Below are 144,179 nucleotides of genomic sequence, written 5' to 3' on the forward strand. Positions count from 1 at the left end.
GATGAGATGGAGAAAGAGGAAATCTCCTTTATTTTTGGTGTGGATTGGAAGCTGGTACAAACACTCTGGAAATCAATCTGAAGGTTCCTCAGAAAATGGACATAGAACTACCTGAGCACCTAGCTATACCACTCCTGGACATATACCCAAAGATCTTCCAAAATATATCAAGGTCACATGCCCCACTATCTTCACAGAAGACTTCTTCATAAGATTCAGAAGCTCGAAAGAACCCAGATGTTACTCAACAGAGAAATTAATACAGAAAATGTGGTACATTTACACAACAGTGTACTACTCAGCTATTAAAACAATGACTTCATTAAATCCATATGCAACTGGATGAAACTAGAAAATATCTTCCTGAGTGAGGCAACCCAAAAACAAAACAAAACCAAACAGAACAAACAAAAAAAACCCAAAAAAACAAAAAGGAAAACAAAACAAAATGAGCCCACACATTGTAAGCACTCACTGATACGTGGATATTAGTCCAAAAGCTCAAATTACTCAAGATACAATCCACAGACCACATGAATCTCAAGAAGAAGAACCCCCATAGTGTGGATGACTCAGTCATTTTTTTAACGGGGAATAAAAATATTCACAGGAGGAAATATGGAGACACATTTGGAGCATTGACAGAAGAAAAAGGCCATCCAGAGACTGACCATTCTGGAGGTCAAACCGTATACATAAGCTACCAAACCCAGACAATATTGCTGATGCCAAGAAATGCAAACTGTCAGGAGCCTGATATAGCTGTCTCCTGAGAGGTTCTGCCTGAGCAGAACAAATACAGAGGCAGATGCTCACAGCCAACCATTGACATGAGAATGGCATCCACAATGGAAGAATTAGAGAAAGGATTGAAGGAACTGAAGGAACTTTCATCCCCATAAGAACAACAATTCCAATCAACCAGAGCTCTCAGGTACTTAACCACCATCCAAAGAGTACATGTGGACAGACCCATGGCAGAAGATGACCTTGTTGGGCGTCAATGGGAGAAGTCCTTGGTCCTGCCAAGACATAATGCCCCACTGGAGGGGAATGTCAGAGTGGGGAGACATCTTATGGTCTTAACTTCTTGATATGTAGAAATCCAATACATTTTTTAACATAACAAATGAATACAGAAATTTGTTTGCTTCTGTAAGAGCAGACAAGAAGCTAACTTGGTAGGATCTGGCTCTAAAATCACCACTTCTACCATCCCTGGACATAAATTTGTTCTGTCCCAGGCTGACATTAAACTGAGAAACCTGCCTGCCGTTTTATCATTCAAGCAAGATGGATCATTAGTGCAGCCACTTTTGTTTTCAAAGGTACATGAAGGCTATACAATTCATATTGCACCCTTATATTTTTCATAGTTGAGACAGCTTCTTTATATTTTCCTGAATTCATGTTTTCAGAGTTACTTCCTACAACGTTAAGCACTGTCCTAAAGTCAGAGCATTTACATGCATGCTGAGGAACACCAGACACACTTTGACACAGACTTTTGTTACTTCTAATTATCATGGAGTCATTAAACTTGGCACTGAGAACATCCTGCTTGCCCTCCTCCTGGTATATGAACTATTTCACACTGTCTCTTCCATGACCATTCAGGACTCAAAGGTGTGGCTGCAGTAGATGAGGTATCATTGTAGATGACATTTTCGGTTTCAAAAACCTGAAGTCCTGCCCCCTGGCTTTCTTCCTTCTGCCTTTGGACCCAGATGTATTACTGTCAGGTACTTCTCCATTATCAGGTCAGCCTGTGTGCTGCCATAACACCCACTATGATGACAGTGAAATAGTCCTCTTAAATATTAAGCTATGCCACAATGAAATGTGTTCCTTTAGAAAAATTGCTGTGGTCATGATGTCTCTTCACAGAAATAGAACAATGATTATGACAGCAAGTATGGTGTAGGAAACAGTAAACAAGAGATCTTATTGGATGAAAAAGAGTCAGGGGCCGTCCTTGGTAGTTCTTATTTCTTCTTTAGTTCTTGGAAAAGCAGAGGGGGAAGAGCTATGGAGGAAGGGGATTGGTTTTACAAGATATTTAGGGTTGCTCTTTTATAGTAAAACATTTACCTATCATAAGTCTAAATCACTTTGACTAAGTAAACTGACATACCTTCTGTGTTCCTCTTATAAGATAAACTGTTAATCACCTCATCATAAAACAGCAGGGGATTAAGTAGAATTGTCTTTGTTCTATCTCTACAAGACAGGATGGATCTATATTCTAACCTGCTAGTTGAAACTGTAGGAAGAAATGAGGATTTTTTTTTAATCTTTATTAACTTGAGTATTTCTTATTTAAATTTCGATTGTAATTTTCCTTCCCGGTTCCCTGGCCAACATCCCCACCTGACCCTTCCCTTCTATGGGCTTCCCCTCTCCATGCCCCCCATTACCACTCTCCCCCCAACAATCACGATCACTGGGGGTTCAGTCTTGGCAGGACCAAGGGCTTCCCCTTCTACTGGTGCTCTTACTAGGCTATTCATTGCTACCTGTGCAGTTGGAGTCCAGGGTCAGTCCATGTATACTCTTTGGGTAGTGGCTTAGTCCCTGGAAGCTCTGGTTGGTTGGCATTGTTGTTCATATGGGGTCCCAAGCCCTTTCAAGCTCTTCCAGTCCTTTCTCTGATTCCTTCAACGGGGGTCCCTTTCTCAGTTCAGTGGTTTGCTGCTGGCATTCGCCTATGTATTTGGTGTATTCTGGCTATGTCTCTCAGGAGAGATCTACATCCAGTTCCTGTTGGCCTGCATTTCTTTGCTTCATCCATCTTATCTAGTTTGGTGGCTGTATATGTATGGGCCACATGTGGGGCAGGCTCTGAATGGGTTTTCCTTCTGCCAATGAGGATATTTTTAAGATAGATTTTAGCATTTATTTCTAAGTTCTAAAAAATTTTCTTTGAAAGATCTCCGAGACAAAAGGGTGAAAAGGGTATGTAAGGAAAAAGGGAAAAAGTGTTGTCTCTTCTCTTTGCGTGCTCAGCACGTTTTATTCATTTACTATGATCATATAGTAAAAAGTTTTTCACAAGTTTACACATAAATTCAACTCATAAATCGAATCGAACAAAAGAGATTGTTTACATTCCAATATATTAGGAGTAATTATCTGACGGAACATTCATATGTCATCAGCTCTACAGGTTCATGGAGAGTTAAAAATAACAATTTTGACTAAGTTATTATTGAAATTTTGTAAAGATAAGCCAGTTAATATTTTACCTTTGTCTTTGTACCTTTAATAAAATGTCAGTCCCTTTTCTATGACCTTTGGTTCATGGTTTTACAGCCTCTTAGAATGTTTTTTGCTTAGTAGATGCCTGTATGTTAATTGCTCAGAAGCAATTAACTAGTGTCACTTGAAGATTTTTAAAATTCTCATTTCAGTTTTGATATCAGAAAATATTTTATAGAGTTCTATTATAAAAGCTTCATAATTACTAATATAATTATAGGAATTCCTATAGAATCATCATAAAGAATTAGGGATCATCTGTTTGTCTATATATAATCACTACAAAATAGTACACCTAGGTTGTTCTACAGAAATCTCAAAAGAATAAGTGATTGTTATACATATTAAATAGTACTAGAAAAGCATATTAATAGCAAAAATCATTCCTAAAATTAAATTCTTCTGGGTTTTTAATGAAGGAACACATTTATCATGAATTTAAATGCAAGGCAGAATCATCTCAGGAAGATGACCAGCTAGTCTTTAGCTTCTCCTAGATGGATCATGATACAAATGATCATGATGGATCATGATACAAGGGTGCAAATGAGGACTGATATATAAGGTTGTCCTCTGACATCTATAAAAAATTCTGTGGTAAATTCTTTCTTTCTCCCTCTTGCTCTGCACTCATCTCCATCACCCATCTCAATCTCCCTCACAGACAAATGATATGTTTTTCTTTCATTAATTTTTTTAAAATGCATTTTTAGAAATTCTAAATATTCTTCAGTAAATGAAAAGATGTCATCTTTTTCACCTCTAAATTTATGAAAGGTACTTTAAAATGTCTCTTTAGAAACCATTGGGATGGTACTGAGCATAAAGGCACTTATGATCAAAGGTGTTGAGCTAAGCTTGGTCTCTAAGAATCACATGGTAGAAGGAGAAAACAGACATCAGCAAGTTGTGCTGTCATCACACTAGTGCTGCAGCAATTCCTCATTGACCTATACATATAGACATAAGTAAATAAATTAAAGTACAATTAGTTTTTTTAAAAACATAAACAAATTCTGTATTTATGCATCTACACAGGCAATATAATATTTTATATTATATTGCACTATATTTTAGATAGCTGCTGTTCTACTGCAAGTTCAAGTGATAAGAATCTAGTTACTTTATATGTTTATGTATTACATTTATATGCTTTTCATTATATCATAAATATACTAGTTGCATGGCCCTTAAAAATATATCAAGACCTTATACATTATTACAAATTACAAATGTAATATACTATATGCATATATACTATTTCCAGCTTTATTACAGCCTTAACATTTTCAACAATAATTAAAAATTTTCTCAGACAAGCTCTATTTATGAAAGCTGCCAACTACCTTTTAAATAATTTTTGTAGCTATTCTTTTCATATTAAGATGTTTGCTATTTTTGAGAGTTTCCAGGTGAAAAATATATACTTCCCAGCAGCCCTTGCAAACTATGGAAGTAATTTCCACACATAAAGGTTATAGCCACCTTGTTCTGCGAATATTTTTTCCTCATTCACATTCATGGTGTGGGCATTTATTCATTCACCTACTTTATATGGAACATATGGCTCATCCATCCATGTGGCTTAAGTCTGATCTGAACCGCTTACCTAGTTTCTATCAATCAAAAGGTCATGCTTAAAGATCAGAATCGTGTATCTTTCTATCATTTAAATCTTCTTAATCTACCAATAATAATCTAACAGATTTGATATTCAGGATTTAGACTTTAGGATTTTTGAGTTTTGTGCACTTCAATAATTGTTTTTGTGTCTTTAACATTAATACTCTGATCCTGATTTCAGGCTCATTCAAAGAGCTTTTCTTACCTACAAAAATTGGGGAATCTGTCTAACAGACCGTAAAAAAAGTTGACTCTACAAGGGGAGGGCTCATGGTTTTCAAGGTTTGAGGAGTATTTTATTTTGGAGAAGAAAGTGCAGATTTTATGAAATTGTTTTTTCATTTTTCTCCAAGATATAACCTTGCCAGAGAAATTCATCAAGTTTTCCAGACATGGAAAATCCCTGAACTTTCATACAGATGCTTTCCCACTAAATACACTTGGCAGGACGTTCATTAGCAGAAAAGTTGTCCTGGAAAACTTTCTTCCTCCTACTGATGCAAAAGAAACAAACCATCCCATAGTTCTCATAAAAAGTCGAATGAGAACTAGCTGATTTCAGAGCAATTTTGAGTGACAATGACCCTGGAATACAGATGTAGGTTAACCCCAAAATTGATGTTCCAATATGGAAGCAGTTTCATGAAGGTTTATAACTTTACAGAACAAAGAATGCAAAATCAGTGAAGTAAAAAACACAAAGGTAGGCACATAAGAGTGATAATTTCAGCAAGATTGGGGCAGGATTTCTAGAGGCTTCAAATTTTATATACTGATATCCTTAAATTTTGGGTTAGTGAATGCTAGTGGTCTGCCTGGTTAATGTATTGAAAAGGCTTTTATGCATTCTGATAGGTGTAATAAGATATCTCAGTGTTGATTTTATCTGCATTTTCCTGATGACTAACAAAGTTTACCATTTTTTAATGTACTGTGGGGACATAACCAGTGAGGAAAGTTACCTTCTCAAAAGAGGAACAAAGGTGGGAGAGGGACTGTGTGAGGGATCATCAGGGGAAGGGGAGGCAGTGATAAGGATGCAAAGTGAATAAAGAATGAAATGGAGAAAGCAAACAAAAGAAGTTTTATCTATCAGTTGCGAGTTATTTCTGACAAACAGATGGGAGTGGAGTAGCTGTATTGCAGAGCTATAACTAGATCAGGAGAAGGGAAGCAACTTATTTGATGGACTAGTAACATTCCAACCTCTCCACAGTACTCAAACTCTGTAAATTAATTTCTGCAGATATAGCTTCTTTCTGGGAATTCTCATTCACATTTTCAGGGACCCAACCCCTCCCTACCACCATTTTAGCTTCCTTTTTTACCTTCTATTAGCTACTTCTTTTGTTTTTCTGCCCACGTTTTCATTTTGCTGAAACTAGCATTGAACATTCTCTATAACTGAACATGACTTTAAATTCAGAAGCTTCTGCCTCTAGTCCCCAAGTGTTCAACTTTGAGATAAGTTATTTTCTACTATCATAAATACTGTCTTTAAATTTTTCTGTGGAGTCTATTGGAAGCATAAGGACAGAATTGACTAGAAATAAGGTTTTACATTAAATGCCACTTTTACACTGGGCTTGAAAAAATTTGATATACTGAAAAGTAAGAATGCACTTTGAATAAAGCATAGAAAAACATTAGGATAATTTAATGTGTGATTGAATCATATTCATCCCTGTCATATTAGTGACCCTGGAGAGTAGATTTTGTTCCTTTTCCAAAACTTACAGGCAGGAACATTTCTGCCTTTGCAGATATATCTTGTAGAAATTAAATTTGGATTTGTGTAGTGCTGAAGAATCCTCTGGTATCTGAAAACGGACCAAAGATGATGGCTCAGGAGCAATATGGTCTCCAAAACCCACATTAAAAAAAGCTATTTGTGGTGTGGTTCTTGTAATCCCAGTTCCAGGGAAGCAGAGGCAGGAATATGCAATACCTGAGAGTTGTTGCCCTGTCATCATCCATTCCTTAATGAGTTCCAGGCCTGTTAGAAAAAACTGTTTTAAAGACAGACTTGGGTGTGGAGAGGGAAAGGAAAAGGGAAGGGGAGGAGGAAGCAGGAGGGAACTTGCCTAAAATATAACACCTGAGGTTGTCCTTCTGCTTCCAACTGAAAACACATACACCAGCACACATATACACCTGCACATGAATACACAATACTTCTATACTGAGGCAGAAAGGTTAATCCATAGTTGCTCACAGCCCCTGAGAGAAAATGAAGCAATTTATGCAAAGAGAGGCCTGTATAAAATGGGAAAAGTAAAATTAATGAAAATTTAAGAAATCAGTGCTATGTACATGTTAGAGTTCATCGAATATGGGGTTTGGGGGAAATTCTTTAATTGCTAGCAGATATTGATCAATATTTAGCCTAAAAACAGACTCATGCAGAAAACCAAAGGGAGTTTAATTAAAGTTAAATACGTAGGGAAGGATGTTAGTTCAAGTCATACAAAGGAAAAGGGATATTGTTATATATCCACAGACAATAATTCCCGTTAGAAGGAAAGACTAAATAAAAATTGCTTTATTTTTGAGAATAGAGTGAGAAATAATGGCAATTGATTTAAAAGTTTTTAAGTAAAATTAGCTTTAAATGGTTTTAAACACACATTAATTTCTGTAGAAGGTAAAACTGCTTTAATTGTATTAGAGAGAAAAGGGAGAAATCGTGGTAATTGTTTAAGTATGTTTAAATATACATGAAACAATAAGTAAATTCATGCTGTTGATCTCAAATGCAGTATACCATAATTCAGAGATAGAAAGAAAATCTATCTCAATAAAAAATTTTAATTTTAAAAACTGGTGTTAATTGTTTTGAGTTCTTAATTATTAAAATGAAGGTGGTTATAAGTCTGGTGGTATTAATGACTAATCCTCTGGGCAAGAGGTCACTGTAGAGCAAGTCTAAAGAAAAAGGAGGCTGCTAAACTGCATAAATCAGTTATGGGTTGCTAGACCGAGGACATACTATTTTGGGACAGGGGGTCTATATTTGTGTTAGTAGGAAAGGAAAAAAAGGCTTTGTACCCCTTCCAAGCTAATATGGATCAAATATGATAAAGGAATACCCCCTTGAAGATATTGGTTAAATATAGGAAAGAAAATTTTAAAAAGAACAAAGAGGATAGATAGCTGGATTTGCTAATCCCTATACAAGAAAACTGGCTTAGACATCAAAATTTCTCTAGACAAAATTTCACATAAACAGGCAGTAAATCTTCTTCCTTACAGAATCTGTAATATTCATCATGCCACATTTCATATGACATGAACAAGAATTTATTAAAATTTAATTATTAATCACACTAATTCATATAAAAGACAAGTCTACCTGCTCAACTAAGGAGCAAAAATTCATTCCTAGTGGATCTGAACACCTTGCACATACCTGACAAATATCTTTACAGAACTAATAATTTGATTGGCAAATTCACATTAAGAGAATGAAACTCCAATAATTCAGATCTGACAAGATCCCCACCACCCTGACCACAGGATGTTGAGATGACCCGCTGTTCGATCTCCCTGAAAAATCATGTGTCCCCTGTTGATGTTTTGAGAGATTTGTTTCCACAACACATTTATGGGTGACTGCTGATTCGCAATGATATCAGTTCATCCAGGGTTTCATAAGGTCCGAGTAAGGACTTCACTTAAGGCTTGAACCATATAGAAAGTAGATTATAAATGATCAAGCTAGCTTTCTTAAGTCTATTTTTTTTTCTTGCCCATCCCAATCACCTAAGAAAGGAATTCTTTGCCCCAATTCAGCAGGTTCAGACATGAAAAATTGTTACCCCAGTGTTGGACCCTCCTGGGCTCCCTCAATATTAGCCCCGTGCTGAGTCTTGCAGATGATGTGGAAGATCCCTTCAGTAATATTGTTAATTTGGATTCCCCTCCCTCCCTCTCTGTTTTTGTCTTTTGAATAATTTGAGAAATTTTCAGTCCTGTTTCTCAAAGAAACAACTTTCCATTTTATCGATTTCATAAACTAACATTATTTTTTTCTTATTCATTGATTTCACCCATGAATTTGATTATTTCTTTTCATATAGTGTTCTCGATTTAAATTTCTTCTTGCTTTCCTGAGCTTTCCACTATGACATTAATTCATTAATAGAGGTCTCTTAAGTTTTTGGAGATTATATATATATATATATATATATATATATATATATAAATAAATTCCTATGAATTTGCCAATTAATATTGTTTCTTGTCTAATAATTGCAGGTATGTCATTATTTCATTCTTGTTCAATTCATTTAAAAAAGACTTATTTTCTTTCTCTTTTGCCTTAACTCAATTTTCATTCTGTAATGCATTGTTTGATTTCTATGAGTTCGTATACATTCTCCTGTTTCTGTTGTTTTCTTGTCCACCTTTATCACATAGTAATCAGCTGCAATGCAGAGTGTTATTTAAATTTTATTATCTGTATTAATTTATACAGAGTTGATAACAGACTTTCTTGGTCTCTTTGTATATGGTTCAGTTTAGAGAAAGCTTTAATGAAGAAAATATATTCTAAAGTGTTAGGGAGGATCATTCTTTGACTTTATTAGTCCAATTTGAATTAAGATAGCTGGCGAGGATGCGGAGAAAGAGGAACACTCCTCCATCGTTGGTGGGATTGCAGACTGGTACAACCATTCTGGAAATCAGTCTGGAGGTTCCTCAGAAAATTGGACATTGAACTGCCTGAGGATCCAGCTATACCTCTCTTGGGCATATACCCAAAAGATGCCCCAACATATAAAAAAGACATGTGTTCCACTATGTTCATCGCAGCCTTATTTATAATAGCCAGAAGCTGGAAAGAACCCAGATGCCCTTCAACAGAGGAATGGATACAGAAAATGTGGTACATCTACACAATGGAATATTATTCAGCTATCAAAAACAATGACTTTATGAAATTCGTAGGCAAATGGTTGGAACTGGAAAATATCATCCTGAGTGAGCTAACCCAATCACAGAAAGACATACATGGTATGCACTCATTGATAAGTGTCTATTAGCCCAAATGCTCGAATTACCCTAGATGCCTAGAACAAATGAAACTCAAGACGGATGATCAAAATGTGAATGCTTCACTCCTTCTTTAAAAGGGAAACAAGAATACCCTTGGCAGGGAATAGAGAGGCAAAGATTAAAACAGACACAGAAGGAACACCCATTCAGAGCCTGCCCCACATGTGGCCCATGCATATACAGCCATCCAATTAGACAAGATGGATGAAGCAAAGAAGTGCAGGCCGACAGGAGCCGGATGTAGATCTCTCCCGAGAGACACAGCCAGAATACAGCAAATACAGAGGCGAATGCCAGCAGCAAACCACTGAACCGAGAACAGAACCCCGTTGAAGCAATCAGAGAAAGGGCTGGAAGAGCTTGAAGGGGCTCGAGACCCCATATGTACAACAATGCCAAGCAACCAGAGCTTCCAGGGACTAAGCCACTACCTAAAGACTATACATGGACTGACCCTGACTCTGACCTCATAGGTAGCAATGAATATCCTAGTAAGAGCACCAGTGGAAGGGAAGCCCTGGATCCTGCTAAGACTGAACCCCTAGTGAACTAGATTGTTGGGTGGAGGGCGACAAGGGGGGGGAGGATGGGGAGGGGAACACCCATAAAGAAGGGGATGGGGGAGGGGGATGTTTGCCTGGAAACCGGGAAAGGGAATAACACTCGAATTGTATATAAGAAGTACTCAAGTTAATTAAAAAAAAAAAAAAGAAGCAATAAAGGAAACAATTCACCAGAAAAAAAAAATTTAACTACAACATTTTTTTTTCCACTTAGTTTTGGTCAGGATGACATGCTTATTTTTGGGAGTGGAAATTAAGGTTATACATGTTCACTGTGTAAGGGTCTGCGTGAGATATTTGCTATAGTAAAACTCCATTTATGAATTATGTCCATTTATGAATTTGGACATAAGGTTTGAGTGGACAAATATTTAGAACTATAATAATTTCATGGTAGATTTTTCTTTCAATGTATATGTAGTAACTTTCCATATCTTTTTTGATTGTTTTTAGCTTTAAGTCTATTTTAACCTTTAAAATAGATAGGGCTTCTTAAATCTTCATCCATTTACTTGCGCTTTTTGAAACTATTGATATAGAGAGTTATTAGTGAGCAGGCTCCAATCCTCTGTTGTTTTGGTGTGAATTCCCCGTAGCCACTTTTGATTTCCTTTTTTTGGATTAGTTATTTCTTATATTCCACTGTGAATCATTTTACTCTTTCTTCCTTAGGGGTCTTTCTTAGAGCTAGATTTAGTCACAGAATTTGGTTGGTTATTTTTTTTATTGTGGAATTTTTTCATTGTATGGTGTTTTTATTTTATAGTTTAGATCGATTGTAGGGATCTATGCTGACATCTGAGATCTCTAAGAGCATATAGAGTATCTTATTCAGGCCTTTCTGGTTTTCAGAGTCTCCATTGAAAATCAGATTCCATTCTAATAATCCTGACTTTACATGATACTTGGACATTTTCCTTGTTGCTTTAAACATCTTAAATTATTTAGATTAGCATGTTGTAGGAAGTCTTATTATTGTCCCTTTCTTTTTGGTACATGGCTATTATAATTTTATGGATAATTTTCTTTCCATTTTTTAAAAATGAGATTGTTTTCTTGTTCAATTCTACTTTCATTTTTTAAATGTTTTTTTTCTATTATTTCATTTAATTTTGTGTATTTGTGGTCTTTGTTAAAGTATTTGTTCATAAGATTTATATGATTCTATAATATATGTGTAAGTTCTATTTTGAATTCATTGTCTTTTTCAAGTAAACTACTTTTCACAGGTCCTATGGTAATAAGGTTACTGGCTTCTGATTATTCATATTTGTGGTTTTACACTGAGATTGAGACATCTGAACTTTTGATGTTTGAAGTGTTTTTGGCATATATTGTAGTCTTTTTTTTTTCTGGAGCTGAGGACCGAACCAAGGGCCTTGCACTTGCTAAGCAAGCGCTCTACCACCGAGCTAAATCCCGGACCCCAATTGTGGTCTTATTGTTGTTGGGTGAAAGCTCTGTTCTTGGGTTGATGTTGCCCACTGTTCTACTTAGTTTTACTATTTTTGTCATGAATCATCATGATCTAAAGAAATTTGGGGAGAAAAAGTTGCATTTGTCTAAGTCTTCCATATCAATTTTCATTACTGAATGAAGATAATACAGGAACACAAAGCAGAATGAACCTGGAGTCAGGGGCTAAAGCAGACATCATAGAGGGGTGATAATAACTTGATTTCTCGAGAAAACATACTCAGCTTGATTTTTTATAGACACCAAGATCATCATAGAGTGAGATGAAGCATCATCCTAATTATGCATCAAGAGGGAGGTGCCCTTCAAGATGGATTTGAGATGGTAGGAAAGGATCCTGTAGATAGGCTACAGAACTCCTAAAAATAAGTTTGAAGAAACTAGAATAAATAGAAAGAGAAAGAAGGGTCAATCACTCCAAGTCTAGTGAGGTCACCAGTAAAAATGATTCTGCTGGTCAGCAGCAGTCACAAGAGAATGAAGAAAGCTTTGAAGGAAACTTGAATCAGCAGAAAAAAAAATTATTTTTAAAATTTTTTCAGTTATATTCGTTTATTTATAAATTGTCCCTTTTATTAAAAATATATTCCTTTCTCATATAATATAACTGGATTGTAGTTTTCTTTCCCTCTACTTCTTCCAGTGACTATCACGTAGATTTAACCCTTTTCTGTCCCTCATTAGAAAAGAACAAGCTTCTAAGAGATAACAAACCATACCTAAAGATATGATAGAATAAAACAAAAACAATCATATATAAGTTTAACAACATAAACCAACATAAAAAAAGAACCCATGAAAATATACAGCTGTTTGGGTAGAAATCTCAGCTCAAGTTCAGACAAACCACACCAGGCCAACATGGATCCATGTAGAAAGGTTTAATGAGAGGATGAGACAAAGGAGAGGGAGAGAGAAGTAGAAGAGGAGAGGACTAAAGATCTGCCTTGAGCATGTGAAGGAAAGGGAAGAGGGGAATGGGGAGAGAAAAGACAAAGATGAAGAAGGGAAGAATAAGAGAGCTAGAGCAAGACCAAAAGAGAGAGGAGGTGGCAAGCTGACCTATTTTAGTGTCAGGCATACCTGGCTCTTGCCAGGTAACTGAAGGGTGGAACTTAAACAGAATGCTAACAACAGTAATCCAAGATCTACTCTTTCACATATTCAAGGTCTCCAAACAAAACAAAACAAAGCAAAGCAAAGCAAAGCAAAACAAAACAAAACAAAACAAAACCAAAGCCTGAAAGCCATATTACATATTCATGGGACCTGGCAAAAACTGTGCAGTTCTTGAATCTCTGTGCATTTATGAGGTTTAACCAGCTCATATACAGGGTCTTGTTTTCTTGATGGCCTCCATCCTCTATGGCTCATATACTCTTGCTACTTCCTCTTCTCTGGGTTATGTTTGGTGGGGGATGTCTCTGAGCCCTGAATGTTGTAGAAAATATTTTATCTCAATCAAGGACTTAAGTCTTACTCAGCACTAGAGTTGGGCAGATTAATGATATTGTGTATATTTTCCTATCAAAAACATCAAGCTGTATTATGTGTTCCATTTGGTTTGCTGTAAGACAGGCTGACTCTGTGACAAGCATCAAATTTGCAGTCTAGGAGATTCAGCCTAAGAACTAGGCAACGAAGGACCCTAGTTCTTACTGGAGCATAAGATCTATTAGGAGACTAACCTAATAGAAAGTAGGTAGGTTATCAGGACCCTAAGGGCTTTCACCAGTTTACACCCTGTCCAAAGAATTTAGAATAACACCCTGCTCCAGGAAATGAGCTAAACATGAAGAGGGCACTGCCCTTTTTAGTTGCTCATACACATGCCAAGGATATCTTACCATTGAGGAGTGTCAATGTGTACCATCAAGGACCAACTCATTCTGTTGCCAAAGGCTGTCCTTCACAAGTGTCTAAAAAGTGTGTGCTTTTGTTACTCAGGTCTCCTTTGTTCTTATTACAGGGCCACCCCAGCGTGCTGGATCATTAAACCTCTTGCTTGATTACGTCCCTATCATTCTCCCTGTTTTCATGAGTGGGACCTCCTGGACATAGGGCTGATCAGGTCCTATAGCAAATCAAGGAAAGTCCAGGGAAGCCTAAGCAAGGCCAGGCATGGGCAGTTACTAGGAGACAAAACAAAACAAAACAAAACAAAACAAAACAAACAAAACAAAAACAAAATACCAGGCATTAGGTAAATGAAATTGTCATGTCATCAGAAGCTGGCCAGCCCATTGTCCCGAAGCAAGGGCAATGGGTCAACAATAATTTATAGCCCCCATGCCCCAGTAATGGAATATCCTCAGTGATGAAGTAAAATAAAGTCCACCTTCCACTGACTTCCTCAGCAGCAGTGTCCAGACATCCCTAGCAAAATTCTCAGTCACCAGATCCCAGTAGTAAAATGCCCCCCAGAATCCCATAGTGTGTTTTAAAGTTATCACCAAGCTCAGGTGCTTGTCTCTCTGTCTTGGTAATGAGAGAACCTATCATGCTGGACTTCTGCAGAATAAAACACTTTTTGCATTTATATACAATATTTGAGTAGGGATATCTTTCTTCGGTTATTCACGAACCCTTCAACACCTGAAGGGAGGAATTTGATGGAAACATCCCATTTAGTGCCTAGCTTGGAGTTTTTGATTCCCTTTTGGTAGTTTGCAGAGTATTTCCCTGTGCCAATGACACTTGATTGTAACGGTGAAATGTAATTTATTATATAAACAAATGGACAGACCCATGCCACATGATCATGTCTTTAGATTCGTCAAAGACATTGATACAGGCCAACACCCTTTCTTTGTAGAACTTCTGGCGAAATTATGTATATAAAGATAATACCCCAACATAACAAAGCAATTGCAACAAACCTATAGCCAACATCCAGTTAAACGGAGGAAAAAAAAAAATCAAAAAACAACTCAAACCCGTTCCACTAAAATCAGGAAGAAAGCAAGGTTTTCCCTCTCTCCACACCTTTAGCATTGTATTTAAAGACTAAGTAGAGCAATAATGAACTAAGAAAAACAAGGAGATAAAAAATAGAAAGAGATATATCAAGTACCTTAATGAGCAGGAGGTATGATGCTTTATATAAGTGACCATAAAAATTCCAACATTAAACACTTACAAGTCAGAAACACATTTAGCAAAGCAATATATGATGCTAAACAAACTCTCAAAAAAAATAGTACCATATCTATACACAACTCAGAAAACTAAGAAAGTATTCTGGGGAAAAACAATTTTCAAAATATTCTCAAATAATTCAAAAATATCTTGACATAACTCTAAACATGTGAAAGCCTTGTGTTGGAAGAAGTAAGTTAAAAAAGACACTCTAAATGTATATAAGAAATACTCAAGTTAATAATAATAAAAAATAAATAAATAAATAAATAAAAATAAAAAAAAAGATACAAGAAGGGAGAAAGAATGACATGCTCATATATTGGTAGGATTAACATAGTAAAAATGTACATCTTACCAAAAGTTACCTACAGATTCAATGCAAAATCCATCAAACTTCTAAGAAAATTCTCTTGAGAACTTAAAAGGGAAATTCTCAAATATATATTGATCCAGGATTGGAAAAATTATGTTCAACAAAAAAAGAACTGCTGGAGGCATCACTACTCTTAATTTTAAGCTTTACTACAAGGCTATAACTATTAAAAATATTGTATTGGTATATAAATTGAAGAGTTGGTTAATGGAATTGAATTGAATACCTAAACATAAGTCCAAACACCTATGACTTCATGAGTTTTGAAAAAAAAAACACACTAGAAATAAGAATCTCCAAAAAATTTTGCAGGTGTAAGCAAATGGATATATGGAGAAAATACAAGTAGATAAATATGTATTACCCCGCATACAATTTAGCTCCAAATTTATAAAACATCTTAACATAAAACTTGATACATGGAATCATATAAAAGAGCATGTGGGGGATATCACTGAACTCATTGGTACAGTAGAAGACTTCCTGAACAGAACACTATTTGTACTTGTACTAAGATCAGTAATTAATACATTTTAACTCACGACACTGAAAAGCTCTGGTAAGCAAATGTATCATTTGTACAAAGCAGCAGTCCACAGATGTAAGAGAAAATAATTTTACCCAATTCCCCATCTGATAGGGGTTTAATGTCCAAAATATGTAAAGAATTCAAGAGTACAGATCAAAATATCCCTAAATATTCCAATAAAAATATGGTTGAGATCTAAACTGAGCTCTTAGTAAAGAAAACTCAATTGACTCAAGTGATTTATTTGAAAACTCAAATAAATACTCAATATCCTTAGCCATCAGGAAAGTATGAATAAAAACTGCTTTGAGATTTAATCTTACACCTGTGAGAATAGCTAAGATCAGTAACACAAATGACAGCTCATGCTAGTAAGGAAGTGGAATTAGAGAAACAGTACAGTAATGCTGGTAGTTGTGCAAACTTTACCAGACAGTATGAAAATCTGCTTGGCAGTTTGTCAAAAAAATGGGACCTCAAAATACAGCTATACTACTGTAGTCATATACCTAAAGGATGTTTCAGCCCAATAAAAGGTCTATTCAAGTGTTTTAATTTATATTTTTCTTAACAGACAGAAATTAAAAACAATATAGCTATTTCTCAACAGAAGAGATAAAATGTTGTTTGTTTACACAATATAGTATTATTCTGATGTTGAAAAAATTATAACACGAAAATTGTAAGGAAAAACAAATAACTACAAATGATTATCCTGAATAAGCTAACATAGACCAGTAAGATGAATATAGTATTATTACATTATATATGGTATTAACTCTTAATTTTATGAAAACCAAAGTATAATCTGTAGATACAGAGGGGTTAGATTTGGAACTAGAGTGACACATGGATGTCCCCGAAGAGGAAAATACAGTCTTCTGGGAAGAAAGAGGCTATAGGGTGGGATAGTAGGGGTATGATCAGGTACGGGAGGGGAGGAGAGAGGGAGTTGAGAGAGGGAATGTAAGGAGAGACAGAATGCAGGGGTATTTGAGTAATGGAGCAGAAATCTAGTTCAGTGGAATGTTCCTAAAATATATGAAGGTGACACAATTGAAATTTCTAAACTTGGGGATGATGGAAGCTGAATATACCATCTCTGGTCTAGGTTCTAGTGTCAAAACTTGGTTACATCAAATTGAAGTGTTGCCAAAGTGGTGCTATGGATATCCCCCTCCCAATTCCAGGCTGCTGCCAAGATAATAAATTATCGCCCCTCAAAAAACAGAAAAGATGCATTAGTCATGAAAATACCAAAGTATCTTGTTTTTTTTTTTTAAATTAAAAAAAAATTAAACTTTTCCTAACTTTATCCCCAGATTTCCTTAGCTTAATTTGCTGTAAAGAACAAATTCGGAATGAGCAAAAAATGAAAAGTGCTGCAGTATCCGGGGGGTCTTGTGATTAAAAATATTAGAGAAATAGATTTTATCAAATCCATCAAAAAAAGCAGTCATGATATAAAAATAGAAGCTCCTGTAACTTCGGCAAATTGCTTCAATTCAGTTTGCCTCATTCTTAGAAATTTCATCATGATTTGGAACTTTGTCATCATCATCCTCTCCAGTAGCAAGTGTGGCTTTTTCTTACACAAATTGTTTAGGCAGAGCCTCAGCCAGTCTCCTTAAACTAGTCACACTGTCTGCACAAAGCTGGTTTAGGATGCTGGGAAAAATTTCTGTCAGCTAATTTGTCTCAGCATGGTCTGTTATGGTGAAAGTGTTTGCTGTCAGAAAAGCCTGAACTTTAGGGTTATTAAAATGAATCACTCTTCCATGGTTTGTAAACATATTTACCTCTTCAATACCAGACCTATAATTTACCCCTAACTTATTTAAGGAGAACTGCAGTATTTATCATCTGCTGTGGCTGTTCTGTGAATCACTTTCTTCTTTCTACGATCAGTTAGTTCCTCTCCCTCCAGTGCACTTTTATGCCTGCAGTTTGGTCAGTTATTTCTGTTTCATGATCACTTCTTTCATCTATCTATGTAAAAGTGTGACTGTGTGTGGAAGGGGAGACTAGGGTTTGTGCTTAGAGGGTGTCAGGTAGACCAGGTGAGATAACGCACAAATAGACACACACACACACACACACACACACACACACACACACACACGGAAGTAAGCAGCTAGAGAAAGACTGAACTTATTTATATATTTTATGTGGCTGGGCATATCACTTGCATGTACATATATGGACAACTCACCGACTAAGTGCATGTATTGTTTAGAAGAAGATATTAGGTCTTTTGGATATGTTTGTGAGCCACTATCTAGAGGCTGGGAACCAAATTCATGTTGTAGGTAAGAGCAGGGAATATTTTTAAATAAGGTGCCACCTCTCTAGTCCCCACAAACTAATTAAAAATAAAACAAAACTACAAGTTTTTGATATATGTTTGAGCAAGTCTGCAGGCTGGTTGGGCAAAAGTGTTATCAAAGATCCACTTTCTGTTTGGCTCCCCATTTCAAGGAAACAAAGAGGATGGGCTGCTTACTAAGGAGGACTCTGCATGTAGATTTTCGCTTTGATTAATACGCTTGAATTTTATAAATATTTGTTCATTGTGCACATACATTTCCATGATTCATTTAATTAAAGAATCACGGAATCCATATTATTCATTGACATAACATGATGAATGGGGACATCATGCTTAAATTTCACTCAGTCAACAGAATAAGCTTTACTGTGAATGTGCTCAAAACAATTCTTAGGCTGATCACCCTCCTCATTTCCACACCTAGATAAATCAAGGACTATATTTGAATAAAAACCACCTAAAAACAGAATACTTCTGGGGAGTTGTTGATTATTAGAGGCTAATATATATATTTTTTTACATCTTGAAACAGGGATCTGAGTTAGTAAGCACATTATTTAGAGAGCAATATGTGTACCTGGTATATGCAGATGAGGGTCTTAGTTTGTTGTCTTAGTTTCTTTAATTGTTACTCTTATAGAATATTCTGAACAGAAACATATTAAGGGAAAAGGTCTTATTAGGTACTCAGTCCCAGGTTATCCACATCCTGCAGGGAAGTGACAGTGGAAGGATCTTCATGCAGCTGATAATATTACAGCCTCAAATTAAAAAAAAGAAAAGTAAGGAATACATGAATGAAGTGCACTCTTAAACACATCTCTCTCTCTCTCTCTCTCTCTCTCTCTCTCTCTCTCTCTGTGTGTGTGTGTGTGTGTGTGTGTGTGTGCGTGTGTGTGTGTGCCCACACACAAATATATACAAATACATCTATGTATACAAACACATAGAGAAAAGAAGAGACAGAGAAAAATAAAAAGAAACATACACAAAGAGAAAGAGTGGGGGATGGAGGGAGGAAGGAGTGTAAGCTAGGCCTATGAAATGAGTAAGCAGATTTTCTCACATTAATTATCCTGATTAAATTAATTCCTCACAGATGTTTTCTGAGATCTACTTCCCATGTGATTATAGACTGTGTTAAGTTGAAAAGTAACACCAACTATGAGAATTGTTAACATTTTGTTTAGAAAATTTCATTTATGTCTCATACAAAGTAGAGTTGTGGGTTGCTCAGTAGTTCCCTAAATATGTCTGCTTCAGATTTTTGTTACACTTTCCACATATAGCTTGAATCCAGGAAAATTACAGAATCTTCCATTGTCAGATACTTAAAAACAGTTTCCTCAAAGCACCCACATCTGCGTTGGTTAGTTGCTGACAGAACGTCCCCGAGAACAGCAACACCAAGTTCCTGGCAGCAAGTGCCACATGGCAACAGCAATAGAGTCAAGGTTTGGTGTCTGAAGAAAGGATAAATTCCCAGGTTTGGCATTGCTCAGATGGCCCTTCCTTCAGATTCTGATTCATTTTTTGTTCCTTTCTTTCCTTTGGTCAGGAACATTTCTGGGTTAAAAACTTTGAGATGAGTGGGGTGACCCCATCCCTCCAAAAGGAACCATGCCTATCTACTGGAAGTGGTCTCTATAAGTTCTGTCACTCCTTCCCTGAACATTTTGCCTAAAGCCATTCTTGTCAGATCCTGGGAGTCTCACACTTCCCTGACTTCTGAGACCTTACAGTGTCTATCCCGTTTCTCATCCCCCACTGCTACATATATTTGTTTGGTTTCCTTACCATCTGTACCTCTTTCAGTACCTAATATTGCTCCTTTATTTGCAATGCCTCTCTCTCCCTCCCCAGTACCAACACCCTCTACCTCCTACAACTATCCTGTTCCTTTCTTATTGGAGGAATGAAGCCTCAGCACAATGTTCTTCCTTCCTTCTAATCTCCATATGGTCTTCGGGTTGTATTGTGGAAATTATGAGCTTTTGTCCTATCATACGCTTATGAGTGAACATATATCATTTATCTTTTTTGTGTCTGGATTTCCATACTCAGCATGATACTTTCTAGTTCCATCTATTTGCCTAAGAATTTCATGAAGTAATTGTTTTTATAGCTGAGTGGTATTCTGTTTACAAAATGTACCACATTTTCTGTATCCATTCTTCTGCTGAGGGACAACTGAATTGTTTCCAGCTTATGGCTACTATAAATAAGGCTGTGATCAGCACTCAGAGCTTGGGAAGTGCCATAGTACTTGGACAAAAATCTTGCCCACAGGGAGCTGTTCTACCAGAAGTGTTCTCCCACCTAAGCCCACATCTGACAGCTGGGACCCTATTTTCTATCCATTGACTTTCCAAAGAGAGATGTACCCGAAGTGTATGTGGCATTGAGCCTCAGGGCGACCTAGGACAGGACCATTCCAGTCACCATCAGCATCCAGAGCAGAGGCTGTCCCACAGCTCTCAGACCTAAAACCTGCCCTGGAGAGAGCTTTTCTCCCAGGACCCTACTCATTTCTATGATCACAGACTCACAGGCCCATAGGAGGGACAAGGTCTAGTCAGAGAAAGCAAAACCAACTAACATCAGAGATAATCAGATGACAAAAGGTGAGAACAAGAACCTAAGCAACAGAAACCAAGACAATTTAGCACTCTCAGAACCCAGTTCTACTACCACAGCAAATTTTGGATAGCCCACACACTAGAAAAGCAAGATTTAGATTTAAAATCACATCTCCTGGTGATGATAAAGAACATTAAGAAGGCCATAAGTAATTTCCTTAAAGCAATACAGGAGAACACAGGTTAACAAGTAGAAGCCCTTAAAATAGAAAACAAATGAAAAAATTCCCTTAAAAATTACAAGTGAAGAAATTGAACAAAACCATCCAGGATCTGAAAATGGAAGTAGAACCATTAAAGAAAAAAAAAAGGGAGACAACCCTGGAGATTGAAAACCTAGAAAATTTATCAGGAGTCATAGATGCAAGCATCACTAACAGAATATAAGAGATTGAAGAGAGACTCTCAGGTGCAGAAGATACCAGAAAAAGAATTGAAAAAATAGTATATATATACATTATATATATGTGTGTGTATGTGTAATAAAAAATAATATATATTACATATATATGTAATTATATATATATACATATACATATATATATATATATATATATATATATATATATATATATATAATTTAAAAAAAGTCCTAACTGAAAACATTCAGGAAAAACCAGGAAACAATGTGAAGGCCAAACCCAAGAATAATAGATATATAAGAGAAGGAAAATTTCCAACTTAAGAAGGAAAATAAATAACTTTAACACAATTATAGATGAAAGCTTCACTAACCTAAAAAACGATGCCCATGAATATATAAGTGTCCTACAGAACCACAAAGAGATTGGAGCAGAAAAGTAATTCCTCCAATCACAGAATAGTTAAAAGACCAAACACTACCACCACCACCACCAACAACAACAACAATAACAAAAGAATATTAAAAGCAGCAAGGGACAAAGGTCAAGTAACATATGAAGGAAGACTTACATAAATTATAGCAGACATCTCAAGAAAATCTATGAAATCTATAAGATGCTGGGCAGATATCATACAGACCCTAAGAGAACACAAATGCCAGCAGAGGTATATCCAACAAAAATCTCAATTAAAATAATTGGAGAAATCAACATATTCTATGACAAAAGCAATTTTACACAATATCTTTTCACAAATCCAGTCCCACAAAAAATAATATATGGAAAACTCCAACAAAAGGAGGAAAAGTATACCCTAAAATAGCAAGAAAGTAATCTTTCAACAAACTCCAAATAAGAGACCCACACAAATATAATTCCACCTCTAACAAAAGAAATAAGTAGAAACACTCACTATTCCTTAATATCTCTTTACATTAATGGACTTGATTCCCCCCAAAAAGATATAGACTAACAGGCTGAATATGTAAACAGGATCTGGCATTTTGCCACACACAGGAAACATACCTCAGGAACAAAGAAAGACACTACCTCAGAGTAAAAGACTGGGAAAAAAATTTTCCAAGCAAATGGTCCCAAGATACAAGCTGGAATAGCCATTATAATATTGAATAAAACCGACTTTCAACCAAAATATATGAAAAAAAGATAAGGTAGTACACTTCACACACATCAAAGGAAAAATCTACCAGGGTGAACTTTCAATTCTGAACACGTATGTTCTAAATGCAAGGGCACCCACATTCATAAGTGAAACTTTACTAAAGCTCAAAGTATACATTGTACCACACAAAATAATAGGAGACTTCAATATCCTACTCTCATCAATGGACAGGTCGTGGAAACTAAAGAGAGATGCAAGGAAACTAAGAGAAGTTTTGAAACAAATGGATTTAGCAGATATCTATAGAACATTCCATCCTAAAACAAAACAATATAGTTTTTTTCTCAGCACTTCATGGTACTTTCTCCAAAATTAACCATATAATTGGTCACAAAACAGGCCTCAAAATATACAAGGAGATTAGACTAATACCATGTATTCTATGAGATCACTATGGACTAAGGGTGGTCTTCAATATCAACAACAACAACAACAAAAACCAAAACAGGAATGTGAAGCATACAACACTCTACTCAATGACAACTTGGACAAGGAAAAAATAAGAAAAAAATTAAAGACCTTTTAGAATTTAATGAAAAAGAAGGCACAACATACCACAATTATGAGACACAATGTAAGTAGTGCTAAGAGGAAAACTCATAGTTCTGAGTGCCTCCAAATAGAAAGTGGAGAGGGCATACACTTACATCTTGACAGCACATCTAAAAGCTCAAGAACAAAAAGAAGCAAATGCACCCAAGAGGAGTAGACAGCAGGGAATAACGAAACTCTGAGCTGATATCAACCAAGTAGAAACAAACTATACAAGTTATCGACAAAACTGGGAGCTAGTTATTTGAGGAAATCAATAAGATAAACCTTGGAAAGATTTTCCAAGGGGGCAGAGAGATAGGATCCAAATTAACAAAATTCAGAAATAAAAAGGGTGACATAACAAGAGAAATAGAGTAAATTCAAAAAATCATCAGATCCTATTACTAAAGTCTATACTCAACAAAACCAAATATCTGGAGGAAATGGACAATTTTCTTTACAGATACCAGTTGCAAACGTAAAATCAGTATCAGATAAATCATCTAAACACTCCCATAATACCGAAAGACGTAGAAGCAGTCAAGAAAAGTCTCTCAACCAAAAAGAAAAACAAAACAAACAAACAAAAAAAAAAAAAAAAAAAACAAAACAAACAAACAAACAAAAAAAAAAACCCACAGGACCAGCAACCCCAGATGGGTTTGTTGCAAAATTGTATTAGATTTTCAAAGAAGACCTAATACTGATACACTTCAAACTATCCCATAATATAGAAGTAGAAGGAACACTACACAATTAATTTTTTGAAGCCACAATTATGCTCATAACTAAACTACACAAAGACCCTACAAATTATGGGTACTTCAGGTCTAGTTCTCTCATTAATATTGATGTCAAAATACTCAATAAGATTCTCGCAAGCCGAATTCTCACAAAATTCACCATGATTAAGTAAGTAGGCTTCATCCTAAGGATGCAAGTGTGGTTCAATATATGGAAATCCAGACAACATAGTCCACTACATAAATAATCTTAAGGAAAAAATCACATGATCATTTCATTAAATGAATAGAACACATTTGACAAACTTAAACACCCTTGCATGAAAAAAAAAAGTCTTAGAAACCTCAGGAATTCAAGGCCCATGACTAAATATAGTAAAAGGAATATACAACACACCAGTAGCCAGCATCAAACTAATAGAGAAAACTTGAAGCAATCCACTAAAATCATGTACTACAAAAGGGTGCTCATTTTCTCCCTATCTTTTCAATGTAGTACTTGCAATCCTAGCCAGAGCCATTAGATAACAAAAAGAACTCTAAGGGACACAAATTGGAAAGGAAGAACTCAAAATATCACCATATGCATATGACATGGTTGTACCCTTATGTGATCACAAAAATGTTTCCAGAGAATTTATACAGCTGATAAACTTCAGCTAAGTTGCCAGATATAAAATGTACTGAAACAAATCAGTAGCCTTCCTCTACTCAAAGGATAAACAGACTGAGAAAGAAATTAGTGAAATGACACCCTTCAGAAGAGTCACAAATAACATAAAATACTTGGGTGTGACTAACCCATGAAGTGAAATATCTGTATGACAAGAACTTTAAGTCTCTGAAGAAAGACAGTGAAGAATATCTCAGAAGATGGAAAGATCTACCATGCTAATTGACTGGCAGGATTAATATAGCAAAAATAAGCATCTTGCCAAAAGCAATGTACAAATTCAATGCAATCCCCATCAAATTTCCAATTCAATTCTTCATAGATTAGAAAGAGAAATTTGCAAACTCATTTGGAGAAGCAAAATACCAAGGATAGTGAAGACTATTCTCAACAATAAAACAACTGAGGGAATCACCATTTCTGAACTCAAGTTGCATTATAGAGCAGTCATGATAAAAATTGCATGGTATTGGTATAGAGACAGTTCATTCGTAGAATTTAATCCACACACACATGGTCACTTGAACTTTGACAATGGAGCTATTTATTGAAAACAGGCATCAGGATCAATATAGTAAAAAATGGCCATTTTACCAAAAGTGATCTACAGATTCAATGCAATCCCCATCAAAATTCCTATCCAATTCTTCATAGAGTTAGACAGAACAAATTGCAAATTCATCTAGAATAACAAAAAATCCAGGATAGTTTTACCCTCAACAATAAAAGGACTTCTGGGGGAAATCACCATCCCTGACCTCAAGCAGTGTTACAGAGCAATAGTGATATAAACTATGGTATTGTTATAGAGACAGGCAGATAGACCAGTGAAATAGAATTGAAGACCCAGAAAAGAACCCACTCATCAATGGTCACTTAACTTTTGACAAAGGAGCCAAAACCATCCAATGGAAAAAAAGATAACATTTTCAACAAATGGTGCTGATTCAATTGGAGGTCAGCATGTAGAAGATTGCAAATCAATCCATGCTTATCACCCTGTACAAAGTTTAAGGCTAAGTAGATCAAGGACTTCCATATCAAACCAGATACCTGAAACTAACAGAAGAAAAAGTGGGGAAGAATCTTGAACACATAGGCACTTGGAAAGTTTCTTAAACAGAACACCAATGGCTTATGCTCTAAGATCAAAAATAAACAAACAGAATTTCATAAAGCTGCAAAGCTTCTGTAAGACAAAGACACTGTTGCTAGGACAAAACAGCAACCAACAGATTGGGAAAAGATCTTTACCAATCTTACAACTGATTGAGGGCTAATATCCAAACTATACAAAGAACTCATGAAGTTAGACTGCAGAGAGACACAAAATGGGGTTCAGAGCTAAAGAAAGAATTCACAACTGAGGACTGCCGAATGGCTGAGAAACACTTAAAGGAATGTTCAACATCTTTAGTCATCAGTGAAAGCAAATCAAAACAAATCTCATTCTACCTCACACCAGTCAGAATGGCTAAATCAAAAACTCAAGTGACAGCAGATGCTGGTGAGGATGTGGAGAAAGAGGAACACTCCTCCATTGTTGGTGGGATTGCAGACTGGTACAACCATTCTGAAAATCTGTCTGGAGGTTCCTTAGAAAAATTAGACATTGCACTACCTGAGGACCCAGCTATACATCTCTTGGGCATATACCCAAAAGATGCTCCAACATACAACAAAGACACATGCTCCACTATGTTCATAGCAGTCATATTTATAATAACCAGAAGCTGGATAGATCCCAGATGCCCTTCAACAAAATGTGTTACATCTACACAATGGAGTACTACTCAGCTATCAAAAACAATGACATAATGAAATTCATAGGCAAATGGAAATGAACTAGAAAATATCATTCTGAGTGAGGTAGCCCAATTGTAGAAAAACACACATGGTATTCTCTCATTGATAAGTGGGTATTAGCCAAAATGCTCAAATTACCCAAGATGCACTGGCCACATTAAACTCAAGAAGGATGACCAAAATGTGGGTGCATCACTCATTCTTTAAAATGGGAACAAAAATACCCATAGAAGTGAATAGGGAGGCAAAGTTTAGAACAGAGACTGAAGTAATGGCCATTCAGAGCCTGCCCCAAATGTGGCTCATACATATACAGCCACCAAAACTAGATAAGATGAATGAAGCTAAGAGGTTCAGACTGACAGGAACCAGATCTCTCCTGAGAGTCATAGCCAGAACATGTCAAATACAGAGGTGAATGAGAGCAGCAAACCACTGAACTGAGAATAGGACTCTTTTAGAGGAATTAGAGAAAGGTCTGAAAGAGCTGAAGAAGCTTGATGCCCCATAAGAACAAAAATGCCAACCAACCAGAGATTCCAAGGACTAAACCATTACCCAAAGACTGACCCTGGACTCCAAATACATAGGTAGCAATGAAAAACCTTGTAAGGGCACCAGTGGAAGGAGAAGTCTTTGGTCCTGCCAAGGCTGGACCCCCAGTGTAGGGGATTGTTGGGGAGTCAGTAATGGTGGAGTGGATTGGGAGGGGAACACCCATATGGAAGGGGAGGGGGAAGGGCTAGGGGGTGATGGACTGGAAACCGGAAAGGGAATAACATTTGAAATGTAAATAAGAAAAACCAATTTTAATAAAAGTGGGGAAAAAAAGAAAACAGACATCATTTTCAACAAACAGTGTGGTTCAACTGGAGGTCAGTATGTAGAAGAATGCAAATTAACCCATTCTTATCTCCTTGAACAAAGCTCTAGTACAAGTGGATAAGAAACCTCCACTGAAGACCAGATACACTGAAACTAATAGAAGAGGAACTAGGGAAGAGCCTCAGGGTAAATTGCACAGAGGAAAATTTCCAGAACAAAACAGCAATGGCTTATGCCAAGAATCAACAATGCACAGCTTCTGTAAGCAAAAGACAGTGCCAATAAGACAAAATGACAACCAAAAAATTGGGAAAAGTTCTTTACCAATCCTATATCCAAAAGAGGGCAAATATCTTATATATACAAAGAACTCAAGAATGCAATCTCTGGATAATCAAAAAGTTCTATTAAAAATTGGATACAGTTATAAACAAATAATTTACAAGTGAGAAATTCTCAACTGAATGTCTGAGAAGCATCTAAATAAATGTTCAGCATGATAGTCATCAGTTGAAGGCAAATTAGCAACCCTTAGATACCACCTCCCACCAGTCAGAATGACAAAGGTCAAAAAATCATGTGACAGTACATTCTGGCTAGAATGTGGAGAAAAAAGCATATTCCTCCATTTTTGGTGGGATTGTAACTTAGTATAACCTGGAAATGAGTCTGTTGGCTTCTCAGATTATTGGTCATAGTAATACCTGAGGACCCAGCTATATTACTCCTGGGAATACACCCCCAAAAAAACCAAAAAACTCTAACATATAACAAGGACACATGATCCCCTATGTTCATAGTAGCATTATTTATAATAGCTACAAGCTGGAAAGAACCCAGATGTCCTTCAATAGAGGAATGGATACAGAAATCTTTGTACATTAGCACAATGGAGTACTACTCAGCTGTTACAAAAAACGATGACATGATATTCTTAGGCAAATGAATGGAACTGGTAAATATCCTCCTGAATGAGATAATCTAATCACAAAAGTTCACAGGTGTTAGGTACTCACTGATAGGCCCAAAAGCTTGGAATACCAAAGAAAAAATTCACAGATTATATGAACCTCAAAAAGAAGGAAGAACAAAATGTGGATGCTTCATTCCTTCTTAGAAGCGAGAACAAAATACTCATGGGAGAAAATACAGGGACAAAGTGTGCATCAGGACCTGAAGAAAAGGTGATCCAGATACTGCCCCACCTGGGGATTCATTCCATATGCATCCACCAAACCCAGTCACTATTGCTGGCGCCTAGAAGTGTTTGCTGACAGGTGAGAGATATGAGTGTCCCGTGAGAGGCTCTGCCAGAGCCCTACATATACAAAGGAGGCTGCTTGCAGCTAACCATTTGAGCGAACCAGGAGACCCCAGTGGAGTAAAAGGAAAAGTCTGAAGGACTTGATGGGGTTTTCAACATTATAGCGAGAAGAATAGTATCAACTAACCATACCATATCAGAGCTCCCAGGGCCTAAACTAAAAAGCAACAAGTACATCTGGAGGTACCCATGACTCCAGCTACATATGTAACAGAGGATGTCATTGTCTAGCATCAAAAGAGGAAAAGTTTTTGGTTTTGTGAAGGCTTGTTTTCCTACTGTAGGGGAATACCAGGGCATTGTGATGGGACTTGGTGGGTGGTAGTGGGAGTGTCCTCCTAGAAGCAGGGGAAGTGGGGAAGGAGTATGCAAGTGGGGGAAAGTGGATAATATTTGAAATGTAAATATAAAAATATTCAAAAAAAGAAAATTAGAAAAGAAAATTTCAATCTTGAGTACTGAAAAAAAAATAACGCTGCTATAAACACAGTGGAGGATGTGTTTTGTTATATTCTGGGTCATCTTTTGGGTATATGCTCAATAGTGGAACAACTAGGTCCTCAAATAGAACTATTTCCAATTTTTTGAGGAATCACCATATCGACTTCTAGACTGGTTGTACCAGCTTGCAATTCCAATAAAAATAGAGGAGTGTTCCTCTTTCTTCACATCCTCACCAGCATGTATTGTCAATTGAGTTTTTTAACTTAGCCATTTTGCTTGTTATGAGGTGGAATCTCAGTGTCATTTTGATTTGCATATTCTTGATAACTAAGGATGCAACCTCATAGGAAGAGTACTGTCATTGGGCCAAACCACCCAGTGCTCCCATTGACAAGATCACTCACCAAAGACTATACAGGGAGAGATTCATGACTCCATAGATACATATATCATGGAATGGCTTTTCTGACATCAATCGGAAGGAAGACCCTTGGTCATGTGGAGGTTTAAAGTCTCATTGTAGAGGGATGCTGGAGCAGTGGTGCAAGAGAGTGTCCATGGGGGATCAAGTTAAGAGAGGCAACAGGGAGGAAAGATTGAGCAGATGTAGTATATTGGTTTTAGGGAGGGATAACTAGGAAGTGGGAGATCATTTGAGATGTAAATGAATAGAGTGAGTAATTTTAAAAATTGTTGGATGTTGAACACCCATGGAGACGTGGATATTCAGTCAGCAACTAGATGTTCATTGTTCATGTTGAAGTCAGCATTGTTGTGCTATCTAGCTCTTATCATGTAAACCAATCTAATGAGTACCATTTGTAACATATACTCGTTTCAGTAGCCCTGACTGATCACAAATTGCTCTATTTCCCAATGATCATTATTTACAGTTTGAGACACAAGAAGATTAAAAAAAAGAAGAAAGAACAAAAAAGAAAAGAAAATTAAACTTAGTAGTGTTGATGATACTAATGTATGCAAAGATGGAAACCAAAGAACTCGACACAAAGAATATTATATTTCTGACAAAGAGGAGTACCTGCGTTTGGATTACAATGCAACACATAAACCCAGTTGCAGTGTTGCATATATTTGTAAACCTCAGTAGCCAAATTGAGAAATAAGAAATCATGAGGTATCATGAACTTCACAAGCACAAGCCAGCTAGCCTAGGTTTTGAAACCATAGATCAGAAATACTGCCTCAAACAATGTGAAGGTGCTAACTAACTTTAAAAGCTGTCCTCTGGTATTCACACACATCCCTGACATGATATGTGCATATACTCACAGATATTCTCTCTTGTTCTCTCTCTCTCTCTCTCTCTCTCTCTCTCTCTCTCTCTCTCTCTCTCTCTCTCTCTCTCTCTCACACACACACACACACACACACACACACACACACACACACACAATGTCTACCAGACATTAAACTATAGCAAATATTTTAGTGACATAAACTCCTATTTCTTTATGGCTTTAGTGTCAACTTGGTCTGGTATGCATTCAACATTATTAGTCATTTGGAATAAAATGTCCATACAACAAAATTGTTATGCATTAATCTCTGTTTCTATTACTTGAAAATAAGAGAAATCGTCTCTGAATTCAGTGAGTCCATGGAGGGAACTTGCTCCATTGTTTAATGAAATTAGTTTGAAAGACATATACCTTGCCTTTGGGGATGATTAAATCTTCAGATCAAAAGTGCATACACTTATTTTTGTGGAATTATGCCGTGGGTATTTGCACAAATGTGTTTAATGGGCCATGACAGCAATGCAATTTTGTAAATTCTCTAAGAGAAATATCCCAATGTGGCAAAAATAAAATAAGGATTATGGGATCCCAGAGTTGAAAGAGAAACTGTTCTAGGAATGGCAATGTTTGCCTTATCCAAACTGGAAGGTATTTTTTATAAAGAAGGACAAAATTGAAGATGATTTATACCATATAAATTTTTGTTAAATATCTTTGATTTTTATTTCCATGCTCAACTGATCTCAGCATAAGATAGCTTTGACCTCAACAGGGAAAGAATAGAGACAACTCCAAGTTAGAGGAGACTCTGGGATAAGCTCTATCTGCCATGGATAATATTTATCCCTTTTTTGTGACTCAGGGAAATTTGAGCTAATATCTATTCACTTCAAATTATACCACTGGTAGACCAAATAAGTAACTTCACCAAGTCTAGCCTATTGAACCAATGTGTTTATTTAGGTTATATACAGGATTATGGATAAATTTAAAGCAGGTACATCACTGAAAATCCCATAACAGCATCATTAATAACTAATGAAAGCTACATGAGCTATAAGCTATCAGCACTACATGGAAGATTTATAGCTGGTCAAGGCACTTTCTCACTAACAAGGGTTTATTGTTTGTATAGTCTTGGATGGTCACTGAAAACTCAGGTAAATTTCAATATTTTTTTCTCACAATTGTGAGTTGTGATTGCTTCATGGATCGTGGAATACCACTTTCTCACTTCAGGAGGGAATGTTAAACTAAAGAAACTCCACAATATTCTTATATGAAAGTCACTAGTATCTCAATTCTATTTCTATACTAATCTTCAATAATGAAGGCCATAAAATATGAAAAATATATCATGTTATAATCTGTCAATATGCATTGTGATTTGACTCCCTAACTCCCAGTGGAAAGTCAAACTTTCAGATACAAATATTCCTGGGTTCAGCATGGCTGCATAAGGGAAGATATGACACAGTCTCTGCCTCTGGGTATCACCAGGACATTGATCCTCACAATCCCCATGTATTCTAAACTTTGCTGATGGTTTAACGCTCATCTGCTGTCTCTTCTATTTTGCTTCCAATCTCTCATTTTGGGGAATAAACTTCCCCTATTACTCAAAACTAAACATGCCATAGTAAATGAAACATATTTTCATCCATTCTCAGGAATGAATAATGAATGTAGTCACGCGACCATGGAGGACAAGGAACAGGTCTTACAGTGGCTCTTTAGGACCCATGTGAAATGATCTAGACAACATAACCAAAGAGGACATAAAAGCCTACATGTTCCTTTGTGGAAATAGTTTTTTTTCCAGTTGTGGCCTTGAATTTGGAATTATGAAGAGCTATACACACGATCCAGTCCAATGATTGCTGCATTAATTAGAAAGGGTGAATTTGAAGGCATGAAGGATAGAAAGTTAAAGTAGCCTCAAGCAGAAAAGGCATGGGTAGGAAAAGAAATCTGTAAAATATAAGAAAATGATAGATGGGTTTATTTTATAGGAGAAACGATTGCATAAGTTTTAGAAATGAATAGTATCAGGAGAGTATTTGAGGCTATAAAATTGTAAGGGTAGAGAAACAAAGATTAGAGAATTAGAAGATGAGGTATAAGCATGAAAAAAGTTAGTATTGCATTGCCCTAGCTACTTAAAAAATTGTAGATGACAATGCCTAGACAGATATTAGTGAGAGCTGGATGCTTTGCTTGTATACATTTGAACACTTTGTAAAAAGTAAGTTTACCTTTATTACTCTGTCAAGTCTCTGTTTCTACATAGAAATAGTTACTAAAGACTGCTGTGTGCTTTTATCAGGAAAGTGCAAGGGCATTGCCCAGCTACCTGTGAAGAATAGAGTATGTAAACCCTATGGTAAAATGTGCTTTGGCTTTGCATTTAGTTTCTGTTTTATGGATATGGGAGTTGGGACTATTGTTTTGGGTCTCATAATATTTACATAAATTTAGGAATTTTTTAAAAAATTGATTATGTTATCAATAATCAAAGCCATGATAATGAACTTTAGTAAATAAAAGACTGGCTCTGGTCAGAAAATAAAAGAAGGAAGAACGATGAGAATCCTCAAGTTAAGGGAAAGCACTTGAGCTGACCAGTTGCATCAACTACTAAAATCAAGTCATTATTAAATAAGTGTCATTTCCATTCCCTCTTTCTCAGGATGCTCCTCACTGAGGCTGGACCTTGACAAAATATCTTCTATATAAATTGAAACATACTGTATTAGATCATAAATACATTCTCTCATATGTTTCTTTTTCAAGATGAGATACAGGGCCACAAATAATCTAGGATGGCCTCAAACTCATTTTATAGCTGAGAATATTAACATTCAAAAACTCTTCTACTTTCACTTCTTTAGTGTTAGACTTAGAAGTCTATATTAAAAAATTGAGTTCATACAGTACTGGGAATAGAAAAAACATTTTTTTACAGGTTTGTCAAGCATTTATCCAGCTAAACTATAAACTCAGCCCATATACTCTCAATGTAAACATCCAAAGTTATTATCCAATGCATGTGTGGATTCCATTTTACAGACAGAGTGATATGTAGAAAAAAGAAAGACAAAATAACAGATTGAATGTGATAGATAGATTGATAGATAGCTTGATAGATGATAGATAGATAGATAGATTGATTGATAGATGGTAGATGTCCACAAAATTAAAATAAGAGGTATGAAGATAATATTTTAAATGAGATAAGGCAATATCTTAACAAAACAAAACAAAAGAAAAGAAAAACAAAGAAAATACCCATTCGACTCTTAGAGAGCTGGTCTCCAAGCAGTGCTGACATACCTAAGATCACAGGTGAGACCACCAATATTTCTCCAATAAATGGCCCAAGTAGGACCTATCAGGAGCCCATAGGACACAGGAACTAAAGAGCAGCTGGGGACAGGGTCCTTCTAGCACTTACCTATGACTCAGAGCTTACACTATACCATAGGTCTCCATACTCAAATCTCACCAGAGAGAGCTGATCACCCAGGAGTGCAGAGAGACCTAAGATTACAATACAGTGCAGTACATTACAACCCAGGGAGAGCTGGTCACCCAAAAAAGCTGTTGCACCTATGATTACATGCTCACAGGACAGACAAGATACAGTCAGATTTGGCAAGAACAGCTCACACTGGAGATAACTATATGGAGAGAAGCAGGCCCAATAATATAAGCAACTTAGCATCATCAGAACCCAGTTCTCCCAACACAGCAAGACTTGAATAACCCTACATACCAGAAAAACAAGATTCTGATTAAAAAAAAATCACATCTCATGATCATAATAGAGGACATTGAAAGAGATATAAATAACTCCCTTAAGGAAATGCAAGAGAATACATGTGAACAGTTAGAAGTCCTTAAAGAGGAAACACATAAATCCCTTAAAGAAATACAGGAAAACAAAACTGAATAGGTGAAATAATTGAACAAAAGAATCCAGGATCTAAAATGGAAATAGAAACAATAACAAAATCACAAAGGGAGACAACTCTGGAGTTAGAAAACCTAGGAAAGAGAACAGGAGTTATAGATCACCAACATAATAGAAGAAATAGAAGAAAGAATATCAGGTGAAGAAGATACTGGTAGTAAACCTTGAGAGAACAGTCAAAGAATTTGCAAAATACAAAAAAAACAAAAACAAAAACAAAAACAAAAACAAAAAAAAGAAACAAAAAAAAAACCCAAAAAACAAAACTCCTAACATAAAACATTAAGACAATCAAAGACAAAATGAGAATACTAAAACTAAGGATAATAGGGAAGCAAAGATTTCCAACTCAAATATCCAGTAAATAATTTCAACAAAATTATAGAAGAAAATTTATCAAAACTAAAGAAAGATATGCACATGAATATACAATAAGTCTACAGAATCCCAAATCAATTGGACCAGAAAAACATTCTTTTCATCTCATAATAATCAAACAACCAAGTTCAAAAAGCAAAGAATATTAAAAGCAGTAAAGGAAGTAGGCCAAGTAGTATATAAAGTCAGACCAATCAGAATTACACCAGACATCTGAACAGAGTCAAAAAGCCAGAAAATCCTGGGTAGATATCATGCAGACGATAAGAGAACACAAATGCCAACAAAGGCTGCTATACCCAGCAAAACAATCAATTACCATATATGATGAAACCAAGATATTCCGCGACAAAACAAAATTTAAATAAAATCTGTCCAAAAATTCAGTCCTAACAAAGAATAATAGATGGGAAAATCCAACAGAAGCAGGGAAACTACATGCCAAAAAAAGTAAGATAGTAATCTCCTTTCAAAAAACCCAAAAGAAGATAGCCATACAAAGAAAATTCTATCTCTACAATATCAGAAAGTTACAATCCCTTTTTGTTAATAGCTCTTAACATCAATAGACTCAAATCTCTATTTAAAAGGCATAGACTAACTGACTGCACACATAAAGAGGAACCAGCATTTTGCTGCATACAAAAACACACCTCAGTGAAAAAGATAGATACTACCTAAAAAATGAAAGGTTGGAAAAAATTCCAATCAAATAGTTCCAAGGAACAAGCTGGAGTAGCTTTGACATTTACCAAAGTTATCAAAAAAAAAAAAAAAAAAAAAAAAAAAAGGAAGGACACTTCATACACACATCAAAATAAAAATCTAAGGAGATTAACTTTCAATTCAGAACATTTATGGTCCAAATGCAAGGGTACCCACATTCATAAAGGAAACTTTACTAAAGCTCAAAGTAAACATTGTATCACACACAATAATATGGGTGAGTTCAACACTCAACTCTCATCAATGGAAAGAACATGGAAATAGAAATTAAACAGAGACACAGTGTAACTAAAAGAAGTTATAAACTAAATGGATTTAAAAGACATCTGTAGACTATTTCACCTACAGCAAAATATACTGTCTTTTCAATACCTCCTGGTATCTTCTTAAAAATTACTCATATAATTAGTCACAAAACAAGACTCAATGAATTCAAGAAGATTGAAATAATCTCATGAATCCTATAAAAGCTCCATGGACAAGGCTGGTCTTCAATAACAACAAAAACAATAGAAATCTGCATACACATGGGAACTGTTTGCACAGGGACTCAGCTTTATAGCAGTGCTGGCAAGTCTTATTCCTCATGGATGTACATAATCCATTCATCAAGAGATTTCTATTCAATCTCTTCTCATACAATTCACATGTTTTATGCAGCCTGGGCAAACATAACCCATTCATCACAAGATCTTATACATAACTCACTGTGGGTTCATATGCTTATTTAATCATGAAATTTTGGCTGGCTGTGTGTTTACCTTGCCACTGGGGTGCCCAAGTATGGCCCGCAAGCCACTCAGATGATACAGAATGAATTCCATAATAGGAGTAACACTTCATGTTTTAAACCAGGTCCGAAACAACAAAGTGTGAGAGGGATGCTATGGTTATGGCTTCTAATCTCCTGTTTACTTAGATGGCACTGAGGTACTGTTGGAAGTTGGTAAGGGGTCCGATTGTCTGATTCCCTCAGGACTTCTATGTACCAGGCAGGAAGGGGATAGCTGAGCCTAGGGCAGGAGCAAGACATGGTTTGCTTCAGAATGAGCGCTGAGTGCAAGGAGGCATTAGAAGAGAGAAGGCCTTCTCCAGAAGATTTAGGCAAGGCTCTTTACAATGACAAAAGCCTCCCCCATTCAAGAGGCCACTGATTTTCCAAATTAATTAATTTTAAGGCCAACGTGAATGTACTCACCTCTCAGAGTGTGAACCAGTGATTAAATACCTTTTTAGGAAGGTATGCCCAGAAAGGGAAGCTAATTAGCTGAACACATAGGGAGTATGTACATTATTAGCATAGCGAACTCTGGGTTTCTATGCTACATGACCAATCATCATGGTCATTACAATGGGGGGACATAGTTTCATGTTCTGTATCAGGTAATTTGGCAGGATGCTGGCTCCATGCCAGCTATTCTAAATTCTGAGATTCGCCGGTGTTTGAGTCTGCTCAACCTTGCAAGTTCTTCTGCATATTGGCATGGTCCACTTACCTCAGAAAATTAATAAGCTCTATTTCTTGTGATGCTAATATGCTCCACTCATTGTGAGTGTACATATTCTATTCAACATAGGCTACACAGGACCATATCTAAAGATGATAGTGACATACAATAAAGTCCTCATGTTTTAATAAGTTTTTTTTCTCTGAAAAAAATTTTATTTCAACTTGGAAAGTAAGGAAGCACAAAAAGACTACAAGTTTGAATATGGAAAAGAATGGCATATGAGAACGAGAAAGCCTGAGTTGTTTATTAACTTTATTTAACCTTCCATTTCATATGCTTCTTACATGAATATTTTTTTAAATCCATGTAAATTCTTCTGCTCCTCAGTATATCCTTAGTTTAGAAAAGCCCTATTTATTTTAGTGTTTCAAATACTTAGCACAAACAATACAGTTCATTGGCCTCACATTACAAACTAACTAATCAGACATAGCCATGATAGACAAAACAGTATTAATTCCTTTTTCAGGGCATTTCAAGACAAGTTTCATAAAACGTAATATGCATAATATTAATATTATCTAGGTATATTTGGATAATTATTACATGAATAAAGAGCTCATTATTATTAGGAATAAAATTCATCTAAACAACATGCTCTTGGATTAGTGTGTTTGTGTGTGTGTGTGTGTGTGTGTGTGTGTGTGTGTGTGACATTTTTGTTTTATTAAGGAACATTAAAGATTTACTTTCCATGATATATAGCCACCACAAAGATTATGGAATAGAACTTTCTGGTCATATTAGATGTACAAAATTGAATGTTCTATGTTGGGAGTGATGCCCTTGAAGCGATGCCTCCATTACTGATGTTATTATTATGGTTAGAATTAAGTATGACTAGGTTCATGGAAAATCCCCAGCCAAGTACAGCAGACTAATACAAATCTGTTGGTCAGGATGAATAATATGATAAAGCCCTGACCTTGCTGAGAAATACATCTGACATCAAGATACCCAATGTGATGACCTGTAACCTTTCCAAAAAACCAACATCCTGCTGACCAATAGATATGACAAACCTGTGACCTCTCTTACTGTGTCCTTGGACTGCATAAATGTTTCATACTTCTCCCCTCCCTCTGTTACCCCTGTTATGGTATAAATTCAACTTTGGGAAAAAATAAAGTTGTTACCTTGATCAGACTCTTGGCATCCTTCTTTGTGTCTTTTGTCCCCCATTCTCTTCCAGGTACCCAGCACCCTCGTTGACAGCTCTATTTAAAGTGTACACATTAGATATTTGGAATTCATGTTAAAATCACATTTAAGACACAAACTGGAATTTCTTCCTCTCCCTCTTCCTTTCCCTCCATCATTCCCTTACTCCCCATCTCCTGTCAGCCCTCTCTTCCTCCTCCTCCTGCTCTGATTTCTTCAACAGAGGAGGAGGTTTCAAGGGTGGGCAAGTAAAAATAGGAAGACTCAAAATTGGATATGATCTGGTACAATATTTGAAATTCTCATATAATCAATAAAAATATTATGTCAGAAAATATTATGTATTGTGGTAATACTTCTCAGAAGAACTGAATATCATAAGGTGTTGACAAATCATGACTAGAAAAAAACATAAAGGTTGAGTATAATACAATTTATTGTAAAATTTGGGATAGAGAAATCCCTTGTTCTAGTTGGATACTGAATATATATGCTTCACTTTTACCCGTTTTATTTATATTTATTTAACTTAATACTTCACTGTTTTACCTCCCTGCTTACCTATATGTGAATATTTCAACAAGAATCCCAGATCTAATGTCTAATCATCTCCCTTAAATAAGGTTGTATTTATATCACAACATCATACAAATGAAATCCAAAATCTGATCTCATGCATTCTGCTTTGTGACTTAACAGTTGCAGAAATACATGCACATGTATTTATTAAATCAACATGTTCTCTCTGTGTCTGTGTCTGTGTCTGTGTCTGTGCCTGTGCCTGCCTCTCTCTCTCTCTCTCTCTCTCTCTCTCTCTCTCGCTCTCTCTCAATCTCTCTCTATCTCTAGGTCAAAGGTACAGATGTACAGTTAAAAGTAAAGATGTGTAAACATTACTGGAAACTGAGTTCAGTTTTCAGTACTCATGTCAGGTAGCTCAGAGTTAGTCTTAGTACAAACTCCAGGGGTTAATATACTATCTATTAGCCTCCCATGTGTACTGCTCATACAGAGACCGATAGGTAACTAGATAATTACATTATCTAATCAATTAAATTATATTTAAAGGAAAAGAAAATAAAACCAAGCAGTGGGAAACAATTACATAAGCATTTCTGTCCAAAGTGTATAGAGTATCCTATTTCACTTACCTACAACAGACAGATTTATAGATTTAAAAAAAAAAAACTGTACTTCGCATAGTCTGAACCCATTTAAATTGCTACTAAGCTAATAGTCATTGCAGGGGCTGAATACATTCTGACATTGGATGGTGATAAAGTATGCAAAATCTTATGAATATACTAAGATAGCTGATATCTACATACTTAAATGGTGAATGAATTTTAGTTTTTTCAATTTAAAAAAAGCAAATTCATTATTTGAAATACAGACATTGCCTGGAGACACTGGCTGCTGCTCTTGCAGAGGTCCTGAATTCAATTCCCAGCACCACATGTTGGCTCTCAACCATCTATCAGAAGGTCTGATGCCCTTTTCTGGCTTTCGGACATATATGCAGCTTTCATACAATAAATACAATAAAGAGAAAAAATAAGTACATTTAACAACTACAGATATACACATCTTGGACTCGATTTTCTTTTATCAGTCTTGGAAGATGCAAATAAGATTAAAAAATGGTAATATACAAATCAAACATCATGTAGACATCCTTGCCTTATAACAACGGAAAACAGATCAAAATTCCCATCCGAGGACCTAATATGCTCTATTCATTCATTTTCTCACTAATGTTCTTACATATGCTTGAAGAATAACATTGTATCTAATGGTAATATAAATTTTTAAAATATCGTTTTACTTATATTGTGTGTGTTTGTGCGTGTGTGTGTGTGTGTGTGTGTGTGTGTGTGTGTGTGTGTGTGTGTGTCTGACTATATACTCACTCTTCATCCTTGGAAGTCAATATAGGGTGTAAAATTTCTGGAAATAGTTTTATAGGAGGTTGTATTAGCTGCTCAATGTGGGTAGTGGGAAGGAAATACGGACCTCAGGTCTTTTCAAGAACAGCACACACTCCACCATTTTCCATCCCTTAGTTAAGTTCGACTATTTGGAATAAGTGCCTATTTGTAAAAAACTGTAATCCTTATGAGTTTACTACTTCTTTCTCTTTAATGTAGATGCATCAGAGTGTCATGCTAAACCTCCTCTAATTCTAAAATCTTCACTTTATGTTCTTGTCTTCTTAATGGATTATAGGATTTACATGACAAATTTTACTAATACAAATCAATTTTATGGTTAAATGTAATCCTTCTGCAGGGTACTTCCTCTCATTATCAATTATATCTTCAGTTCACAAAAGAATCTATTTTTATATTCTGATATTATAGCATTTTGTGATAATTTATTTTAGGAAACAGGACACACATATTGAGAACATATAACAGTTTAAATAATAATTATACCAAAGTCTAAATTGGTGAACCCATGAGTTTTTTGGGGTTATTTCCAAGAATTTGTGATATACAAATAAGTCATATCACACAATCCTCACCTGAAAGTCCCAGGAGTTGGAGGACCAGTCAGGAAACCTGCTGTCTTGGGATACGCAGAAGTAAATAGAGGCAGCTCCACAAGTACGAACCCCACCTCACTGCAGGTCTGCTTGTCATTCTTTTCTCCAGTATTTGCTACTGTGCCCATAAAGTTAGAGAAGGACTCAGAATCTTTATGTTGGGGTGTAGGTCATCCAAAGGATCAGAAAGACATAGGGATTATAGCAAAATACTAAAAGAAAACATCATGTGCTCCAGCATGTTTAAACAAGAAGTACCACATTAAGAAAGGTTGATGTACTTGTTTATACATACAAGTTTACCCTCAGGATTCTTATGTTAATTGTCTTTAATGGGTTAGAGATCTGTGTCCATGAATAATGTAAATATCTCATTGGTATATTTTAGGATGAGATTGGTGGCAGGTCTTATAGTCAATTTTGTGCTTACCTCTTTTCAGATTGATCAGTGCTATACCCCCTTTTCATTTCCCAAAGACTTAATTATGATTTTTTTTAGAATAAAATGTGGTTTAGTCTCTGGCGTAATCTCTTCTGTCTCCGGTGAAATGCTGACTCATGTTTTTAATATCAACTATTTGCTCATGTGTTTGTCCACTTTTCTATTATATAGTGTGTCTTTTAGCTCCACTTTGATTGGTATTTCCTACACACTTTTTTAAATTTTACATGTTTTTATATTTCCGTAAACTTGTATTGCACTGAGGTCTGATGGATACTTGCTTCATAATTTTGTGGATTTGCTTTTTGTGGGCATTTTGTTTGGATTATTTATTATTGTTTTGTTTCCTTTTAGCAGTATTTTCTTTGGATACACTCAATATCTAAGTCAAGTAAGATGGGGAAAATCATCACTGATTTTTCTGCCTCATTGAATGACAGAAATTAGAAGTTCCAGAAACTGGAAGAATAAAAGAAACCTAACAAATTCTGTAAATAGGTCTGATTATCAATGGCTGTCTATGTCTTAGAACTAGGATTTTGAAAATGTGTGCATTAGCAAAGGGCCACACCTAAAAAACAGAATAACTTTCTGTTATTCACCAACCACATCCAAATGTGGAATCATTGATATAACTTTATTTCAGCAAGTATGATATGTGAGGACAGAGTGCTATGGTTTTAGAAGACTTTAGAATTCATTATGCTTGGTGAAAATATGTTGCATACTTTACCTGTTTAAACTCTGTGCACACAGGTGCTCATGAATATAGAATTTGGGTGTACTTTCATGCTTGTGTGGTGATGTGTTGTGCATATGTGTAGAGATCTTTTCATACAGAATCCAGCTTGAGTGTTGTTGCACAAGAGCTGGCTACATTATTTGTTGAGACAAGGTCTATCTTGATTGCCTGGAGCAATTGATTGGCTGGTCAGTGAGCCTTGGGTTCTTCCTGTTTTGTTTTTTCTGGAACTAGGATAAAAAGTATGACTCATATGTGAGAGGGAGAGAGAGGGGGGGAGAATATGCACATACCTCATGTGCATATGAGAATGCATGTACTTGTTTATTGAGAGTGGATGTTATATCATTCACATGGAGATCAGAGGACAAATTTCTGAAGTTGGATCTCTCCTTTTACTTTTTGTGGGCTGTGAATAATCTAACGCTGGGAGGCAGGTTCAGATGGCGTTTAAATTCTCAAACATAATGTAGTTATATAGACATGGTAATTATAATATATAGAGCTATTTGATGCTCACTATGTCTTAATGTTCTACTATTGTCAACAGACATCATGACCATGGAAAACATTTAACTTGGGCTACCATATAGTTTCAGAAGTTTAATCTATTATCATCACATTGGGAAGCATTGTGGCATGCATGCAGACATGGTGCTGTAAAATGAGCTACAAGTTATACATTCAGGGACATAAGCAGCAGAAAAAGAAAGACTCTGGGCTTGATTTGGGCTTTTGTGAACTCAAGGCCCATCTCCAATGACTCATTTCCTCCAATAGTCTTATACTTTAGAAACCTTTCAAATAGTGCCTCTCTTTGGAAAAGAATAATTCAGATATATGAGATTATGAGGGTTTTTTTACTTGAAAGCATCACATACTTATTTTTGCATCTTAGACACCTTCTGAATTCTGTAATATAGACCAAAGTATACTAATTAATTTTTATGTACATTCCATCCAATTTAAAAATTCAATTGGTATAGAATGCAAGATCTGATTATAAGACAATTAAAATAAAATTCTATGTAGTATATATGGTTTGTTGTAGAAAATTAAACAACATTGTTTAAATGAAGTTCCCAAGTCAAGTTATTAGTGCCTAGAGAGTTATTTAATGGCTAATAACAGTTTTCTCTGAGAAAAAAGTACTGATAATGTATTTGCAGATATAATTGAGGCCTCCAGTTAAAGTGTGAATTATGAAAGGCTACAGGAGAAGCTTGAATATATTTTATTAAAATCTATAGTATATCTTCAGGAAGGAATCCCTTTTTTGAAGAGGTTACATACTATATAATTCAAATTACATGAATTGGAAATATGAATTATGTAGACTATCAGTGGCTTTCATGGGTCCAAGAAAGAAAAGTAAGGTGAAGAAGTATTTAAATTGAGTCTCTAGGACTGCAAAAATTCTCAGTATCCAATGGTGGATATGTGTTCTTGGATGCTCTTGGACCACTACCTACTGTAAAGTAGTCTCAGAAAATTGTGTCAAAATCCATTAAGATTGCAATGCCACATGTCGACTGTATTGTAAGCAACAAAGTATATGACTGTATCAGTTCTCTTACTGCAGTAGATGGAATACTCATTGGTTGGGTACTTATTTGGATAAAGATTATGCATATGTAGGAGAGTAGATGTATGAAAAACAATATTCTCTCAATTTTTCTACAGTGCTAATACTATTAAAAATACAAATACTTTTAAATAATTTTCAAAAAATAATATTGATGCTAAAAATCTTCCCCAATGAGGTCCTGTTGATTCTTCATACATGGTTGCTACAAACATTTAGGACTCTCCTTTCACTTTCCAATGATTATATATCAGTAAACTTGCACATAACAGTTCTCATATTCTCACAACCCTTTATTAATAGATACATAGCATATATATATTCAAGACAGGATTGGATATATTTATTCACATATATATGCATTTAAGATACAGACACATACACATACACACATGTATTCTTTTGATATATATATATATATATGAATGTACCCATATTAAACACACACTTAATATGAAATAGTATCTATAACTCTACATATGCTTTCCATATTTCTATGTATATATGTTTATATCTATATGCTCATGTAACACACACATGTGTATCATTAGGCATGAATGATAAATCTATAGGTATATACACATATATATGAATACACCTTTAAGTATACCTATATATATGTATATACATTTATATTTATATGAAAGACACACCTGTATATGTATGGATATCTAAAATGTATATTTAAGACATACTTGTACATTAAGAAATGAGTATGTATATATGTGTATATATTTTAGACCCACATGTTCCTCCACATATGCAAATATGTATTCTTAGGTCATATCTCTGCATATATTATATTTAAGACATATTTATGTATGTATTTACAAATACACTCAGACATATATGTTTCTATTCATGTAAATATGTAAATTTAAGCCATTAATATATATTTAAATGTTTACTGATTAATCTGAAGAAAGAGTGAATAGAAGGAATTTGGTCTGTAATCTCTTACCAGAATGAGTTATGTACAATATTTTGCTCTTTATTGGAATAGATAGAATTGGACACATTTTCAGAATTTTTTTAAAAACAGGTTGCATGAAGGATTCCTAATGACAGCAGCAGTAATAGTAAGAGATTATTGGCCCCATAACCTCTACAGCCCATACTTGAGGAAACTTGGGGAATATGGATTTTATAGGATTAGTCAATAAGCAATTCTTTGTTTCCTTCCTCTTTTTAGAAGTTTAAATAGTCTGCACAGTCATGCAATCTCACAGCTTCCCTTGCCATGCCTTTTCAGTGTCACATTCTATAAATAGAGTATATCCTAGCTTTGTTTGTACTGCCAGACCTCATTTCTACATGAAATTGTCAAGGGTATTTTTGAAGATACTTGCAAAATGTTGTAAAGTTGTTAAAATGAGCAGAAGAAACCATTTGCTGTAAATAACAAATAAAATGTGTTCATAAATGTTGAATGGTTCTTCATAAACAAACTTTTCCCAGGAACTGGAAATGATGTCAGATACAGTATTAATCTTGTATGTGCACCTGGGATGACACCAAGATAGTTGCTTCTAATACCTATTATGGTTTTAGGATACTCATCAGTCTTAAGAAAGAGTAGTTCTGTATAAGACTTAATATTTTTATGTAGTTTTATGATATTGATTTGATTTTCTCCCTTGACCTACCACCTTTGTTGTGCAAGCTCCTTTTAATCATTTAAGCGACCTCAGATAAAAGATAGTAATATACTGAAAATCAATTATTTCACACAAGGAGACAACCAGATTGCGCCTCATACAACCTGATAATACTCAGAAGAAACTCATGTACAATAATATAATGCCTTGTTAATAGATGTTTTTGTATTTTGTGATGGTGTATAAATGTGCTCATATGAGTGGAAGCCAGAGAAAAACTCTATTGTCACTACACAGACACTACCCACTTCTCTTTTTCATTGAAATATGCTCTCTCATTGTCCTGGAGAGTGCTCAGCCGACAACACTGACAGATCATTCAGCCCTGGGGACTCTTTTTCTTTTCATTTCTAATGTTGTTATTACAAATTAATGCCACAACAACGTGTTTTCTTAATATCGATAAAGAAATTGAACTCAGGTCTTCATGCTTGGAAGTTAAGCACATAATTGACAACCCCCCATCCCAAGATAGCCTTTATAGTCATTGAAGCTAACATTGGTTACAAATGTTTTGGATATACTTACAGAGCTTTATTCTCAATGTATTCATTGGGAATAGAATATCAGAATGAAATTCTGTAATAAAACTCACATTCCCATTTGTGATTGTGAAAAATTAAGGGCGTTAGAAAAATTATAGTCCAAGATCATATTTAATGTATTTTTATTGAACACATTTTGTGTGTGTGCTCACTTCTGCATGAGCGTGGGTGTTTCTGTGTATGCCTCTGTGTTTGTGTGTGTGTGTGTGTGTGTGTGTGTGTGTGTGTATTATATCAGTATGTGTTTATGTAGAAGTGTGCATGTTAATATGCTCTGAAACTGTACTTATCTATTTTCCATAACTGTACTCATCTCCCTGAAGTTGAAGTTCATTAGTTATGACTGGTTAATTGTGAGGAAGTTCAGGGATTCTACTGATTAGAACTTCCTTGCATTGCCATTACACTGACCCTGGCTCTTTTCACATAAGTGTTCAATATTTGTTTCAGGGCCTCATTTTTATATACCAGGTAACTTTGCTGGCTAAGCCCCTTTTCATCCCCACAAATAAGATTTTTATATGAACCTTATTGTACACACTCTGACAAAATATGTCAGGAAAATTAAGATGCATTTAATACCCAATGGAACAGATGACAATAAGGAGTGACAATTTATAACCTTTTTCATTTTTGTTTTTTATTTCTCTTTCCTTCCTTCTCTTTCTTTCTCGGTCTTTATTTCCATCTTTCTATCTTTCTTATTTTATCTTATTTCATGTAAATTATGTGTAATTAAATGCATTTTACTTTAAATATATAATTCAGTAGATTTAAGTAATCGATACTGTCACAGTGTACAGAATAACAGAAAAACTCTATATCTTTTATTTCCATAAGGTTTAAATATTCCCCTGTCATATTTCTGAAGCTCCACTGACTACACCCTGACAGTCATTCCCTTGTTTCTTCATTTCACATTTGCATTCCCTCTGAGCCTCACACCAATGGACAAGCAATAGGTTTCTTTCCCTCAGCCTGAAGCTTTTGTGTTTTTTCCCCATTGGTGTATATGTCATTGTTTGTTCTGATTACTTAATATATTGTGTCTATGAATGCTCATTCTACATTACTTTTATTTATGGAGATAGAAACTCTACAGATAGTAAGGAAAAGCTTCAGACTTCCCATGTTCTATAAGCTCATTTCCTTTTAAAAGACATTTTAACAGCTGCCCTGATAATCTGCAAAGGGATCTATATATGGTGTTGAAATTTCAAAATGATATTGAGCCAGGTAATAATGACATCTATCTCAGCCTAATAATGACAAGGAAATCACAGAAAATGCTATTCATAAATGGAAAATTCCAGGTTCAGAAGCCAATCTAATGCCACCTGATTAGATGAGGGGTTTTGGTTTTCTTCCTTCCTTCCTTCCTTCCTTCCTTCCTTTCTTTCTTTCTTTCTTTTTTTTTCTTTCTCTTTTTTGTTTGGGTAACTTGTTCTGTGTTAGGCAATGGATATAAATATACTAACCATTTTTCTACAGAAATTCATATACTAGCCACTGGAATCCTCTATTCAAGTCAAAGTACAATTTGCCTCTAATTTCTAAACTAATTTCAAATATTTATATGCATATTTATTTGAATTTTATTTGAATTGTTTATGCCACTAGCTTCATTATTTGTGAAGAAAATAAAGTTTCTTACTCTCACTAATTTAATTTTATTGTTTATTTCATATAAAAATTATGGCCATCCACTTCAAGGAGCTTGCACAAGTTAAGCAGATCCTCTGTTGCTGTACTATATTTTCAGACCTCTGTTTTTTTTAAATCTGTATGAGAATTACAATTCTACTTAAAATCATGCTTTACATTATAGAGATTGTTCAGAGTTTAAGAATACTTAACCTGCTGCTCTTGTAGTGGACCTAAGTTTGATCCCAATACCTATGTCAAATATTTCTCATACATCTATGAATTAAAATGCAGGGTTATTGCCAATCCCTTTTGGCCTCAGAGGAAACTTGCACACACTGCCTCAAGCACATATAGGTGTGCATATAAACACATAAATTGATAGTACATTAATATCTTTAAAAATCATTCTTTAGCAGTCAACTAAATTCAGGTTATCTAATTTTAAAATACATACTTCCTATGTTGTTCCAGGAATAAGTCACAGCTTTTCATAACATTTTACATCGGTCATTATTAGTTCCCTTTCCACATCAAACACTGTGTTACAAAGTTAGCTCTCCTCTCTGTGAGACAGAACAGTCCCTCAGAGATATCTTTAAGCTTCTTTCCATCATTATCAACTTCATCTATTGAGCCATTCATGGTTTTGAGAGAAGTAATTTTTCATAAATGGCAGGATTCTTCATGGTACAGGATTGCTAGGGGATCTCTAATATTATATAACTTGAGTGTATGTAAGAGAAGTATCAACAAAATCTAAGTCTCAGTCTCCTCTAAGTTCCACCTTTTCAAGCTGGCAGAATTCTAGAGGAAATATTATTGGTAATATTTATTGTTATAAGACTCCAGAGAAAAATATCCAATACTTGGTTTTGCTCTATATTTCGTACAGGTAATGTTTAGTTTTTATTTCCATAGGAAACCCTTGATGGCAGTAGAAATAAGATGTAGGATTTATTTTGATTGTTGACTTACATATAAGGACCAGGAAAGTCCTGACCTACTCTCTATTTTAATTGCTTCTTTGAATACTTCCAATTGTCCAGTCCTTCCTTATGTCAGCATGTGGAGATGTTCTTGCTTTCACTTGGGTTCATCTATACTGAAATAAGCCAGGAAAGATGGGGCAGCTGATAAAGGCAGTTGTCAGTAATCCTGGATTGTATATGTCCATGGCTGCACATATAAAACAGATGCCCCAATAAATACATGTAATTAAACCTTTTTTTAAGTGAAGGAGACATAGAAAGATAATATATGATGTTTTTACAGAGGACCCAGGTTTAGCTTCTATGACACTGTAATGATTGACAACCTTCTGTAACTCCAGTTACAGAGATTATTGCCATGTGATCTCTGAGGGAAATAGACATGCATATGTTTTATGTATACAGAATTAATCAGTAATCGATTCTTATGAAAAGGCAGCTGAGCATGGCAACTCATAGAAAAGCATTAATTTGAGGCTGGCTTATATTTTCAGGGGTTTAGTGTAATATCATAGTGAGAAGCATAATGGCACAGAAGCAGACATGGCAGTAGATGAGTTGAGAGATGAAAATCTGGATCCACAGGCAACAAGCAAAGAGAGATTCTCATCTTAGAAAGGACATTCTGGAATCGCAAAATCTATCTCAAATCATAAACTTCTTCCAACACATTCATACCTTCTAAATCTATCATTTAGCGCCATTCCCTAGAAAGCAAATATTCAAATGAGGCTACAGAGGTCTTTCTTATTCAAACCACCACACATGCATACTTGTAGGCAAAATACTCATAGACATAAAATAACTAACTAAATAATAATTAAGTGAAATAAAGACATGTAAAAACAGGCATTATTTCCAATAAATCATACAGCTAATAGATAAGATTAAAACCTGCAAGTTGGCGTTGGGTATAAACTCTTGTAGATTCAGCTGTCGCTAATTTAAAGCCATCTGAAAATTTATTGTGCTCAGAATTTCTGGCTCTCACAAATGATCCTTATCATAAGCCCTAGCTTTATCTACCAGTTTATGGCTTTCATTTACTATTTATTTATGAAAGCTGAGCAAATTTAATAAAAAAGTAAGAATTCTCTTATCACAAGAGCTGGTGTTGTTTTATTTTAGGGAGTTATGCAATGAGCCCATGACAAGACAAAGAATTTTCTTGGAAACCTGAAATCTTGCCTTCCCAAAATGTTAGCATAGAATTTACATCCTGGCATCTTGTCCTACAAGATCCATCCTTCATTTTTGCATTTGAAGGCAATAATATCTCAAAGTTTTCCTGGAGATGTCACCTTTGTGCCATCTAGAAAAACATAATGATTCCTGAAGCTTTAAATTTTGACATTATAGTATATATATTTTAATTCCTATTGGTGGAATAATAAATTTCATGAGAACAGTGGCTGTCCCACTGTTTTACAAACAGCATATGATAGAAGTTATAATTACATGTAGAATCTAATATGAGTTGAAGCATAAATGAAAAAAGTTTCTTCTGTAATGAAAAAAAAATACTAGCTAGGTCAATTTCAGTATTTCAATATGGGCAGGAAAGAGCCAAGCTCTGATTTTCTCCATCCAGGACCTTGATTAGATATCAGATCTCATAATATCAACCCTGCATTTAAGGCATGATCTATTTTCCCATCTTTTCCTGTGACTGCATAAGTGTGCATATATATGTACTTGAAGAAAAAGGTGTTCAAAGCCCTGAAGACTGAGGTACAAGCATTTATGGGCTGCAAGTGGACTCCGAGAACCAAAGTCAACTTCTCTGGGACAGCAGTAATAATCCTAAAACCCAAGACAACTGTCTTTCCTGAAAGTAACTAAATTTCTTTAATATATGTAAACTTGGGATATGTAATTACATGCACTAGAGGGTAATAGCTGAAATAAAGTACATATTCTGAGAACATATTTTTAAGGTTTGAAATAAAAAATTACCTATATTATCTCAATCTAAGATGCTACTCAGTTTCATATTTAAGTCTAGATACTTCAGACTCTGAGATAAAGGATTTTTCACTTGTATTTTTATATGGAAGATGGACCTACAAGTTTCTTCTCATCTAAAATTCTGGGAGACTGAAAGACTCAATTTATTCAGTAATATTTCGTACAGTCCAATCAAATTTATTTAGTATGAAGTGTACTTTTTATCTTTGGATGACTGAAACAAAGATCATGTATGCTATTTATTTAGCCAAAAGCAACGGGGTCTTTTGGGATAATAAGATGTGCATATTATTTCTACAAAGTGGTAGAAGCAGCATGTGACCAAGGAAAAATAACTTTTGTTAGGAGTCTGTTAAACAGTAAGTTGTAGGCTTCTCATATACTTTTTGTAAGATACAAAATTTTTATTCTACAATTAGCTTTAATTAATATTTTTCACTCACTTTTTTATCGAGTCTGTTTCTTAGAGGCAGCAAAATTTTGAGTTCTGCATTCTAATCAAATTTATTAGTCTGTCCTTACTGGGGAACTGAAATTGAAACAATGATTATTAGAGTTATTTTGGAACCATGTGTATGAATGTCTTTCATTAGCTGTTCTTTATAGTGTTTTGTTACTCCTTTTAGGATTTAGTAAGATTATTTACTTGTTCCATAGACGTTTGTTGTGTGTTTATCCTTCTCTTCATACCTAAATATTCTTCAACAATCCCCTATAATCCAGTTTAAGTGGTCATAAAGTCCATAAAAGTATTTTGGTGATGGAAATTTGCCTTTTCTTCTTTGATTACAATTAATAATTTTGCTTTGCTTATTAGTCTTCACTAGCATCTGCTGTCTCACACACATTGTAGAATGTGCGTTTTGTTTTTGACACACTTCATTAAAAATTAGCTCTTATTCTGTAAGGTATTTCTATTTTCATATTAAAGTAAGCTTTCTTTCACGGTTCATGAAAATATTTGTTATGCCTTTGTCTCAGGTCTCTTGTACTTCTTTTATATTTATGAGTCACAGTTGTGTTTTTTTTCTAGTGTCCCAGATTCTTCACATATTCTGCTCATGGTTGTGTGTTTGTTGCTTTTACATTTTCTTTAATTCTGTGATCCAATTTTTCAGTCTTGTCTTCAAGACCTAATGTCTTTTTTTTTCTATCTCACATATTTCAGTCTATTGTTGAAGTTTTCTTTGGGCATTTGTTTCAATACATGAATATTTCATGTGGAGTTGTGTTTCATTTAGACATTTTTCTTCAGTTTATAGTTTCCTTTTACTGAGTGTTTTTATATTAGGTTATTCTGTAACTGTCCTGCAGAGGATTAGTTGTATATATGTTGCTAAGCTCCTTTTGTGTTATTAAATTCTGTTTGTCTTCCCTGTTCATCCTGAATCACTCAGTATTGTTGTGAGTTAATCTCATTCTCATACACAGCCTTCCCTCTGATTTTGTTTGTTTGATTGTTTCATTACCCTTTGATTCCATTCCTATCCTTCACCAAAATATTTAATTTTAATCTTTGGTGTGGGATTACAAACTATCATGCTCAGAATAATGACACATATTTACCCTTTTAACACATTTTTATATTTAGTAATGGTTGCGAATATAGGATTTTCTTTTCTATTGAATTTTTGGTTCATTAAGATCAGAAATCTTATGTAACATAACATAAATCTCATCCAAGATTCCATGAGTTGTTTTATGGGCCAACATGAGATTTGTCCTTGAAAATATCCTTCAAATCGCTGGGAAGACTATGGCCACTACTTAGTTTAGTGTCTTCCTTTATTGCTCTCCAACTTACTTTGCAAAACAGCATTGAACTTTAAGTTCAGAGATCAATGTTTTTGAGATCCTAAGTTCCTTGTGTCTCTATCTCACCAGTAGTAGGGCTGTACTTGATGTCATGCCAATCTTGATCATAGGTGGTAAAAATCTAAACTGAGGACTAAATGCTTGCATAACAGGTATTTAACTGAGTGAGCCTTCATCCTAGTCACTCTTTTCTCATCAGATTCTAGAAATTTATTTGCTTCTTTTTTTGCCTCTATCTCCCTCATTCTCAACCCACCACACTGGCCTTGCCTAGTTTCAATAAGTGACTTCCTAAGAAATTTTATTTTCTGCAGAAAGTAAAAGACACTGTATTAAACAGGTTATAAATCATTAGGAATTAACTCCTCATAACATTAAGACAAGAAAAAAAAGTACCTCCTCTTTAAATCACTGAGTCTCCAGAGTAGGTTCAGATTTGAATTTTTGACTTTAAGCTCTCTGTGTATTCCATTTCATTGTTGCACAAGTTTTGAATCTGCAGTTTTTTTGTTTCTGTTGTTCTATAAAGCATACTATATATTTTATTTCTTTCATACTAAACACTATCAAAACTATTCTTTTTTGGTCATTATACCTTAATGATTTATTTTTACTAAATATTACATTTACTTAATTCTGAATGTTGCACCTCTTCCTGGTCCCCCCATCCCGACTTCTTCATCCCAACCCCCATGCACTTTGTTTCTGGAAGGTTTTTGATAATTGCTTCTATATTCTTAGGATTATGACACAGTTTAGACAGATTATCTAACCTTGACTTAACTTTGGTAGGTGGTCTCTTTCTAGAAAACTTCCATTTCAACTCGGTTTTCTATTTTTTTATTCTTATGAATAGGTTTTTTTTCTTGTTTTTGTTTTTGCTTTGTTTTGAAATATCTGGTGATTTTTTTCAATTTCCTCAGTTTCTGTTGTTATGTCTCAGTTTTCATTTCTTATTATGTTAATTTGGATACTGTCTCTGTGCCCTTTGGTTAGTTTGGCTAAGAGATCTTGTAGATTTTCTGAAAGAAATAGTTCTTAGTTTTGTTTATTCTTTGTTTCAAATTTGTTCATTTCAGCTTTGAGTATATTTCCTACTGTCAACTCCTCTCATGTATTTTTGCTTCTTTTTGGTCTAAAAGCTTTAAGTGTGTTGTTAAATTGCAACCATAGGGTCTCTCCAACGTCATTATAAAGGCACTTAGTAGTATGATTTTTCCTCTTAGTACGTTTTTATTGTGTCCCATAATGTTGGTTATGTTATGCATTCATTTTCAATGCCTTCTCATGCTTATATACTTACCCTTGGCTCTCACCTTCTGCTTTCTCTGTTGTTAACTGTTCTGGGTATCTCCGATTGAAGCCACACTTCTTTTTGACAGGTAGAGCAGTGTGACCTTGGTTATAGCATGCCTCCTGGGAGATAGGCAATGTTGTCTCTTTTATGTGGGAGAATGGGGTTCCTGTGACGCTGGTTAGATCAGGCCTCCTATGTCCCTAGTGAGCATGAGTCTTTTGTGTCCCTGGTTATGGCAGACCTCCTGTTTCTTCATTACAGAAGACCTCCTTTGCTCCTCACAGACATCCTAGGAAACAGGCCGGCTGTAGTATGTGGGAGAAGGTCAGGCTTGATGAACTGCCCCATGTCCCTGGTTATGGCAGTCCTCCTGGGAGATAAGCAGGCTATAGGGTGTGAGAGAAGGGCCAGCCAGAAGTAATATTTATCTGGGAAGGAGGGAAAATCTGTAGTCTTGTTTGTCCAAGGTCTCTGTGTGCCTATTATGTTTTTCTGTCTGTTATTTGAATTGTGTCAGTCTGTTCATGGTATTTGTCTCTATCTAGATGCAGCAATCTGTTCCTAAGGGCTTTGCTCTTCATTAATTGTACAGCCTACTAAATATCACATGAAGAAAGAACAGTAGTCATTGCAAAATTCTTTAACAGAATTTTAAAAAGGATTAAGTTGCGGACATCTACTGACCTCAATTTTAAAAAATTCCTTTCAGCGAATAATACAAATACATAATTGTGGGTCAGGTGTTGGAAGAGCTCATAAATTTAGATTGCAGCTATACATTTGTTTATTTTATAAAAGCTAATTACATGAAAAATCTAAGGTAAGTATGAATAGTTGTTACATTTTTCATTTAAAGTCATATTGAACAAACAGTAGGACACAAGTCTTAAGTGACAGCACAACTATTATTAATTTTGACCCTGAAGTATTCCAAACACCTAGTGTTGTATAATGTAAGAGATATTTTCAGAATGCAATATATACAATCGTGGTGACAACAAAGATGCAATTTTAGAACTTGTCATCTACTCAAACTACATTTCATAAGGAGGCTTTCTCTCCCCATTTCAGATATATGAACAGTCATTCATTCTCTTGACACATTGAAAATTTCTACATACAAACTTCTATATGCTAAAATCTATCATCTGGTAAAGCAAGTTTACATCCAAAGAAGTACTGTTTTCTGGACAATATTCTGCTGTACAACGTATATTTTCATTCTTGCCCAGTTCCTGGGAGTCAGAAAACTTGGCTGTAAGATGTTTCCTTATCTGCAATGTAAGCTCTGATGACTCTTTCCAGAAACCATTGCATGCTGTTGTATTTGATGTTGGCCCTTGATTTTCCTAAGATCCCCACTGTACTGTTATCTTTCTAACTTTTGCCCATGAAATTAATAACTACTCTGATAAAACTCCCTATTGTTCATTTCAGTGGTTTTTTGAATTATCTTATTACAAAATCTAACATGATTTTGTGATATTTTTCCACAACTAACAATTTTAATCTTTGCTGCTACATACATTGATACCGCAAATTTCCTTTAGTTACACTATCTCTTAAGTCCACTATTTCTACATGTATACTGGACACCATTAGCTTTCAAATATGCAAAATATTCTCTGGCCAATAATTATTTCTATGTCTGCACTAGCAATGTTTTCTTTCTAATTGAAAGAAGAAAATGTCTCTCTAACTGAAAGAGTAAAACATACAAATGTTACCATTCTGAGACTATAACATTTTAACTTAAAATGTATGATATAAAATGCTAATTGAAATGGCATGTATTGTTGTGTTTTACAGAAGGATAAGGAGAGAAGGAATATGTTTTTGGTAGGTGTGCTTTAGGTGTGGTGGAAGGGGGTTTCTCTGCTAGCTCATGCTGAGGAATCCCTTCCCCTGAGGGACCAGCCACATGATAGTACAATATACAAAAGAGTTTATCCTGGGTATTGGCAAGGGAATTGAGAGGGTAGTAGAGTCAAAAAAAAAACATATATATATATATATATATATATATATATATATATATATATAGAGAGAGAGAGAGAGAGAGAGAGAGAGAGAGAATGAATAGAGGAATAGAGGCCAACCATGAGAGAGAGAGAGAGAGAGAGAGAGAGAGAGAGAGAGAGAGAGAGAGAGAGAGAGAATGAATAGAGGAATAGAGGCCAACCATGAGCACATGTAGAGACCAGGAGAAGGGAATGGGGAGGCAGTGAGCAAGGAAGCAAGAGAGAGAGAGATAGAGGTGGGACAAACAGCTCCTGTTACAATGAGTCATGTATATCTGGATGTTGCTAGGTAACTATGGGGCAGAGCCTAGACAAAATGATAACGCATATAATATAGAATGTATATTTTTATGATTGTTTGAAAACTTACTATTTATAAACATTGTTATAGATTGTATATCGGTTATCACATTTATGTTGATAAAGTATTATGAATGTTTGTAATGCATGATTGATTTAGACTAGAATGTAATTCTGATATCTTAAGTATACTTCCATGTTGTTTGCCATTGCAATTTCAATCAAGCATATATAAAGAACATGAAGATTTTTCACTCTAATGTTCACAATATACTGACGTAATAACATTGGCTTATGGTGAACACTGATAGTAAAGGAGACTCAAAGACTGTGGAAAGGGGGAGAAGTGGAAAACTGCTTTAAATTTTTAGTGACCAATGCTTACTTGATTTAAAATGTTAAGTATATGCCAGAAGAATTTTTCGGCATCCAATGAAGTGATCATGTAGATTTTTCTTTCAGTTGGATTATATGGTGGACTGTATTGGTGAATTTTCCATATATTTAAATATCTCTGCTAAAAGCCTTTGACGAAAATTCAACAAACCCTCATAATTAAAGTCATAGAGATAATAGGGATACAAGGCACATACCTAAACAAAATAAAGGCAATGCACAGGAAGCCAATAGCCAAGATCAAGTTAAACAAAAATTATTTAAATATGTTATAAAAAAATAAGGTCTAAGGCAACACTGACCACTCTCTCCATATCCATTCACTATCACACTATGGTGTTATCACTATAACAAAAGGACACTAAGTATCACAGAAGACAAAGTAGGGTATAGCCTTGAACACATTGACACAGGAGACAAATTTCTGTAAGAATACTAATAGCTCAGCACTCAGATCAACAATTTTAAAAATGGGACCTCCTGAACCTGAACACCTTCTGGAAGTCATAGGGCACTGTCAAAAGGATAGTAAAACAACCTACAAAAAATGGGGAAAGATCCTCACCAACCCTACCTCTGAAAAAAATGGCTAAGACAAAATTATATAAAGAACTAAGGAATTAGACAACAGGAAAACAAATATCCCATTTTTTTTAAATTGGAGTACAAATCTAAACAGAGAATTCTGACAAAGAAATTCTTCATGGCCAAGAAACAATTTAAAAAATATTCAAAACCCTTAGTTATGAGGGGAATACAAATCAAAGCTCAAATGAGATTCCATCTTACATACATCAGAATGACCAAGATAAAAAACTAATGTCACAGCTCATGCTGGCAAAGATGTTGAGCATGGGAATTGCTCCCCAATTGCTAATCAGAGTAACATATTAACTTATACAACCACTTTGGATATAAATTTGACAGTTTTTCAAAAAAAAGAGGGAATAGATTTTCTCAAGTGCAAAATATGCCATTTCTGGACACATGTACAAAAGATGCTTCACCACACCATATGAACACATGCTTGGGTATTATCATAGAAGTTTTATTCCTACCAGAAACTAGAAAGGGCATAGATGTCCCACAACGAAAGAAAATGGTAAGAAAATATGGTCCATTTATACAATGAAATATTTTCAGCAAATGAAGACAATGACATCCTGAAATTTGCAGGTAAGTTGCACCTCCATAGAACAAATTAACCCCTCTCTTTTTCTTTTAGTAAACACAACATTGGTGCCAAAACCTGGGATATATCCTCTCTTCACCTTTTTCTAAACACATCAGACAGACTAGCATTGCATGCTTTGACTTAAAAGTGAATATGAGCCATAAAATTTAGGATATCCATGTTACAATCCACAGAGCCATAGAAGCTAAGTAAGGAGAAAGGTTAAAGGGAGACTCCTGAATCTCACTGAGAAGGGAAATAGAATAGATATCATTGCAATTGGATGGAGGAGGGAACTTGCTGAAAGAGTAGAGGACAGATACAGGATGAATAGGTGGAGGAAGCCCAAAGGAAAAGAATACTGGGAAAGACAACTGAAATTAATGGAGAGAGGTGACTCTCTGGAATGACCTAGAAACCTAGGACAATGGGAAATCCCAGGAAGCTATGAAGGTAAAACTCTAACCAGGACTCCTAGCAAGTGTGAATATGGTATCTGAAACAGCCATCTGCAGTAACTATACAAGACTTTCCAGGAAGTTTGGGGCATCAACCCAACCACAAACCCCTCAACCCCACAATATGCCATGCCTACATGATTGTAGAAGTAAAGATTGAGTAGAAAATTAAGGAAATGGCCAACAAACAGTTGGCCCAGCTTGAGACCCATTCCATTAAGAAGATAACCCTTAACACTGTCGATGATATACTTAGATATATAATGATATATTGCTATACTTGCAGATAGGAGGGTAATACAACTGCCATCTAAAAGACTTCACCAAGCACCTAATAGAAACAGGTGAAGACATCAACAGATAAACATTAGGCAGAACTTGGTGAATCCTGTAGAAGATGGGGAGGATGAATTGAAGGAGCAAAAAGGGTCAAGATAAACAAGCATGTGTACACACACACACACACACACACACACACACACACACACACACACACATATAAAAATAACCTGGGTGCATAGGGAATCACAGAGACTGAACAACTAATCACAGAGCATGACTGGGACTGATTTAGGCCCTGTACACATATGTAGCAATCATGCAGCTTGGTCTTTGTCACTGACTCTGTTGTCTGCCTTTGGATCCTGTAACTGTGCTGCCTTCTCTAGCCTCAGTAGGAGATGTGCCTACTCTTACTGCAACTTGATATGTCATGGCAGCTTATATCCAGGAAAGACCATCCCTTTTCTGAGAAAAAAGGGAGGTAGGGTAGATAGGGGAAGAGAAGTGAGAGGGAGAGAATGGTAGCAGAAAATAGAGGGGAAGCTGAAATTTGAATGTACAGTTAATAAATAACTTAATTTTAAAAAATGGTATGTATTTTATTTACAGGTACAAAGCAAGACATAATGCATAATAAGCTAAATTCATAATGCAAACAAAAGCATAAGAAAAGGGCATTTATTGTTAATTATTTATTATTGCCTGAGTTATAATTAGGTTTTTAAATGAGTATAATTGGAAACGTAAGGTCCCATATCACTGGTTACAGTTAATTTCTCTTGTCAACGTAATGAGATCTAGAATCATTTGGAGGAGAAACTTCTTGGAATGCCAATAAAAGATCATTTTTTATTGTGTTGATCAGGGAGAGAAGACTTATGCACTATGTGTAGCACCATTAATTATCTGGGATCCTGAAATTAATAAGAAAGAGAAAGTGACAAACACTTATATCTTTATGCTTTTGAATTTTGTGATATGCTCATCTGACTCAGATTTCTTCCACTTAGCTGTGGTATCCACAGCAGACACTATCTTTAAATACTGAGTCACAATAAACCCCTTTCTCTCTCTCTCTCTCTCTCTCTCTCTCTCTCTCTCTCTCTCTCTCTCTCTCTTATTTATTTGTTTATTTTATATGAAGGAGCAGCTGAGACAGTGTCATCATCAGCAAGACTTTTAGTGTGGTATTTTTAGATAATGAGTTTCATTGGATTTTCTTTTTCGAAGCCCTTAATTTTATTTTTTATACTTACTTATGTTTTTTCCATTTTTTTAAATTGGTCATTTCTTATTTACAATTTGAATATCATTCCCTTTCCTGATTTCCTGTACATCATCCCCCTAACTCCTCACTCTCCCTTACTGTATGGGTATTTCCCTCCGCATCAACCCCCTCTTACCGCCACCCCCTGACAATCCCCTACATTAAAGGGTCCAACCTTGTCAGGACCAAGGGCTTCTCCTTCCATTGGTGTCCAGCAAGGCCATCCTTTGCTACATATGCAGTTGGAGACATGGGTCAGTCCATGTATAGTCTTTTGGTAGTGGTTTAGGCCCTGGAAGCTCTGGTTGGTGGGCATTGTTCTTATGGGGGTTGCAAGCCCCTTCAACTCTTTCAGTCCTTTCTCTAATTCCTCCAACTGGGGTCCCGTTCTCAGTTCAGTGGTTTGCTGCTAGCATTCACCTCTGTATTTGACATGTTCTAGCTGTGACTATAAGGAGAGATCTATATCTGGTTTCTGTCAGAATAAACTTCTTAGCTTCATCCATCTTATCTAGTTTTGGTGGCTGTATGTATATACATATATGCCACATGTGGGGCAGGCTCTGAATTACTGTTCCTTCAGTCGCTCCAAACTTTGCCTCCATATCCCATCCTATGAATATTTTTGTTACTCACTTTAAGAACAAGTAAAGCAGCAACACTTTTCTTCTTCTTGACTTTCATGTGTGTAGATTGTATCTTGGGTAATTCAAGCCTTTGTCCTAAAATCCACATATCAGTGTAGAATACCATGTGTGTTTTTCTGTGAATGGGTTAACTCACTGAGAATGGTATTTCTAGTTCCATCAATTTGTCTATGAATTTCATGAACTCATTGTTTTTGATAACTGAGAAGTAATCCATTTTGTAGATGTACAATATTTTCTGTATGTTTTTTTGATTTGCATTTTCATGATGACTAAGGATGTTGAGCTTTTTTTTTTTAGCTACTTTTCAGCCATTCGATAATCCTCAGTTGAGAATATTTGTTTAGTTCTATTCCCCATTTTTAATATGGTTATTTGACTCTCTGGAGTATAACTACTTGAGTTCTTTGTATATTTTGAATATTAGCACTCTATCAGATGTGGGATTTGTAAAGACCTTTTCCCATTCTTTTGGTTGCCATATTCTCTTAATGATATTGTCCTTTGCCTTACGGAAATTTTTACAGTTTTATGAGGTCCCATTTTTTAATTCTTGTTCTTAGAGCATAAACCATTGGTCTTTTGTTCAGGAAAATTTCCCCAGATTCCATGTGATCAAGACTCTTCACCATTTTTTCTTCTATTAGTTTGAATATATCTGGTCTGATATGGAGGTCCTTGGTCCACTTGGATGTAAACTTTGTACAGGGCAATAAGAGTGGATCAATTTGCATTTTCTACATGCTGACCTCCAGTTGAACCAGCATTATTGACTTGGAAAGTTGTTTTCCAGCCTTTTACTCTGACGTAGTTTCTGTCTTTGTCTTTGAGGTGTATTGCCTTACTTCTGGGTTCTCTTTACTTGTTCACTTTGTTAGTCTATGTCTTTTTATTGGGGAGCTGAGTCCATTGATACTTAGAGATATGAAGGGATAGTGACTGTTGCTTACTGTTATTTTTGTTGTTAGAGGTGGAATTATGTTTGTGGTCTATCTTCTTTTGGTTTTGTTGCAAGGAGATTACTTTCTTGCTTTTTATAGGTTGTATTTTCCTCCTTGTGTTGGAGTTATCCATCTATTACCTTGTGAATACTGGGAGTTGTGGAAAGATATTGTTTGGTTTTTTCATGGAACATCTTGGTTTCTCCATCTATGTTAATTGAGAGTTTTTCTGAATATAGTACACTGGGCTGGCATTTGTGTTCTCTTAGTGTCTATATGACATCTGCTCAGGATCTTCTGGCTTTCATAGTCTCTGGTGAGAAATCTGGTGTGATTCTGATAGGTCTGCCTTTAGCTATTATTTGACATTTTTCCTTACTACTTTTAACATCCTTTTTTGTTTTTTGCATTTGGTGTTTTGACTATTATATGATGGGAAGAATTTCTTTTCTGGTCCAATCTCTTTGGAGTTCTGTGTGCTTCTTTTATGTTTATGGCATCTCTTTCTTTAGGTTAGGAAAGTTTTCTTCTATAATTTTGTTGAAGATATTTTCTAGCCCTTTAAGTTGGGAGTCTTCACTCTTATCTATACCTATTATCCTTAGGTTTGATCTTCTCACTGTTTTCTGAATTTCCTGGATGTTTTGCACTAGGAGGTTTTTGTGTTTTACATTATTGTTGACAGTTATGTCGATGTTTTCTATGATATGTTTTGCCCCGAGATTCTTTTTTCTATATCTTGTATTCTGTTGGTGATTCTTGCATTTTTGTCTCCTGATCTCTCCCCTGGGTTTTCTATTCCCAGCATTGTCTCACTTTGTGCTTTCTTTATTGTTTCTATTTCAATTTTTAAATCATGGATGGTTTTCTTCAATTTCTTCATATTTGGTTGTTTTTTCCCTGTAATTTTTAAGGGATTTTTCTGTTTCCTGTGATATTAAATCTAAATCTTGCTTTTCTGGTGTATTGTGATATCCAGTATTGCTTTGGTGGGAGAACTGGGCTCTGCTTCCTGGGAGAAGTCAAGTAGTATTGGTTTCTGTTGCTTAGGTTCATGGACTTGCATCTTGCCCATCAATTCGTCTTTGGTGTTAGCTTGACTTGCTGTCTGTTACGGTGTGGTTTTACCCTTCTGTAGGCCTGTGTGTCAGCACTCCTGCAGACTTGATTTTTTGTTTGTTTGTTTGTTTTTTGTTTTTTGTTTTTTTGTTTTTTGTTTTTTTGTTTTTTGTTTTTTGTTTTTTTTTTTTTCAGTCAGATCCAGGAACAGAGAGCTCTGCTCTCAAGTGTGTAGGTGCTCCTGGAGACTGGCTTTCAGCTCTAAGTACTGGCAGAAACCGAAACGAAAAGGTCCAGCCCCTGACTGCTTCTATATCCTTCGCCCCAGGGGGAATAGATGGCACTAGGTGATTACTTCTTGGGTAAGGAATGTGGGAAGAAACTCACTGATACATGGATATTAGCCAAAATGTTTGAATTACTCAAGATGCTATCCACAGATCACAGGAAGCACAAGAAGAAGGATGAACAAAATGTGGATACTCGCACTCCTTAAAATGGGAAAAAGAAATATAGATAGGAGGAGATGTGGAAGCAAAGTTTAGAACAGTGACTCAAGGAATGGCCATTTAGAGCCTGATCCACACATATCCCACATATATATATATATATATATATATATATATATATATATATATATATATATATATACAGTCACCAAACCTAGATAAGATTGATAAAGCTAAAAAATGCATGCTGAAAGGGACCGGATATATATTTCTCCTGAGAGTCACATCCAGAGCATGTCCAATACAGAGTTCAATGTTAGCAGGGAACCACCGAACTGAGAACAGGACCCCCGTGGTGGGAAATTAGAGGAAATGTTGAAAGAGTTAAAGGAACTTGCAACCTCATAAGAAAAACAATGCCAACCAACCAGAGCTTCCAGGGACTAAACCTTTACCAAAATACCATACATGGACTGACCCAGGGCTCCAACTGCATATGTAGCAGAGAGTAGCTTTTTTGGGGCACCAGTGGGAAGTCCTTAGTCCTGCCAAGGTTGGACCCACAGTGCAGGGGAATATGGGGGCAGCAGTAAGGGAGATGTATGTGGGGAATACCTGTATGGGGATAGGGCTTATGGACAGGGAACCTGGAAGGGGAGTAACATTTCAAATGTAAGTAAAGAAATATATTTAATATACTATTTTTTAAAAGGAATATGGGCAGAAAATAGTTGAATCCTCTGATTTCTCAGGACTGTCTTTACTTCTGAGGGTACAGCTCTCTCGCCAACAAGATTTCTCCTTTTCTCTTAATTAACATTTATTAGAATATTTTATGACTGAAAAAGTAGAAAAGTAATAAAAACCAAAATATTTCTAGACATCTTTTGATAAATCTGAATAAAAAAGTACATACTACCAAATTATCTCCTTACATATTTATGTCAGCACAATGTGTGGCACACAATACTAGTATCTTACTTTGTTTTATAAGGTTTTTTAAAAATCTGGGGCCATCAGTAATATTGTGCTGATAGGAGTAATTACTTGTTTTCTGTTTTACACAATTGGGTTTATTAACTTAGAGTAAAGTATTTTTGCCTTCAATAATCATTTTTTTTATGTTTTTTCATCTTATTCACCTTCTAGTAAGTTATCTCCTTTTCATTACTTCTGATTTCCTCCCCTCTACTATTCTCTTACTGACTCCATGTTCTGCATTCACTTGGAACACCATCTCCTCTAAAATAGCCTTATGTGCTTTCAGGATACTTTTGTTATATATTTTCACTGCCTAAATCATCCATCATTGTAATTCTTCCAAGTCATCTTTTGGCAAATCATTGAAACCAAAATAACACAGTGTATGCAGGTACTGTTTCTCAGAATTTCATCTCTTTTTTTTTCCCTCAGGGAATGGGTTGTACAATTCCACATTTGCTTATACACAGAATAAGTAACAACCTCAAAGTAACAGGAAAATTTTCTGACTCCAGAATAGGGCTCTGAGTCCCCAGACCCTAAGACAGCTGTTGTTGTATGCTGCCTGCCAAAGATCTGAACACCTGAAAAGTTTGCTATGTGGGAGGCTGTATAAGCACTAGGTGTCCTGCAATGATGTCAAGACATCTGGAGGTCAACACAGTGCCAGAAAATTGTCAAACTTGGAAAAAAGTCAACTTACTTTAATGATAGATCTAACTTTCATTACTTTGTTCTCTGGTAAGATAGGTAATTGATGGTTTTAATAAAGGAGATCTGATTTAATGTTTATTAACGTGTCTATTACCTATCTTTAATTATGTTGTCTAACCTCACCACATGCACAATATGAGAGTATCACATATGTAGAGCTCCCATAAAATCCTAATATTCATTTTATTTCAACTTTCACAAATTCTGTTAGCACAGGGAAAGCAAAGGTAGAAAGGGTAGAAAACTAAGTAATTTTCATTCTGCAAATAAAATTTGTAAATTCAGCACTCTCCAGAAATGGCCTGTATATCTTTTCTGTTAATTGCGAGGTGTTCTTACCATGTTTCTTCTACAATGACCAAGAGTGGTATGCTCACACAAGGAAGGGCTTTTCAGCAGAGTATCCTCTTGATGTTTGCTCAATTGCCAGCCCAAGGTTATCTTGATAGCATAGAATTTCAATGTGATCCCACACTCTTTTACTTTTATCTCCCAAGTCCATAGCACCAATTGAAGTATTCTAAAAATACCAAAATACTCCAACTTAGGTCTGTTTTTCAAAATAGTTTTCTTTTAAAGTATTAACGTTATAATGCAAAGCAAAGCAAAACAAACATAGATTAATGACAGTAACAACAACCACAACAACAACAATAACAAAGCAACATAAAAAAAAGTAACTGTCATGGCATAGACGGGATCACACATAGATGCGTCCATGAGATTAATAAAGAGAAAACAGAAAGAATGCAAAAATTAAGGAAATTAAAATAGAATACTAATATTATCTATTAGTTACTTAGAAATCTCAGCCATTAGTTATGAAATTGTAACAGGGAACAATCTTTGAGGGACACTATAAGTAATGAATGTCGGACAGTCTAGGGAACCCTTTGAAGCTTTTTTCAAATCTAAATCAATGAATTATCTTAAAATTCATAAGAATTTAACTTTTGGGAAGCTGTATATTGAAGGTCACTATCTCTTTCTCCTACCAGTGTTCCTTCTTGTACATTTGACCAAATTTGAGTTACTAAAAATTCATTATATATATTTTTGTAAAATGATGCTTTCTAAGATAATTTTTATGTTGACATTTTAAAATTCCTAGTTATGAAAATAGAAAGATGTTTCAACAGCTAACTGTGCACTTGCTGTTTTAGTAGAAGATCTGAGTTGTTTTCTCAGTACCCATGCCTATTGACTTACAAACAAGGTTCAGGGAACTTGATGTCCTCTTCTGCTCTATGAGGGAACTCCTAAACAAATGTGCACACACCCACACAAACACTCATATACATACATAATTAAAAACTAAGGCTGTTAATTTTGAAAATGTGCTTCCAATAAGAAATAAATTTATATAATAAGCAGTCTATGATTGCCTTTGGAAAATAGAACCTAGTCAAATATTGCTACTATTCTCAACTGAGACTGCATTTTGCATGAGTTAAAAACAATGAACTTCTTAGATGAATGCATCATGGAAGCTGTAAATCCATGACAGATAATTTATGCGTGATGAATTTATTCTCATATAATTAAAATCTAAAAATTATTAAACCTATGGAAACCTTTTCAAAGACAATGTGTCTTACACCTAAATAATGAGCTTAAAGCAAGTATTTCATGAGAGGTGGAGTGATAGCTCAGTGGTTAAATGGATTGTCTGCTCTTCCATAGGTCCTGAGTTCAGTTCTCAGAAACCACATGGTGGCTAACAACCAAATAATGAGTTCTATAATGGAACCTGATGGCCTCTTCTCTCTGATGCTTTCTTCTTTCATGCAGGCATACATTCAAATAGCAAGCTCTTATAGATGAATAAATTGCTCTTTAAAAGGACAGAAACAAAAGAATTAAAATAATCATGGTTTTGAACCAGTTCTAAATTCTGATTATAGGAATATAATCTGAGTAATTTTCTCTCAGTGCTAATATTAATTTTGTGAATTGATCTGAAAACACTGACTGTTCATAATATGAAATATAGGCTTACTCCTCTCCTAATTAAGTTTGCATCTGAGTGAAAAAGGGATACTAGCTGCTGCCTTCTTTTTGGGATCTTGAGCTATAGTTACAGCTGATTCTTACTTACTCTTACATATAATCTATTGGTAACACCAAAATGAAAGCAGTATCAAGACAGAAAGTTCTGAATTTAGTCTCCTTTTCATGTCCAAATGACAATGACAATATGTTCAACCTTGAAAAGACTTGTTTTCTTCACTTTCCATGAATGTTATATGAGGATTTAAAAGCAAAAGCTGTCTTATAACCCTAAATATTATTCTCAATGATTTATTTTTATTTATATTGTGTGTGAGAGAGTCTCTGTGTCCATATGTCATGTGTATGTGGTTTCCTACAAATACAATAAATGAGGAGCATAGAAGAGGGTGTTGGACATCCTGCAGTCATTGGAACAATATGAATGCTGGCACTTGAACTTGGGTTTCTTCTACCGTAGCATGCTCTCTTTATCACTGAGCTACCTCTCTAGCCTCATGTCTGTATGTTCTAAAAGACATATTAGTCACTTTTCTTCCTATTTTCATATTCTATGAACTTTCTCAGCTCTGTAAAACAAGAGTAAAATTAGTCATTATTCTAGATGAAAAATGCAGTTAAGCCAGAAAATCATCTCTAGAATTTAACTATTTGCTCATATTTCCAAACTGCTTAAGCAAATTTGCCAAACCTTGAAATTTGTCATTAGTATACAGTTTTTGAATATTAACGTCAGTTTAAACTGTTTGGGTTTTCCAGAATAGCTGTCACAAAGAAAACATCCAAGAAAAAAGTAGAAGAAAACATTTATAACAAAAAGAAAGAGATGGACATAAATTTAAAAGAAGCCTATAGAACACCAAATATATCAGACCGGAGGATATAATTCCTCCCAATATGTAATAATCAAAATATTAAATGTACTGAATAAAGACAGAATATTAAAAAGCTGTAAGGGAAATAGGTCAAGGAACATATAAAGCAAAACTGCCAGAATTGCTCTAGACTTTTCAGGAGAGACACTAAAAGCCAGCAGATCTTGCACAGATGTAATGCAGAGCCTAAGAGACTACAGAAGCCAGCAAATGCTACTATACCCAGCAATCACCATAGATGGAGAAAACAAGAAATCCCATGAGAAATCCAAATTTAAACAACATATGTCTACTAATCCATACAGAGAATAGAAGGAAAACTCCAACACAAGGAGAGTAACTATACCCAGCAACTAACACCAACAAAGAGAAACACACACACACACACACACACACACACACACACACACACACACACACCAATTATATCAACAAAAATAAAAGAAACCAAAAAACATTGGTACTTTATATCTCTGAATATTAAAGGAGTCAACTCCTAAATAAAGACATTTACTGCACAAACAGGACCCATCTTCTTGATGCATACAGGAAATACACCTAAGAAACAGAGAATGTACCTCAGAAAAAAGGGTACTTGAAAAAAGTCTTCCAAGGAAAGGTACAAAATTGAGCATTGAGTATATAATCTGAAACAAAAACAAGAATCAATTGATATAAGAAGATTGAAAATTTTATGTGCATTCTATCACATTACCATGAACAAAGGATGGATTTCAATACAAACAAAACCAACATACTCATGGAAAATGAACAACTCTCTACTCAATTATAATTTAGGGGGAAAAAAAGGAATCAGAAACCTTGTTGAATTCAATAAAAATGAAGGCACAGTATAATCAAACTTATAACACACAACAAAAGAAGTGCTACAATAGAAGTTCATAGCATGAAATGCCTTCATTAAGAAACTGAAGAGATTCTCTAAAATCAACCAATCATCATACTTGAATGGCAAGCACAAATCAAAGCAAACACACTCAAGTGGTGTAGACAACAGGATGTAGCCAAACTCAGGTCTGAAATTAACTGATTAGAGAGAAAGAAACACCAAACAAAAAGATGGTTCTTTGGGAAAAATTTAAAAAAGAATTAGATTAAAAACCTAGCCAAATTTACTACCAGGGCATAGAGAACGTTATATATATATATATATATATATATATATATATATATATATATATATATATACACACACACACACACACACACACAAAACTAGAAATGTGTGTTTATATATATACACAAAACTAGAAATGAAAAGTGAGGCATAATAACAAAATCTGATGATATTTAAAAAATTATTGGATAATAGTACAAAAGCCTATATTAAATTAAACTAGAAAATCTATATGAAATGAATGATTTTCTAGACAGATACCAAAGCTAAATCAATATCACCTAAACTATCTAAATAGCTCCATAACTCCTAAAGAAATTGAACCAGTCTTTAAAAACTTCCTAATGAAAAAAGTGATGGCCAAGACAGTTTTGGTGTAGAATTCTGTCTGACCTTCAAGATGAGATAATGCCAATACTCCTTAAAACATTACACAAAATAGAAAAAGAAAGAACACTTATTCATTCTATGGATAAACAGTCATTGTGGTATCTAAGACACACAAAGACCCAGCAAAGAAAAAGAACTTCAGAGCAACTTTGCTAATGAATATTGATGCAAAAATACTCAATAAAATTCTCGCAAACCAAATCCAAGAACACAAAACCATCATTCACAAGGTCTAGCAGACTTTAACCCCAGGATGTAGAGATTGTTCAATATTTCAAAATCCATCAATGTAGTCCTCTATATTAACAAACTCAAAGAAAATATTCACATGGTCATCTCATTTAATCCTGAAAAAGCCTTTGATGAAGTACAACACACCTTCATCTTAATTGTCTTAGACAGATCAGGCATTTAAGGCACATATCTAAACTAAAGCAGTAAACAGCACATGAACAGCCAACATTAAAGTAAATGCAGAGACACTTGAAACAATTTCACTAAAATCAGAAACAATGAAAGGCATAACAAACTCTCCCTATCCAATCAAAATTGAACTGGATCTTGTAGCTTGAATGATTAGACAACAAAAAGAGATCAAGGGCATACAAATTTCTACAGATGGTATCAAATCTGTAGGCCCAAATTCAGTGTTGAAAATTAATTAGAGATTCTCACATGCAAAACATGCACAGCGAGGTAGATTAAGAGGTGGAGAAAATTGGTATCACAGCTGAGGCGTGTGCTACTTAGTTTCAGAACAAGGGAAAAAGATTTGTGATTTGGCATGCATAATTCTGGGGTTGTGGCTTGAGACTAGTACACAAAATCAGGGAATTGGTAGGTGGGCTAAAGATTCAGCTGGACATCCTCTCATATTCTGGGCTGCTGCAAAGAGGTTAAGCTGCAAGTGCTGATTGTTCCTGCTACGATAAGGGAGATTGGAAAGAGTAGGTTTGAATAAGATATCAGAAGAAAAAATAAACAAAAAAAAACCAATGAATTATTTTTAAGGATAGAAATGAAAATAGTGCTTTAAGGGAAATTTGAAACATTTTATGAAAGGCCAGGCAGCTGGGTTCCTTGAAGATGGGATCCACCAGATTTCTGGGACTGCTTAGCCTGGTATGGTAAATCAATAGCACTACAGTAGATGTATACAGTAAGTAGAAGGGAATTTAAGTTAAACACATAAGAAAGAATGTTAATTTATGTTATATAAAGAAAAAGTATATATATATATATATGTATATATATATACACACATACACACACACAGATATATTAATGTTCACATAAAGGATGAATTAAATATATAGAGATGAATAAATGACTTTAGGCCATGATCTCACTATTAAATCAGCAGGCAATTTCAGTGTCCACAGTAATGTATATTGTCAAAGCTATACATTCTATAATATATTTACGTGACAATCAATTTTCAGTACTATATAGATAATTATATGGATTTTGTATGTTGCATTAAAATGAGGTTCTGTTTCAGTTCCGTGTCTCCTGATGCTGCTTTGAAAGACTTGGTTTCAGAGCAGTTTCAGGAATAGCTGATTATTCCTGATGATTTTCAGTTTATCCAGCCTTTCAGAGATATCCAGTCAGAACTTCACTAAAGTCCTCTACTTTCTAAAAATACAGAGACTGGATAACAAATGCTAAAGACAGCTTTCTTAAGTCTAACATTTTTTTTCTAATTTTTCTACTCCTCCCACCCCCTAAGAGATTTGTTGCCTCTAATACAGCATGAAGAAGGAGTGTTCCCACCCTAATCCCTTGAGTTTGGATGTCTGGTTAGGGTTATTTTATAAATTGTTGATACATTTTCATTTTGTAAATGGTCATAATTTTGAACAGTGTGAAAACTATATAGTGACCTTAAACTTGGGTATTTCTGTCTTCCTTTCCTCTTCTCTATTCTTTCTTTGCTATGTAAAATGAAGGGGGTTAAATGGGAAATGGGTATAGAGTATTATTATAAGTAATAGATATATGGTATGGGTTATGAAATTTATTGGAAAACAAAGTATTATAGAGACCTAAACTTACATTAGTAAAAAATATTATAATTGATGCAAAACTGAAGTTTTAAGTAATTACACTGCTACAAAAGTTATACATTGATAAGTAATTAAGATTTTACATGTCATTAATTTTTATATTGATAAACATTTTGAAATTAATTTCATTACTCTCAGATAGGCATCGTGCCAATAAAACTCAATAGCAAACACAAGGCATAGACATACTCCTTTTAATAACTTCTATTGGAAACTGCTTAGGATGATAAATTAATGCAGGTTAAAGGCCAGATAGTAAACTCATGTTTATATTAGATTCTTATATAATCATAATAAAGTGTTTTCAATATTATTCAAATAGAAATAGCTAAGAATAGTTGTTTTAACAACTATATTTTATATAGTCTTCACAAAACATCAGAAAGCCACAGAATATTTTATTTATAATCATTTTATTAAAATTATATTTTTGACTAAGATATATGTCTGCTCCTGACAGTACCACTTTAATGGTTCAAAGACGATACTGAACATCATAACCTTCATATAGAGTTGAGCATTCATGACAAAATATTCACTGGGCAAGAAATGCCCTAATTCATCTACACAAAAATAAAGTGCTCTCCAGAAAATGATACAAGGTGTGGAATAATCAACAACTACGACCTATCAAATCAGAGTAAGCAAGTCCTTCATAATTTCCATTTCACTTAATGTTTGTCCGATGACTCTGGCCCAGAAGGCTGAAGACAGATTCTCTAATGATTTGAAGAATAGGGAAAGTCCCGAATGTAAGCTGTATCTACAACATATTTATGCTTTAGAAGCTATGTTTTCTTTTTTCTCTGCATTCAGGTTATACTTAATGTGTTCTGAGATCTGTAATGGAGTTGAAATCTAGTTATAATCTCATAATCAAACTTAAAATATTTAGTATTGAGGAAGATCATGTAGGTTTGAAAGGATGGCTTTCAGATGATAATGCAAGTGAAAATAAAAACATAATTCAGGTATAATATTGTAAACTCTTTAAGTTAGCATAATTGTTAGAGTAACATACCTAAACTGACAAAATCAATGGACTGGACATTATTAGCATCCATTATATTTTATAGTTTGCATAACTGTTATGACTGTGTTCAATTTATATTTGAGTAGAAAGGTCTTTCAATGAATGATTTCATCTAAAACTTGCATTGTGTTTTGATCCCAAAATTGCAAGAGAACTTCTTATAAGACACTGAGGGACCATGACCCCAGCTCATTCTGATTTAAAAATAAAGTTGCAGGTGTTCAATAGCTGGGCAAGTAGCAGAGGCAGATCTGAAGATTTTCATGCAAGGTTATCAAACGGAGAGGGAGGACTAAGGATTCCCATGCCAAGAAAAGAATAAGATCCAGGCTTGATAGCTTCAGAAGAGAGAGTGTACAACCATTTAAGAGCCAAACAAGAGCAGTCTCAGTACCTCCAACCTCCTGACTGGATTTAGTGTACCAAGACGGAATGTAGATTCTAGTAAATAATAACTCAGGACTATTGGAGAGGAGGTGTTAGCAACAGGGAAGTTTGGAAGTACCAAACCATTGGCTTGTTTAGAGCATATTAAATATAAGGCTGACTGTGTGTCTTTCATTCCAGAACTCAGAAGACTGGATGGCTACCAAGGAATACCTGTTACTGCTGGAGTGATTAGAGTTGACTAACCATCTTTTGCTACAGAAGTAGTCAATGTACCACTGTTTGTAGTTGATATGAGATTATATATAAGCAACACCATGAAAGAGAACTTCAACAACTGATAAACAACTCTAGCAAAGTGCCTGTATATAAAGTTAACTCAAAAATATCAGTATCCTTTCTTTATACAAATGATAAATGGGTTGATAAAGAACTCAAGAAATTAGACTGCAGAGAGACAAATAACCCTATTAAAAATGGGGTTCAGAGATAAACAAAGAATTCACAGCTGAGGAATGCCGAATGGCTGAGAAACACCTAAAAAAAATGTTCAACATTATTAGTCATAAGGGAAATGCAAATCAAAACAATCCTGAGATTTCACCTCACACCAGTGAGAATGGCTAAGATCAACAACTCAGTTGACAGAAAATGCTGGTTAGGATGTGCAGAAAGAGGAACACTCCTCCATTGTTGGTGGGATTGCAGACTGGTACAACCATTCTGGAAATAAGGCTGGAGGTTCCTCAGAAAACTGGACATTGAACTACCTGAGGACCCAGCTATACCTCTCTTGGACATGTACCCAAAAGATGCCCCAACATATAACAAAGACACATGCTCCACAATGTTCATAGCAGCCTTATTTATAATAGCCAGAAGCTGGAAAGAACCCAGATGCCCTTCAACAGAGGAATGGATACAGAAAATGTGGTACATCTAAACAATGGAATATTACTCAGCTATTGAAAAGAATGACTTTATGAAATTCATAGGCAAATGGATGGAACTGGAAAATATCATCCTGAGTGAAGTAATCCAATCACAGAAAAACACAAATGGTATACACTCATTGATAAGTGGCTATCAGCCCAAATGCTTGAATTACCCTAGATGCACAGAACACATGAAACTCAAGAAGGATGACCAAAATGCGAATGCTTCACTCCTTTAAAAGGGGAATAAGAATAACCTTGGGAGGGAATAGGGAGGCAAAGTTTAGAACAGAGGCAGAAGGAACACCCACTCAGAGCCTTCCCCACATGTGGCCCATACATATCAGCCACACAATTAGATAAAATGGATGAAGCAAAGAAGAGCAGACCAACAGGAGCCGAATGTAGATCTCCCCTGAGAGACACAGTCAGAATACAGCAAATACATAGGCGAATGCCATCATTAAACCACTGAACTGAGAACGGGACCCCCATTGAAGGAATCAGAGAAAGAACTGAAAGAGCTTGAAGGGGTTTGAGACACTGTATGAACAACAATGCTAACCAACCAGAGCTTCCAGGGGCTAAGCCACTACCCAAAGACTATACATGGACTGACCCTGGGCTCCAACCTCATAAGTAGCAATGAATAGCCTAGTAAGAGGACAAGTGGAAGGGGAAGCCCTTGGTCCTGCCAAGTCTGAACCCCCAGTGAACGTGATTGCTGGGGGGGTGGGTGGTAATGAGGGGAGGATGGGGAGGGGAACACCCATAGAGAAGGGGAAGGGGAGGGGCTAGGAGCATGTTGGCCTGGAAACCGGGAAGGGGAATCACAATTGAAATGTAAATAAGAAGTACTCAAGTTAATAAAGATGGAAAAAAAAAAGATAGACCTAAATCTCCCTTAGAAAAATGCAGAAAACACACACACACACACACACACACACACACACACACACACACACACACACAAAAGAAATTAAGGGAACAATACCTTACACAAACATCTGCAAATTATATTAAAGGGCTAAGTGAGGATGCTTCAATTCTACTTAGAAGGGGAAAAGAAATAATAACATGAGGCAAAGTGTGGGAGGGAGTAGTGTGAAGTGGGGAAGAGCAACAGGATCAGGTATAGACAGAGGTTAACAAGAGAGAAGCAAAGAAGACCAAGGGAATGAATGGATTTAAGCACCATGGTGTTTGGGGGAAGGGGGAGTGTGTGCATGCTCTAGACACTATGAGAGGCTCGGTATGTGAGAGACTCTAAGGACTTGATGGTGGTGACATTAGCCAAAATACCCATTCCTTGGAAGAGAGAACTGAAGAGTCCACCTTCAGTAGATAGAGAAGGCCTCCAGTAGAGGGACACAGTTACTGACACAAAGTCAAAATTTCTGTCCCCAAACTATTCCTGTCTAAAAGAACTGCAGGGACTAAAATGGAGAAAAGACTGAAGGAAAGGTGGTTCAATGACCAGCTGAACTCAGGATCCATCTTATGGGGTGGGGAACAACAAGGCCTGACATTATTACTACTTCTATAATGTGCTTGCAGACAAGAACCCAGAATGACTTTCCTCTGAGAAGCCCTACCAACAGCTGATTGAGTCAGAAGCAGATACCAATTTCCAACCATTGGAGTGAACTTCAATCTTACAGTTGAATTAGGGGAATGATTGAAGTATCTGAAGAGGAGAGGAAACCCATAAGACTTCCAGCAGATTCAACTAATCCACACCCCAGGGAGCTCCCAGAGAGTGGGCTACCAATGAGAACAGATCGGCTATTCTGATGCCACAGGCACAAAGATAGAAGAGGTCTCTTTGGCAAGGCCTTGGTGGGAAAAGATTTTCAAGAGACTTGAGGCCCCAGGAATAGATAATTTGGGAACAACTTCTTGAAAGAAGGAGGGAGGAGGAATGGGTTGAGGAATTATGAGAATCAGTACCAAGAGGGGGAGAAATGAGTGGAAATTAAAGAAGAAGAAAATGCAAAAGAAAAAACACAAAGAGTTTACAGAACATCGAATGTCCCATGCTACGTCTCGCCAGCAGGAACGACGCGGCACACACAGGATCCTTCTACAGAAAAAGCTTTACTGCGTCTTGAGAGAGAGAGCATAAGCTTACAATGCGGAGACACCGAGTGAGGAATAACCGTCCCTTATATAGGAAACTATCCTCGCCTAGGACGTGTCACTCTCTGACTGGTCGCTGCCAATTATGCCAGATGACGTACCATAACGTACGTGTCCCTTCGAGTAGGGAAGTTACCAGGCACCTGCGTATTGCCCTTTTTACTAGGTGCGTTCTGCCAGATGCTGGTGCCATCTTGTAATGGAGTATGTAAGGACAGCTCCTCACATCTGTGAGGACAGCTCCTCGCACAGCTCCTCACATCTGTGAGGACAGCTCCTCGCACAGCTCCTCACAATCGAATAGATTAAAATAGAAAATAAAATTCTCTTGTTAAATAATAATCCAAATGATAAATGTAGAGAATGCAGAATGGAGAAAAGGCCAAGTAACATGTAAAGGCAGATGGTTAGAATTGAATTCAACTTCCAAACAGATACTCTAAAAAATAGGACACATGCCTTTCAGGTTATAAATGACCCTTTATGCTGGGCCATACTAATGCATCTAGCAAAATTTTAATACCATAGTTGGAGAAATCCCTGGACCAAAGCAAATTTAAACAATATCCTTCAATAAATCGAGTCCTATGACATATGAAATGAAGTTAACCACACACAGTAAAATATGAGAAATAAATAATTCCACATTATCAAAACCAAAAATAGGGAAACACACACACTCACACATCACATATACACACACACACACACACACACACAAACACACACACACACACACACACACACATACACACACATAGACGGAGAGACTACCTCCATTACCACCACCACCACCACCACCATTAGCAACAACAACGAACATCAAAAGACAGAAATGAACAATCGTTGCTTGTTGATCTCTCTCCATATCTGTGGATACAGTTTCCCAATATAAAAAAAAAAGACTCAGGCTAACAGAATGGACATAAAAGAGGATCTGTTATTCTGTTGCATATAAAACAAAACAAATTTAGATATTACTTCAGACTCAACTAATCCAGATACCAGGGAGCTCTCAGAGAGTGGGCCACCATCCACAGGCATGCATTGGCCAGTCTGATATCCAGGTATCCAGGAGAAGATGCATTTAATCCTCAAGAAACTTGTGGCCCCAGGGAGGGGGAGGACTGGTGAGTGGAAACAACTTCTTGAAGGAAAAATTTTCCAAGCAAATGTTCTCAAGAATCAATTCTAATACCTCACAAAATAGACATTCAGCCAAAATTTATCAAATAAGACTGAAGCCACTTCATACTCATGAAATGAAACATCCACTAAGATGGTATCTCAATTCTGAACATCAGTGTTGCAAATCTAGGGGCACCCACCTTTAACATAATATTAATGAAACGGTACTAAAGCTTAAATCATATTTGAACTCCAGACAACAATAGTGGGAAATGTCCACATCCCACTCTCTCTAATGGTTAGGTCATATGGGCAGAAACTAACAGAAAAGTAATAGAAATAATATACGTTACAACTCAAATGGAACTAATGTAACTACAAAACATTTCAAAGAAATAAAAAGAATGTACTGGTTTCTCAGCATCTCATTGAGCCTTCTCCAAAATTGCCAATATAACTCACAAAGGAAGTCTCAATAGAAACAAGAAAATTGATGTAACTCTAACAAACTTAGTGACAGGCCTATATGACATGAACTTCAAGTCTCAAAAGAAAGAAATTGAAGAACATAGTGAAGATGGATGTGTCTCCCATGCTCATGGGTCATTAGAATTAAAATAGTAAAAATGGCCATTTTCACAAAAGCGATCTACTGTTTCAATACAAATTCTACCAAAATTCCATGACAACTATTTAAATAATCAAAAAGTACAATGCTTAACTTCATAGGGAAAAATAAAAAGTCCATGATTGTTAAAACAATTCTGTATAATAAAAGAAATTTTGGAGATATCACCATACTTAATTTCAAGCTGTACTACAGAGCAATAATAATTTTAAAAAATCACATAGTATTGGCATAAATATAGGTTGATCTATGTCATTTACACAAACACCAGAATTAAATACACACATCTTTGGCCACCTAATTATTTTTTTATGAAGTAACCACTAATATACAAGTATATAAAATGAACGCATTTTCAACAAATGGTTGTGGTCTGACATGATTTCTGCAGTTGCTGAAGAATAGAAATAGATCCATACCTATCAACCAATTCAAAATGTTTAACAAGCTAAGAAATTCAAGTAAAGACACTTCAATACCACTTTGGAGAGTGAAGAAAGCAATCAGAGGAGGTGGGAAGGAGGGAGAGACATGGTGAAAGGGGGTCAGGGAGAGGAAGATTTGAACATGAACAATGTTTTGAGTGAAGGGAAAAGACTAAAGTCCTGAGGACCAGCAGAAAGAATATAATCAGGCAACCTCAGTAATTAGGAGTTGGGTGTACTCTCCAGAATGTACTAGAAACCTAGGACGGGAGTCAGGATTTAATGGGAGGGACCTTAGATAAAGTGCCCTACGTTGGGGAGAGGGAGCTTGTAGAGTCTACTTCTAGCAGAAAGACATCCAGCACCAAGTGAGGGATGGGGTTGCCAACCCACAGTCAAAAATTATTACCCATAATTGTTCAAGTTTGAATGAACTTCAGGTACAAAAATGGAGAACGGCCCAAGGAAAAGGAGCAAGAGCTCCAAAGTGGGATTCAGCTTAACAGGATGCCCCAGTGACACTATCACTGAATCTTTGAAGTACTCACAAAGAGAAACCTATTATAACTGCTTTGTGAAAGACCCAGCAAGCAGCTGAAAGAGTCAGATGCAGATATTTACCCCAATCCAATGGATAGAAGCTGCTGACCCTTGTGACTGAATTAGGCCAAAGGTGGAAGAATCTGAGGATGAGGGTGACCCTATAGAAGGACCAGCAGTCGCAAGTAACCGAGAACCCTGAGATCTCTGAGACAATCACCACCAACCAGGCAGCATAAACCAGCTGATATGAGCTCCTGTACACATATACAACAGAGGACTACTCAGTCTGGGCTAGTCAAAGATGCACCTAAACCTAAACAGGCTAGTGGCCTCGAGGATTATCGAATTATGGTAAGGTAGGTGTGTATGTATGAGATATCCTCTTGGAGATGGTGATGGGGTAATGAGGAATGGCATGTGGAACAGAGGGTGGAGCAGGGGGGGTGATAAAATCTGAAGTGTAAAAGAAAAAAGATTAAATAAAAATTAAAATACAGTATCCATACTTAAACTATCTCAAAATAGACATCTCTAATGACTATGAAGCATTTTATAAATGGTCAGTACCTTTAACTCTCATAGAAATGCAAGTCAAAATGACATTGATCTATTTTATTTTATTTTTTATTGGATATTTTTTATTTAAATTTCAAATGTTATTTCCTTTCCTGGTTTATCATCCATAAGTCCCCTACCCCATTCCACTACCCTTCTATTATAAGAGTGTTCCCCACCCCCAAACACACCCCTTCCTGCAACTCCTCCCTGATATTGCCCTACACAGGGGGTTCTGGCCTTGGAAGGACCAAGGGTTTCTCCTCCCATTGGTGCCCAACATTGCCATCCTTTCCTACATATGCAGCTGGACCCTGGGTCTGGCCATGTGAGTTATTTGGGTAGTAGTTTATTCCTTGGGAGCTCCAGTTAGTTGGTATTGTTCTTATGGGGTTGCAAGCCCCTTCATCCCCTTCAATCCTTTCTCTAATTCCTCCAACAGGGACCCCTTTTTCAGATCAAAGGTTTACTGCTAGCAGTTGCCTCCATATTAGTCACTTTGTCTGAGCTACATCCGGCTCCTGTCAGCATACTTCTTGACTACATCAACAGTGTCTAGTCTGGTGGTTGTATATATATGGGCTAGAAGTCCAGGTGGGGCATGCTCTGAATGGTTATTCCTTCAGTCTCTGCTCCAATCTTTGTCTCCATATTCCCTCCTGTGAATACATATGTTCTCCCCTTTTAAAAAGAACTAAAGCATCCACACTTTGGTCATCCATCTTCTTGGCCTTCATGTAGTCTGTGGATTGTATCTTGGGTTATTTGAGCTTTGGGACTAATTTTACTTATCAGTGAATGCATCAATGTATTTTTCGGTGATTGGGTTACCTCACTCAGGATGATATTTTCTAGTTCATTCCATTTACCTATGAATTTCATGAAGTCATTGTTTTTGATAGCTGAGTGGTTGTCCTTATGTAGATATACCACATTTTCTGTATCCATTCCACCATCGAAGGTCATTTGAACTCTTTCAAGCTCGTGTCTATTATAAATAAGTCTGTTATGAAAATGTTTTTGTTGTATCCTGGAGCACCATTTGGAAATATGCCTAGGAGTGGTATAGCTGGGTCTCCAGGTTGTGGAATGTCCAATTTTCTGAGCAACCTCCACATTGATTTCCAGAGTGGTTGTACCAGTTTGCAAACCCACCAACAATGGAGGAGTGTTCCTCTTTCTCCACAGCCAGGCCAGCATTTGTTGTCATCTGAGTTTTTGATCTTAGCAATTCTGACTGGTGTGAGGTGGGCTCTCAGGGTTGTTTTGCTTTGTATATCCCTGCTAACTAAGGATGTTGAACATTTCTTTAGTTGCATCATGGCCATTCAAGGTTCTCCAGTTAAGAATTCTTTGCTTGGCTCTGTACCCCATCTTTCAATAGGGTTATTTAGCTCCCTGGTGTCTTACTTCTTAAGTTCTTTGTATATATTAGAAATTAGCTCTCTGTTAGATGTGGGATTGGTAAAGATCTTTTCTAATCTGTTGGTTGCTGTTTTGTCCTAATGACAGTGTCCTTAGGATTACAGAAATTTTGCAGGTTTATGGGGCCTCATTTGTCAATCTTGATCTTAGAGCATAAGCCATTAGTGTTTTTTTTTTCAGGAAATATTCCTGAGCACCTATGTGTTCCAGGCTCTTCCCCACTTTTTCTTCTATTACTTACAGTGACCCCAAAAGGTCCACCAGAGAACTACTAAGCCTGATAAACAACTTCAGCAAAGTGGCTGGGTATAAAATTAATTCAAAGAAATCAGTAGACTTCCTCTACTTCAAGGATAAACAGGCTGAGAAAGAAATCAGGGAAATTACACTCTTCTCAATAGTCACAAATAACATCAAATACCTCGGTATGACTCTAACAAAGCAAATGAAAGATCTGTAGGACAAGAACTTCAAGTCTCTGAAGAAAGAAATTGAAGAAGTTCTCAGAAGATGAAAAGATCCCCCATGCTCACGGATTGACAGGATTAATATAGTAAAAATGGCAATTATCCCAAAGGCAATCTATAGATGCAATGCAATCTACATCAAAATTCCAACTCATTTCTTCATATAGTTAGAAATAGAAATTTGCCAACTCATTTGGTATAACAAAACAAAGCAAAACAAACAAACAAACAAACAAATAAACAAAAAAACCCAGGATAGGGAAAACTGTCCTCCACAATAAAAGAATGTCTGGGGGGAGTCACCATCACTGAACTCAAGCTGTATTACAGAGCAATAGTGATAAAAATTGCATGATATTGGTACAGAGACAGGCAGGTAGATTAATGTAGTAGAATTGAAAACCAAGAAATGAACTCACACACCTATGGTCACTTGATCTTTGACAAAGGAACTAAAACCATCCAGTGGAAAAAAGATACTATTTTCAACAAATGGCACTGTTTCAACTGCAGGTCACCATGTAGAAGAATGCAAATTGGCTTGCTCATCAGCCTGTATAAAGCCTAAGTACAAGCGGATCAAGAACCTCCACATAAAACCAGATACAGACCCTCTATTTTAAACCTATGTGGATTGCTGTGAACAAAAGCTAAATGGCAGTTCATACTGTTCATACTGGTGAGGATATGGAGCAAAGTGGACATCCCTCCACTGTTAGGGGGAGAGCAAAACTGAAATTGTCACTGTGTGAATAAACATGAGATTTTCTCAGTAAGTTGATAATTTATCTATATCAAAAACCAACTATACCATTCCTGAGCATATACTAAAAGGATGTTTCACCATAACCCAAGGTCACTTGCTCAGCAATATACATAACAATTGTATTGGTAATAGATGGAGACTTTTAACAACCTAGATGGCCCTCAACTGAACAACTGATAAAGAAAATATGGCATACTTCTGGAATAATAGAATATTATTTTGTTATTAAAAACAATAAGATAAAATTTGGAGGTAAATTGATGGAACTAAAAAGTATCATCCTTAGTGACATAACTCAGACTCAGAAAAACAAATGTGATATGAACTTACTTATAAGTGGGTATTTGGTATAAACAGTTATCATGATACAACTCAAAGACCCAAGAAAATAAGTTAGAAGAATGACTCAAATAGGGAAACCTTGAATCTCAGTGATCAGGAAAGAAAAACAAAATAGGAATTTTAGTTTCTAAATTGGGATGTGGGGACACTGAAAGGAATATGTATTTGGGATAGGAACAGGAGTGATCAGGTTGGGGGCAGAATTCAGGGAAAGAGTACTAAGATAAACACAATTTGTGTGGGGGAATCTAAGATGAGCTAGAATCCTTGAGAAATGGAAAGTCCTAGTAATTTATGATTATGAACCTAGTAATGGGTATGCAGAGACTGATCTGCCCATCTCCTATAGTCAGGCAAGATTTCCAAAGGAGTGACCAGAACATCCAACCAACTGTAAAACATTCAACCTAAAACTTTTACTACCTACATATATTTGCAGAGGTAAAGGTGGCAAAGAAATTTTGGGAATGTTAACACATGTGTGGTCCATCTTAAGATACATAGCATGAGTGGCAGTCCACTTACGACACTGCTTTAAGTTTCAGGAACCAGAGGTTCTATAGCCCAGAACTAGGATAGAGACAAACACAGCTGACCAAAAAACCAATGTCAAGTTTCTTAGTGATATTCTTCTATACAGATCCCAGTTGTCATCAGAGAAGCTTCATCTAGCAACTGATGGAAAGAAATGCAGAGACCCACTTTAGGCTGTTCTTAGGGAATCTTAATGAAGAGGTAGAGGAAGGATTATAGGAGCCAAAGTCAGCAGAAGAAGATCCACAGATTCAACCAACCTAAGCCCAGAGGGATTCAGAGAGAAAACAACCAGAAAGACTGAAATTGACTGACCTAGGTAGGCCCTTCCAATATATTTTTCAAGTTGTATAGTTTGATCTTCTTGTTGTACTCCTAACAATCAAATCAAGAGCTGTCTCTGCTCTCTCTTTTGGTGTGTGTGTGTGTGTGTGTGTGTGTGTGTGTGTGTGTGTGTATGATTTTTTTACCCCATTTTTATTAAATTGGGCAATTCTTATTTACATTTCAAATGTTATTCCCTTTTCCGGTTTCCTGTCCATCAGCCCCCTGACCTTTCCCCCTCCCCTTCCATTTGGATGTTACCCTCTCCATTCACCCTTCATTACTGCACCCCCTCCAACAATCCCCTACACTGCAGGCCCAACCTTGGCAGAACCAAAAGTTTCCACTTTCACTGGTGCCCCAACAAGGTTATTCATTGCTACACATACAAAACATTTGTCCCTACTTGGTTGCCTTGTCTACCCTTAGTAGAAAATTAGGTACCCAATCTTAATACAACCTTATAAACTATGCTAGTTGATATCCACGCGAGACTTGCTCTTTTCCTAAGTAATGCCTTTGCAGTAAAAGTGTGAAGCCCAAAGTTTAGATAGCTATCACCTGTAGCAAACAAACAAAAAAAATCAAACAAAAATAGCCATTCTGGCATGTGCTTATCATTCCATGCTGAGATGTGGAAACATGAGGATCCCTGGGACTTGGTTACCAACCAGACTAGCCAAACTTATGAGCTGCAGGTTTATTGAGATACCTTATGTCAATGATTAAATTATAGAGCTGAAAAGAGCTACTGAGGAACCAGAAATTTTCTCTAAATAAAATGTAAAGAAAATTAGTATGTTCAGAGGGGTGCGTGTACTGGTGTCCTATTGGTCTGGCTGCTGTGGCTCTTCTGGAAGACTTCAGATGCTGGGTTTTCAGGAGGGTAGTGGAGCTACTTATCTGCTGCAGCAGATCTCCCGAGAGGCCTTCATACTCTTTGGTCTTCAGTGAAGTAATCAAGCTGTTGCCCTGTTTATAGCTGTTCTCCAGGAAGGTGTTCACACTATGGAGTTTGTTGCTCTTTGTGCTTCTCAGTTCATCCAAAAAGAAACTGGAAAGCACATACACTAGTTACTTCAGAATGCACCTGAAAGCTTTAGAATAAAATGAAGAAAATTCACCAAAGAGAAGAGATAGCAGGAAATAATAAAACTCAGGACTGAAATCAACTCAGTAGAAACAGAAAGAACTGTACATAGAATCAACAACACCTGAAACTCTTTCTTTGAGAAAATCAATAAGATAGAAAAACCCTTAACCACACTAACCAGAGGACACAGGGATATTATTCACATTAACAAAAGCAGAAATAAAAAGGAAGACAAAACAACAGAAACTGAAGAAATTTTTAAAAAGTATCAGATCCTAAAATAAAAGCCTATACTCAACAAAACTGGAAAATCTGGATGATATGGACAATTTTCTACATAGATACCACGTACCAAAGTTAAATCAGGATCATATAAACCTGTGAAACTGTCTCATAACCCCTAAGAAATAGAAGCAGCCTAAAAAGTCTCCCAACCAAATACAGCCCAGATGGGTTTAGGTATGCTCCAGACACAAACACCCAAACTTTCAAACAGCAGTGATAACCAGATGGTTAGAGGCAAATGCAAGACAATAAGGAACAGAAATTAGTATATGGGGGCATCATCTGAGCCCAGTTCTCCCACCAGAGCAAGCCCTGTATATACCCATAGAAACTGAACAACTCTCTACTGATACCAAAGGAAGAAATAAATTAAAGATTTTCTGAAATTCAATGAAAATGATGGCACAGGATTCCCAAACTTAATCGATTCAGTGAAAGCAGTGCTATGAGGAAAATCCATACCACTAAGTGCCCTGATTGAAAAAAATGAGAGATCCAACACTTGCAACTTATCATCACTCATGAGAGCTGTAAACCAAAAGAATCAAACACACCAAAGAGGAGGAGAAAACAGGAAATGTTCTAACTCACCACTGAAATCAACCAAATGGAAACAAAGAGAATGACAGAAACACAAAGTATCAATAAAACCAAAAGCTGTTTCTTTGAGAGAATCAATACAATAGATAAACTCCTAGCCAAACTAACTAAGGGGCACAGAGGCAGTATCCAAGTTTACAAAGTCAGAAGTGAAAAAAAAAGTTTTAGCAACAAAAACTGAAGAATTTCAAAAAATCATCTGATACTACACCAAAAGCTTATATTCAACAAAGCTGGAAAATTTAAATGAAATGGATGCTTTTCTGGACACATACCACAAACCAAAGTTAAATCAAGAACCAGTAAACTATCTAAACAGGATCAGATCCCCTAAGGAAATAAAAGAAGCCATTAAAATCCTCCCATCCCACCCCCCCCAAAAGAGCATAGCCAGATAGATTTAGTGCAGAATTTTTCCAGACCTTCAAAGAAGAACTAACGCCAATATTCCTCAAACAATTCCATAAAATAGAAACAGAAAGAACACTACCTATGAAGCCAGGGTTTCTCTGATACCTAAACCTCACAAAGACCCAACCAAAATGAGAACTTTAGAGCAATTTCGCTTATGAATATTGATACAGTATTCCTCAATAAATTTTTTGCAAGCAGATTTCAAGACCATTTCAAAACTATCATTCACCATGATCAAGTATGCTGCATCCCAGAATTGCAAGGTTTGTTCAGCCAGAAATCCCTCAAGGTAATTCACTATATAAACAAACTCGAAGGGAAAAAAACAAACAAACAAACAAAACATGATCCTCTCCTTAGATGCTGAAAAAGCATTTGACGAAATACAACATACATTTATGTTAAAAGTACTGTAGAGATCAGGAGTTGAAGACCAGTATCTAAACATAATAGAAAGCAAACCATCAGCCAATATCAAAGTAAACGGAGAAATACTTGAAGCAATCCCACTAAAAATGGCACAAGACAAGGGAGCCCACTCTTCCCTTATTTATTGAATATAGTTTTCAAAATTCTAGCTAGAGCAATATGTCAACAAATGGAGATCAAGGGAATATAAATTGTCAAATAAGAAGTAAAGGTTTTACTATTTGCCGATGATATGATAGAATATATTAGTAACCCCAAATATTACAGCTCACTATCACCTACAGCAAAGTGGCTGGATATAAAATTCACTCAAATAAATCAGTAACCTTCTTTTGTTCAGATGATAATTGGACTGAGAAAGAAATCACGGAAATGATACCTTAACAATAGTCCCAAGTAATATAAAATGCTTTGGTATGACTCTAACCAAGAAAGTGAAAAATCTGAATATCAAGGCTTTAAAGAAAAAAAAAAGGAAGATTTTAGAAGATGGAAAGATCTCCGGTGCTCATGGATTGGAAGGATTAATAAAGGAAAAATGGCCACCTTGGTGAAACCTGTCTATAGATTTGATGCAAACCCCATCAAAATCATAACACAATTATTCAAAGACATGGAAAAAGCAATTCTCAAATTCATCTGAAATATGAAAAAACACAGAATATTGAAAACATTTCTTAATAACAAAAGAAATTCTTGGAGAATCACCATCCTTGTCCTCGAGCTGTACTCCAGAGCAATAGTGATGAAAAGTGCATGGCATTTTTACGGAGACAGGCATGTTGATCAATTGAATAAAATTGAAATTGTAGAAATAAAACCACACAGTTACAGATACTTGATCTTTGACACCGAAGCCAAAAATATATAATGGAAAAAAGAAATTCTCTTCGATAATTGTTTCTGGTCTAACTGGCAGATTGTAATGTAGAAAAATTAAAATAGATCCATATTTATCACCTGGCACAAAGCTCAAGCCCACGTGGATCAAAAAAACTCAATGTAAAACCAAATACACTGAAACTAGTAGAATAGAAAATGGAAATGATCCTCTAATACTTGGGCAAAGGGGAAATTTTCCTAAAAAGGAATCTAATGGCTCAGGCTCTAAGATCAAGAATTGATATATGGGACTTCATGAAGCTGGAAAGCTTCTGTAAGACGAAGGACATAGCCATTATGACAAATAAGCAACCTACAGATTGGGGAAAAAAAAAAAACTTCCCTAACCCCAAATCCAATAGAGCGCTAATATCTGAAATACATAAAAAAAAACTTAAGATGCTAAAAACCAAGAATCCAAACAATTCAATCAAAAAATGTGGTGAAGAACTAAATGGAGAATTCAAAACAGGAATCTCAAATGTCTGAGAAGCACTTTTTCAAAGAAGAATTGGTCAAAGTCCTTAGTGATTAGGGGATGCAAATCAAAATGACCCTGACATTCCACCTTACACCAATCAGAATGTAATGAAATCAAAACCTTAAGTGACAGCACAGGTTGGCTAGAATCTGGAGAAAGAGAAACACTTCCCCATTGCTTGTGGGATTGCAAACTTGTTCAACCACTCTAGAAATCAATCTGGAGTTTTCTTGGAAAATTATAAATAGATCTATCTTAAGTCCCAGCTGTACAACTCATGAACATATACTTCAAGATTCACCTATGCTACAGTGTCACACATTCCACTATGTTCATAGAAGCCTTAATTGTGATACTCAGAAGCTAGAAAATACCCTGATATCCCACAACATTAGAATAGATACAGGAAATGTGTTTCATTTACACAATGGAATACTAGTCACCTATTAAGAATGAGTACATCATGAGTTTTGCAGGCAAATTAATAGAAGTAGAACATATCATCCTGAAGACGGTAACTCAAACCAAAAAGATATTAATGGTATGTATTAACTAATAAGTGAATATTAGCCAAAAAATTACAGAATACCCAGATACAATCCATATGACTCAAGAGAGTTAACAACTGGAAGTGTCCAAACTGAGTGTGTCTCAATCTAACTTGGGTAGGAAAAGAAAGCAATCAGAGAAGGAGGAACATGTATGAGAAAAGGTACAGGGAAGGGAAGAGCAGAATCTGATCAGGTATTAGGTGGGGGAAAGAGTACTGAAGCCCTGTGGGCCAGCAGAAAAAAAAATGTAAACAGGGCTCCTCAGGATATAGGAAGAAAAGGAGATTCTGGAATGTACCAGAGAACTAGGAGATGAGAGACTCTCAGGACTCAAAGGGAGAGATCATAGATGCAATGCTCTACACTCAGGAGAGGGAACTTGTAGAGTCCACCTCTAGTAGAAAGACATATCATTATGTGGAGGGGATGGGGTTGTTATTCCACAGTCAAAACTCTTACCGATAATTGTTCTTGTCTGAAAGAATTGCAGGAACAAAAATGGAGAAGAGCCCAAGAAAAAGATATCTTGTGACAGGTCCAAATTAAGATCCAGCTCAGGAGAAGGCCCCAAAGCCTGACACTATTTCTTATGCTATGGTGTGCTTAAAAGCAAAGGTCTATTATGACTGTTTCCCCTAAAGGCCCAATAAGCAGCTGAGTCAGGTGGAGATATTTTCATCTACCAATGGGCAAAACTTTATTAACTCTGTGGGTAAATTAGAGGAAAGTTAGAAGAAGCTAAGTAGCAGGGCAAACCTATAAAAGGGCCAGCACTCTCAACTAGCCTTGACTCCTGGAATCTCTTAGACACTGATCCCCTAACCAAGCAGCATATATACACAGATACGTGCCCTCAACACATATACAACTGATGACTGCTGGGTCTGGACTCATTCAGAAGAGATGAACCTAACCTTTGAGATACTTGGAGCCCCAGGTAGTGGGGAGGCCTAGTTTGCTCAATGTGGGAGTGCCGAGAGAAGGTATGAGATGTGGAACAATTAAAATGTGGTCTGGAAGAAGGATAAAGTCTTTAACTGCAAATAATAATAATAATAATAATAATAATAATAATAATAATAATTGTTATTATTATTATAACAATAAACTACTTAGTTAATTCGTTCAAGATATTTTTCAATGACTCAATGATTTAATTTAATTGTATGATTCAAAAGACATAAAATATGCTGGGATTTTATCATAGGGCATGTATTCTATTGAGTGAACTACCATTTTATTTGTCCTAGGCACATAGTTTATTTTCTATTTATCTCAGTTTCTCACAAAACTAAAGATATTACCAAAGTTATTTCCAAATAGGTGTTTGGTTGAAATTCTCCAACACCCAACTAATTCCAAAGATCTCTATCTACAAGTCAGATAGTCATGGAATTAGAGCTGTATTCTTACAGTTTTAATGAAGACATTAATTCTGTGTTATGAGGTAGTGGTGATGTATAATTAATATTGGTATATTTAGTATTTACTATTTGTACTTGGCAAAAATTCTCATCAGAAGTTTTATGATTATATGATAGCTGCTATCTACAAACATATCTAATTTTTATTACACCTACACTTGACGCATGATGACTTACAAGCTTTCCATAAAAATGTTGGGAAAAAGAAAAGGTGAGGGAGACAAATTTCTTCCCTATTCAGGTTCCATGGATGATCTTATCAAACATTCACCAAGAGACACTGATTTGCCTGATGCCAATGCCAACAATTTTCATGATCCAACAGTCTTCAGAGAATGAACAAAAACATCTCTGTCACACAGGCAGTCTAAGGTTGCTGCTTGATTTTCTTTTTCTTTTTTTTTATAGTTTTTTTTTAACTTGAGTATTTCTTATATACATTTCGAGTGTTTCCAGGCAAACATTCCCCTCTCCCCTCCCCTTCTGTATGGCTGTTCCCCTCCCCATCCTCCCCCCTTACCGCCCTCCCCCCAACAATCTAGTTCACTGGGGGGTTCAGTCTTAGCAGGACCCAGGGCTTCCCCTTCCACTAGTGCTCTTACTAGGATATTCATTGCTACCTATGAGGTCAGAGTCCAGGGTCAGTCCATGTATAGTCTTTAGGTAGTGGCTTAGTCCCTGGAAGCTCTGGTTGCTTGGCTTTGTTGTACATATGGGGTCTCGAGCCCCTTCAAGCTCTTCCAGTTCTTTCTCTGATTCCTTCATCACGGGTCCTATTCTCACTTCAGTGGTTTGCTGCTGGCATACGCCTCTGTGTTTGCTGTATTCTGGCTGTGTCTCTCAGGAGAGATCTACATCCTATGGCCTGCACTTCTTTGCTTCATCCATCTTGTCTAATTGGATAGCTATATATGCATGGGCCACATGTGGGGCAGGCTCTGAATGGGTGTTCCTTCTGTGTCTGTTTTAATCTTTGCCTCTCTATTCCCTGCCAAGAGTATTCTTGTTCCCCTTTTAAAGAAGGAGTGAAGCATTCACATTTTGATCATCCCTCTTGAGTTTCATTTGTTCTAGGCATCTAAGGTAATTCAAGCATTTGGGCTAATAGCCACTTATCAGTCAGTGCATACCATGTGTGTTTTTCTGTGATTGGGTTACCTCACTCAGGATGATATTTTCCAGTTCCAACCATTTGCCTAGGAATTTCATAAAGTCGTTGTTTTTGATAGCTGAGTAATATTCCATTGTGTAGATGTACCACATTTTCTGTATCCATTCCTCTGTTGAAGGGCATCTGGGTTCTTTCCAGCTTCTGGCTATTATAAATAAGGCTGCGATGAACATAGTGGAGCACGTGTCTTTTTTATATGTTGGGGCATCCTTTGGGTATATGCCCAAGAGAGGTATAGATGGATCCTCAGGCAGTTCAATGTCCAATTTTCTGAGGAACCTCGAGACTAATTTCCAGAATGGTTGTACCAGTCTGCAATCCCACCAACAATGGAGGAGTGTTCCTCTTTCTCCGCATCCTCGCCAGCATCTGCTGTCACCTGAGTTTTTGATCTTAGCCATTCCCACTGGTGTGAGGTGAAATCTCAGGGTTGTTTTGATTTGCATTTCCCTTATGACTAAAGATGTTGAACATTTCTTCAGGTGTTTCTCAGCCATTCGGCATTCCTCAGCTGTGAATTCTTTGTTTAGCTCTGAACCCCATTATTTAATAGGGTTATTTGTCTTCCTGCGGTCTAACTTCTTGAGTTCTTTGTATATTTTGGATATAAGGCCTCTATCTGTTGTAGGATTGGTAAAGATCTTTTCCCAATCTGTTGGTTGCTGTTTTGTCCTAACCACAGTGTCCTTTGTCTTACAGAAGCTTTGCAGTTTTATGAGATCCCATTTGTCGATTCTTGATCTTATAGCATAAGCCATTGGTGTTTTGTTGAGGAAATTTTTTCCAGTGCCCATGTGTTCCAGATGCTTCCCTCGTTTTTCTTCTATTAGTTTGAGTGTATCTGGTTTGATGTGGAGGTCCTTGATCCACTTGGACTTAAGCTTTGTACAGGGTGATAAGCATGTATCGATTTGCATTCTTCTACATGTTGACCTCCAGTTGGACCAGCACCATTTGCTGAAAATGCTATCTTTTTTTCCATTTGATAGTTTGGGCTCCTTTGTCAAAAATCAAGTGCCCATAGTTGTGTGGGTTCATTTCTGGGTCTTCAATTCTGTTCCATTGGTCTATCTGTCTGTCTCTGTACCAATACCATGCAGTTTTTATCACTATTACTCTGTAATACTGCTTGAGTTCAGGGATAGTGATTCCTCCTGAAGTCCTTTTATTGTTGAGGATAGTTTTAGCTATCCTGGGTTTTTTGTTATTCCAGATGAATTTTTCAAATTGTTCTGTCTAACTCTTTGAAGAATTGGATTGGTATTTTGATGGGGATTGCATTGAATCTGTAGATCGCTTTTGGTAAAATGGCCATTTTTACTATATTAATCCTGCTAATCCATGAGCATGGGAGATCTTTCCATCTTCTGAGGTCTTCTTCAATTTCTTTCTTCAGAGTCTTGAAGTTCTTATTGTACAAATCTTTTACTTGCTTGGTTAAAGTCACACCGAGGTACTTTATATTATTTGGGTCTATTATGAAGGGTGTCGTTTCCCTAATTTCCGCTGTTGCAGACTATCTGATTTACTTATTCTTAAAAAATCTATGAATTTTTTGGTTAATTATGTATGTAATTTTGTGTGTGTGCATAATCACATGCAATGACACAGATGTAGAAGTATGTAGATAATGTGTAGATTCAATTTTCTTTTTCTATAATGTAATTTTTCAGAGATCAAATCCTTGTAATCATATTTTCTAGCAATTAGCTTTAACTCTTCAACCATTTTGTTACCTCAAATATGTTTGTTTTCATGTTCCCACTTTAGCATCCCTACTACTGGCATAATATATTCATTTGATCTGCAGTTTCCTTTAACATAATTTAGACAGAGGGATTTTGACAAAAGCAAATAGTAATGTGGAAAATGTTCTTAGTATCCTTTACTTGTAACGTACTGTTTTTCATGTTTCTTTTTAAATATTCTCTAACATCTCTAGCTTTCACAGTGTACTATGAGTGTGAAATATCCTCACAGGCTTGTGTGTTTGAAAACTGTTCTTCAGCTGGTGGAGCTGTTCGGAAAGTTGTAGATCCTTCAAGATGTGAAGCCTTGCTAAGGAAGGAGGAATAAGTTGTGTGCCTTTAGATTATATACCCACCTCTTTGATTCATAGGTACAGACACAGTATTATCAGAAGGCAACTTATTCTGTCATCATCATTCTTAGGAAGATATTCACTTGAACTCTGAAGTGAAATAAACACTTCATTTATTAGGAGGTCTTGTATCAGGCATTTTGTCATATCTAGAATAACTAATACATTCTACTTATCCAAAAATTATAGTGAGGTTGAATATAAAATGATTTTCTAAACTTTACCTTTTTAAAAAAAATATTAGATATATTTCTTTACTTACATTTCAAAGGTTATTCCCCTTCCTGGTTTCCTGTCCATAAGCCCCTATTCCCTCCACTCTCCTCCCCCTCCCCGATATGGGTATTCACCCTAAAGATCCTCCTTATTGCCCCTTCATATACTCCTGCACTAGGGGTCCAACCTTGGAAGGACCAAGGGCTTCCCCTTCCCCTGATGCCCCAACAAGGCTATCCTCTGCTACATTTGAAGTTGGAGCCCTGGGTCAGTCCATGTATAGTCTTTTGGTAGTTGTTTAGTCCCTGGAAGCTCTGGTTGGTTGGTACTGGTTTTATGGGGTTGCAAGCTCCTTCAACTCTGTCAATACTTCCTCTAATTTCTCCCAAAGGGGGTCCTATTCTCAGTTCGGTGGTTTGCTGCTACCATTGACTTCTCTATTGGACATGTTCTGGATGTGTGTCTCAGGAGGTATCTATGTCTGGTCCCTTTCATCATGCATTTTCTAGCTTCATCAATCTTGTTTAGTTTTGGTGGCTGTATATATATGGGCCACATGTGGGTCAGGTTCTGAATGGCCTTTCAGTTGTTGAATTTTACTTTTTAAGACAATGTTTTATATAGTTCATGGTGGCTTTGAACTCCCTATACAACCAAATAGGACAGAATTTCTGATCCCCTTACCTCTACATCACAAGTGTTGGGATCTTGGGGGGTTGTATCATATCTGTTCTAGGCAATGTTAGGAAAGACTGGCTAGGGAATTTTAAACTGTTGAAAGTGAAACTGTAGAAAATAAATCGGTGATGTCTGGAGTGGCTAAATATTGTTTAAGAGCATTTCTTCTTACAAAGATCTGAGTTTTTGTTCCTACAAGCTAACAGCAGCTTGAAACCATTTGTTACTCCAGTTCCAGGGTATCCAGCACCATCTTCTGACTTCCACATTAGACATACTGCATGTGATATATATATATATATATATATATATATATATATATATATATGCAAAACAGTCCCAATCGTAAAATAAACCAATCTAAATTGTTTTTAAACAACAGGACATATTTTACACCACTAAGAATTATGCTCTTCTTATACTATTTTGTCATTTTTATGTGAACAACATTTCTTTGTTGAAAGTGGAAATGAACCTGTTCTTACTTCTCTCCCTGCCAAGAGAGGACTCAAATAGTAAGTACCTGTTAAGACATCCAGCAACAAAGACAGAATGCCTGTGGCACTTCTTCAATGACACACTCACTATGAGATGAAACAAACTAGAAATCTTACTTCAGGTTTTTCTTGCTCAAAATTTTAGTTCCATTATAACATATCTATTGAGAGAGTGTTTGTCCATTCACTGTTTGGTCATACATCATTAGGAAAATGTCAGCATCTGCCTGTGTTAGAAAATAGGTTTTTTTCATGAATCCTGATAAGTCATAAAAATAGCTACTTGAGATCACACAGGGGTAAGGGTCAGTAGAAAACTTTGGATATAGATAATGATCATATTCAGAGTTCCAACAGTAATGCTAGACAGAATAACCTTCTCATACCTCTATAACACACAATCTCCTCAATAGTCCAGATGCCTCACATTCCAGTTCCATTCATCCATTCATCCAGGATTGCCAACTAGCTGATTATTTCTTAACTCATTAAAACTTCATTGTTTCTATGTGTTGTATGACATTTTGTTAGATTTCACTAACAATATTTCATATATTTTAAAGCAAATATGGGATGGCATTGGAAGGAACAAGTGGTTCAAGTACTGCTTTGGTTAAATTTTGCCATGATATTGACACTGGCTATCTTTACTTCTCAGAGTTTGTGTGGTGGTGCTGTGGAAACCCCGCCAATTACACCAGGAGCTTTGGGGTATGGATCTTAAGGACCAGTCTTTTCACAGAAATTCTGCTGATCAACACCTAATATATTTTATTGATAGATTTTTAAGGGAAAATATTTATTTTCAGATTGATATATTGGGGCTGGAAATATGTCTCAGTGTGTAAAAACACTTGCAAAAATGAGGAGATAATTTCCAATAAATCCTCAATATGAATCCCCCAAACACACGCCCCCCACACACACACATACACACACACATACACACACACATACATGCACACACACACACACACACACACACACACACACCTATGACACATGTCATTTTTGGCTAGGCCTTTGCCTATAACCGGCGCTGTGGATGTCAGAGGATTATTGGAGATTTCTGGCTGCTTTCTGAGCTCTAGGCTCAAGTTGAAATCCTGTCTTAAGGGAATATGTTTAAGGGTAATAGAGTAGTCATTCCATGTCCTAATCTCACCTCTAAGAATCCCGGGTATACTTGTGTATAACACATATACACATGTGTATGCATACACACACACACACACAAGCACACACACACACACACAAGCACACACACACAAACACACACAAGCACACACACACACACAAGCACACACACACACACATACATGCACATACATGCACACTGATGGACAACCAACTAAATTAGTGTCGCTTCTGTTTCTGACCTGCAGAAAAGAGCAACGACACAGCGTTTTTCTCAGAGCAGTTTATTCAGGAACCTTACAGCATGCAATCAGGAATCTTTCTTTTCTTTTTTCTCCTCCCTCTTCAGCCCCCGAACACACTTCCTTATATCCTCCGTCAACTCCACCTCATCAGTCCAGTCTGCGTAATCTCAGTTCATAGGTCCATGTCACATGGCCTGATGTTGTGTCATGGTGTGCCTGCGCAGCTCTCACAATGGACGTGGTTAGTTTCGGGTGTGTGAGGAAGTCAGGTGCTAGTCATAAGACTTAGCTGCAGTCCTGGGCACCATCTTCGGACTGCAACCACACCTGCTCCCCACAAATTAGATTGAGACTTTTCCCATTAGGTATAAAATGCAAATATCTGTGATAATCTACTCTATATAATGAAATGTAAAAATGTTTTAAGAAAAAAGTAGTTTTACAATCTAATTATATTACAGTAAAACATTTGATAGTACAAGTTAGTAATAGATGAGAATTTAAGTCTATAATTTTTTAATCACAAGGAATTATACTGAATGCTTAGAATTTATGTTCAAGATGCAGTGCAATTAGATTTTTTTGCATAAAATAGAACAAGGAACACTATAGGGATACATTTTCTTAGAGGACAAAATAACTTTACATAAGTGATTAGAATAATAAAGAAATAGAGAAAATGTACTTTATTATGTAGCAATACACTTAAATGTTAGCATTGCTGTTTACTTTTCTCATCAAGTGTAAGCCATTATCACAACCTTGATGGTAAATAAGGAAATATTATTTAAACTACAGTCATTTCTTTAACAGCTGGATGCATTACACTTAAGCTATATGATAACTTGCAATTCCAAGTCAAAATTACAGTTGCCTAACAGAAAACTGACCTTACTTGCAACTTTGATTCCACTTCTTATTAATTATATGAACTTGAAAAGATGTCTGGAGGCCTGTGACCACAGAGGTCTTACCATTGAAATGATTATTACTCTTTCCTCACAGGAAACACCTGGCATAAACATCTCACACCATGAACATCACAAAAGAGAACATATCCTTTATAATTTATGGAGCATTTCAGTCTTCTATTTCCTTTTCTTGGGGAAAATTAAATGGTTTCTAAGAAGCAAGTGCTTTAACAGTCCATCATCTCAGTTCTCATTACACAAAAGCTTACATCATTTTATGAATATGTGTCATGATTTGACCTAACACTAGTATTATGTTAATTATGTTCCCAAAATTGCAGAAGAATTCACATGAAAGATGCTGAGGATCCCAGCACCCGGTTGGCTTTGATTGGTAAATGAAGTTGCCAGTGGGCAATAGCTGGGCAGGGAATCAGAGGTGCGACTTTTGGATTAGCAGGCAAGGGGACTGGAAGTGGAAGGGGCACTTGGTATCTCTATGCCAGAAAGAACAGGCCTGACCAAGTGCAGCAAAGAGATACAATCACATGTAAGAGTTGATGATTGTGTCCCCGGACCGCTGCAGGCCGGAAACCAGGGTGGCCAGGACAGAACGTAAGTAGTAATTCAGAACTATCAGAGGGCAAAGTGTGTTAGCCTCGTAGAGGTTTGAGTTTGAGACATTCATTGGGTTGCTTAAGGCATATTAAAATATAAAGGTGCATATGTGGGATTTTGTGGATCCATATGTAAACACAATAAAAGCAATATGCAGAAAACCAATTGGAGAGATGAAGCAATCCCACTAAAATCAGGGATTAGACAAGGCTGCCCACTCTCCAGCCATCTATTCACTACAGTACTTGAACTTCTAGTCAGGTAACAAAAGAATATCAAAGGGATAGAAATCGAGGAGGAGGAAGTCAATATATCACCATTTTAATGATTTAAAGATTTCATTGGCATACATTGGTATTTGGAGGCAAAATAAGAAAATAATATTGTTTCTTTTAAGTAGCCATCATGCCTAATCAACTCATTTAAGAATACAAGGCTTAATGTATTAATTTAAGAATACTGTCTTAATAATAGCTGCAATTAGAAACTCTTTAGCATGATGAAGCAATGCAAGTTAAGGTCCAGATAGTTATCTCATAATTATATCAGGTTCCAATTTAATTATAATGAGGTGGTTTTTTCACTGAAATAGCTAAAGTTGTCAAGGTTTAAGAGTTCAGATACACTTTATGTAGTCATCTAAAGCATCAGAAATTCACAGAATATGACAATTATAATCATTTTATTATTATTAGATTTTTGATTAAAAGACTATCTGCTCCTTTCAGTAACTCCTTCTCAGTTCAGAGAAAATATTGAGCATCACATCCTTCATAGAGAGTTGCTCAGTTTGTGGCAATGTAGCTACTGAGAAAGAATTGTTCTAATTCATCTGCAGCCAAAAAATACTGTCAAGGAAATGACACAAGATGTGCAATAGTCAATAGCTTAGCTCTACCAAGACTGAGTGAGATTATGCTTCATAATTCCTGCTATACTTATGGTCTCTCAGATGGTTCCTGGCCAGAAAGCTGGAGACAGATGGTCCAATATTTTGAGGAATAGGGGACTCCATGTAGTCAGCTCTCTCCTCAAATTGTTTAAGTTTGAAAGCTACGTTTTGTCCTTCCAAATATTCAAGTAATATTTAATTTATTCTCAGATCTCTGACAAGGTTGAGGACTATTTTTAGTCACATAATCCAGTTTATGGTGCTCATCATTGAGACTAATTCTATAGATTTAGAAGAATGGTTTTCAGATGGTAGTGCAAGTTAAAATCAAGCTTAATTCAGGTATAGAATTGTAAATGCTTTAAATAGGATAAGATTTAGAGTAATGTACCTAAATTGACAAAATTGATGGCCTGGATATTTTTACGGTTTATCATAACTTATAGTTTATATTACTGTTAGGACAATATTCCATGTAAATCTGAGAGAAATGGCCTTATTAATACATGAAAGGGGAAATGTGAATTTGGATTAATGCTTTTATTTTGTTAATCAAAATTGCTTGGAGAATGTGCTTGTTAGCAGTGAGGATCTCTGTTCCCAGTTTTCTTTGACTGGTTAATAAAGTTGCTGGTGGCTAATGGCTGTGCAGAGAGAAACAAGTGGGACTTTAGGATATATAGGCCAGGAGACTGAAAGGGAAAGGAATATTTAGAACCACAACTCTGGGAAAGCAGAAATATCAGGAAGAATATCAGAATGAAGAGAGTGCTAAATGTGGGGAGTTTTGAACTGCTTAGGGTATATTCAAATATATAGCCACTTGTAAGTTTCTCATTTGGGAATTCAGAATACTGGTCTGTTAGTGAGAAATTCACACTGCAGCCAATATAGTGATTAGGGTACTGTTATTTGCTTAGAGCAACAATGATTAGGTTTACTTTTCTCTGATTCAATCTACTAGTATATTCCTTTGAAATGTGTATTTTTTAATCAAATGTCAGCCCAATAGGAAAAAAGGCTTTTCTGAGTCCCTACAGATATAATACAATATTCTGCTCATTCTCCTAATTTAGTTAAAATTATTCTTTATAGTTACTATTACGATTATTATTATCATCAATATTAGTATGATGATTAATAGGATTTTTATGGTGAAGCTATTCTAGAACTTACAATGTACACTAGGCTTGCCTTGCACTCACAGATCTATCTGCTTATATTTTATGAGTCCTGGGATTAAAGCAGTGCTGCACCAAGTCTGACTCTTCTAACTTGTTCTCATAAGGGGCAGGGGCAATTATTACAGTGGCCACAAATCTATATTCTCTACAAAAGAGTTAAATTTTTGTCAGTTAAAACAAAGATATTATTTGTCATGAAAATATAGGAATTCTCTCTAAATATTCTTTGGAAAACCTTTGCAACTATTAAGGTTTACTTGGAAGGAAGTTTTTATTCTCCTGAAATAAGTATTATTATGCTACGTTTTGACTTGAGATATTACTTAAAATCATTCCTAAGTATGCAAGTTTATGTATTCAAATCTGTATGTTTGCACATATACACAAGTACATGCAGATTGTTTGATGCATAGAAAGAGTGAAATATGTATGTAAACCTCATAGGCCTATCAGCTGTGATCCTGCATCAGGTCTGGAACACTGAATTGCTCACACACTGCAATTACAAAAAAGAGACTGCTGTGATTTTTAGGTGTAAAACCTTTGACTTAATAAGTAGTGCCACTATGTATTATCAGCATACTTGCTTCATTATCATATCTTTTTCTCTTTTAATTGATGTTTATACATAACATTTTACACATTACATATTGTATATACACAATATATTTGTATCTACATAAAGGGTAAAATTCATCACTTTAGTGTATCACAAAATATACAATGATGAAGTCTGAGTATGCACATTTCCAACAACTCAAACATTTATTTCAATTGTTCAAAGAAACATTTCACATATATTGTTCCTGCTTCAAGTTATTACCTTCCACATGCTAAGGGGATCATGTTGGTCTGGGGTTTGTCTCATCATGTCTTCTACGAACAGATATTTCCTATTAGAGAACTGAGTTTTATGATTATCTAAATTTATATATGGGACTAGCAATACAAATCCATTAAAACATCTTGAATTTAGAAAATGTGGCCAATTTGCATTGTTTTTTAACTGTAATAAACTCTAATAAACATATATATGTGTGCATATCACAAAATTAAAACTGCTTGCATCGTCAAGAATGGAACCCAGTGAACGTGATTGTTGGGGGGAGGGCAGTAATGGGGGTAGGATGGGGAGGGGAACACCAATAGAGAAGGGGAGGGGGAGTTGTTAGGAAGATGTTGGCCCAGAGAAACAGGGAGGGAAGGGGAATAACAATCGAAATGTAAATAAGAAATACTCAAGTTAATAAAGATGAAAAAAAAAACTGCTTGCATCAAGCATTTTCAATATGGATTATGTAATCAAAATTATCATTGACAAACATACTTTTTAGCAATTTCTTGTTCAAGTATTCTATTTTCCTAAACAGTCCAAGCAAAACAGTAGGTATCAAAAGGGTAAAGAATATATTAAATTATTCATACAGTATATGTTTTAAATTATTATTGTATAAATTAAATTATTTATATATTATTATTTAATTACATATATTAATTTAAGTAATGCAAACATGTTACTTTTTACTGAGATTCTACATAGTGCTAAAGAAGTAGAGATTAAACTGGCTACTGTTTAGCCTGTATAGCCTTCAGAATTCACACTGTCTCAAGAGAACAGTGTTCTGTACATGAATGGGCTTAAGATTACTAATTAATGGAATGCTGTCAGAGGATGTGGAACTCAATGACTTAAATATTTTTATGGGCATTTCCAGTTTCTGCCTGCACATACAGCTGCACTGGTCCCACAGTTCACTGTACACAAATCTCATGGGAAAGAGAGTTGGATTCTCAGAAGTGCAGATAATCCTAACAGCTCATGGTAGACAATCACTTCTGCTCATATTCCTGGCCCAAGAATAACCTGCCTTGTGCCTTCTAGATGAAGGAACATAGGAGCAGTCAGTGGCAGGAAACTTCGTGTTTCTGCTTGTGCCCAAAGCTTAACCAGTCACACAGTTCTCTGTACACAAATCTTGTGGGAAAGAGAGATGGACTCTCAGAAGTGCGGACAATCCTGAGGTCTCAGGGTAAAAAAAAACACTTCTCCTCACATTCCTGTCCTAAGCGGCACTAGCCTAGTGCCCTCTGGACATACGAACCTGGGAACAGTCAGCAGGAGGAAACTTCTGGTTTCTGCCTGAGACCAGAGCTGAAACCCATTTGCGTGGAGTTCTGACACCCTAGACCTCCAAGCAACAAGCCTAAAGGCTTTAGAACACACAAACCTGGGACCATCTCTCTGTTCCCAGATTGGTTGAAAGAAAACAGGTCTACAGCAGTACTGACACACAGGTTTACAGAAAGGTCAAGCCACTGTCAGAGACAGCAAGGCAAGCTAACAAAAGAGATAACCTGATGTTGAGGAGAAAGTTCAGGAACCTAAGCAACAGAAATCAAGAGCACTTGGCATCATCGGAGCCCAGTACTCCCACCATAGCAAAAATACACCAGAAAAGCAAGATTTGGATTTAAAATAATACCTCATGATGATGATAGAGGACTTTAAGAAGGACATAAGTAAGTCCTTAAAGAAATACAGGACAATACAGTTATACAAGTAGAAGCCCTTAAAGAAGAAACACAGAAATCCCTAAAAGAATTACAGGAATACACAAACATGTGAAAGGATTGAACAAAGTCATCCAGGATTTAAAAATAGAAATAGAAACAACAAAGAACTCATAAAGGTAGACAACCATGGAGAAAGGAAACCTAGAAAAGAGGAGTCATAAATACAAACATCACCAAAGAATAAAAAAGATAGAAGAGAGAATCTCAGGGGCAGAAGATACCATAGAAAACATGGACACAAACACCAAACATAATATAAAAAACAAAAATCTCCTAACCAAAATAGCCAGGAAGTCCAGGACACAATGAGAAGATCAAACTTAAGGCTAATAGGTATAGAAGACTGTGAAGACTCCCAACTTAAAGGACCGGTAAATATCTTCAACAAAATTATAGAAGAAACTTGAAGAATGAGGTGCCAATAAAAATACAAGAAGCCTACAGAACTCCAAATAGATAGGACCCAAAAAGGAAATCCTCCTCTTCCATAATAGTCAAAACACCAAATGCACAACACAAAGAAAGAATATTAAAAGCAATAAGGGAAAAAGGTCAAGTAACATATAAAGAAATACCTATCAGAATTAACCCAGATTTCTCACCAGAGACTATGAAATCGAGAAGCTCCTAGGCATATGTCATACACACTGTAAGAGAACACAAATGATAGCCCAGGCTACTACATCTAGTAATACTCTTTTATTATTTTTCATCTTTATTAACTTGGGTGTTTCTTATTTACATTTCGATTGTTATTCCCTTTCCTAGTTACATACCAACATCCCCCTAACCCCTCCGCTTCTCTATGCGTGTTCCCCTCCCCATCCTCCCCCCATTACCGCCCTCCCCCCAACAATTACATTCACTGGGGGTTCAGTCTTAACAGTACCAAGGTCTTCTTCCTCTTCCACTAATGCTCTTAACTAGGGTATTCATTGTTACCTATGAGGTTGTAGCCCAGGGTCAGTCCATGTATATAGTCTTTGGGTAGTGGCTTAGTCCCTGGAAGCTCTGGTTGGGTGGCATTGTTGTTCATATGGGGTCTCAGGCCCCTTCAAGCTCTTTCAGTCTTTCTCTGATTCCTTCAACGGGTGTCCCATTCTCACTTCAGTGCTGGCATTAGCCTATGTATTTGCCATATTCTGGCTATGTTTCTCAGGAGAGATCTACATCTGTTTCCTGTCAGCCAGCATTTCTTTGCTTCATCCATCTTATCTAGTTTGGTGGCTGTATATGTATGAGCCACATGTGGGGAAGGCTCTGAGTGGATGTTCCTTCTGCCTCTGTTCTAAACTTTGCCTCCCTAACTCTTCCCAAGGGTATTCTTGTTCTCCTTTTAAAGAAGGAGTGAGGCATTCACATTTTGGTCATCCTTCTTGAGTTTCATGTGTTCTGTGGATCTGGGGTAATTCAAGCATTTGGGCTAATATCCACTTATCAATGTGTGCATACCATGTGTGTTTTTCTGTGATTCGTTACCTCACTCAGGATGATATTTTCCAGTTCCATCCATTTGCCTATGAATTTCATATAAAGTCATTGTTTTTGATAGCTGAGTAATATTCCATTGTGTAGATGTACCACATTTTCTGTATCCATTCCTCTGTTGAAGGGCATCTGGGTTCTTTCCAGCTTTGACTTTTATAAGTAAGGCTGCTATGAACATAGTGGAGCATGTGCCTTAGTTGTATGTGGGGGCATCTTTTGTGTATATGCCCAAAAATGGTAGTGCTGGGTCCTCAGGTAGTTCAATGTCCAGTTTTCAGAGGAACCTCCAGACTGATTTCCAGAATGGTTGTACCAGTCTGCAATTCCACCAACATATAAATACTCTTAATTTACGTAGATGGAAAAACCAATATATTCCATGGAAAGTCCAAATTTTCACAGTATCTTTCCACAAATACAGTCCTACAAAGGATAATAGATGGAAAACTTCAACCCAAGGACAGAAACTACACACTAGAGTAAACAAGAAAATAATCTCCTTGAACACAACCTAAAGGAGATAGTCACACAAACATAATGAGTACTCTAGAAACAAAAATTGCAGGAAACAACAATCACTATTCCTTAATATCTCTTAAGATCAATAGACTCAATTCCCCAATTAAAAAACAAAGACTAACAAACTGGATACATAAGGAGGACCCAGAATATTGCTGTATACAGCAAACACGCCTCAGAGAAAGAGAGACAGTGCCTCAGAGTAAAAGATTGGAAAACAATTTTCCAAGCAAATGGTCTCAGGAAACAATCTGGAGTTGCAAATTTAATATAGAATAAAATTGAATTTTGACCAAAAGTTATCAAAAAAGATAAGGAAGGACACTTCATATTCATTAAAGGAAAACCACACAAGATGAACTCTCAATCCTGAATATATATGCTCCAAATGAAAGGGCACCTACATTCATAAAAGAAACCTTAGTAAAGCTCAAAGCATACACTGTACCACAGACAATAAAAGTGGGAAATTTTAACAACCACTTTTATCAATGGACAGATAATGGAAAGAGAAAATAAACAGAGACATATAGAAATTAGCAGAAGTTACGAATCAAATGGATTTAATAAATATTTATAGACCATTTCACCCTAAAACAAAATAACATACAATATTATCAGCACCTCATGATACCTTCTTCAGAACTGATATATAGTTGGTCACAAAACAGGCCTCAACAGATAATAGAAGACTGACATAATCTCACTCATCCTATCAGATCACCAAGGACTAAGCCTTGTCTTCAATAAGGTTGAGCAATGCTCTACTCTATTATAATTGGTCAAGAAGAACTAAAGAAAGAAATTAAAGACTTAAGAGAAATTAATGAAAATGAAGGTACAACATAACCAAATTTATGGGACACAGTGAAAGCAGTGCTAAGAGGAGAACTCATACCTCCTAGTGCCTCCAAAAAAGAAAAAACAAAACTGGAGAGAGCATACATTAGCAGCTTGACAGCACACCTAAAAGCTCTATAACAAAAAGAAGCATATCCATCCAAGAGGAGTAGATGTCAGGAAATAATCAAACTCAGGACTGAAATCAACCATGTAGAAACAAAAAGAACTGTACAAAGAATTATCAAAACCAGGATCTGTTTCTTTGTCAACAATCTATATAAACCCTTACCCACCCAAACCAGCAGGCACAGAGAGTATATCCAAATTAACAAAATCAGAAATGAAAAGGGAGAAATAACAAAAGAATCTGAGGAAATTAAAAAAATCATCAGATCCAACTATAAAAGCCCATATTCAACAAACCTGGAAAGTCTGGATGAAATGGACCATTTCCTAGACTCATATAAGGTAGCAAACTAAAATCAGCATGAGGTAAACCATCTTAACAGTCCTATCTCCTAAAGAAATAGGATCAGTTATTAAAAGTCTTCCAAGCAAAAATAGCCCAGAAATAGATGGGTTTAGTACAGAATTCTATCAGACCTTCACAGAAGATCTAATACCAATACTGTCCAAACTATTTCATAAAAAAGAAACAAAAGGGACACTACCAAACTCCTTCTAGGAAGCAACATTTTTGTTTACACCTAAATCACACAAAGATCCAAAAAAAGAAAGTGAATTTCAGACAAATTTCCCTGATAAATATTGACACACACACACAAAAAAACTCAATAAAATTCTTGCAAACCGAATCCAAAAACGCATCAAAACGATGATACTTCATGATCAAGCAGGCTTCATCCCAGAGATGCAGGGATTGTTCAATATATGGAAATCCATCTATGTAATCAGCTAGGTAAACAAACTCAAATGGGGGGGGGGACACATGCTCATCTCACAAGATGCAGAGAAGCATTTCACAAAATTCAAAACACCTTCATTTTAAAAGTTTTGGAATGTTAGGAATTCAAGGCCACACCTTAAGTATTTACTTAAGAAACCATGTACAACAAACCAGTAGCTAATGTCATACCAAATGGAGAGAAACTTGAAACTGTTCCTCTAAAATGAAGGACTAGACAATGCAGTGCACTCTCTCCCGACTTATTCAATATAGTACTTGAGGTCCTAGCCATAACAATCATACAGAAAAGGAGAAAATATGGATACAAATTGAAAAGGAAGAAGTCAAAATATCACTATTTTCAGATGATATGATAGTATACATAAGTGACCCCAAGAGTTTCACCAGAAAACTACTAAGCCTGATAAACACCTTCAGCAAATTGGCTGGGTATAAAATTAACTCAAAGACATGAGTAGCCTTCCTCTAGTCAAAGAAGCAACAGGGTGAGAAAGAAATTAGGGAAATTACACACTTTACAATAGTCCCAAATAAAATAAAATTCCTTGGTGTGACTCTAATCAAGAAAATGAAATATCTGTATACTAAGAATATCAATACTCTGAAGAAAGAAATTCAAGAAAATATCAGAAGATGGAAGGACCTAACTTGCTCATGTATTAGCAGGATTAATATAGTAAAAATGACTATTTTGCTAAAAGCAATCTACAGATATAATCAATACCTATCAAATTTCTAACTCAGTTCTTCATAGATTTAGAAATAGCAATTGTAAATTCCTTTGAAATAACAACAATAAAACCAACAAACCAACCAAACAAACAAACAAAACAAAACAAACAAACAAAAAAAAACAGGATAGTGAAAACTTTTCTCATCAACACAAGAACTTCTGATGGAATCACCATCCCTGACGCCAAGATGTATTGCAGATCGATTGTGATAAAAACTATGTTGTATAGATACAGAGACAGGCAGGTAGATCAATGGAATAGAACTGAAGACCCTGAAATGAACCAACACACCTGTGATCACTTGGTCCTTGACAAAGATGCTAAAACCATCTGGTAGAAAAAAGAAAGCATTTTCAACAAATAGTGCTGCTTCAACTGGAGATCAGCATGTAGAAGAATGAAAGTCAATCAATTTTTATAACCTTTTAAAAAGTCCAATTGGATCAAGTATGTCCACATAAATCCAGATACACTTAAACTAATAGAAGAAAAATTTGGGAAGAACCTTGGAACCATGGGCACTGGGGAAACTATCCAGAACAAAATACCAATGGCTTATGCTCTAATGTCAAGAATCAACAAATGGGACATCATAACAATACAAAGCTTCTGTACGGAAAAGATCACTGTCATAGGGGAAGATGGCAACCAATGGATTGGGAAAAGATCTTTACCAGTCCTACATCCCATAGAGTTTTAATATCCAATATATGCAAAGAACTCAACAAGTTAGACTCCAGACAGACAAATAACTCTATTAAAAATGGGATACAGAGTTAAATAATTCTCAGCTGAGGAATATCTAATGGCTGAGAACTAAGTAAAGACATTTTCAAAATCCTTAGTCATCACGAAATGCAAATAAAAACAACCCTGAGATTCCACCTCACACCAGTTAAAATGGCTAAGATTAAAAACTCAGGTGACAACAGATGCTGGAAAGGATGTTGAGAATAAGAACGCTCCTGTACTGTTGGTGGGATTGCAAGCTGGTACAACCACTCTGGATATCAGTCTGGAGGTTCTTCAAAAAACTGGACATTGTACTACCTGAGGACCTAAATATTCCACTCCTGGGCATATACCCAAATTATGCTCCAACATACAACGAAGACACATGGTCCACTGTGTTCATAGCAGCCTTATTTATAATAGCCAGAAGCTGGAAAGAACCCACATGCCCTTCCACATGGAATGGATACAGAAAATGTGGTACATCTACATATTGGAGTGCTACTGAGCTAGCGAATCTTTATGAAATTCATAGTCTAATGGATAGAACTAGAGTATATCATTCTGAGTGTGGTAACCCAATCACCAAAAAACACTCAGTATTCACTTGCTGATAAGTGGATATTTGCACCAATGCTTGAATTACCCAAGATACAATCCACAGACCACATGAAGCTCAAGAAGAAGCACTGCAGGTGCTTCAGTCTTTCTTAAAAGGGGGAGCAAAAATATTCATAGGAGGATATATGGAGACATATTTTGGAGCAGAGACTGAAGGGATGGTCTTTCACAGCCTGCCACATCTGGGCATACAGCCCATGTGTACATACATGCATACATACATACAGTCATCGAAAGTAGACAATATTGATGATGCCAATAAGTACATGCTTACAGTACATGCTAACCATCTTCTGGGAGGCTCACCCAGATCATGACAAATACAGAGTCAAATGCTAGCAGCAAACCATTGAACTGAGAACGGGGTCCCCATTGGAGGAGTTAGTGAAAGAATTGAGGCAGCTGTAGTGTCTTGCAACCCCATAAGAACAAACGTACAACCAACCATATTCTCCAGGGATTAAACCACTACCTTCTCCAGGTACACATGGTCAGAACCCTGATTCCAGCTACATATGTAGCAGAGAATGGTCTTATTGGGCACCAATGGGAAGGGAAGTCCTTGGTTTTGCCAAGGTTGGATCCTCCAGTATATGGGAATGTCAGGGCTGGCAAGCGGGAAGGGGATGTTTGGGCAGGGGGAACACCCTTATTGAAGAAGGAGGTGAGGGAAGGGATAGGTGGCTTGAGCAGGGGAAACCAGGAAAGGGAATAACATTTGAAATGTAAATAAACATTATCCAATAAAAATATTTTTATGGATATGTGTTTCTGTTTTTATGTCCCTGTCTGTGTAACACAGGTATTGATACTTGTAGAGGCAAAAGAGTATGTTAGATTCCATGTAGTTGGAATTACAGTCATTTCTTAGCCTCCTGATTTTAGTTCCGTGAAGGAAACTCAGGTCCTCATGAAGATGGGAAGCATATAGAACTACAGAGTCTTCTCATTAGCATTCATCATGACTTTGGGTGAATGTTTCTCATATAATTATATGCTCTTCACCAAGAAAAGAAAAACCATGACCTGGGTAGTACTGAAGTTTCTTAATTCCTCATGTGTCTTCCTGCTGTTACTCACCAGTTTGGTTTTATATGTGTATAAATTAATTTCATTGATTACAGAAGTAATGAGAGCTAGAATGATATCTCAGTGATTAAAGACATTTATTAATCTTCCACAGGACTCAGGTTAAATTCCAAACATACACATATCAGTTCAAAATCTATTGCCAGTTCTAGAATTTTTGATTTTCTTTTCTAGCATTTACATATACATACACTCAGGCAAACACTCATACAAAAATTAAAAAAAATTGTAAAAAATAAAACAAGAGTGATCTGAATATATCATCACTCTGAGGCCGTGGGTTCACTCCAGAAAACTGATGCTATTTCATTTTGATAAACAACACCAGACCTTCAACTCTTAGCATGCATGTGACTCCTGCATTCCTCTCTTTATCTATGCATATATATATATATATATATATATATATATATATCTTCACCTCAGAAAACTTCTCCATGGCGAAATTCTTCCCATAATCTCAGAAGTTCATCTGATCATTCTTCCCAGGTCTGAGCCTTGCTGTTTTTGCATTTTTATTGTCCATCGCACTAATTGATTTGCTTACTCAGAGGTTCACTGTGTTGTTCTTTCATTCTCGAACAGACAAAACATCATTGATTAGAATGTGTCTGCATGGGAGGAGACTTCTCTCCCCAGACCTTTAGAAGGAATGAAAGATTGCCCTAATCAGATGAAACCCTGGGATACATACTTTCTATTTTATGTCTTCCTCAGTGAAGATTTTAGAGGTAATCCTTGTTCTCAGCATTATTTATCAACTTGGTAGATCTCAAATTTCCAAACTAAGACATATTTTACATATGCCTACTAGAGGCAATAATAATATATTTTAAGATGATCTTTATAGGATCCCAGTACAAAGATTGTTTAAAATATCCTCTTCACTCATCTGAAAGTGGCATGTGTGGCTGCTAAAATTTTCCAAGCTAATTAATAAAGAATATTTCCCAATTGCTCGATTTTGAGTACAGAATCCACAGAACTTCATAAATTAATTAGAGCAAGGAAAATTAATGTTAAAAGAAGGAAAAAAATAAGCCCATTCTTTGCTGTTTCTGGATCCATATTTACATTCAGGGTACTTTCTCACAGTTACTTTCAGAAATCTGCATTTTGCTGAGGGATAGGAAAGTGTTTTATCACAATTTTACAGATGAAAACTTGAAACCCAAGGTTAAGTGATTTGCTTGCAGCAGCTCTGGAAGGAAATGTTAAGATCAGACACCCAACATAAGTGTTTGATTGTTCAGATCACTCAACCAGGACTCTAAGTACAACACAAATGTCTGGAAAATAGTTTTAATTATTCTTGAAAACATGAATATTCTGAAGTGTTCTCGGTCAGAAGAGCCTTTTAAAATCATTTAGATCAGAAGTACCCAGCTAGAAAAGCCTTTCTGGAAAAAACACAGACAGAAGGAAGATAGGGTTATTGGTGTTTTATTTCATGGAGATGACTATAACAGTAAGTAATCTTTTAAGTTTTGTACATGAGCACTGTATCTATATCATTCTTACCCCACCTTGACCCTTTAATTTCTCTACGTCATCTCTTTCTCCCAAAGTAATGGTCTCTTTTTAATTATTATTGTTATACACACACACACACACACACACACACACACACACACAGACACGGACATATATGGACACACACAGTCCCAGGTTGTGTCAGCCTAGTGAATACGCTTGTCATCACTACTTTGTACATCAGTTCAGGAGTGGAAACTTGGGATTAAACAACATATGCAGGAACTCATTCCTGGAGGAATTTTGTTCACTTAGCAGCTATTGCCCACTTGTTGCTTTTAATCTAGGCATACAACATTTCCTCTGGCATTGCCATTACCATTATAAAGATGCTAGCCTGTTTGGGCAGCTTAATTTTCTTTTTCCTATATTTCCCATGCCATAAATAGGGGGTACTAAGTAGTAATGGGCAACATGGGATTCTGTTTTTACAATGGTTGCAAATAAGTTACTTGTGATGGGCACAGTACAATCTCTTGTTCTCTACACTTTGAAACAATGGTGGATCTGCTAAAATGATGAAAAGGTAACATTCTTTGACTAGGCTCCAGATCTTGTAAGAAAAACATGCTGATTCCCCAGGGCAAACTAGCAAGCTAGATTAGCACAATCAGAAGTCACGGGGTTCAGTGAGAAACACTGCTCAATTTGAAAGAGATTGAGTAAGAAATATGACAACCATTCTGATGTCCACATGTAGAAATAGCCTTTAACAAAATCCAGTATAACGTTATGATGAAAACTGTGCATAAAAGACTACTGGAGGAAGACTACATACCTCAACCGAATAAAGGCTATATAGAATTGCATCACACTCAATATCACCCCACATACCACAAATGTTGAAAAACTCAAAACAATCCCACTGAAATCAGGAGAGATCCCAGGAAGCTATATTCTGAACAATAAGACAAAAACTGAATTAGAGGAATAAGAGAAAAAGACACAGATTATATAATATAATGCCTAAGACTCTTCAAAAATTTCACCAGAAAACTTGTAGAAATAGCCAATAAAGTAGCAAAAAAAAAATAAAGTAACTTTTCTTTATCTCGATGATATGCATGCTGAGAAAGGAATTGTAATTTTTTTATGGTTAAAATATAAAAATCAAGATAAATTTACTAAGAAAGAAAATAATCAGGGAGAGAGAAGAACATTGTGGACCTATAATATGTGAAGAAAGAGATTGGGAAGATACTAGAACATGGAAACACTGTGCATATTCATGGGTTGGGAAAATAATATTGAAAAATCGACTATTCTACCAAAAAGCCTGGCTACTCAAATATCCCAAAATATCCTTCACAGAAATAGAAAACAACATCCTATCATTCACATTGAGTCACATAGACAAATATAAGCAAAAAACATTTACAGTTTTTACTGATGATAATGAATAAATTTGGTCAATTATTGGATATATAATCATCACAAATATTTTTATATTCTCACAATGAAATGTGTTAAATAAAATGAAGAATACAAGATCATCTGCCTGAGCATTATACAGAATAAAATACAAATAAGAAAACTTAATAGAAGTAATCAAAGAAGAAAGATGTATGTATTATCAGAATTTTTTTTAAAAAATCACTGAAAGAAATCAGAGGTGCAAATAAATAATGTCTACAGCATATTAAACTATACAAGAAAGCAGCGTAGATAGGTGATACTAATCTGTAAATGATTAGTTGATAGATCCTTTAGTTTGGGGCCTTCAGAATACGTTATGGGTCTTAGTTTCATATACCCTTATACATTGTTACTCAACAAAATAATATAAGTAGTGGCTATACTATCTAATTTCTTTTTAAATAGCATCACTAGAGCTGATCAAAATGTATTTTATTCACCAATAATTGCTATGGTATATATATATATAAAGATGAAGCTAGAAAATGCATGCTATTGAAGTAATCAGAGAAAGAACTGGAAGAGCTTGAAGGGGCTCGAGACCCCTTATGAACAACAATGCCAAGCAACTAGAGCTTCCAGGGACTAAGCCACTACCTAAAGACTATACATGGACTGACCCTGGACTCTGACCTCATAGGTAGCAATGAATATCCTAGTAAGAGCACCAGTGTAAGGGGAAGCCCTTGGTCCTGCTAAGACTGAACCCCCAGTGAGCGTGATTGTTGGGGAGGGCAGCAATGGGGGAGGGTGGGGGGGAACACCCATAAAAGAAGGGGATGGGGGAGGATTAGGGGGGATGTTTGCCGGAAACCGGAAAGGGAATAACATTGAAATGTAAATAAGAAATACTCAAGTTAATAAAAAAAAAGTTAAAAAAAAAAGAAAATGCATGTTAAAAGGGACCAGATAGAGATCTCTCTTGAGAGACACATCCATAGCATGTCCAATACAGAGGTCAATGGTAGCACCAAACCAGCGAACTGAGACTAGGACCCCTTGGGGGGAATTAGAGGAAGTATTGAAAGAGTTAAAGGAGCTTGAAACACCATAAAACCAACAATGCCAACCTACCAGAGCTTCCAGAGACTAAACTGCTACTGAAAGGCTATACATGGACTGACCCAGAGCTCCAACTGCATATGTAGCAGAAAATAGCCATGTTGGGGCACCAGGGGAAGGGGAAACCCTTGGTCCTGTCAAGGTTTCACCCCCAGTGCAGGGGTATATGGCGGGTCAATAAGGGGGATGTATAGGAGGAATACCAGTATGGGGGAAGGGGAGGGTTGGGAATGGGGAATTATGGACAGGAAACTGGGAAGGGGAATAACATTTGAAATGTAAGTAAAGAAATATATCTAATAAAAAAAGATGGTTTGACTTCTGAATTAGATTAAGAATTTGGTTTGTAATCTGTGAAATGAGTGCTTTATAAATAAGCCTTTAACTGACAACTAATCTTAAGTTAAATACTTGCTGTCATTCTTATAGATTCATATTATCACAGCAGCCATGTTCATATCCCAGCTATGATGACGTATGAATACAGATGTCATTAATAGGAAAGAATGCAGAGAAATGATCCCCTTTCAAAACCCAAATATGGCAGAGAGAATTATGGTAGCAATACATAATTTCATTTCTTTGGAGATTTTTTCCATTGTCCACTACAAAGACTCTAAGGCAAAAAGGACAGTATCCGTGAAAGTACATTCTTCATTCATGCCTCTCTATGAACATTTAAATTACTAAATTAGACTAATATTTTTTCTATGCTATGTGCCAAGAGAAAATTAGTTCAAAAAGGTTTTCTTTATGGTTCATTTTGAAAATTATCAAAGGAAAATCTGAAAGTATTGTAATTTTATATCATAGAACATTTGAGTGAGGGTTTTAATTAACTTGGGAATGGTTTGAAAACCACTTGAAATTATATACCCATTTCTTTCTCTTTTACACGATAGCTGGTAAATGTTCTGTACTTCTTATATTCTGGGTGTTCTTAATATTATACACTGCAAATTAATCCAGAAACAAATGGTGCTATTATATTTTCTCAAACTGTTTTACTTGCAATACAGTTGAGGTCAGTAGGAATTAATTAAGTGCACCTAGATTGATAAAAATAAAAGCTTCTCTCTCTCTCTCTCTCTCTCTCTCTCTCTCTCTCTCTCCCTCTCTCTCTCTTTGTTTCTCTGTCTGACTCTGTTTTTTTCTCTGTCTCTGTCTCTGTCTTTCTCTCTTTCTGAGTGTGTGTGTGTGTGTGAGAGACAGAGAGAGAGAGAGAGAGAGAGAGAGAGAGAGAGAGAGAGAGAGAATCTGTGTGGGGTGTATGTAGGTATATGTACATAGATCTATGTAATAAAGGTATGCATCAAGGCTAGTGGTCAATGTCATATTTTTCATTATCTGTCCACCTCTTTTTGAGACTGAGTCCTAATAGAGACTGGTGCTGACCTGATCAACATTTAGATTACAGGTTTGGCAAAGGTTTTTGAATGTTAGGGACCAAATTCCAGTTTTCTTCCTTGTTTGGTCAGCATTTTACCCAATGAGTCATATTCCTAGCTCCAAAGAAAACCCCTAAAATATGTGTTATGCATCATATAGCTTAATAAACACAACTAGTGAGAAAATTAAAATGTATGTTTTTCTGTAATGAGGAAATTTTGTTGTTATTTTTTTTTTTCCGGAGCTGGGGACCGAACCCAGGGCCTTGGGCTTGCTAGGCAAGCGCTCTACCACTGAGCTAAATCCCCAACCCCTGTTGTTATTATATTATTACATTGCTGATATACATGCAAATAGCAGGTGACATTTATTATATACTAATATTTATTGAATTAATAGAAAATATTTTTAAATATGCTCTTGTCTCATGTAGAAGTTCATAAAATGCTGGGAGGTTATTTTATATTTTCCTTTTCATTGTGTCATGTGTATAGCATATAAATATATTTATATGTATATATGTGTATGACCTAACATTATGAACAATCCATTGCATGATTAAAGGAGATAATTTTATTGTAGACATAGGACAGAGAACAGCAATTGGCATCTGGAAGTGTTCAGAGCAATAAGTGAAAAAGAAATAGACTGAACATGGCTAATGTTATTAACAAAATTGGTAAAAATAACAGATAATAGAGACTAGGGAAAATATTGTGATAGAAGCAGGGTTGAGAGAGAAGAGCACAGCTGAAGTAGCAATGTTTTAATGAGAATGATTGGCTGGGGCAGACAGAGGGTGCCCTTAAAGGTATGGAAGGTGGTGAGAAGGGCTAGTATCTTAACATGAACTTTGAAATACATAAGTGGTAGTTGTGAACTGAAGGGTGCAAGCACATGCTTTGTTATGAGGATTGTCATCACAGTTAACCATGTGTCTTTTCAGCCACTAATAAGGGAAGTGACTCCTTTGTTAGAATGGAACTGGCTTCACAGGTTTCTGAAGAGTGCTGGCTTTATTTAACCACCCAAAGTAGTTCTACAGTCCAGGTTGAGCCCATTTCTGAATTGCCATTTGGAATTTGTTGAAATAGAGTTTCCGTTGCACCTAACAGTGTATGTACAGATGTGGGCTGGTACACATGTGCATACATATTGACATCAGAGGCCAAGGTTAAATGTTATCCTTATCTCTTTCCATTTCCTGTTCCTTCATTTTTAAACACAATTTTTGTGTATGTGCTGTGTGTGTATGTTTGTGTTAGTATATGAGTGGGATACTCACACCACAGTATATATGTAGAGATCAGAAAGCAGCTCATTGTAGTGTGAGAGAATATACAGTATATAAAACTATGTTTGTAAAGGTAAAATTTTGAGTGACATGTTATAGACTGAGAAATCCCATTCTTTGTTTTATTTTAATTTACATTATTTATTCATTTGCTTTGAAGTAAGGTTTCTCTCTGGGAGCTTGTTGGCTGGCAAAAGTGACTGGTCAAGAAACGCCAGAAAGCTTCCTGACTTTGGTTCCCTCTCACTAAGTTTACAGACCTGTACTAGCCTCCTTACTATCACATAGATGTGGAAATCCAAACTTAGATCCTCTTTTTTTACTGGATGAATCTTTTCCTTGGTTTACAGAAGCATTTTATATATCAATATTGCAAGATATTTTTGGTAAATAATAAATTTATAATTTCACAGCATTAGTCAGTAAGCGTCAGGGGTTATTGCTGTCATCAAGAAATGAACATGCAATACGACACAGTCTCTAAAGAACACAAGTTAAAGTATTATAATAAGAAGTTAAGGAATTCTCTTTCTTCAGAGCGAAGCAGAAAACAATCAACAGAAAGACAAACAAACAACAACAAAACAACAACAACCACAACAAAAATTTAAAAAAGTTCTTGGTAATATGAATTTGATAGAATCTCCCAACACAATCCACTACATTCTGATTGTATTAGACAGGGTCTCAAGTTACAGAAATTATGGAATTTCTCTGTTTGCTAAGTTAATTTTTTGAATAATTTGAAAGCAGCAGGCCAACTAAACCAATAATGACCAGCTATTATTGGGTTGCTTAGTCATAAAAGGCTGAGGATTTTAGCAAGTTTCCTAATAAGTTAGAATTCTGAATGAGTAGTTTCTAAGAGATGCTTTCACAAGGAAGTACAAACAGGAAGAAAGGAAGCCTTCTTTCTTCCATTGTCCTTATGTAGGTCTCCAGCAGAAGTTATGGTCCAGAATAAAGATATGTACCAAAATGTGTGGACCTAAGCATTTCTTTTACTTAGAAATTTCTCTGTCTTAGGCTGTCCTTGAACTCAGAGATCTGCTTATATCTGTCTTCTGGGATTAAAAGTGTGCAACAAATTGCCTGGGCCTATAATTTACATGGCTATTGTGCCTCAAGATCCAGGTCAAAGCCTAGTCATCTAACCCCAAGAACTGGATCACAAATGTGCCCTCCATTTCTGGATTGTAGTTCCAGATATAGTTATGTTGAGAACTGGGAATGTCCATCACACCTATAAAATTAGGCCAAAGGTATTTGAGTTATTCATAGCCATTGTTATTTATTAAATTTATCAAAGCTTCTTCTTGTCTGAATCTGCAATCATCATGTTTTAAATTACCTGTCAAGTACTATTTAAGTTGATTTTCTTCCATTGATAATAAGAAACATAGATTTGAGTGACAAGATTAAAACATAGAAATGTTTATTAAATGACTTCATGTTATGCAAACAGGATAGGACCAAGATTACAAGTAGAAAATGAGAGAAGTTAGAGGGAAAAAATGAATAATAAATATTTTTCAAGAAGTCTAATAAATATAGTTTTATTTAAGGAATAAAAGATGGGAGCATTTAAAGCTGTTTCTCTGTCATTTTAGCATAGTAGCAGTAAATTCGAAATCATATTTCATGATGAGAAGATAGATTAGTTTTAAAATATTAATATAAAAGTTCTAAATTCATCGAGCTGGGAGATAGTTTAGTGGGTAAAGCAATTGATTCACTGTTTAAAAAATAAAAATGAAAACAAATAGAAAATGGCTCTTCAGGCAGTAAGCCTGTAAGACCCCTTCACTGGGAAAGCCAACATAAATCAATTCCTGGGTCTTCTTGGCATATCCTAGTAAAATCGGTGAGTCAGGTTCAGTGAGAGACCCTGCTTATTTTTTTTTTTTTGCAATTTAATTTTTCTGGATATTTTACATATTTACATTTCAAATGTTATCCCCTTTTCCTCCTCTCACATACACCCTCTCCAGATGCTCCCACTCCCACCCATCCACTAACTTCAATGCCCTGGCATTACCCTACATTGGGGAAACAAGCCTTCACAGGATCAAGAGCTTTTTTTCCATTGATGCTGGACAATGACATGCTCTGCTACATATGTGACTGGAGTCGTGGATCCCTCCATGTGTACTCATTGGTTGGTTGTTTAGTCCCTGGGAGCTCTGGTGATGTTTGGTTGGTTGATATTTTTGTTCTTTCTATGGGGTTGCAAACCCCTTCCACTCCTTCAGTCTTGTCTCTACTCCATTGGAGTCTCCTTATTCAATCCAAGGGTTAGCTGCAACCATCCTTATCTGTATCAGTAGGACTCTGGCAGATCCTCTCAATACCCATATCTGGCTCCTGTCAGCAAGTACTTCTTCGCATCAGCAACAGTGACTGAGTTTGGTGGCTGCACACGGCATGAATCCCTAGGTGGGACAGTGAGAGACCCTGTTTTAAAAGACAATGTGACGAGTGATTGAAGAAAATACGTTTGTGTTTTAGCTTTTAGTTTCTCTTTGCACCAAATGCATGTGGGCAAATACACATATACACATACACAAACACACCACAAACCACACATGCTTGCACACAAACGTGTGTGACAACAGAGGTGTTAAAGCTATGGAAAAGACATAAAAACAGGCAATAAAGTAGTATGAGATAATTTTGTTATTTCATACATATTGATAAAAGTACTCCATCACCACTCTCCCTGTTGAATGTCCCACAGGAATTGTTACCCTGCATTTGAATTTATATTAACAGAGTCCTGCACAGTTAAGAAGTCTGGGACTATAGAGTCTCTTACCTCCTCCCAGGTCTCTGGTATATTCTGGAGACCCCCCCCCCACATCCTACATCCTGGGATTGCATGTTTCCATTCTTTCTGCTGGCCCTCAGGGCTTCACTTCTGTTTCCTCCAACCAATAATGGATCATGTTTCACCCTCCCCTCACTTTCCCCTTTCCCACTCAGGTTCCTCACTCCCTACTCTTTCCTGTGATTGCTACACAGGGAGGGGCCTTAGATGAAATGCCCTAAAGTAGAGCGAGGGAACATGTAGAGCCCATCTTCAGCAGAAAGACAGAACATCAAGTGAGGGGTAGGGTTGACATCCCACAGTCAAAAACACTGACCCATAATTGTTCCTGTCTGAAAGAAATACAAGGACAAAAATGGACAAGAGTCTGAGGAAAAGGAGGTTCAGGACTGGCCCTAATTGAGATCCAGCTCAGGGAGGGGCCCCAAAGCCTGACACTATTACTGATGATATGATGTGCTCACAAAAATGGGCCTATCATGACCACCCTCTAAAAGATCCAACAAGCACCTGAGTCAGATGCAGATACTTAGACCCCACCAATAGACTGAAGCTGCTGACCCTTGTGGTTGAATTAGGAGAAACATGGGAGAAGCTGAGTAGGAAGGTGACCCAATAGTAGGAACAGCATTCTCAACCAACCTGGACGCCCCAGATCTCTCAGACACTGAGCCATCGACCAGAGAGCATACACCAGCTGAGATGAGGTCCCCAACACATATATCGCCATGGACTTCTGGGTCTGGACTCAGATTTACACCTAACCCTCAAGAGAATAGAAGCCTCATGGAGTGAGGAGGTCTGGAGTCAGGAGGGAATGACATATGGGATGAGGAACAGTCAGAGGGTGGACCAGGATGGGTATAAAATATGAACTGTAAAAAAGTATTAAATAAAATAAAAAAAGAAGTCCAGGACAATCATAATCATTTCCATTATGTGTTTGAGTCAGGAACACAGAAGGCGTAGCCTTTAACTATGTTGCACTCAAACTGGAACACCTCCATGCAATTGAGGTACCCAGAAATCCACCATTTCTTCAAAGAAAAATGGAAAGGAGAGGAGAGTGGACCCACAGAGAAAGCCAGAAGAAAAGGCATTTGTCAGGGGTGAGGATGGGGATGTGCAAGAATGAAAAAGGCAGAAAAGTCCCCAGCTCTGAGAAGTCTTATTTTTTTTTTTTAGAATGGCTCATCTAGACTGTATTCATCCCTCTGATCTTGATTTATTTATATAACTTGGAATGTTAAATCATACTTTCTAACATTACTGAACACACTTTTCTCTTCATAGCTAAGGACATTAAACCAAGGTAATTACTGAAAGAAAAGTCTGAGGATCCAAAAAAGAGAAATCTTACACAGATTTAACTGTCCAAGAAATGCTGTCTTAAATTGGATCTGAAACAAAGAGCATATATTTGGTAAAAATCTTTTATTACACAGTTGTGGTTCCTTCGTGTATTGCTTGAAGAAATACTAAAATCTAAAGATATTAAGATATTAAATGTAGTCCTCATGGTCATCTTGAGAGAAGGCATGGTGCTCCACCAAACTCCTTACTGCATAAACAGCCACTCCTGATGAAGTACAGAGTGATTGTAAAAGACAGCTGACATTGAACTCTGATATCTGGATACCCACACATATTTATACTTACAGTTGGAATACAGGAACATATACGAATCCATGTAAGTATGTACACAAACACACACACACACACACACACACAAATATACACACAAACTACCAATAAATGTAGACAGTCATTTAAAAAGAAATCAAGCCTCATATTTCCTGTGATAGATAATAGATCCAGAGTACAGAGTTCCTAAGACAAGAGGATGCTCCTGAGCTATGTAGCAAGTACTCTTTTTTGGTGGCTGTTGTGATTCCTTCTCATAGAATTGTTCTGAAGAGAAAACTTATAGCAATGTACCAATGACGCCCCACACTAAATCATTGGTCAAGCCTAGCACCTTTACATATTTCTGCGCTCTCACCTCTGTGTGGTGGAAATTTAGAGCAGGCAGAAATGTCCAGTGTTATAAAATAAACTTGCAGTAGAAGATGAAAGTAAAGCAATGTGAAGTAAAATATATGCTCAAATTATCAAAATAAGGTCAGTCAAGGTGTTTTTTTGTCAATATTGGGTGTTTTTTTTTTTCTCTGTATTTTCTTTGGCTGTATTTTCAGGCTGATATAAGTTCCCCAAAACCAAAGCAAAAACCTGTGCTGAATAGGTAAATTACTTTTAAATATATTTTTGAGATTATGTACTATCATTTCCCCTCTCAACATGCAACATTCAAACCATCCCACAATGGGTTCACCTTTTGCTCTCAAATTCATTTTCCTTTTCCTCAGTACATGAATACACTCTGCTCTGTTGGTAGACTGCTACTTGTTTGTAAGGCTTTAGGACTAAACTTTGAAATTAAATAATTGGTGTGCTCCTCTGTGATGAAGGCTATATCTCTTGCTCTAAGTAATATTTAGTATGCTGTAGTACTTGGTCCTTGTACTACTTTGTACCTTGTATTACTTTGAAGACTAGTAAGCTTCCCTATATCTGTATTAGCATGTCCATTGAATTCATCCCTGTTCAGAGATGTATTTAAGCTCTTATTTTGGTGAGACTTTATGGGTATAGATTCTGATATTATTAGGAGACAATCTCACAGCTATCTTTTTATTCCTCTGACTCTTACAATCTTTCTGCTCCATCTACCACAATGCTCTTTGAGACTAAATTGCAGGATTTATTTTGGAGATATTTCAGTTGGGACAGTGATCCACTACTGTGCATTTCAATGAGTTTTTGTTTACATGTATTAGACTCTTACTTTTTAAAAGGTAAGTTTCCTAAATGAGGGGTGAAGTTCACAGTTGTCTGTAGATAGAAGGACAGACACATAGAATACAATAAGAGATTATACTACTTTACTATAGTGATGGTTCTCCTCCAATATTCATGAGTTCACTTTTCATGAGTAGTTAGCTAGGTTCCCAGTACTAAGAATTTTTGCCCTATTCTTAAGCAAGGCTTAAATACAATTAGAAAGAGCTGCTGGTTACTACAAAGGTATGTGTGCCTCAATGAAATCCTTAAGGTTATTTGATACACTTGTCAGTGTTTTAGATCATAGGTGTTGTAAGTGCCTTGGACTATTGGTTTTTTCTCTCTTTTGAGGGCTTGCATACTGTATCCTGGTATAATGAATGCCAGTCCAAGGATGAGCAGTATAAATCATAAGTCTAATTATTGCATTGGAAAGGAGTCCTTATTTTCCTTTTTAAATTTATACCAAAATTTCACTGACAACCTAATTTTGCTCAAATGATAAGCACATCGTATCATATTATGCTTTGCCTTATTATTATATTACACTGTGATGACAAGTTTGCAGCTTAGTAAATTTTAACATTCATGTATCAAGAATTGCTACCATTTTCTTAAAATTTCATGTAACTTGACATTATTTTAGCAATAGTTTTTTAAATTAAAATATAGTATTAACATTTTTAAAATAATGCTGCTACCACTGTAATGTAGTGGTATAAATAGTATATTTATATGTACTAGAGAACAATATATGTGACTTAGGAACAGGAAGATGGCTCAGTGTTTAAAACTGCTAACAGAACAAGCATGAGAACTTGAGTTTGATAAAAATCAGATTTGATATGATATGACAGATATGATTAAAAAACAAAATATGATAGAACAGTAATCCCAGCACTCCTATGGTTATGTTGAATGAAGAAAATGGAGGCTAGGAAAGAAGTTTACAGGAACCAAAAAACAAGAGAAACCCTCCCTGCCTCAAAACAGAATGGAGAGAGCTAACTGCCAAAAGTTGCCAGCTGACTATCAGTCACTTGTATATATACATACATATGCACACATAATGAATAAATACATTTAAAAACAATAAGGACAGAATTAACCACATGGCCTGCTTTCTAGTTGCTAGGAAATAAGTACATAATATGTTTCTTAGCTACAATGTACTATTTAAGTCACATAAATTACAACAGATGTTAATATGCATGAATGAGTTAGCATATTTTAGATAAGTTTTTACTGTATTCAAGCTAAATTCTTGATGAAGTGAATTGTTTATTGCACATATGCTGAATAGAATTTCTAATCAACACAGTAATATTAATTTCTTGTCATACTAACAAAATATTTCCCATCTATAATTTCCTTGGTTATCATATATCAAAATAAGGAAATGAGTGCTTAGTATATCAATATTAACTTCTATCTTTCTATAAATATATAATTAAATCAAAAATCTGCTTGAGGAATTTTTCTAATTTAATTATATTATTTTTTTTTTAAATTGAACGTTTTTAGAAACATTTCTTTTTTGTCTTTTTTAGTTTATTGGATATATCTATTTACATTTCAAATGCCATTCCCTTTCCCAGAGTCCAGTCCATAAGCCCCCTATTCCATCCTCCTCCACTTTCTTCAGTAGGGGTGTTCCCGTCCCACAACCATCCAGTGTCAAGCCTCCCAACACTGACATTCCCCTACACTGGCCCAGGATGCCAGCTTCTCCTCATATTGGTGACCAACAGGGCCAATATGTCTTCTACATATGCGGCTGTAGCCATGGGTCAGTTTATGTAGCCTTTGGGTAGTAGTTTAGTCTCTGGGAGCTCTGCTTGGTTAGTATTGTTCTTATGGGAACCTCATTCTCAGTTAAATGGTTTGGTGCTAGCATTCACGTCTGTATCTGTCACACTGTGTTTGAGCTTCTCAGGGCATGAATATTTCAGTTTCTTGTCAGCATGCACTTCTTGGCTACATCAGTATTGTGTGATTACGGTGGCTATATTATATATATACACATATATGCTGTATACCTAGGTAGGAAGACTCTGAATAGCCATTCCTTCAGTCTCTGCTTGAAACTTTGTCTCCATATCCTATTCCATGAGTATTTTTGGCCCCCACCTTTTAAGAAGGACTGAAGAAACCGCATTTTGGACATTCTTCTCTGAAGTTTTATGTGGTCTGTTGATTTTATCTTGGATAAGTCAAGCTTTTGGGCTAATATACACTTATCAGTGAGTGCATACCATGTGTAGGTTTTTGTGATTGAGTTATTTCACGCAGTATGGTATTTTCTAGGTCCAGCAATTTCCTTATGAATTTAATGATGTTATTGTTTTTGATAGGCGAGTAGTACTCCATTATGTATATGTACAACAATTTCTGTATCCAATCCTCCATTAAAGGGCATCTGGTTTCTTTCCAGCTTCTGTCTATTATAAATAAGGCTGTTGTGAACATAATGGAGCATGTGTCTTTGTTGTATGTTGGACCATCATTTAGGTATATGCCCATGAGTGGTATAGCTGTGTCTTCAGGTAGTACAATGTCCAATTTAAGGAGGAAACTAAAGACTCATTTCCAAAGTACTTGTACCAGCTTGCAATTCCACCAATATTGGATGGATGTTCTTCTATCTACACCTCCTTTCCAACATGTGTTGTCACCTGACTTTTTGATCTTAGCCATGCTTACTGTTGTGAGGTGGAATCTCAGGTGGTTCATTTTGATTTGCATTTTCCTAATGGCTAAGGTTGTTGAACGTTTCTTTAGGTATATGTCTGTTGTTTGAAATTCCACAAGTGAGAATTCTTTGTTTAGCTCTGTTCCACATGTTTGAAATGTTTAGTGGACACTCCAGAGTCTACCTTCTTGAGTTCTTTGTATGTATTGGATATTAGCCCCCTATCAGTAAAGATCTTTTCCCAATCTGTTGGTTGCTGTTTTGTCCTAATGACAGTGTCCTTTGCCTTCCAGAAACTTTACCCTTTTGTGATGTCTCCTTTATCGATTCTTGACCTTAGAGCATAAGCCATTGGTGTTTTGTACAGGAAATTTTCTCCAGTGCCCATGTGTTCGAGGATCTTCCCCACTTTTTTTTTCTATTAGTTTGAGTATATTTGGTTTCATGTGGAGATCCTTGATCTACTTGGACTTAAGTTTTGTACAGGAAGATAAGAATAGATCTATTTGCATTGCTCTACATGCTGACTTCTAGTTGACCATCTCTATTTTTTGAAAATGCTATCTTTATTCCACTGGATGGGTGTAGCTCCTTTGTCAAAGATCAAGTGACCATAAGTGTGTGGGTTTATTTCTCAGTCTTCAATTCTATTCCATTAATCTACCTGCCTCTCTGTACAAATATCATACTTTTTTTTTCTTTTTTTTTTATCACTATTGCTCGGTATTACTGCTTGAAGTGAGGGAAGATAAGCCCCCCAGAAATTCTTTTATTGTTGAGGAAAGATTTTTGCTCTCATGGGTTGTTTGTTATTTCAAATGAATTTAAAATTGTTTTCTTTCTAACTCTACGAGGAATTAAATGGGAATTTGAATGGCGATTGTATTGAATTGAATTGATTTTTTTTTTTTTTTGCAAAATGGCCATTTTTACTATCTTAATCCTGCCAAATAACAAACATGGTAAGTTCTTCCACCTTCTGAGTTCTTCTTCAATTTTTATTCAGAGACTTAAAGTTATTGTCATACAGATCGTTCACTTGCTTGGTTAGAGTTACACCAAGGTATTTTATGTTATTTTGGACAATTATTAAGGGTTTCATTTCCCTATTTTCTTGCTCCCTTTGTTTATCCTTTGACTAGAGGAAGGCTACAGATTTCTTTGAGTTAATATTGACCCAAACACTTTACTGAACTTTTTTATCAGTCTTAGTAGTTCTCTGGTGGAACTTTTGGGGACACTTAATTATACTATCATATCATCTCCAAATAGTGATATTGTGATTTCTTCCTTTTCAAATTGTAGCCCATTGATCTTCTTTTGCTGTCTGATTGCTTTAATTAGGATTCAAATACTATACTGTACAATTAGAGAGGGAGTAGGAAGCCTTGTCTAGTCCCTGATTTTAGTGGGATTCAAGTTTCTCGCCATTTATTTTGACATTGGCCAAGGGTTGCAGTATATTGCTTTTACTTTTTTAGGTATGGGCTTTGAATTCCTGAACTTTCCAGGACTTAATCATGAAGGGTTTTTGAATCTGGCCAAATACTTTCATAGCAACTAATGAGATGACCATGTGTGTTGTTTTGTTTTGTTTTTTCTCTGAGTTGGTTTACACGGAGGATTACATTGATGGAGATGTGTATAATGAATCATCCCTGCATCCCTGGGAAGAAGCCTACTTGATCACGAGGAATGATAATACTGATGTGTTTTTGGATTCATTTTGCAAGAATTTTATTGAGTACTTTTGCATCAATATTCATCAGGGAAATTGGTCCGAAGTTCTCTATCTCTGTTGGGTCTTTGTGTGGTTTACATATTAGTGTAATTGTGGCTTCATAGAAGGAATTGTTCCTTCTGCTTCTATATTGTGGAATATTTTGGATAGTATTGGTATTAGTTCTTCTATGAAGGTCTGATAGAATTCTGCACTAAACCTATCTGGTCCTGGATTTCTTTTGGGTGGGAGACTTTAATAACTGCTTCAGTTTCTTTAGGAGTTATGTGGTTGCTTAGATAGTTCATCTATTCCTGATTTAACGGTGGCACCTTGTATTTGTCTAGAAAATTGTTCATTTCATTCTGATTTTCCATTTTTTTGAATATAGGCTTTTGCAGTTGGATCTGATTTTTTTTTAATTTTTATCAGATTCTCTTGTTATTTCTGCCTTTCCATTTCTGATTTTGTTAATTTGGATATTCTGTCTATGCCCTCTGCTTAGTCTGGCTAACTGTTTATGTACATTATTTATTTTCTCAAAGTAACAGCTCCTCGTTTTGTTGATACTTTGTATAGTTCTTTTTGTTTCTATTTTGTTGATTTCAGCCCTGAGTTTGATTATTTTTCGATTTCTCCTCCTTTTGCCTGTCTTTGCTTCTTTTTGTTCTAGAGCATTTAAGTGTGCTGTCAAGATGCCAATGTATGCTTTCTCCAATTTCTTTTTGGAGGCACTCAGAGCTATGAGTTTTCCTGTTAGCCCTGCTTTCATTGTGTCCCATAAGTTTGGGTATGTTGTACTTTCACTTTCATAAAGTCTTTAATTTCTTTCTTTATTTCTTCCTTGACCATGCTATCATTGAGTAGAGCACTGTTCAGCTTTTATATATATGTGGACTTTCTGTTGTTATTGTTGCTATTGAGGATCAGTTTTAGTCCATGGTAGTGTGATAGACTGCATGGGATTATTTCAGTCTTCTTGTATCTGTTGAGGCCTGTTTTGTGCCTGATTATATGGTCAATTTTGGAGAAGGTACCATGAGGTGCTCAGAAGAATCTTTATTCTTTTATTTTAGGATGAAATGTTCTATAGATATCTGTTACATCCATTTGATTAATAACTTCTGTTGGTTTCCCTATGTCTCTGTTAAATTTGTTTCTGTGTTTTGCCCATTGATGAGAACAGGGTATTGAAGTCTCCTAATATTATTTTATGAGGTGCAATGTATGCTTTGAACTTGAGTAAGTTTTCTTTTATGAAAGTAGTTACCCTTGCATTTGGAGGATATATATTTAGGATTGAAAGTTCATCTTGGTGGATTTTTTCCTTTGATATCTGTGAAGTGTCCTTCCTTGTCTTTTTTCATAACTTTAGGTTGAAAGTCAATTTTATTTGATATTATAGTGGACACGCCAGCATTTTTCTTTGGACCATTTGCTTGGAAGGCTCTATTTCAACCTTTATTTGAGGTAGTGTCCGTCCTTGTTACTGAGGTATGTTTCCTGTATGCAGCAAAACTCTGGATCCTCTTTATATATCCAATCTGTTAATCTATGTCTTTTTATTGGGGCAACTGAGTTCATTAAAGTTAAGAGATATTAAGGAATAGGGTTTATTATTTCTTGTTATTTTGTGACATTATGAAGTGTGACATGTTTGTGTGGCTCTCTTCTTTCAGTTTCACTACAAGAAGATTATTTTCTTGCTTTTCTGGAGTATAGTTTTCCTCTTTGTGTGGGAGTTTTCCATTTATTTTCCTTTGTAGGGCTGGATTTGTAGAAAACTGTCATGTAAATTTGGTTTAGTTATGGGATATCTTGGTTTCTCCATCTATGTTAATTTAGAGTTTTGCTGGATATACTAGCCTGGGCTGACATTTGTGTTCTCTTTGGGTATGCATGACATCTGCCCAGGATCTAATAGCTTTCATAGTCTCTGGTGAGAAGTCTGGTGTAATTCTGATAGGTTTGTCTTTATTTGTTACTTGCCCTTTTACCCTTATTGTTTTTAATATTCTTGTGTGTGTGTGTGTGTGTGTGTGTGTGTGTGTGTGTGTGTGTGTGTGTGTGTGTTTGGTGTGTTGACTATTACATGACAGGAAGAATTTCCTTCCTGGTCCAAGCTACTTTGACATCTGTTAGCTTCTTTTATATTTATGGGCATCTCTTTCTTTAGTTTAGGTAATTTTTCTTTCATAATTTTGTTGAAGATATTTACTGACACTTTAAGTTGAGAGTCTTAGCACTCTTCTATTCCTACTATCCTTAGGTTTGATCTTCTCATCGTGGATTTCCTCAATGTTTCGGCATCTGAGCATTATCTTTGATGGTTGTGTGGATGTTTTCTATGGTACTTCTGCCACTGAGATTCTCTCTTATAGCTCTTATATTCTGTTCGTGATGCTTGTATCTAGGACTCCTGATCTATTTCCTACGTTTTCTATCTCCAAGGTTGTCTACCTTTGTGATTAATTTATTGTTACTATTTCCATTTTTAAATCCTGAATAGTTTTGTTCAATTCTTTTACCGTTTTGATTGTGTTTTCCAGTAATTCTTCAAGGGGGTTCTGTGTTTCTTCTTTAAGTGCTTCTACTTGTTTACCTGTGTTCTCCTGTATTTTTTTTTCGGAGCTGGGGACCGAACCCAGGGCCTTGCGCTTGCTAGGCAAGAGCTCTACCACTGAGCTAAATCCCCAACCCGTTCTCCTGTATTTTTTAAGGGAGTTATTTATGTTCTTCTTAAGGTTCTCCATCATCATCATGAGATGTGATTTTAAATCCAAATCTTGCTTTTCTGGTGTGTTGTAATATCCAGTATTTGCTCTGCTGGGAGAGCTGAGCTCTGACAATGCCAACTACTCTTGGTTTCTGTTGCTTAAGTTCACTCTCACCATCTGGTGGTCTCTGATGTTAGCTTATCTTGCCATCTCTGACAGTGGCTTGACCCTCCTGTAAGCCTTTGATTAAGCACTCTGATAGACCTGTTTTTTTTTCTTTATGCTGCATCTGGGAACAGAATGCTGCTTCTAGATTTGTATGTCCTGAAGCCTCCTGGCAGGTCAATTGGAAGAGAAGAATTGGTCTACCCTCTGCTCTCAGATGTTTCAGTGACCTGTGCAACTGGTTTTAGGCTCTTGGTGCTCCAAAAAAAAAACAAGGAGTCACCCCCACCATGTTCATAGCTGCCTTTTTAATAATATTCCAAATCTGGAAAGAGTCCAGATGCTGCTCAACAGAGGAATGGATATAGAAAATGTGGTACATTTACACAATGGAGTACTACTCTGAAATCAAAACAATGAGTTCATGAACTTCATAAACAAAGGGATGGAACTAAAAAATACCATCCTGAGTGACATAATTCAATAGAAAAAACAAAACAAAACAAAACAAAGCAAAACAAAGCAAAACATACTGAGCTGGCCATGGAAGGTTCAGGGCTCCATCCAGAACATTTTTTATTGTCTGGTCAGGATTTATGAGACAAATCCTTTTCCTATGCCTATACAAATTGTCGGTTGTTTTCTGAGTCCAGGTCCAACTTCATTGTTCTTATTTGTTATTCTATCTGAAAATATTAATTTTATTAGTATTATTTACGTGTTCATGATCATGTGTGGTGGCAGATATGTTCACAGAAATGCTGGAATTAGCTGAGGCCAGAGGTATTAGAGCCCTTGGAACTGGAGTTACAGACATTTGTAAGCCACATGTTGGTGCTAGTCATCACACTGACTCTCTGGAAGAGCAACAATTGGCTTAAATACAGAGCAATCACTCTATCCCTTTTTATTGTTTTTACTATTGTTGTTGTTGTTGCTTAGTGATAACTCCAAGAGTTTGCTCAGTATGAAGGTTCTGTATCTGCCATTACTTTAAATAATATTGTTCACTCCATCATGAAAATATTGATATTTTATCCTAATAAATTAGTGAAATTCATTTTACATTTTAAAGATGTTCCCATGAAGACCATGCCATCTTCTCCATACTGATTGTGTCCAGTGATTTCTTATGTAATGACTTCTGTGTTTGGTCCAATTTTAATGTGTCACCTTTATGTTTACTTTTTGACAACTTATATCTTTATAAGTCAAATATATATATATATATATATATATATATATATATATATATATATATATATATAGCTTGAGCTCATCTCTTGTAAGGGAAGCTCTGCTTAGCTCCACACTGTCCTCAGCTGTGTGAAATCACCATTCAGCTGACAATAACACTATTCATTGGAAATAGCTAGAGTGGCTACTAAACCTTTATAGAATCTAGACTGATCAGTTTAATCTCTTTCTCATAGCATCACTGTGAAGGGATTACAGGCAATGCTCATCTACAGCATCTTCATGTCTCAATTCTCACTGGAGCCATCTCCTTTCCTGTCACTTACTGTAACCAGGGACTTTCAGAAATCAATCTTAAATGGAGAAGATCCATAGGTGGGGAAGTTGACCACTGTCACCATATCTGTTACTACCTGAGACCATTGTTTCTCCTTATGTCACTTTCCCAGGAATATTCTTGTGACTATTCAAGCATCTTTATCACTCAGAAATAAAAGAAAACACTGTCTCTCAAGTCTTCTTTTTGAGTCAAGTTAACTTGAAAGCAATTCCTCATCATTCTACAGAAAAGTTTGTTACAAGCTATCTCACAATAGCTCTTTTAAAATACAAAGTTTACTCTCTCTGTCTCTGTCTGTCTGTCTCTCTGTCTCTCTCTCCTTTCTACATGTATATTTCTGTCTTTCTGCCTTTCTCTCTCTCTCTCTCTCTCTCTCTCTCTCTCAGACCTCTCTCTCTCTCTCTCTCTCTCTCTCTCTCTCTGATATTAATCTTCCCTTTAGATTTCAGGGGTAGTATGATTTCTTGGCATAATAAAACCATTGACAAAAATAATATCTATCTCTCTATCAAACCCCATTCTTCACCTAAATCATGTGCTGGCCCTGTTTTGTGTGATTGCTGGGCTGAAAGACAAGTGAGATTTTACTCTTTATCTTTTACTCGATAGATGGGCTGGTGTACATTTAAGCACAGAGGGGATGGCCACACTTCTGATGTATATTTTCATGAGACCCACATCTAATCTTATTATAAACCATGAAGAAAACTTCAAAATACCTTGAAAGGAACTCACACATACTGAACTGCAGTATTGAAGACAAGAGATGTGTAGACCAACATGCTAAAGAAGATGCAAGCTCTCTGACTGGTTCCAAAATTAAATATTTAACCATTTCTCGAAATTCTCCCTGAGGATCCAGCTATAACTACAAAGCATATAACCCAAAGATGCTCCAACATATAACAAAATCACATGCAGCTCTATATTCATAGGCGCATTATTTATAATAACCGGAAACTGGAAAGAACTCATATATCTTTCAACAGAAAAATGGATACAAAAAATGTGGTACATTTACACAATGGAGTACTATTCAGCTATTAAATACAACAACAATGTCATGAAATTCTTAGGCAAATGCACTCACTGATAAGTAGATATTAGCCCAAAAGCACAGAATGTCCAAGACAAAATTTATAGACCACATGAAGCTCAAGAAGAAGGAAGATTAAAGTGTGGATGCTTCCGTCCTTCTAAGAAGGAGAAACAAAATACTCACAGGACAAAATACAAAGTATGGAGACTGAAAAAATGGCCATTCAGAGACTGTCTCACCTAAGGATCCATCCCAAATACAGTCACCAAACCCATATGCTGTGGATGCCACAAAGTGCATGCTGAAAGGAACCGGATGTAGCTGTCTCCTAAGAGTCTCTGTCAGAGCCTGTCAAATATAGAGTCAGATGCTCATAGTCAACCACTGGACTGAGAACAGAGTCCCCAGTGGTGGAGTTAGGGAAAATACTGAAGGAGCTGAAGGGGTTTGCAAGTCCATAGGAAGAACAAAAATATAAACCATCCAGACATTCCAGACCACCCAGGTACTAAACCCCCAACCTAAGAAAACACATGGAGCAACCCATGGCTCCAGCCACATATGTAGTAGAGGATTACCTTGTCTGGCATCAATGGAGGCAGAGTCCTTGATCCTGTAAAGAATTGGTGCCCCAGTGTAGCGGAAATCCAGGGTGGAGGCTCAGAAGGAATGGGAGGGGGCACCCTCATAGAAGCAGGGGTTTGGTTATGGGATGGGGTTTTCTAGAAAGGAAACCAGGAAAGGGGGTAATATTTGAAATGTAAATAAAGTGTCTAATAAAGAAGAAATTGTATGTAAATCTTGTTATCTAATTGGGCTTCAGATTCACATTTTGCACTAGACTTTAGCAAATATATTACTATTTCACAAAATATTTACTATGTGTGCATCTATGAAGGTAATTTGTTGTGAACAGTGCATGTCAATGGGGTTAAATCACTAAAATCTATGGCAAATTGTTTATATATATATATATATATATATATATATATATATATATTAAACTTATAAACACTGGTCTATTTCAGCATAGATTGCCTTACTTTACTTGCTTTTGTCTTGAAGCATTATATTGTAGAAAAGATTCCCATGGTCTTCTCTAAGGCTGCCTGTCATATTTTGTCTGTAGTGCTTCTTCCTAATGTATTAGTCCCAAGAGTCTCCTAGGAATTTACAGAATCAGTGACTATCAGCATATTTGTTGTTTCAGCTGAATCATTCCTAGCAACAGAAATTGTCTGCTATTATAGCAGAGGAGTTAGTACTTCTGAGTGTCTTGTCTTGTAGTAATATCATCTACTCCTGAAATCTCAAGCATTGTAAGACAGAACTACCAAGATTGGGCCCATCAACTTTCCTCATGGGGATTGAGGGGAATCTCACGCTTATATTTTCCTTTGAGCAGCTACAGGAAGTTCATGGTTCCAGTGAATGGAAGACGTTTTGTTATTAGATTAGTTGCTCCTAACTCACCACTTATACTTTAACTAAAATCTCTACCATTTTCTATGTAATGTCACTAATATGTCAAAGTTAAAATGGAAAAAAAAACTAGCTGTGCCAAGAGCTAAAAGCCAGTCACCAGGAGCATGACACACCTAAGAGCAGATGTAAGGCATACTCTTCTTCTCCAAGCAAAACTTCTAGAGACTTTAGGACACATAAACTCAGGAGCAACTCTCTGTTCCCAGATCTGGTTGAAAGAAAAGAGGTCAACAGCAGTGCTGACACAGAGGCTTAGAGGAGGATCAAGCCACTATCAGAGACAGCAAGACAAACTGACCCCAGAGACAATCGGATGGTGTGAGGCGAGTGCGTGAACCTAAGCAATAGACTACTTGGCATCATCAGAGCACAGTTCTCCCACCAAAGCTAATACCGGATATACCAACACACCTGAAAAGCAAGAATTGGATTTACAATCACATCTCCTGATGATCATAGAGAACATTAAGCAGGACATAAACAACTCCCTTAGAGAAATGCAAAACGAAACAGGTAAACAAGTAGAAGCATTTAAAGAGGAAACACAAAATTTCCTTAAAAAATGAAAATAAACACAACCAAACAGATGAAGGAATGGAATAAACCATTCCAGGATTTGAACATGGAAATAGAAACAATAAATGAAGCATAAAGAAAGACAACCCTGAGGATAGAAAACCTAGGAAAGAGATCAGAAGTCATAGATGCAAGCATCAACAACAGAATACAAGAGATAGAAGAGAGAATCTCAGGGGCAGAAGACACCATAGAAAACATTGACACAACCATCAAAGAAAGTGTAAAACACGAAAATCTCCTAACCCAAAATATCCAGAAAATCCAGGACAGAATGTGAAGATCAAACCTAAGGATAATAGATATTGAAGAAAGCTAAGCCATGTAACTTAAAGGGCAAGTATATATCTTCAACAAATTTTTAGAAGAAAACTTCCCTAACCTAAAGAAATACCCATAAACATACATGAATCCTATAGAACTCCAAATAGTTTGGAACAGAAAAGAAATTCCTCCTCTCACATAATATTCAAACACCAAATGAACAAAACAAAGACAGAATATTAAAATCAGTAAGGAAAAAAAGTCAAGTAATATATAAAGGCAGACCTATGATAATTACACTAGACTTCTCACCAGAGACTAGGAAAGTCAGAAGATCCTGGGCAGATATCATACAGATACTATGATAATAAAAAATGCCAGCCGAGGCAGCTATACCCAGCAAAATTCTCAATTAACATGGATGGAGAAAAAAAGAAATTCCAGGACAAAACCAAATTTATACAATATCTTTTCACACATCCAGCCCCACAAAGATAGTAGGTGGAAAACTCTAACACAAGGAGGGAATCTATAACCTAGAAAAAGAAAGATAGTAATCTCCTTGAAATGAAACCAAAAGAAGACAGACACAAAAACATAATGCCACCTCTAACAACAAAAAATAACAGGAAACAAGTCACTGTTCCTTAATATCTCTAATATTTCTAAACACAAATAGATTTAATTCTGTAATAATAAGATACAGACTAACAGACTGGGTACATAAAGAGGATGCATCATTTTGCTGCATACAGGAAACATACCTTAGTGACGAAGAGAAGTACTACCTCAGAGTAAAAGAATGGAAAACAATTTTTTAAGCGAATGGTCCCAAGACCAAGTTGGAGTGGAAATTCTAATATCAAATAAAACTGACTTTCAAGCAAAAGTTATCAAAAAAGAAGGGCACTTCATATTCATCAAAGGAAAAATCCACCAAGATGAACTATCAGTCATGAATACATATGCTCCAAATGCAAGCACATACACATTCAGAAAAGAAACCTTATAAAGATAAAAGCACACATTGCACTTCACACAATAATAGTTGGAGATTTCAACATCCCCTTTTCATCAATGGACAAATCCTGGAAACTAAACAGAGACATAGAGAAACTAACAGAAGTTATGACCCAAATGTATTTAACAGATATTATAGAAAAATTCATCCTAAAACAAAAGAACATCAACTCATCAACTCATGGTACGTTCACCAAAATTTACAGTATAATCAGTCACAAAACAGCCCAAGAGATACAAGAAGATTAAAATTATCCCATGCATCCTACCAGATTATACCGACTAAGACTGGTCTTCAATTACTACTAAAACGGCAGAAAGACCACAACACATGTAAGTTGAACAATGCTCTACTCAGTGATAACTTGGTAAAGAACGGAAGAAAGAAAGAAAGAAAGAAAGAAAGAGAGAGAGAGAGAGAGAGAGAGAGAGAGAGAGAGAGAGAGAGAATTAAAGAGTTTTTTTTAGAATTTTATGAAAATGAAGGCACAGCATACCCAAACTTATAGGACACAATGAAAGCAGTGCTAAAAAGAAAACTCATAGCACTGAGTGCCTCCATACAATACTGGAGAGAGCATACATTAGGAACTTGACATCACACCTAAAAACTCTAGAACAAAAAGCAGATGCACCCAAGAGGAGTAGAAGTTAGGAAATAATCAAACTCAGGTCTGAAATCAACCAAGTATAAACAAAAAGAACCATACAAAGAATCAACAAAATCAGGAGCTGTTTCTTTGTGAAAATCAACAAGATAAATAAAACTTTAGCCGGACTAACCAGAGGGTTCAGGGATAGTATCCAAACTAACAAAAGCAGAAACGAAAAGGGAGACATAACAACGGAATCTGAGGAAATTCAGAAAATCAACAGCTCTTACTAGAAAAGACTATATTCACCAAACTGGAGAATCTAAATGAAATAGACAATTCTCTTGACAAATACTGTATACCATCATTACATCAGGATCAGATAAATCATCTAAATATTGCTAAAGCTCCTAAAAAAATATAAGCAGTCATTAAAAGTTTCCCATCCAAAAAAAAAAAAAAAAAAAAAAGACAGGATGGTTTTAGGGCAGATTTCTATCATGCCTTCAAAGACCTCATACCAATATTGTCCACTATTCCACAAAATTGAAACATGAGGAGGACTATGCAATTCCTTCTATGAAGCCACAATTATGCTTATACCTACACCATACAAAGATTCTAGAGTAACGAACTTCAGACCAATTTCCCTTATGAATATCCATGGAAAATCTTCAATAAAATTCTAGCAAACAGAATTCAAGAACACATCAAAACAATCATCCATCATGATCAAGAAGTCTTCATCTGAGAGATGTAGGGATGGTTCAATATATGAAATCCAAACTTAAAGATAAAAACTACATAATCATTTCATTAGCTCCTGAGAAAGCATCTGAAAAAATTCAACATCCCTTCATGATAAAAGTCCTTGAAAGATGAGGAATTCAAGGACCATACCTAAACATAGTAAAAGCAATATACATCAAACCAATAGTTAATATTAAACTAAATGGAGAGAAACTTGAAGCAATCCCACTACAATCAGGGACTAGACAAGGCTGTCCACTCTCTCCCTATTTATTCAATATAGTACTCAACATCCTAGCCAGAACAATCAGACAACAAAAGGAGGTCAAAGGGATACAAATTGGAAAGGAAGCAGTCAAAATAACACTATTTACAGATGATATGTTAATATATTTAAGTGATCCCAAGAGTTCCACTGGAGAATTACAGAGCCAAAAAACAACTTCAGCAAAGTTTCTGGATGTAAAGTTAAGTCAACGGAATCAGTAGCCATCCTCTACACAAAGGAGTAACAGGTTGAGAAAGAAATTAGGGAAATGTCACCCTTCAAAATAGTCACAGATAACATAAAATACCTCTGTGTGATTGTAATCAAGCAAGTGAAATATCTGTATGACAAGAACTTCCAGACTCTAAAGAAAAAAAATTGAAGAGCTGAGTAGATGGAAAGACCTCCTGTGCTCTCGGATTGGCAGGATTAATACAGTAAAAATGGACACTTTGCTAAAAGCAATCTACAGATTTAGTACAATCTACATCAAAATTCCAACACAATCCTTCATAAAGTTAGATAGAGCAATGTGCAAATTCATTTGAATAGCAAGTAAATCAGGATAGCAAAATCTATCCTCAACCATAGAAGAAGCTCTGGAGGAATCATCATTCCTGGACCTCAAGCAGTATTACAGAGAAATAGCCAGAAAAACTGCATGGTATTGGTACAGAGACAGACAGATAGAACAGTGGAATAGAATTGAAGACCCAGAAATGAACCCACACACCTGTGCTCACTTGATATTTGACAAAGGAGCCAAAACCACCCAATGGAAAAAAGATAGCATTTTCATCAAATGGTGCTGGTTCAAATGAAGGTCAACATGTAGAAGAATGCAGATCGATCCATGCTTATCACCCTGTACAAAGCTTAAGTCCAATTGTATCAAGGACCTCCACATCAAACCAGATACACTCAAACTAATAGAAGAAATAGTGGGGAAGGATTGGCACCCATGGGCACTGGGAAAAATTTTCTGAACTAACCACCAATTGCATATGCTACAAGATCAATAATGAACAAATAGGACCTCATAAAACTGCAAAGCTTCTGTTAGGCAAAGGACACTGTCATTAGGACAAAGCAGGAACAAACAGATTGGGGAAAGGTCTTCAGCAATCCAACATCCAATTGAAGGGCAATATTCAAATATACAAAGTACTCAAGAAGTTAGACTCCAAAGAGCCATATAACCCTGTTGAAAAATGGGGTACAGAGAGAAACAAAGATTCTCAGGTGAAGTATATTGAAAGGCCAAGAAGTACCTAAAAGAACATTCAACATCCTTAGTCATCAGGGAAATGCAAATCAAAACAATCCTGAGATTCCAACTCACACCAGTCCGAATGGCTAAGATAACAAGGTCAGGTGACAACAGATGCTGATGAGGATGTGGAGACAGAGGAAAACTCCACTGTTTGTGGGATTACATGCTGTTTTAACCACTCTGCAATTCATTTTCTAGTTCTCTCAGAAAATTGGACATTCCACTACATGAAGACTCAGTTCTACCACTCCTGGGCATATACCTAAAAGATGCTTCAACATACAACAAAAACACATTCTCCACTATGTTCATAGCAGCCTTATTTATAATAGTCAGAAGCTGGAAAGAACCTAGATGCCCGTCAACAGAGGAATGGATTCAGAAAATGTGGTACATCTACACAATGGAGTATGACTCAGTTAGGAAAAACAATGACTTCATGAAATTTATAGGCAAATGGATTGAACCAGAAAATATCATCCTGAATGAGGTAACCCAATCACAAAAAAAGAAAGAAAAGAAAAAAGAAAAAATACTGTATGCACTCACTGATTAGTAGATATTATCCGAAAAGCTTGCATTAAGCACGATAGAGTCCACAGACTACATGAAGCTCAAGAAGGATGACCAGAGTGTGGATACTTTAGTCCTTTATAAAAGGGGGGAAATATTCATAGGAGAGGATATGGAAAAAAATTTTGGAGCAGGGGCTGATGGAATGGCCATTAGCTCCTGCCCCACCTGGGGATCCATGCCATGCTGGCTGGAGCCGGATAAATCTGTTTCCTGAGAGGCTCAGTCAGACTGTGAGAAATACAGAGGCAAATGCTAGCAGCAAACCATTGAACTGAGAACAGGGTCCCAGTGCGAGGAATTAGAGAAAAGATTGAAAGAGTTGAAGGGGCTTGCAACTCCATAAGAACAACAATACCAACCAACCAGAGCTTCCAGGGACTAAACCACCATCAAAAGTGTACACATAGACAGTCTCTTGGCTCCAGTTAACAATTGTAGCAGAGGATCGCCTTGTTGGGCACCAATGGAAGGAGAAGCCCTTGGTCCTTCCAAGGTTGGAAGAGTAATATCAGGGTGGGATTGGGGGATGGGAGGGTTTGGGGAAGAGGAACACCTATGTAGACGAAGTGGTGCAGAATGGGATAGGGGACTTATGGACAGGAAATGGGAACAGGGAATAACATTTGACATGTAAATAAAAATTATCCAGTTTTAAAGAAAAATGGAAACAACTAAATGGAGAGGGACAAATTGGAAAATATCTTGAGTCATTGGGAGTAGAAGAGTATCAACAGAGGATAATTGGGGTCACTATCTTAAAACGTGAGATATATGCATAAAAACAGCATAATAAAATCCAGGTTTGGGGCCAGCAACATATTGTAGTGAGTTAATATTCTTACCTCTAAACCTGACAGCTTAGTTCATTTATTTTGACCCACATAGTTCAAGGCGAATTCCAATACCTAAAAGTTGTTTTTTCACTTCCATGTATGTCTTCCTTCCAATAAAATAAACATATGTAAAACTTGGAATAAAAATTGTTACATGTAGAGAATATAATAAGAAAAATTAAAATAACAAACTTGTAATATGATATAGCTCATAAAATATAAGAATGATCAAATATATTATAACACAAAGATAGTTTAAGTAGTTTAGCATGAATAACTTCAGTTTTTCATACAGTTCAACCAAATTGTGTGGCTACTCTGAAACAACAGATTTGGAGAAAGAAATCTAGCTATCCACAAAGGGTGAAAGAAAGTGTTTGTTTCCCTTGATATTGAGCATAGAGGCAAGAGAAGTCTGGTGGCATATACTATGGACTTTATGTTTTTTCCAGTGTTGGTTATCACCAGAAAATCCATTCATTCTTCCATGGAATCATAAAGAGAAAATCAGTAAGACTTTCACAGTTTACTAGGCAAATCAAAGAACACTCCTAGGGGGATTTTAATAATGAAAGCCTTTCATGCACCCCATTCATTTCAAAATCAAAGTAAAGGCCTCAGGAGAAAAATCTCCCAGAAGAATTAACATTATTCATTCAGTAGCATATATATATATTACATAATATAATAACTCTTGGAATAGTGAAAGTCAGAGGAATGAAAGGGAGAAGAGGTAGAGAAAAATGAATCAGCATAGGCCTGGGGTGCATTTCAACATTGTTCAATTTAAGTATTTTAAGTTATAATTTCTAATTATAAAGATGGTGTGTGTGTGTGTGTGTGTGTGTGTGTGTGTGTGTGTGTGTGTGTTTCAAGAGTTCAAGACTTCAATGGCTTATGCTCTAAGATCAAGAATCGACAAATGGGATCTCATAAAACTGCAAAGCTTCTGTAAGGCAAAGGACACTGTTGTTAGGTCAAAACGGCAACCAACAGATTGAGAAAAGATCTTTACCAATCCTACAACTGATAGAGGGCTTATATCCAAAATATACAAAGAACTCAAGAAGTTAGACCGCAGGGAGACAAATAACTCTATTAAAAATTGGAGTTCAGAGCTAAACAATGAATTCACAGCTGAGGAATGCTGAATGGCTGAGAAACACCTAAGGAAATGTTCAACATCTTTAGTCATAAGGGAAATGCAAATCAAAACAACCCTGAGATTTCACCTCACACCAGTGAGAATGGCTAAGATCAAAAACTCAGGTGAGAGCAAATGCTGGTGAGGATGTGGAGAAAGAGGAACACTCCTCCATTGTTGGTGGGATTGCAGACTGGTACAACAATTCTGGAAATCAATCTGGAGGTTCTTCAGAAAATTGGAAATTGAACTACCTGAGGACCCAGCTATACATCTCTTGGGCATATACCCAAAAGTTGCCCTAACATATGACAAGGACACATGCTCCCCTATGTTCATAGCATCCTTGTTTATAATTGCAAGGAGCTGGAAAGAACCCAGATGCCCTTCAACAGAGGAATGGATACAGAGAATGTGGTACATCTACACAAAGGAATAATACTCAGCTATCAAAAACAATGACTTTATGAAATTCAGAAGCAAATGGATGGAACTGGAAAATATCATCCTGAGTGAGGTAACCGAATCACAGAAAAAACCACATGGTATGCACTCATTGATAAGTGGCTATTAGTCCAAATACTTGAATTGCTCTAGATGCACAGAACCCATCAAACTCAAGACGGATGATCAAAATGTGAATGCTTCACTCCTTCTTTAAAAGGGGAACAAGAATACACTTTGCATGGAATAGGAAGGGAAAGTTTATAACTAGGCAGAAGGAACACCCATGCAGAGCCTGCCCCACATGTGGCCCATACATATACAGCCACCCATTTATACAAAATGGATGAAGCAAATAAGGCAGGCTGACAGGAACCGGATGTTGATCTTTCCTGAGAGACACAGCCAGAATACATCAAATACAGAGGTGAATGCCAGCAGCAAACCACTGAACTAAGAACAGGAAGAGCCTGAAGGGGCTCAAGACCCCATATGAACAACAATGCCAAGCAACCAGAGCTTCCAGGGATTAATCCACTTGCCAAAGACTGTAAATGGACTGACCCTGGGCTCCAACCTCATAGGTAGCAATGAATAGACTAGTAGAAGCACCAGGGGAAGAGGAATCCCTTGGTCCTGGTAAGACTGAACCGACAGTGAACCTGATTGTTAGGGGGATGGAAGTAATGGGGGGAGGGTGAGGAGGGGAACACCAATATAGAAGGGGAGAGGGAGGGCTTAGGGGGATTTTCGACTGGAAACCGGGAAAGGGAAGGTCTGATAGAGTTCTGCACTAAACCCATCTATACCTGGGCTCTTTTTGGTTGGAAGACCTTTAATGACTGCTTCTATTTCCTTATGAGATAGGGGGCTGTTTAACTGGTTTATCTGTTCCTGATTTAACTTCGGTACCTGGTATCTGTCTAGGAAATTGTTCATTTCTGCAGATTTTCAAGTTTTGTTGAATATAGGCTTTTTCTTTATTTCTTCCTTGACCAGTTTATTGTTGAGCAGAGCATTGTTCAACTTCCAAATATATGTGGGCATTCTTCCCTTAATGTTATTGAAGACCATCTTAGGCCGTGCTGGTCTGATAGCACGCATGGGATTATTTCCATCTCTCTGTACCTGTTAAGGGCGGTTTTTCACCAATCATATGGTCAATTTTGGAGAAAGTACCATGAGGAGCTGAGAAGAATGTGTATCCTTTTGCTTTAGGATAGAATGTTTTATAAATATCTGTTAAGTCCATTTGGTTCATGACTTCTCTTAGTCTGTCTACGTTTCTGTTTAATTTCTCTTTTCATGATCTGTCCATTGATGAGAGTGGGGTGTTGAAATCTCCTACTATTATTTTGTGAGGTACAATGTGTGTTTGGAGCTTTAGTAAGGTTTCTTTTACGTATGTTGGTGCCCTTGTATTTCGGGCATAGATATTTAGGATTGAGAGTTCATCTTGGTGGATTTTTCCTTTGATGAATATGAATTTTCTTCCTTATCTTTTTTGATGACTTTTAGTTGAAAATTGATTTTATTTGATATTAGAATGGCTACTCCAGCTTGCTTCTTCCGACCATTTGCTTGGACAGTTGTTTTCCAGCCTTTCACTCTGAGGTAGTGTCTGTCTTTGTCTCTGAGGTGTGTTTCCTATAGGCAGCAGAATGCAGGATCCTCATTGCCTATCCAGTTTGTTAATCTACGTCTTTTTATTGGGGAGTTGAGACCATCGATGTTGAGAGATATTAAAGAATAGTAATTATTGCTTCCTGTTATATTCATATTTGGATATGAGGTTATGTTTGTGAGCTTTTCTTCTCTTTGTTTTGTTGCCAAGACGATTAGTTTCTTGCTTTTTCTAGGGTGTAGCTTGCCTCCTTATGTTGTGCTTTACCATTTATTATCATTTGTAGTGCTGGATTTGTAGAAAGATATTGTGTAAATTTGGTTTTGTCATGGAATTTCTTGGTTTCTCCATCTATGTTAATTGAGAGTTTTGCAGGATACAGTAACCTGTGCTGGCATTTGTGTTCTCTTAAGGTCTGTATGACATCTGTCCAGGATCTTCTGGCTTTCATAATCCTGGTTAAAAGTCTGGTGTGATTCTTATAGGTCTGCCTTTATATGCTACTTGACCTTTTTCTCTTACTGCTTTTAATAATCTTTCTTTATTTTGTGCATTTGGTGTTTTGACTATTATGTGTCAGGAGGTGTTTCTTTTCTGGTCCAATCTATTTGGAGTTCTGTAGGCTTCTTTTATGCCTATGGGTATCTCTTTTTTTTTAGGTTAGGGAAGTTTTCTTCTATGATTTTGTTGAAGATAATTACTGGTCCTTTGAGCTGGGAGTCTTCACTCTCTTCTATGCCTATTATCCTTAGGTTTGATCTCATTGAGTCCTGGATTTCCTGTATGTTTTGGATCAGTAGCTTTTTCCTCTTTACATTATCTTTGACATTTGAGTTGATGATTTCTATGGAATCCTCTGCTTCTGAGATTCTCTCATCTATCTCTTGTATTCTGTTGGTGATGCTTGTATCTACGGCTCCTTGTCTCTTCTTTTGGTTTTCTATATCCATGGTTGTTTCCATGTGTTCTTTCTTGATTGCTTCTATTTCCATTTTTAATTCCTTTAAATATTTGATTGTGTTTTCCTGGAATTCTTTCATGGATTTTTGTGATTCCTCTCTGTATGTTTCTACTTGTTTATTTATGTTTTCCTATGTTTCTCTAAGGGAGTTCTTCATGTCTTTCTTGAAGTCCTCCAGCATCTTGATCAAATATGATTTTGAAACTAGATCTTGCTTTTCTGGTGTGTTTGGATATTCAGTGTTTGCTTTAGTGGGAGAATTGGGCTCTGATGATGCCATGTAGTCTTGGTTTCTGTTGCTTGGGTTCCTGCGCTTGCCTCTCGCCATCAGATTATCTCTAGTGTTACTTTGTTCTTCTATTTCTGACAGTGGCTAGACTGTCCTATAAGCCTGTGTGTCAGGACCTGTTTTCCTGTTTTCTTTCAGCCAGTTATGGGAACAGAGTGTTCTGCTTTTGGGCGTGTAGGTTTTCCTATCTACAGGTCTTCAGCTCTTCCTGTGGGCCTGTGTCCTGAGTTCTCCAGGAAGGTCGCTTGAAGCAGGAAGGTTGGTCTTACCGGTGGATTTGGGTGCAGAGAACTGTTTATCTGGTCGGTCCCTTCACGTTCTGGTGGTGTCTCAGACGCAGGGGACCTGCTGCTCCTGTGCTGTTATCTATGGGAACTGAGAGGCCGTGTACAGTTTCCTTTTGGGCCTGGGATATGGGCAGGGGTGGGCAGTGTTGTTGGTCTCTTCTGCTCTGCAGTCTCAGGAGTGCCCACCTGTCCGGGCAGTGAGCTCTCTCATCCATGGTGTTAGGGAGCAGTGAGCTGCTGTGGGCAGGGATCCACGAGGTTGAGAATCCTGCTAAAAACTAGAAGTGTCCTGTCCTAGAGGAATTTTGCCTCTGTGTGTCCTGAGTTCACCAGGCACGTCGCTTGGAGCAGAAAAGTTGGTCTTACCTGTGGTCCTGAGGCTCAAGTTTGCTCGTGGGGTGTTGCTTATGAGCTCTCCGCAGGGGCAGCAACCAGGAGGACCTGTGCCGCCCTTTCCGGGAGCTTCCATGCACCAGGGCTCCAGATGGTGTTTGGTGTTTTCTTCTGGAATCAGTAATGTGGGCAGAGTGTATTATCTTCTGGTTTCCTAAGCGTGTCTGCCTCTGAAGATTTAGCTCTCCGTCCCATGGAATTTGGGTGCAGATAACTGTTTATCTGGTCGGTCCCTTCAGTTTCCAGCGGTGTCTCAGACACAGAGGACCTGCTGCTCCTGTGCCCTTATCTACGGGAACCCAGAGGCTGTATACAGTTTCCTCTTGGGCCAGGGATGTGGGCAGTGGTGGGCAGTGTTGGTGTTCTCTTCCGCTCTGCAGTCTCAGGAGTGCCCACCTGTCCAGGTGGTGAGCTCTCTCTTCCACGGGGTTTGGGAGCAGTAAGTGTGTATATTTCTTTTGCTTATGTAGAAAATAATTTCAGCTCATTTTCATATGTACCTTCAGATATGATAACTTCTAGAAGTTAGAGGTATTTTATTCTTATATGATTTATTTTGTTGCACAAGAATAAGAATCTTGCAATTAGAGTAAAAATGACACAACCAATATCAACACACACCACACACACACCACAACCCACAAACATTTATTCCATTCAAATCTAATGCAATGGACTAGTAAATTTATTGGTATCACTTATAGAAGCTTGTGTGGCAGGTTAGTTATAAAAACAAATGAAACACATCACTGAATACTCATGTGACCATGAGTGAGAGTAGTAAAAGCATCTGTGCAGCTCCCTTACTAACATGCAGATTGCTCAAACACAAATGTATAACTTTGGAGAGACAGCTTGTGAATCTTATAACTTGAAGGCATTCCAATTCTGTTACATTCTGAGACTTGTAGGCTCTTCATTCTTCAAGGTAATGTGTCAGTGTACAGGAACTAACTAAAAAATAAAATACATGAAATAATTAATTGTTGTTCAAGAAGATGAATATTTACAAAGATTAAGATATTGTGTTCTGTAATGATTTCATGTATTATCTATATGAGTTTCTATGTAAGTCAGAGTTTGTAATGTAACAACATACCATCTAAAGCATGAATAAATGTCTAGAGTGAAACAATCAAAAACAAAATAAAGATACACCAAAATTCACCTTGTTGAATCAATGTGCATAATTGGGGTTGGATAATAGAGGAATATGGTGAAGCGTTTGCTATGAGAACTAAAAAGGACTCTTAGACCAATATATCACCAAAGGCTATTTTTTCCCAAATGCTACAGTTCTTTGAATAAATTTAATTCAAAGCCCATTGCATGATTTCTAAAATTATAGTGTGAGGACCTATATGACAATACTTTATCTATAATCATTATTATAATTTTTATCATCATCATAAAAATAATCATCACTAAAATACTTCGAAATATCATATGTTGATATTTTACATTTTTTTGGATGCACTTGATATACACTGGTTCATTCAAAAGAAATTTTCTTATGTCTTATTCTAGGGTTTCTTTAGTCTATAATTTTGGTGTAAAACATTGTCAGCAAAAGTGATACATTTAAATTCAAGAATTTGCCAAAACAGTTTCATATTCTACTCCACAGATATGTGCATGGAAATGCCCATATCTACCATGTTTTCACAGTAGTCAAGAAATGAAAGCCACCCAAATTTCTTTCATTTGAAGAATGGATACATATATAGAATGGAATGCTATTCAGTGATAAAGAAACTGAAATATGTTGGCAAATGAATTGAAATTTTAAAGGTTTTGTTGAGTGAGGTCACACAGACAAAGACCACATGTTCTCCTCATCTGAAATTCCTAGCTCTAAATCCATGTATATGAGAATACTACATGGAGTAAGCACAGAATCT

The 144,179-nt window shown here is 36.3% G+C and overlaps 1 pseudogene; it reads right to left on the minus strand.

Annotated features, from left to right (window-relative positions):
- Positions 1–17,526: 17,526 nt before the first annotated feature.
- On the minus strand, positions 17,527–18,006 carry LOC116911749 (annotated as a pseudogene).
- Between the last annotated feature and the right edge of the window lie 126,173 nt (positions 18,007–144,179).

Source organism: Rattus rattus, chromosome 10, assembly GCF_011064425.1.
Source record: "Rattus rattus isolate New Zealand chromosome 10, Rrattus_CSIRO_v1, whole genome shotgun sequence".
Lineage (NCBI taxonomy): Eukaryota > Metazoa > Chordata > Mammalia > Rodentia > Muridae > Rattus > Rattus rattus.